The sequence below is a fragment of the Miscanthus floridulus genome, chromosome 8 (genome assembly GCF_019320115.1).
Source record: "Miscanthus floridulus cultivar M001 chromosome 8, ASM1932011v1, whole genome shotgun sequence".
Lineage (NCBI taxonomy): Eukaryota > Viridiplantae > Streptophyta > Magnoliopsida > Poales > Poaceae > Miscanthus > Miscanthus floridulus.
The window spans coordinates 125,530,606-125,665,683 of NC_089587.1; the positions used below are offsets into that span (position 1 = coordinate 125,530,606).

Here is a 135,078-nt window from a genome sequence, read left to right on the forward strand (position 1 = left end):
GGAAGCTCCAAATTGGAGCATGGCATGGCAAGGCTCACTACAAGCTGGGGTCGAGTGGTTGGCTGACTACACGATGGAGCCATGGGTAAGGTTAATTGGACTGAAGTGCCTCCATTGACCTAAATTGAGAGGAGTGGGTCCGGCGACCATGGCGACAGAGGAACAGGGGATGGGCGACATGGCTTGGCCCATCGCTGTAGTGGCATGACGCGACTGTCAATCAGTGCACAATTGCGCATGGGCTACAGGTGATAGGGAAACGGCCAATGTGCTTAGGACGGTGGGCCACATGGCCATAATTTGGAAACCAACGATGGCAGCTCGGCCCCACGCCGCAGAGGCATGGCGCCGGTTAGCGCAGCGTTGCATCGAAGTGGATGTGATGGAAATGCAGGCGGGACAAGCCCATGCACGTGTAGCCATGAAGGGTTAGCGGTAGCAGTGGCCAGCCGAGCGGTGGTCGGAGCGCAGCACGACCAGGGACGTAGCTCAACGCGACGACCAGCAGAGTGGCTAGGCTCGCTGGGCCCCAGTGTGCGCGTGTGCATGGGAGTCTTGTATCAGGGCATGGCAATAGCAGGGTAGAGCCCACGCGGTGGCGCGCATGGGTGCACACATGGCGAACAGCGACGCTGGCCAAGTCACGGTGACCGTGGCCAGACGCTGCTACCGTTCGGAAATGTGTCTTGCACGCTTTTTAAAGCGTCCCAAAAATCCATCTTAATGCTTCAATTGCTAAACCAACTATTTAACACTCAAGATGGTATGTCAAGCTACTAAAACATGCCCTAAAACCATACCACTACTGAACCCGATTCTCCTATAAAGATTCCCAAACTTAGCCTCGTCACATCGTTTTCTAACTTAAGAAATTTGGTTAAGTCTCGCTCGAATTTGCGTCAACTTTTATTTCCAAGCTACCAACCATGCTAGCTAGTGAACTCCTTTCGCGATCATAGGCAATTCGTCATTTCCTACAAAGTTTACACTACAAACTTTATTAAAGTGCCGAATATGTGTTCTATATCATTTTCGTTCAATAAAAATTCAATTAGAACTCTAAGCGATATAACGCAACATGAAATATAACATTAGTTTCGTGTTTTTGATGAACGTTTGGAGTCACAGGAATTGATTTACAAACTATAATTCATACACTATCACATAAACATGGTGCACATGTAGTGTTTTAGCAAAAGATTATATAGTGTAACACCGAGGGTGTTACAAATCTATTCCCCTAAAACAAAATCTTGACCTGAGATTTCATGTGCCTAGTGTGGGAAGGAGATAGGAAATACATTTCAACATAACAACCAGAGAGAAGGTGGGGGTAATGCTTCAATATGTAGCTCTCTTGTTCCCACATGGCCTCATCCTCTGAGTGGTTTTGCCACTACACCTTGTAGAACTTCACCACATTGTTCCTTGTCACTCTTTGTTTTTCGTCCAGGATTTTGATAGGGTGCTCAATATACGTCAAGTCTGGCTAGAGATGAAGCCCTTCAATTTCCACCACTTCATCAGGCACCCACAAACATCTCTTCAACTGAGATACATGGAACACATCATGTACCGCCGATAAAATATCAGGAAGCTGGAGACGATAAGCAACTAGGGCACACTGCTTCAAAATTTAGTAAGGACCCACGTATCGAGGAGCTAGCTTGCCATTGACTCCAAACCGATGCACCCCTCTCATAGGAGACACCTTGAGGTACACGTAATCCCGAACTACGAAGTGCAAAGGCCTTCTATGCTTGTCCGCATAAGCTTTGTGTCGACTCTGAGTTGCTTTCAAGTGACTCTGAATAATGCTCACCTACTCATGAGCCTCTTTAATGTAATCAGGCCCAAAATATTCACGGTCTCCTACTTCAACCTAGTTAGTTGGTGTCCTATATTTCTTTCCATACAGAGCTTCAAATGGTGCCATACGAATGCTCTCTTGATAGCTATTGTTGTAGGAAAACTCAGCTAAGTTCAAGCATCCGTCCCACTTCTCCAGAAAAGAAATGGCACAAGCTCTCAACATATCTTCCAGTACCTAGTTTACCCTTTCTGTTTGGCCGTCGGTCTAGGGGTGATAGGCTGAACTCCCAAAAATCCATCTCAATGCTTCAATTGCTAAACCAACTATTTAAGACTCGAGATGGTATGTCAAGCTACTAAAACAAGCCTTAAGACCATAACACTACCAAACCCAATTCTCCTATAAAGATTCCCAAATTTAGCCTCGTCACACCATTTTCTAACTTAAGAAATTTGGTTAAGTCTCGCTCGAATTTTCGTTAACTTCGATTTCCAAGCTATCAACCATGCTAGCTAGTTAACTCCTTTTGCGATCACAGGCATTTCATTGTCGCCTACGAAGTTTACACTACAAACTTTATTAAAGTGTCGGATATGCGTTCTATAGCATTTTTGTTCAATAAAAATTCATTTAGAACTCTAAGCGATATAATGCGACATGAAATATAACATTCGTTTCGCATTTCTGATGAACGTTTAGAGTCATAGGAATTGATTTACACACTATAATTCATACACTATCACATAAACATGAAGCACATGTAGTGTTTTAGCAAAAGATGGTACAGTGTAACACCGTGGGTGTTAGACCTCGGCCGTGCCCAATACTCAGGTCGGTGCCCGACACTTGGGTTGGCGACTCCGTCTCGTCCGACCCCTCAGCCGCGCCCAACGCTCAGGTCGGCGCCCGACACTTGGGTTGGTGACTCTGTCTCACCCAACCCATTGGCTGGGGTTGGCGACTGCGTCTCACCCAACCCCTCGGCCATGCCTGAGTTCTAGGTTGGCGCTCCGTCTTGTTCGATGGCGACCCATGATCTTACACCCACCGGGTGCTCTTGTAAAATGAGTATAAACAGCCCCTTCATGACTTCACAGAAGCCCCAAAAGGGCTCGGGTGGTCCTATCGGGTTCATTAACCCAGGGTCTCCAATGGGCCCACTCCCCAGCAAAAACTCTGCCTAGCATATGGCATAGCGACAACGCGCGCCTCCCGGGCTAGCCTAGTTACCTAACGACCGGTCGGGAGAACGATCCGGTCTCCGACCGAAAGGCCTGGCCAAGGAGGGGACATAGTCTGACTTTGACCTTTTTTACTGGGAAAACGCCAGACCTCTGCTCGTGATTCTTCCCTGACTAACACGGTCAGAGCCGACTATGAACAACCGATCGGGGATGCCCGCTCGGTAAGGACTCAAGGATCAAGCGGAGAAGATAAGGCAAGACGCTGAAGTCAACCACAAAACCAAGGACCGTACCCCGCCATACCCTACACATCTACAGGACAGTGCCACCAGGCCATGCCAGACGGGTATTACGCAACCTTCCAGACGTGTCAGAACCTAAATAGTGTTATGGGCATCGACATTTGCCTTATAGTATTGTAGGCGCCGACATTTATCATACGAGGCGAACATTGTAAAACTTGTCAGACGCATCTGGGCATGAATAGTATTGTGGGCGCCGACAATCATCTCGTACCCAATGGCGTGAGCAACAAGACTAGGTAGCACACGTGCATACTCTCTCTCTTTTTCTCTCTAACTTGTAAGGCCATCCCCTTCACCTATAAAAGGGGATGCGCTCTCTCCCAATAAAGAGGCTGGATTCTCTCGCTGTGTAACACCCTCGGTGTTACATTGTACAGTTTTTGCTAAAACACTGCATGAGCATCATACTTGTGTGTAAATGTGTGTAATATAGGGTATAAATCAATGTACGGCACTTGAAACGTTCATCTGAAACAAGAAACAAATGCTACATTTCATGTCGCTTTATATCGTTTAGGGTTCTAAGTGAATTTTTATTGAATAAAAATGCTATAGAACGCTTATGCGAAACTTTGATAAAGTTCATAGCATGAACTTTGTAGGCAACGATGAAATATGTACGGTCGAGGATAGGGTTCGCTAGCTAGTGTATCAAGTAGCTTGGAAAAGGAATTCGACACGAAACCATTTGAAGCTTAGTCATTTCGCGTAAGTCTAAAAATGGGTTGACGAAGCCATGTTCGACAATTTTTGTAGAATGATTGGGTTAAGTAGTGGCAAGATGTTTTGGCTTAGTTTGATAGCCCTAGGTACCCTCTTGAGTGTAGAATAACTGGTTTGACTTTTGAATCATCGGGTTTGAGATTTTTAACAGCTTTAAAAGCGTGCAAGTCACGTGTTGAGCAATGCCAGCGCTTGGGCACGGTCACCCTGTTGGCTCTCGGCACGCCACGCTGGGCCGCCCGTCATGCCTGCGCGCGCACGTCCACGCACATGGCCCCACGCTGCTGACCATGGCCCTGTTGCTGTGTCCTGGCACACGCACGCACACGCACCACGCGCGGTGGGCCTGGTTGCTCTGCCTCGCCATCGTGTCGCACTGCACTCTGGTCGCGCTGTGTGCCATCCATCGCTGCCATGCAGCACTACTCCTGTTGACCTATCGTGGCTACATGTGTGTGGGCTGGTCGCTTGCCTTTGCCTTCATGCCGCGTTTGGTGCCATGCCATGCCGCTGTGTTCCCGGACATGCCAGTCTCTATGGCATAGTGTCATGCCACCCTCGCCTCACATGTCATGGAGCTGTGGTTGCACGTCAAGTGCTGGACTCATACGCGCATGAGGAGTCACCACCAATGCGCTGTCATCCTTCCCCAACTAGTGAATGCGCCACGACAGCACTGAGCCAACATGCCTACTTACCAAGGTAGCACGCAGCGTCGGCCAAGGCAGTAAGATTACGTGCGCCTAGGGATGGAGTAAAGACCTAGCTAAACGCCAAAAATATCTACTGCTGCTGATGGCCATTGCCAAGCCTCAATTTGAAGGTTCCATCATCGTCGGTCATTTTAAAGACCCCACAGCAACGCCGTGCAATTCCCCTAACCCACGTCCACCGCCGTCCAATTCATTGGCACTAAACCTTCGCCCTACTCTAGTATACCCCATGCGTACCCCAGTTCGCCCTGCTACTGTCTGCTCAACACTACCGTCGTAGTCACGCCATCGCCGTCATCGCAAGGCCTACCATGTGCGCGTGGCCAGGTTTGCTCGAGCAGTCTCTGGTCAAGCCACCGCGACCGGTAGGTTCGGGGTGAGTCTCTGTTGCCCATCCTTGAGCTGGTTCACGCTGGCTGTGCCTTGGCTCACGGGAACACGCCCGCCGTAGAAGGGAGAAGTCCACCGCTGTGAAGGGAGCTCGGGATAGCGTCCCCGTTCATAGTATCACCTCCCACCACTTTGCGTTGACGTCGAGGTGAGCATTGTCTCCTTAGATAGGACTAGGAGGGTCGGGTGTGGCCGGCGTAGCCGCCTAGTGCCAGCGCCGCCGCGCCGGTGCACGCACGGGTGTCGGGGGATGTGGCCGCGGTGAAGAAGGGAAAGGGGAGGGTGGTAGATGCAAACTCTGTGACTCGGTGAAATAGTGCTCGAGTGGGTTTCGTGAATAGGGTAGAGAATGGGGGCTCTTTCGCAAAAGAGCCAGCCGCGCGCGGGCTCCACTATGGGCCACGTAATGTGGGCCGCGTCGCGCGCCGCTGAGTGGGCCGCATTGGTTACTGCACATGCGCACGGGCGGGACGCCGGGGTGGGCCAAGCCATCGCTCGTGGGCCGCGCTGTGAATTCATTTTCCAATTTTCCAGCGAATTACAAATGTTTATTCAATATAGTTTCTAGCTGAACTTTGATAAATTGTAGTAAATCTTGCTTGTTAGGTTCATAAAAATGCCATCTATCTGTTAGTGTAGTTAGATTACAGTTATCTATGATAGTGATGGGGTCATAAATTCAAACTAGAGAGCTTAGTATTATGTCGATTAATATTTGTAGGAATTTTTGTGGTAAATTGGTGATAGCTATGGTTATGAAAATTTTATAGTAGGCTCACTAGATTATTCTGTACTTGCTATAAATTTTGTAGCCCTAGAGTAGGTTGATAAATAGAGTAGCTATTATCCTTGTTTTATCATATATAGAGTAAATCAGTATTAGGGTAAGAATACCGTTAGTTGCTATGGTAAGGTATGTCATGCTTCATACTTGTTAGTGGTAACAGTAGGTAGCTTAGCACTTTAGTTGGTAGAACTCACTTAGAAGTTTGGTAGATGTACTCTTATTTTAAGAGTTGGTGTTGCCGTAATACTAAGTGTTGCATCATCATTTCATGCATATAGATCACGAGTTGGTAGAGTTCATGCCAGTGGAAGAATAGGATTATGAGGAGGTCATCGAGGAGTACGAGGAGGAGATCCTCATGCAAGAGGGAGCCCTAGGGCCTTTTGGTGCTGACTGCTCACCCGTCGCCTGCCCAAGGCAAGCCCCGGTGCATAACCCCTATTTTAATGATCACTGAATATATATATGATGTGCATTTACGTACAGGTATTTTATGGAAACTACATGCATAAATATATCTACCTATGAGTCCTACTAGTATAGGTCGCATAGCTACTATGCTCAGGATATTGGTAGCATGAGTAACCTGCCGTTACCCATAAATAGGTGATAAATATGATCACTCATGATAAAATGTTGTAAAGATAAATGGTGACCAGGCAGGGATGTGATTTGGGTATCAGTGGGTATAAGGGGTTGTGTCCTACGGCCAACAGGGCATAGCTCGGTTACACTTTTTCCCTATCTATGTCAATTAAGGACTGGTCGTTGCATAAGGCATCGTGGGCAAGTCACAGACTTATTATCCCAAGCACATACTTGGGTATGGGCGCAGGGAAGACTCGTTGTTCTCTTGTCATGGATCTGGCTCTTTCCAGACCGACTGATTGGAGGAGGAGATGGTGGAGGTCCTTGCACCACACTGAGTCTGAAGCTCGGGAGTGGGGGCTTGGAGTCCAAGTTTGGACGGGAGGGTGATGGGTTAGTCCTGCTTGTGCTCGGGGTACAAGCAGGGCTTGTGTTTTCAGGGTACCTAGCTGGGGCATTGATTCGTGAATCGCCGGACAATCCAGTATGGCTTGTTTTGTGTCTAGCACCATAGTAAGAACTAAAAGATGGAAGATGATGAAATGGAACTGATTGCTCAACTCTTGCTTGAAAGTAGAACAGGTGCTTATATAGACTGGATAGATAATAACTTAATACGGCTGATAATAATAACATAAATAAGGACTCACTACTAGTATTGCTTTCTACCAAAAGAAAATCAGCAAACCATAAAGCTTATCATACTCCTTGGAGTCGGGAAATTATTCCCACTAGTCGGATAAGTCTTACGAGTACATTGTGTACTCAGGGTTTATTTACCCCTGTTGCAAGTAATACATGAGAAGTACCTTTGTGTAGAGGATTCTTCTGGTGGGCATAGACGGATCCTCGTTCTTATTGCTAGATGTTTATTTTAAATTTCATTGTTTATCATTCTGCACTCTGACATTTGGTAATGTAATAATGTAATTTTTAAGAAACTCTGATGTATGAAATGGACAAGTATTGTAACTCGTTCTCATTATTGGATCCTTGGGAAAGATGTGGATCTTTCGGGTTCTCCCTTGGGATGTGCCCGACTGATATCGCCTGTTGTAGCTTGCTTTTGGGGTGCTTAGTGTCTGGTGGAAAATGAGCACCTCCGTAAGCGTGTTATTTTGGGCAGTTCTGCCACAGTTGGTACCAGAGCCAATAATGGTTACGAGTTTCATCACTCTTTTTCAAACTTAAAAATTTCACCAACAAATTTTTTACGAAAAGTATGATGCGATTAAATTATGTAAATAAGTATTAGCCCTAGCAATATGGTCTATCTAGGATAGCGGCACTATTTTATCTAATCGATTTTCTACAGGTACACTGACTTACGTTGCATAAGAAATCGTCTAGTATACAGAAAGTGAGTGTGCAATGTGCCAAATTTTTTTGCGAATGCCTCTATATTTCGGCTTGAATGAACGTATAGGACGATAGATGCAGCATGATAATAGCATTTTGCTTAAACTAAAATCCCCCTACATGTATAATTGGATTAGTAAAGTGATAGGATTAGTTAAAAGAATGCTTTAATTAAATGTGCTGTAATTTCCCTAATCCCTTGCTTCTGATCGGGAAGGTTGTTCTAAATGGATGGTTCCTATCTCTTATAGATGAATCTAAGGTTCGGATACGGGAGCACCAGTGCTAGAGCGACTCACGGTCTTGGCGAGGGCCAAGGCGAGAGTGGCCAGGCCAATGAGCATGGCAGTGGGGGAGTTAGGAGGCTCCACTTCTGGCTCCTCATCCTTTTCCGCCGCCGCCATTGCCACCGCCAATGACTCATGCTGAGATGATGGCGGAACTGATGGCTGCTCGTCAAGAGTCAGCCCGTGCCATGGAGCTAATGGCACAAGCTATCGCTAGCTTCGCCCGCGGAGGCCACGGGCGCAATGGTGGGAACGGGGGTGGTGCTCGCCGTCCTGAGGGACCCTCCTCTTACCAGGATTTCTTTAAGACCCACCCACCCACTTTCGCACTGACAGATGAGCCCCTAGATGTGGAGCACTGGCTTCACATTCTGGAGCAGAAGTTTCTGTTGCTCAACATGGCCGACGAGCAGAAAGTGCGCTTTGCAGCGTAGCAGCTATTGGGGTCTGCAAGTGCATGGTGGGATACCTTCCATGCCATGCAGTAGCTAGATCATCCGACAACCTAGCAGGAGTTTACAACAGCATTCAGAGAGTTCTATATTCCTGCTAGTGTCATCAACCGCACTATATTAATAAGTTCAATCACTTATCCTAGTATGCTAGCATTCATGTGGACACTGATGAGAAGAAGAAGGACCGCTTCTTTCGCGGCCTCTCTTATATCCTTCAGGAGAAGTTGTACACTACGAACTATTAGACCTTCGGGGCAATGATGAACACTGCCATCACCATGGAGGGCTTGCAGCGGGATTCCCAGGCAGAATGGAAGTGGAAATGGGTGGCTGTGGGATCTTCTAGCCACCCTCATACTCAGAAGGTATAGGTTGTCCAGCGGGGGCCCTATCAATCATCAGGTGGGCCTTCATTTTGGTAGCCCCAGCAGACTTCTTAGACTTCTTCCACACAGTATTATGCACCCACTCAGCAGGTGCAACCCCAGTAGCCTTAGGGATAGCAGGTCCCACCTCGCTAAGGGTTTGGAAACAAGCCTGACGCTTGCTTCAAATGTGGCAAAGATGGCCACTATGCCTAAGCGTGTCCCTAGAACCAACCAGCTTAGTCTGTGTCGACATGGAAATTTTGTCCCGTGCCGAGGGCACACGAGCAAGCCGAAAGGGTCCGCTCGATGGAGCTAGAGATCCGCCTAGCTTCAGCGTAGGGTGGTCGATCCTACGCACTCCTCCTGAGACGTGCTAGTCAATTTGACCCTATAATTAACAAGGGGAGAAAGTTTATCAGTAATTTAGGGCAGAACGTGCCGATGTTGCCATACAGTCCCAAATGTGTGGCTCTAAGAGCCAATATGAAAGGAGATTGACTAAATAGTTGATTCCAGCATATTCATAAGAATAAATCAGTTAAAGCTCATGAGGTTGTGTAAGAAGAATCAGTTATCGTTCAGGATGGATATCATTATTTATACAAACATTAGTCAATGGCAAAATGATATCAACAAGGATTAATTTATGTTAAGACAATGACTGCAAGTAACTAAACCCCTTTTTATATAAAAGAAAAAGCTCATCATCATTTAACCATTTAATAAAGATAAATCTAGTGAACATATTAGATCTCATCTATCGCTATGACCAGTGGGGCATGAGGCAGAATCATGCAGGCCATACAAACAACAATAGACTCGATGATCCTAACTTATTACTAATATCAGTGGGGCATGAGGTAGAATCATGTAGGCCATAATACAATAATAAGATCATGGGGTTAACACATCTTTCAACCTATCTCTACTTCAACAGTCTCGTGACAAGAACTGTTCGTGAAGGCACTCGATATCGGTTAAAATAGCTGACTCAGGCATAGCGCACAGTTAAGGTCATGCCCTCTCAAGAACAGATCTACCAAGTAACGATCCCCACTCCATAGTGCTAACAGTAGGGTGTGAGGCAGAATCGCACAGGCCATGATAACAGGCCATGAAATGGTTTTTGCTAGCCAATAGATCTACTCAAGATCAGACACGCCTTAACCGCACGCTATGCATGATCAAGATTGATATAAAACAGCCGATAAAACATAACTCATCATTTAAAGTGTAGATTAGATCAGTTTAGATTAACAAACGATGGGTTAAAAAAGATATAAGGCCGATCTAAATCAATCCCAATCGAGCGAAGTGATATTGCTGTAACTAAATAAACAATGGAAGCAATAAGCAATATCGGTAACTTAATGTTTACACCAAAATTTGGAGAGAAGAATGCGGGAATTCGAAGGCTTCCAAAATTGCGCCCATCAAGGAATCGATTGCATGAGGATCGATATCAACTGATTCAGATACGACTCTGGAATCAGATCTCTTTTGGTGACGTCAGCAGATAGCGATGATGAGCTATGGTTGGCACTAGGAAATTACATATTGGACTCTACAAAAAGGGAAAGATTAGGGTCCAAGTTATCTTAAATTAGGGATGTTTTCTTCTATGCCAAAGTTTGTAACAAGTCGTGCTCGAGTAGGATTCATGTTTAGGCTCCAGGTATAAATATCAGACCCCGGCTATTGTAAAAAACACACAATCAATCTAATACAAGTTATTTACTTTTTTCGGCTCCGGCCACCCCTTAGGAGTAGGAGTAGAGTAGATCTCGGTGAGTTCTTCAGCAAGTACGGCTGCATCGATCCAGTCGACCTCCACTGCTTGTCTGTAAGTACCGTCGTGGCTTATACCTCTGTTCGTACGGCTGCATCGATCTAGTCAACCTCCACTGCGACTCTGGTATAAGTTAGTTATTGATTCTTGTCTAGTTCAAGTAAGGCTGCATCGATCCGGTCGACCTCCACTGCTCGAACTAGATTAAGGTCAACTTATCGGCTCTATCTAAGGGTGGCGTTCCTTCGGATAGATTCATTAAGTTACCGATATTGCTTATTGCTTCCATTATTTATTTATTTATAGTAATATCACTTCACCCAATTGGGATTGATTTAGATCGGCCTTATATCTTATTTAACCCATCGTTTGTTAATCTAAACTGATCTAATCTACACTTTAAACTATGAGTTATGTTTTATCAGTTGTTTGCTATCAATCTTGACCGTGCATAGCGTGCGGTTAAGGCATGTTTGATCTTGAGTTGATCTATTGGCTAGCGAAAACTATTCCATGGCCCGTTATCATGGCCTGTGTGATTTTTTCTCACACCCCACTGTTAGCACCGTAGAGTGGGGATCGTTATTTGGTAGATTTGTTCTAGAGAGGGCATAACCTTAACTGTGCGCTATGCTTGAATTGGCTATTTTAGCCGATATCGAGCGCTTTCACGAACAGTTCATATCACGAGATCATTGAAGTAGGGATAGGTTGAAAGATGTGTTAGCCCCATGAACTTATTATTGTATTATGGCATGCATGATTCTGCCTCATGCCCCATTGATATTAGTGATAAGTTAGGGTCATCGAGTCTATTGTTGTTTCTATGGCCTACATGATTCTGCCTCATGCCCCACTCGTCATAGCGATAGATGAGATCTAATATGTTCATTAGATTTATCTTTATTAAATGGTTGAATAATGATGAGCTGTTTCTTTACATAAAAGAGGTTCGGTTACTCGTAGTCATTGGCTTAGCATAAACTAATTATTGTTGACATCTTATTATCATTGACCAATATTTGTCTAAATAATGATACTCATCCTAAACAATAACCGATTCATTTTACACAACCCCATGAGGTTTAACTGATTCATTCTTATGAATATGCTGGAATCGACTATTTAGTCGATCTCCTTTCATATCGACTCTTAGAGCCACACATTCGGGACTGTCTAGCAACACCGGCATGTTCCACCCAAAATTACTGATAAATTTTCTCTCCTTGTCAATTGCAGGGTCAAATTGACTGGCATGTGTTGGTAAGAGTGCGCAGGATCGACCATCCCTGCGCTGAAGCTAGGTGGATCTCTAGCTCTATCGAGCGGACCCTTCTGGCATGCTCGTGTGCCCTTGGCATGGGACAAAATTCTATGTCGACCCACATTTCTGGCATGCTTGGTGGGACCCCACAATCGTCATGGCGGTTCATAACAACAACGGCATCCTTATGGTACACTATGAAGATCTATTTGATGGAGATAGAGGTGTCATCAGCAAAGCTACAGATGAATTTCAGAACAAGTGTTTGTTGTCCTACACCAAAACATGTGACAACATAATTGTTCAGAAATATCCACTACTAAGAGTTCTATTGCACGGGCAGACAGATAAAATTGAAGCTGAAGATAGGCGTTTCTTTATGGAAGTTGTAGACAAATCTGTTCGTGATGCCATATCAAGCCATAATGAAGCTTTCTTGGACACATTCCACAATGCCATGAAAGAAACGATTCATGGGTTTCCAGTTGGGCTTGTTTATTACAACATTCTAGATCTGTCGACCCAAGGGACTAATCAAGTCGGTACCAGTCATCAAGAAGTAGCGCCAGCTGGTAATGGTGATGTCCAGGCAGTTCAGGGTTCATCTAAACAAGTTCAGGGTACTACTATGAATCAGATACAGTATAATCCTAGACCATCAGTACAACATGTGCAATAGCCGACGAGGCAAGGTCAGAACTAGGTGAACAATTTTGGCACATCAGGCCACATATCGTCGTCGGCTCAAAACATAGCACCATCGATTCAAAGGATCTGTAGAGATATAGATCCTCATGTCTATAATCAGAGACTTCAAGCAGTAAGCCAGCAAAGGACCCAACAGATAGAGATTCCATAAGGGTATCATTATGGCACAAATTACAACACCCTTCACATGATTCCGAATCTAGGGTATCAAGGCACACGGGATTTCAATCCACAGATGGGTCAGCAGGTGCAGAGAAATCCAAATTCACATGCTGACGAGTTGTTGCTAAAGGTGACCGAAATGATGAAGAATCAGTTTGGTCTGAAAGCCAAAAGGGCTGACCTTTTCGTACAAATGATCATATCCAGAATGGTATGATTTGGTCGCTCTTTCCACAAATTACAGGCTCCCAGAGTTCACTAAATTCACTGGCCAAGATAGTACAAGCATGATAGAACATGTCAGTCAACATCTTACGTAGTTGGGTGAGGCATCAGTTGAGGATGCCCATCGAGTTTGTTTCTTCTCCTTGTCCCTATCAGGGCTAGCCTTCACTTGGTTTTCATCACTGCCAGTCAATTCCATCGCCAATTGGGCTGACCTAGAGAAGAAGTTTTATACATATTTTTACACTAGGACTGGAGAAAAAAGATTACCGATCTAACAACTATAAGGCAAAAGACTAATGAATCGAACACTAAGTTTCTTCAGAGGTTCCGAGAGACTAGGAACTTGTGCTTCTCATTAAACTTGGCTGACGATCAGCTAGCTTCTTTAGCCATTTAGGGAATGCTGCCAATGTGGAAAGAAAAGCTGCTGCGACAAGAATTTGATAACTTGGGTCAATTGGCTCAACGAGTGGCAGTGCTCAATAGCCATTTCCAGAGCATGCGCAGGGACACTCAATTCTAGAAGAGTACCACAGTGGCCGAAGCTTATAATCCATACTCTATCGATGACAACTATGAAGATGAAGAAGAAGAGGTTGTTGTGGCTGAATGGAATTGGGGCAAGAAGATAGTAATGGTGCCAAATCCTTGGGGAGAGGAGTCAAAGAGAGCTATGACTTTGATGTCACCAAATCAGACAAGCTCTTCAATTTCTTACTTGAGAAGGGACAGATCAAGTTGCCCGATAATCATATTATGTTGCCCCTAATCAATTGAAGAATAAGAAGTTCTACAAATTCCATAATGCTACTTCTCATTCCACTAATGAATGCAGAATCTTTCAGCAGCATATATAGAGGGCCATTCAGCATGGGAGGCTCTAATTTGATACGCCTCAAAAAATGAAAGTTGATGATAATCCTTTCCTAGGAGATCAAAACATGGTTGACGCTAGGCTGATCAAAGGAAAGACTAAGGTCCTAACATCAGCCAAATCAAGAGAAGCTGGAACAGTTGATCCCAAGATGCAAATATTGGCCAACGAATATAGGGAAATTAAGAGACGTCGCGATAAGCAAAAGAGCCGATATGAGTAGGGGGAAATGCCAAAAGATGGGGCGACAAAGCCGCAAGTTACATCTCGGATCCTATTGAATAAGTGGCAGCGGTAGAAGGAAAAGGATTATCGGCGTTGGTTAAAGGGTCAAGCATACTACGTCAACTGGAAAAGGAGAGGTATGAAAGGAAACAAGCCGAATCACATTTGAATTGTTCCTTTCTTCAGACATTGTTGGAATAAAGGTTTGAAGTTGCCTACCAGACATGACTATCCAGAATGTAGCAATCAATATTGAGAGTTTAGGCAATCTCAAACCAACAGCCGGTCTATCCATGCTCAAGATGTATATCATCATAATAACATGGATCGACGCTTAAAAATGGAAGTGTTCATAATCAGCTAGGAAAAAGAGTTGTTGACCAAGACTGGACTGATTATGAAGAAGGCAATAAGAGAAAATGTGTTTGGCAGGAAGACCAATGGTGTCTAGGAGGTTTGACAAGAAGCCCGAAGAGAAGGGTGCAACGCCTATGGAATAAAGAGTTAGAATAGGCTCAAGCATCTAGTAAACCTCAAGTATGGCGTACTAAGCAAATAGCCGATAGAAAGCAACCATCGACTAATATCCAAATGGTTTTTCTATTGCCATCAGAATTCAGAGCTCCGGTAGACAAGAAGTTTATTCAGATTTTGATGAATCGGAGTATGAGGAGATGGTTGCCAAGTTGACAGTTGTACAACAAGCAATATTTGATAAGTCAGTCAAGCATTGGCACTTAAAAGCTTTATATATGAAAGGTTTTGTTGATGGGAAACCGATGAACAAGATGTTAGTGGACGAAGGTGCTTCTATCAATCTTATGCCTTACACCACTTTTTGTAAACTGGCAAAGGACCAGGAGATCTGATGGAGACTGACATGATGCTTAAAGATTTTCTAGGTAATGCATCTAAGACCCGGGAGGCAATAAACATCGAACTAACAATCGGGAGTAAGACTCTGCTCACCACATTCTTCGTCATCGATGGAAAAGGGTCGTACAGTTTGCTCCTTGGTTGTGATTAGATTCATGCGAACTGTTGTGTACCATCGACCATGCATCAGTGTTTGATTCAATGGCATGGGGATGATGTTGAACTAGTTTGCGCTGATGAGTCTGTGAGCATCGCAACATCCGATCTAGTCTTCTAGGAACTAGGAGACTTCGAATGCTTTTCTAGCAAATTATGGGAAGGAGGCTTCATTAAAATCAGCAATGAAAGCCAAAGCCGATGCAAGTAATCGGCTCCGAGAGTTTGTTTTAGTAAAAGTCATGGCTTCACGTCGGCCATGGGATTAAGAAAAATAAGCATTAGTCCTAGAGATGGGTTTAGGCCGACATATGTGAATGCTAAATCGAATCATAAGTACGATTTATAGTTGATAGATTTCTTAAAGGAGTTCTATTTTGCTTAACGGGATGCTTGACCTGGGTTGATCAATCGTTTAACCTTTGGTATGAAAAGTTCTATGACAAAATATTTAAAGGGACGTTATCCTAGCATTTGATCAACATTTGATAGCTGATTTGTTCAGCCATCGGCTCTAATAGCGGTACCAGAAAGGTATCGCCTCTAGTTTAAAAAATGAAAAAACTTCAAAGACATAAAAGCCGATACGATATGTATCGCCTCCAGAGCAAAAACAAACATGACAAAAATGTTCATGACACATACAGGGGCATTACACTGAGATGCGTTCATGGAAGAGCATGAGTCTTTGCTCATCAGTTTACCCTAAGTACATGCTAATTGAAGACCTTGTTCAATACATCTTGAGCAGATGTGATGTCCACAATGGCCTCCGCCGCGACGACAAAATCCTCAAGCAAATCATCATGCTCCTCGGGGCCATCGCCCATGGGGAAACCAGTCTCCATGGCATGGAGCTCATACCCTAGCTCTGGTAGGAAATTCAACATCATTGAGGAGACAAGCTATTGATTTTGAATTTTTTGTAAGAAAATTTCCCAAGTACTTTGCAAAAAGAAGCAAGGTTTCTTTCATCATACCATATCTCATTCATCAACTACTTAGATAGCATGTTTTCCCGATGATAAATCGTTCACAAGTGATAGGAAAAGCATGAAATATAGAATATGCGTACCTCCGCTTTGAACCAATGAATGCCTTCGCTCAAACTTTTTCCCAGTATGTACATATCAGCTAGACTTCGTCGGCCCTATGATCTCCGCGTTCTCAGTCAAACATATGATATGGCATGACCACACGTACTTCCAAGATCTGACTCATCCGTTTTGTGCCCACATACATCATGTATATATATGCATGGAAATCTGACTTGCATGCACTACATAAAGGGCTCTATCGGCTTGATGTCTTGATCTTCCAACCTTGAGCCGATTGCGAGCAATCTTTCATTTATTGATTCTGACTTTTCATAAGGCAATTATCAGTTTCAGAAATCCTGCAATTAGATCAAGTTGAGAACACAGAAAGAGCACTGTGAAAAATTCGCTTGCTAAAGCCACAAACTACAACAAAGGTCAGGGCTGGCCAAGAGGCTTCCTACGTTGGCAACTGAGCGTGCTGTAGGTACATCATGGTAGTGCAGATGCCTTTGTTGTCGTCGAACATGTCCTTACCAAGCACGAGCTTAGAGACCCTATCTTCCGCTAGCTCCTATCTTATCTCCCATGGAGTGGCGATCAGTCATGTTGGCACGGGGCTTCATGCTGAGTCATCTCAAGGGCACAGCGGTAAATGCTGAGGATCAGCCGAGGAGCTTGGCCACTGTGGCGGTCGGCTCAAATAGTCTACTAATGTCAACGCTGCTGCACTGCTCCGAGAAGGACGTGGATGCATCGAACACGGCGCAGCTAAGGTCACTCGCCATATCAACGAGACTCCATGTGGACAACAATGAACAACATTTGTCGTGTTATGGCCCAGACTCTTCCATGTCCTTTGCCCATCCATCAGTTATGCATCCATGAGAGAATATAGTCGATGTAGAGGAGGAGGTCCACAGCCTTGTTTGCCAGCATCACTTCCTTGTCATCATCGTTAGCCACGAGTTCCTTGATCTTGTTCCACGGTAACTTATTGCTGCTGCCACTAACCTTGCATTGCCACACATAATAGCAGTCTCTACCCGATCGGCCATTGTCAGCAAGTTGTGCTTTGATGAGATGTTGAGTGTGTCAAGCAAGAATTTTAGTGAGAACTTGTTAGTGCCTAGCATGACGTGATACACCAGGTCCTCATGCTTATTTATCCACAATTGGGGAACAAATGGTTCATAGGCTTGGGGCAGCTGATTCCACTTCATTGGAAGATGGCGTCCAGGACATAGGGCATCGGCAGTCATCACTAGTCCTCGCTCCGATGATCTGACCTCCTGAATGACAAGGGTGTCCTCGGCGATGACGATGAAGTAATCAAGCCAGATGACCTTATCCTGATATCCTTATTGATAGCTAATCTCCACCGTCTTCCGCATGTCGATAATAATTTTTAGCCGATGGTCTCCTATCGGCTGTCAGGTTGTCAACCTTTTTCGTATCTCTGATACAACCTCCCATGATGACTTTTCCTTCTTATCGAAAAATATACTTGGTCGAACAGCCGATGATAATAACCTATGGAGGGAAACTCAATGTGACCTCGACAATCAAACTAGTGACAGTCATCGGCTATTGGCTCTATGTGATTATTCTTGAAATTCCATTGCTATACCAGAAACTAATATCTCACTAGTCTTACACCCTTGTCGATCGGCTACAGACTTCGTCAGTTTGAAGGGTTAGGTCTTGAACCAATAGCCGATTCTACCTCAAGAGAGGTGATTGGTCTTTGTCAGCTTAGAGAGTAAATGCTTCATTGACAAGACCTTCCTCGCATGGCAACTTAAGGAAATAACAATTCCTTGCTTCCTAGTCCGCTCTTCAATAAAGGCCACTGGCAGTAAAACGCCTTCATTCATATGTAAAATAGCCGATCTCAATTAATCCATGTTATGTACGCATCCATGAATAGTAAGCCAATTTAAAAATAGTCGATCTCCATATATTAGAATAATCATTATTAATTTGATCTTCTCTTGCTTACATCGGTGGGCATAACAATGATATACTCTGAGCATCTTATCGTCTATTGACTTGATACCTTTGTTCTTGGCTACCACAATATTTAAACAAACTCTTAGAACCCTTCAATTCTCATAGCCGATTTTCTGTATGTTGATAATAACTTTCGGCCAATGATTATTGCTCAAAATCATTTGGCTAACGGTGGGGTAATTTGAAGAAATATTTCTTTAACCTATTAGCCATTTATAACAGCATGCAAACCTGACCTACAAAAAACCTGAGTTCGGACTCCACTTCTTTTTGTAGACACACACATGCAAATTTTCCTTTTATTTATTTCTTCATATATATGCATCCCGTGTCACAATATATTTGGAGTCCTGATTCTCGGCCATCATATCAATACTTGCATATGTGATAGTCCTTGCTAGATTCCTATTTGCACTCTGATCCCTTCCTTTTTTTGTTTCAGCAGCAAATTTAGTTGATTGTGGCTGCATCTGTTTCTGTCACTATGCCAATGGTGGCATGGCCTACAGTTCTTTCATGAGTCCGATCAATTGGGGATCCTCAGTACTTTAGTAAGTCCATCTACCACTTTATCTACTGATGTCATTGGTGGCATTGTGGCAGCAGCTGAAGTACATAAACCACCATGTGTTGGCAATGTGTCAACTTCTGATGCATCATCAGGACTTGCTAGCACGTATGTGACAAGAATTGAACTTCTCTCATGCTGGTCAGTTGGGAAGCCAAAGATGGTAATCTAGTGCAGCAGCTTTTCAACCAAATGCATGTCAGTGTCATGCAAATTTTCATCTGTACTTGCCTCAGCCCTTCCATCATCGGCTTTATTTAGCCGATTGGCTGTAGACATGTATATGCTTCCCTTTAGACAGCTTCTCCTTGTTAAACGTTGCACCTCTGTGATCACTCCTGTCAAATAATCCATGGTATGTGTTACTCGTCTGGCCTATCCCATGTTTATTTTATGATGACGAATTGACTCACAGTGTCTTGATGATGGTCGAATAAATGTCAACATCGGCCTCTAACTTCTGATCAAATGATTGTGGTCCCACCAAGCATGCCAGAAACGTGTGTCGACATGGAAATTTTGTCCCATACCGAGGGCACACGAGCAAGCTGGAACGGTCTGCTCGATGGAGCTAGAGATCCGCCTAGCTTCAGCGTAGGGGTGGTCGATCCTACGCACTCCTCCCGAGACATGCTAGTCAATTTGACCCTGCAATTGACAAGAAGAGAAAGTTTATTAGTAATTTAGGGCAAAACATGCCGGTGTTGCTAGATAGTCCTGAATGTGCGGCTCTGAGAGCCGATATGAAAGGAGATCGACTAAATAGTCGATTCCAGCATATTCATAAGAATAAATCAGTTAAAGCTTATGAGGTTGTGTAAGAAGAATCGGTTATCGTTCAGGATGGATATCATTATTTAGACAAATATTGGTCAATGGCAATAAGATGTCAACAGTAATTAGTTCATGCTAAGCCAATGACTACAAGTAACTGAACCCCTTTTTATGAAAGAAATAGCTCATCATCATTCAACCATTTAATAAAGATAAATCTAATGAACATATTAGATCTTATCTATCGCTATGACCAGTGGGGCATGAGCCAGAATCATGCAGGCCGTAGAAACAACAATAGACTCGACGACCCTAACTTATTACTAATACCAGTGGGGCATGAGGCAAAATCTTGCAAGTCATAATACAATAATAAGATCATGGGGCTAACACATTTTACAACCTATCTCTATTTTAACGATCTCGTAATGTGAATTGTTCATGAAAGCGCTCGATATCGGCTAAAACAGCCGATTTAGGCATAGCGCACAGTTAAAGTCATGCCCTCTCAGGAACAGATCTACCAAATAACGATCCCACTCCACGGTGCTAACAGTGGGGTGTGAGGCAGAATCACACAGGCCATGATAACGGACTATGGAACAGTTTTTGCTAGTCAATAGATCTACTCAAGATCAGACACGTCTTGAACGCGCGCTATGCACGATCAAGATTGATATAAAATAGCCGATCAAACATAACTTATCGTTTAAAGTGTAGATTAGATCAGTTTAGATTAACAAACGATGGTTAAACAAGATATAAGGCCGATCTAGATCAATCTCAATCGGGTGAAGTGATATTGCTATAATTAAATAAACAATGGAAGCAATAAGCAATATCGGTAACTTAATGAATCTATCCAAAGGAACGCCACCCTTATATAGAGCCGATAACTTTACCTTAATCCAGTTCGAGCAATAGAGGTCGACCGGATTGATGCAACCTTACTTGAACTAGACAAGAATTGATAACTAACTTATACCAGAGTCACAGTGGAGGTCGACAAGATCGATGCAGCCATACAAATAGAGGTATAAGCCATGACGGTACATACAGACAAGCACTAGAGGTCGACCAGATCGATGCAGCCGTACTTGCTAAAGAATTCACTGAGATCTACGCTACTCCTACTCCTAAGGGGTGGCCGGAGCCAAAAAAAAGTAAATAACTTGTATTGGATTGATTGTTTTTTTACAATAGCTAGGGGTTTATATTTATACCCTGGGCTGATAAGAGTCCTAAACGAACACGACTAGATAACAAAAAGAAATACCAAGATACATGGACTCTAATTTCCTTTATGTAGAATCCTTGTTGATGAAGCTTCCTTGTTTGCTACGTTTCCTTGTTTCTTTTATCCTAATATGCACCTGGATGTCATGTCTCTCTCAAATTAATTAAATAATATTTCTTGGCCGGCTCATAAATATCCCTTAATTAGGAAACTTTCTCACTTTTGGCATCATCGGCCGATCTCTTTCTTTCTAGGATAAGTTTACCAAATTTTGGTGTAAACAGTCTGCTCAACCATCGGCGAACTCTAGGCTAGTCAAGCGGACTGTGATCAAGAGGAAGGTTCTAGCCAGCCGATCTGGATAGGTGAATTTCACAGATGCTGAGCAGATATTGCAGCAGGAACCGGTGATTGCTGGTATGCTTACCATCAATTCCCATCCAGCTTATGTGTTGTTCGATTCTAGTGCATCACATTCCTTTATGAGCATGGGATTTGTAGATCGGCACAAGTTACCACTTATGGCTATACCGTATGCCTATAGAATCCGTACTGCGGGTTCACAAATGTTCATCAATACTAGAACGGACATAGTAAGCTTGGTATTAGCCACCCACACTTACCGCCTACAGTTCATGGTAGTGTCTGGGCAAGGCATTGATGTTATTCTTGGATTGAACTGGTTGCGAGTGTATGGGGTAGTCTTAGATTTGAAGCGGAGAAGTGTCGAGTTATGGCTTCCTTCTTCTGAGGATAGGATGTCTCTTCTTGTACCCTCAGATCCAGTCTTACCTATTGCTGCCCATGCTAAAGTCTCTCCTGATCTTACCCCCATCCCTATGGTATGTGAGTTCCCAGATATTTTTCCTGAAGATATTCCTGGGTTGCCACCGGACAGAGAGGTGGAATTCTCCATTAAGCTAGAGCCTGGTACTACTCCTATCTCCCGACGCCTGTACCGCATGGCTCTAAGAGAATTGGCTGAGATGAAGAAGCAGCTGGAAGAGTTGATGGAAAAAGGTTTCATCTATCCTAGTTCTTCACCATGGGGTTGTCCAGCCATTTTTGTGAAGAAGAATGATGGTACTCTACGGATGTGTGTGGATTGCTGCCCTCTTAATGTGGTAACAGTTAAGAACAAGTTTCCTTTACCCCACATAGATACTTTATTCGATCAACTAGCTGATGCCATGGTGTTCTTGAAGATTGACCTTCGATCAGGCTATCATCAGATCAAGATCAGACCATATGATATACCAAAGACAACTTTTTCTACTAGGTGTGGGCTGTATGAGTACCTGTAATGTCTTTTGGTCTCACCAATGCTCCTGCCTTCTTCATGTACCTGATGAATTCAGTCCTTATGCCAGAGCTAGACAAGTTTATGGTAGTATTCATTGAAGATATCCTGATATATTCCAAGAATGATGAAGAGCATGCCCAACACCTTCGGATAGTACTGGCTCGACTAAGGGAGCACAAGTTGTATGCTAAGTTCAGCAAGTGTGAATTTTGATTAGATCGAGTGTAGTTTTTGGGGCATGTGTTGACACCTGATGGTGTTTTAGTAGATCCCAACAAGGTGCAAGATGTGTTGGATTGAAAGTCTCCCAAGTTTGTGCACTAGATTCGTCAGTTCCTTGGTCTAGCTAGGTACTATCAATGTTTCATCCCAGATTTCTCCAAGATAGCCTAGCTAATGACCAAGCTACTCCAAAAAGAAGCTAAGTTTGATTGGAGCCCAGCCTATGAAGAAGCCTTCCAAGCTCTGAAGACATTTCTGACCACTGCTCCTGTGTTGGCCCAACCGGACATTGATAGACCCTTTGTGTATATTGTGATGCCTCGAAGACAAAGTTGGGATGTGTGCTTATGCAAGATGGGCGTGTGATAGCTTATGCTTCGCGCCAACTAAAAAAGCACGAGGTGAATTACCCCACTCATGACTTAGAGCTGGCTGCTGTGGTCCATGCTCTGAATATTTGGAGACACTATCTGTTGGGTAACAAAGTGCATATCTTTACAGATCACAAGAGCCTCAAGTATATTTTCACTCAGTCCGAGCTGAATATGAGGCAAAGGAGATAGTTAGAATTGATAAAGGATTATAACTTGGAAGTCCATTATCACCTAGGAAAGGCCAATATAGTGGCTGATGCTTTGAGCCGAAAGTCACATCAGAATGAAGAAACACCTTTGTCTCTCAACCATGCAGAGGTGTTGGCTCACATTGCCTTGACCTCAGAGTTGCTTGAGTAGATTATTCTAGAGCAAAGGCAAGACCCCGAAGAAATTCCCCACATCAAAAAATTGATTGCCAAAGGGTGTGGCCCTCACTTTAGTGTTGATGAGCATGGTGTAGTGAGATACAAGGATAGGCTGGTGCTTCCATTCAGTGAGGAGCTAAGGAGGAAGATTTTGAGTGAAGCCCATCATTCAAAGCTATCTATTCATCCTGGCAGCAATAAGATGTATCATGATCTATGCCACTTGTACTGGTGGTCCAACATGAAGCAGGACATCACCCGGCACGTCGTGGAGTGCGACACTTGTGGTAGAGTTAAGGTAGATGATATGCATACTCCAGAAAATTTGTAGCCCTTGCCCATTCCTATGTGGAAATGGGAAGATATTTCCATAGATTTCATTGTAGGTTTACCCCGCGTAACCAAGGGCTATAACTCTATCTAGGTCATTGTGGACCATCTCACTAAGTCTGCTCATTTTATCCCAGTGAAGATTTCATATACAACCAAGAAGTATGCTGAGATATACTTTGATCGGATTGTGACCCTACACGGAGTTCCCCTTACTATCATCTCTGATAGGGGATTAGTTTTTATCTCTCGCTTCTGGGAGCAACTCCAGGAGTGTCTTGGGACTAGTCTCCTCCATAGTTCAGCCTATCACCCCTAGACTAATGGCCAAATAGAAAGGGTGAACCAGGTGCTCAAGGACATGTTTAGAGCTTGTGCCATTTCCTTCCCCGAGAAGTGGGATGAATGCCTGAAGTTAGCTGAATTTTCTTACAATAATAGCTACCAAGAAAGCATCCGCATGGCACCATTTGAAGCTCTATATGGAAGAAAGTGTAGGACAACACTCAACTGGGTTGAAGTGGGAGACTGTGGGTACTTTGGGCCTGAATTCATCAAAGAGGCTCGAGAGCAAGTAAGCATTATTCGAAGTCACTTGAAGGCAGCTCAAAGCCGACAGAAAGCTTATGTAGACAAGTGAAGAAGGCCCTTAGAGTTTGAAGTTGGGGATTATGTGTACCTCAAGGTGTCTCCTATGAGAGGGGTGCATCGATTTGGTATCCATGGCAAGCTAGCCCCTCGATATGTGGGTCTTTATCAGGTGTTGGAGCAGTGTGGCCCAGTTGCTTATCGTCTCCAGCTTTCTGGTATTTTATCTGTGATACATAATGTGTTCCATGTATCACAATTGAAGAGATGTTTATGGGTTCCGGATGAAGCTGTGGAAATTGAAAGGCTTCCCCTCTAGCCAGATTTGACTTATGTTGAGCACCCTGTCAAAATCCTGGATGAAAAAGAAAGAGTGACTAGGAACAGTGTGGTAAAGTTCTACAAAGTGCAATGGCAAAACCATTCAGAGGATGAGGCCACATGGGAACAAGAGAGTTACCTTTTGAAGCATTACCCCCACCTCCTCTCTAGTTCTGATAGTTAGTTGTTGCATCAAAATGTATTTCCTATCTCCTTCTCACACTAGGCACATGAAATCTCGGGTCAAGATTTTGTTGTAGGGGGGTAGATTTGTAACACCCTTGGTGTTACATTGTACAATTTTTGCTAAAACACTGTATGAGCATCATACTTGTGTGTAAATGTGTGTAATATAGGATATAAAATCAATATATGGTACTTGAAACGTTCATCTGAAACAAGAAACAAATGCTACATTTCATGTCGCTTTATATCGTTTAGGGTTCTAAGTGAATTTTTATCGAACAAAAATGCTATAGAATGCTTATGCGAAACTTTGATAAAGTTCATAGCACGAACTTTGTAGGTGATGATGAAATACGTATGGTCAAGGATAGGGTTCGGTAGCTAGTGTATCAAGTAGCTTGGAAAAGGAATTCGACGCTAAACTGTTTGAAGCTTAGCCATTTCGCGTAAGTCTCAAAATAGGTCGACGAAGCCATGTTCGACAATTTATGTAGAATGATCGGGTTAAGTAGTGGCAAGATGTTTTGGCTTAGTTTGATAGCCCTAGGCACCCTCTTGAGTGTAGAATAACTGGTTTGACTTTTGAATCATCGGGTTTGAGTTTTTTAACAGCTTTAAAAAGCATGCAAGTCACGTGTTGAGCAATGCCAGCGCTTGGGCGCGGTCACCCTACCGGCTCTCGGCACGACGCGCTGGGCCGCCCATCATGCCTGCGCGTGCATGTCCATGTGCATGGCCCTACGCTGCTGACTATGGCCCTATTGCTGCGTCCTGGCACATGCACGCACGCGCACCGCATCGGTGTAAGGTCCAAATGGCTAGAGGGGGGTGAATAGCCTAATAAAAATTTCTACAACAACACTTAACAAACCGGTTAGACAATTATAAGGCGAAGCAAGTGTTGCGCTAGCCTACTAAAAAAGGCAAGCCACCTACCACAATTTCAGTTTCTATTGTCTCTAACCACACAATAGCTATGGCACTACATTACGTTAGTGTGCTCTCAAAGACTAACTAAAGAGACACACTAACCAAACTAACAAGCTCTCACAACTAGCTACACTAAAGAGCTTGATAACTAGTTTGCGGTAATGTAAAGAGAGAGAGCAAGATAGTTATACCACCATGTTGAGGAGTGAACCAATCAATCATAAGAATCAATATCAATGAAGACCAATCACCTCATAATTAAATGATGAACACAATGATTTTTTACCGAGGTTAACTTGCTTGTCGGCAAGCTACTCCTCGTTGTGGCAATTCACTCACTTGGAGGTTCACGCACTAATTGGCATTACATGCCAAACCCTCAATAGGGTGCCGCACAACCAACACAAGATGAGGATCACACAAGCCATGAGCAATTCACTAGAGTACCTTTTGGCTCTTCATCGAGGAAAGGTCAAGAACCCCTCACAATCACTACAATTAGAGCTGGAGACAATCACCAACCTCTGCTCGATGATCCTCACTGCTCCAAGCCATCTAGGTGGTGGCAACCACCAAGAGTAACAAGTGAATCTCGCAGCGAAACACGAACACCAAGTGCCTCTAGATGCAAACACTCAAGCAATGCACTTGGATTCCATCACAATCTCACAAAGATGATGAATCAATGATGGAGATGAGTAGGAGGGCTTTGGCTAAGCTCACAAGGTTGCTATGTCAATGTAAATGGCCAAGAGAGTGAGTTTGAGCTAGCCATGGGGCTTAAATAGGGAGCCCTCATGAATAGAGTCATTGGGCTCCTCACTGCACTGAACACAGGCTAACCAGAGGCATCGATCAGATTGACTGGACACTAGACCTCAGTGTCCGGTCGCGTGATGCATGCCACGTGTCCCCTCTCTTCAAATACTAAGCGCCTGATCCCAACGATCAAGTGATGACCGGACGCACTGCTGCGAAGTGACCAGACACTGGACCTCAGCGTCCGATCGTTTCCAGTAAGCATCCAGAAGCGAGAAATCATGACCAGACGCATCTGGTCATGCTCGACCGGACTCACCCAGTGTTCGGTCACTCGGCGTCTCCCCTATGCACTGCCATATCAGTAGGACTGGACGCAACCCTCTAGCGTCCGGTCACTAAGTGACCCAGCGTCTGGTCAGAGACCGACGCTAGCGTCTTTGTAGCTTCTACTGACCGGACACGCCGGTTCAACCGAGGCCAGTGTCCGGTCACTTACAGTGCCCTCCTTCTTTTCTATATAGGGCGTCGGTGGCACCATCGGACTATCCACACTCTACGGGTGGACACTCTGCCAGTGAAGTTCCTAACCCTTGCTAAAATGTGCCAACCACAAAGTGTATCACCTTGTGCACATGTGTTAGCATATTTTCACAAACATTTTTAAGGGTGTTAGCACTCCACTAGATCCTAAATGCATATGCAATGAGTTAGAGCATCTAGTGGCACTTTGATAACCGCATTTTGATACGACTTTCACCCCTCTTAATAGTACGACTATCAATCTTAAATGTGATCACACTCTCTAAGTGTCTTGATCACTAAAATAAAATGGCTCCTACCATTTATACCTTTGCCTTGAGCCTTTTGTTTTTCTCTTTTTTCTTTTCAAGTCCAAGTACTTGATCATCACCATGGCATCACCATCATCATGTCATGGTCTTCATTTGCTTCATCACTTGGAATATGCTACCTATGTCATGATCACTTGATAAACTAGGTTAGCACTTAGGGTTTCATCAATTCACTAAAACCAAACTAGAGCTTTCAATCTCCCCCTTTTTGGTAATTAATGGCAACCCTTTCACAAAAATATGAATTGAAATTCAATTGAATCAATGTTTCTTGTCCAAGCATATTTACCATGTGTAAAAGGATATGGACAAGTTTCATGAACCCCAAATGGTAGCAATTTCTCCCCCTATATATGTGCTAAGAGTTTGGATTGTAGCTCGCACATATGCTTGGATAGAAAATATAGGAGACAATGTCTACCAAATGATGCTAAGGTACAAAAGATGGACCTTTGAAGCGTGATGCCAATCAAAGTGCACCAATATAGCATCCTTAGCACCATGGTTAGCTTGATACCACTTAGAAACACTTGGAAATGAAATCACTAGATAACCTATGCATGCTAGATTTTCATTTCATCATTCAACCTATAACTAGCATACACCACACAAGCATGAATATTGAAATTTAAAACTTGTGCCATGCAAGCAAACATATGAAATGCACATTCGAATGCATCATACAAGTTCATGAGCTTGCTCCCTCTTCTTGTGTGCCCAAAATTTTAATTGGTCCCTTTCCTTTGTCATCTCTCCCCCTATGTCAAATTCTCCCCCTATCACTTATATCTTTATTATATCTTTATTTCTTTCCCCCTTTGTTGTCTTTTCACAATCTTAGTACACTAATATCTTTGTTTTTCTCTCCATGTACTAATATCACTAATATCTTCGTTTTTCTCCCCCTTTGTCATCAATGACCACAAAGGTTCAAAATGTAGATAGGTTGAGATTATCAATGTCAATCAATGGGGTGAGGATCATTTTCCCTAATTTGGTTCAATCTAGAATACTTGCCAAAGACATTTAACTCGGTTTGATCCAAGGACAAGCTTCTTCACACCTCTAAATAAGTGTTATCTTGTACCATGTTGAGTTAAACACTTAGAGTTCATTTTCTAGATCAAACATTAGGTTTACAAGCCCACAAACATGTCATATGCTACCACTAGATCAAAATAAGCATAGAAGCAATAGTGGTACCATACAATCATCAAATTCATTTAATTTTCATGAATGAGCCTATTAGATATGAAAGATGTCTAGATGCACTAAATATGTCCTTAGCAAGGATGTATGCCATGCCAATCAACTTTTACCTTGGATTGCTCGAAGGAGAGGCGTGTCATATAAGTGGGGGTGCATCAACACATATTTGAGAAATCCAATATGTTCAACTCATTCCTTAGCTTGCAAAACCTTTTCTCATCCAATGGCTTGGTGAATATATCGGCAAGTTGATCTTCAGTGCCTACACTCATAATGCAAATGTCCCCTTTTTGTTGGTGATCTCTTATAAAATGGTGGCAGACATCAATATGCTTTGTTCTTGCATGTTGAACCGGATTGTTGGTCCACCTAATTGCACTCTCATTATCACATAGCAATGGCACTTTCTTGAACTTGATTCCAAAGTCACTCAAAGTGGCCTTCATCCAAAGTACTTGTGCACAACAACTACTAGCGGATATGTATTCGGCTTCGGCGGTTGATAATGCAACACTATTTTGCTTCTTTGATGACCATGAAATAAGTGATCTTCCCAACAATTGACATGTGCCCGAGGTGCTCTTCCTTTCAACCTTGCATCCCGCATAATCCGAGTCGGAGTAACCAACTAGCTCAAACTTTGCTCCTTTGGGATACCATAAACCAACATTTAGTGTATGCTTCAAGTACCTCAATATTCTCTTTGTAGCCTTCAAATGACTTTCTCTTGGTGAGGCTTGAAATCTTGCACACATGCATACACTAAACATGACATTCGGCCTTGATGCGGTCACATAGAGTAGGCTTCCAATCATAGAACGATACAATTTTTGATCCACCATATTTCCACTTGCATCACTATCTAAGTTGCCATTTGTCCTCATTGGTGTGCTAATGGCTTTACTATCACTCATGCCAAACTTCTTGATCATGTCCTTGATATACTTGCCTTGACTCACAAATGTACCATTCTTCAATTACTTAATTTGAAGACCAAGGAAGTAACTTAACTCTCCAATCATGGACATCTCAAACTCATTAGCCATTATATTTCCAAATTCTTCACAAAAATCTTGATTGGTTGATCCAAATATGATGTCATCAACATAGATTTGCAATACAAATAAATCTTTTCCAATCTTCTTGATAAAAATAGTAGTGTCAACCTTACCCATTATGAACCCTTTAGAGAGTAGAAAGTCCCTCAATCTCTCATACCATGCTCTAGGTGCTTGCTTCAAGCCATACAATGTCTTCTTCAACTTGTACACATGGTTGGACTTCTTATCATCTTCAAAACCAGGAGGTTACTCAACATATACTTCTTCATTGATGTAACTATTTAGAAATGCACTCTTTACATCCATTTGATAGAGCTTGATGTTGTGGGCACAAGCATAGGCTAGCAAGATCCTAATTGCTTCTAATCTAGCAACTGGGGCATATATTTCTCCAAAGTCAAGACCTTCAACTTGTGTATAGCCTTGTGCTACCAATCTTGCTTTGTTCCTTACTACTATCCCATCTTGATCTTGCTTGTTTCTAAAGACCCATTTGGTTCCAATCACATTGTGTCCCTTCGGTCTCTGTACCAATTCCCATACTTGATTTCTTATGAAGTTACTCAATTCCTCATGCATCGCATTTACCCAATCAACATCCTTCAAGGCTTTCTCTATCTTCTTTGGTTCAATAGATGACACAAATGAGAAGTGCTCACAAAATGAAGCCAATCTTGATCTAGTTTGCACACCTCTTGAAATATCACCAATGATGGTGTCTATTGGATGATCCCTTGCAATATTGGTTGGTTGGAGGATTGGAACTTGATTGCTTGCACTTGCTTGATCATTAGGTTGATATGATGTACTATACACTTGATCTTGTTCATTTTTATGAGAGCCACTTGTACTATCTTGAGTTGTATCATCTTGCACATTTGAGTTAGAGAGCACTTGCACTAGATCATCTTCATCATCATTCATTTGCCTAGGCCTCAATTCACCAACATCCATGTTCTTTATGGCATTTGAAAGTTGAATGCCTCTTAGATCTTCTAAGTTCTCATTCTCTACTTGTGAACCCTTGGTTTCATCAAATTCAACATCATGAACTTCCTCAAGAGTACCACTATCCAAATTCCAAACTCTATATGCTTTGCTTGTAGTGGAATAACCGAGTAGGAATCCTTCATCACATTTCTTGTCAAACTTGCCCAATCTAGTGCCTTTCTTTAAGATATAGCATTTGCAACCAAAGACCTAAAAATATGCAATGTTGGGCTTTCTACCATTCAAGAGCTCATATGGTGTCTTCTCTTTCAATGGGTGATAATAGAGGCGATTACTACAATAACAAGTCGTGTTGATAGCTTCGGCCCAAAAAGATTGACTCACATTGTACTCACTAAGCATAGACCTTGCCATGTCAATAAGTGTTCTATTCTTTCTCTCAACAAGGCCATTTGATTGTGGAGTGTATTTGGGCGAGAATTGATGTCTTATTCCAAATTCATCACACAACTCATCAATTCTAGTATTCTTGAACTCACTACCATTGTCACTTCTAACTCTTTTGATGGTTGTTTCAAACTCATTGTGGATGCCTTTGACAAATGATTTGAATGTTGCAAACACATCATTTTTGTCCACTAAAAAGAATACCCATGTGTATCTAGTGTAATCATCCACTGTCATAAAGTTATATTTGTTACCACCGATGCTAGTGTATTGAGTTGGCCTAAACAAATCCATGTGCAATAACTCAAATGATTTACTAGTGCTCATCATGCTTTTCTTAGGATGTGTGTTTCCCACTTGTTTGTCGGCTTGACAAGAGCTACAAAGCTTATCCTTCTCAAACACAACATCTTTCAAGCCGCTAACCAAGTCATGCTTGACCAATCTATTCAATTGTTTCATTCCAACATGACTAAGCCTTCTATGTAATAACCAACCCATACTAGACTTAGTGAACAAGCATGTAGATAATCTAGCTTCACTAGCATTGAAATCAACCAAGTATAGATTCTCATATCTAAAGCCTTTGAAGATCAAGTTGGAGCCATCTACACTTATGATCTCTACATCATCTACCCTAAATATGCATTTGAATTCAAGATCACACAATTGAGCCATGGATAGCAAATTAAAGTTCAAGCTCTCTACTAGCAATACATTGGATATGCTCATGTCATTGAAATTTGCAACCTTACCAAGCCCTTTGACCTTGCCTTTGCCATTGTCACCAAATATGATACTATCATAACCATCACTGTCATTGGTGTTGATTGAGTTGAATATTCTTGCATCACTGGTCATGTGTTGAGTACACCCACTATCAAGAACCCAATACCTTCCTCTAGCTTTGTAATTGACCTACAAAAGAAGATCAATTCCTTTTAGGTATCCAAACTTGCTTGGGTCCATGAAGGTTAGTCACTAAGCTCTTTGGTATCCAAATGGCTTTCTTCTTTGAGCCCATCCATGGTTTACCAATGAACTTAGCCTTTACACCATTTGCACCCTTTGTAAGCATATAAAAAGAATCAAGCTTAATGGAGGATACATTAGCATTTTTGCTCTTATTTTTGCATTCATGCTCTTTATGACCCACTTTCTTGCAACTAGTGCAAAACCGACCATTGTTCTTCACAAAACTAGTCTTGTGAGGAGCAAAAGCCGCCTTGCCTTTCTTAGGGGTATAGCCCAATCCCTCTTTATAGAGAGAAGCTCTTTGGCTACCCAAGCATACAAGCAAGCGGTCCTCACCACCATAGGCCTTAGCCAAGGTGTGAGTGAGCTTATTGACCTTCTTCTTGAGGTTCTCATTCTCAACCATTAGTGAGGCATCACAAGTGAAACCATCACTACTAGATGAGGTGAAAGTAGAAGTACTACAAGAAGGGTTAGCGGGAGCAACAATGATAGGCATAGATAATGATTCTTCAATTATATCACAAGTTAAACCTACATTACAAGTTTCAACATGCTTCTTTTTATTTTGCTCATCAAGCAAAGAGGAATGAGCCTTTTCAAGCTTTTTGTGAGCCTTGCCAAGCTTCTCATGGGCTTCCTCTAGCCTCTCATGAGATGCATTGAGCTCATCAAAGGCTTGCTTAAGGGCTTTTAGTTCCTTACGCAAGCTTTTGTATTCCCTTCTCTTGATATCAAAGTGTTCTTTAGCATCTTCTAGCATGTCAAATAGTTCAACCTTAGTAGGTTCTTCATCATCACTATCACTTTCATTTTTGTTTTCATTATCATGTTCCTCATCACTTCCATTATCATAAATTTATACCTTAGTGGCCTTAGCCATGAAGCATGATGGAATGTCGAAGAGAGAAGGCTTCTCATTGATTGCAATGCTTGCAAGTACCTTCTTCTTGATGGTCTTGTCATCATCACTATCATCATCATCACTTGAAGAAGCATCACTATCCCAAGTGACCACATATGAATCACCCTTCTTCTTCTTGAAGGTCATCTTGTCCTTCTTCTCTTTCTTTTCCTTCTTATCCTTCTTCTTGTTCTTGTTGTCATCATCCTTGTTGCTATTGTATGGACATTGAGCAACAAGATGATCTTTGCTTCCACATTTGAAGCACCTTCTTGACTCTTCCTTGTTCTTGAATGAAGATTCCTTTCTTCTAGCATGGTACCCTTTCTTCATCATGAACTTGCCAAATTTCTTGACAAAGAGAGCCATCTTCTCATCATCATCATCATCCCATGAGCCATCATCTTCACTTGATGTATCTTGCTTTGCCTTGCCCTTGGATGATGTGGCCTTGAATGCCACGCTCTTCTTCTTCTCATCCTTCTTCTCATCTTTCTTCTCCTTCTTTTTTTCCTTCTCATCATCATCTCTATATGTATCGTCGGTCATTATATCTCCCAACACTTGGTTTGGTGTCATGGTGTCCAAACCACTTCTCACTAGAATAGTGACCAATGCACCAAATCTTGAAGGCAAGCATCTCAAGAACTTGTGGGATAGTCCTTGTCCTTCACCTCTTCTCCAAGTGCTTTGAGATCATTGACAAGCACTTGAAGCCTATGAAACATCTCCGGTACACTCTCATCCTCCTTCATCTTGAAGCTTGCAAACTTCTCTTTAAGAATGTATGCCTTTGCACCCTTCATGGCTTGAGTGCCCTCAAATGATTCTTCCAACTTCTTCTAAGCCTCATGAGCCATCTCAATATTCTTGATTTGCTCAAATGTTCTCTCATCAATTGCATCATGAATGGCACTTAGAGCAATGTCATTATTTTGGAGAAGCACTTCTTCGGCCGCGGTGGGATTCTCTAGATCACCAATCTCAATTTTGGTTTCTACCCCCTTCCACACTTTTCTATTGATTGACTTGATGTGTGTGGTCATCTTTGATTTCCAATACGGATAATTTGTGTCATCAAATTAGGGTGGCTTCTTGGTGTTGTTGATTTGAGTCATTTTTACACCGAAGGTTGTTAAGCCTCAAATCATGGTGACCTTGGCTCTGATACTACTTGTAAGGTCCTAATGGCTAGAGGGGGATGAATAGCCTAATAAAAATTTCTAGAACAACACTTAACAAACCGGTTAGACAATTATGAGACGGAGCAAGTGTTGCAGTAGCCTACTAAAAATGCAAGCCACCTACCACAATTTTAGTTTCTATTATCTCTAACCACACAATAGCTATGGCACTACACTATGTTAGTGTGCTCTCAAAGACTAACTAAAGAGCCACACTAACCAAACTAACAAGCTCTCACAACTAGCTACACTAAAGAGCTTGATAACTAGTTTGCGGTAATATAAAGAGAGAGAGCAAGATAGTTATACCGCCGTGTCGATGAGTGAACCAATCAATCACAAGAATCAATATCAATGAAGACCAATCACCTCGGAATCAAATGATGAGCACAATGATTTTTTATCAAGGTTCACTTGCTTGCTGGCAAGCTACTCCTTGTTGTGGCGATTCACTCACTTGGAGGTTCACGTGCTAATTGGCATCACACGCCAAAGATGAGGATCACATAAGCCATGAGTAATTCACTAGAGTACCTTTTGGCTCTCTACCGGAGAAAGGTCAAGAACCCCTCACAATCACCATGATCGAAGCCGAAGACAATCACCAACCTCCGCTCGATGATCCTCGCTGCTCCAAGTCGTCTAGGTGGTGGCAACCACCAAGAATAACAAGCAAATCTCATAGCAAAACACGAACACCAAGTGCCTCTAGATGCAAACACTCAAGCAATGGACTTGGATTCTCTCCCAATCTCACAAAGATGATGAATCAATGATGAAGATGAGTGGGAGGGCTTTGGCTAAGCTCACAAGGTTGCTATGTCAATGTAAATGGCCAAGAGAGTGAGCTTGAGCCGGCCATGGGGCTTAATAGGGAGCCCCCACGAATAGAGTCGTTGGGCTCCTCACTGCACTGAACACGGGCCGACCGGACGCGCTAGTCAGATTGACCAGACGCTGAACCTCAGCGTCCGGTCGTGCGATGCACGCCACGTGTCCCCTCTCTTCAAATATTGAGCGCCTGATCCCAATGGTCAAGTGATGACCAGACGCGCTGCTGCGAAGTGACCGGACGCTGGACCTTAACGTCTGGTCATTTCCTGTAAGCATCCAGAAGCGAGAAATCACAACCGGATGCGTCCGGTCATGCTCGACTAGACTCACCCAGCATTGGGTCACTCGGCGTCTCCCCTGTGTGCTGCCACATCCGTAGGACCGGATGCAACCCTCCAGCATCTGGTCACTAAGTGACCCAGCATCCAGTCAGAGACCGACGCCAGCGTCTTTGCAGCTTCTACTGACCGGACGCATCGGTCCAATCGAGGCCAGCGTCCGGTCACTTATAGTGACCTCCTTCTTTTCTGTATAGGGCGCCAGTGGCACCGTCGGACTGTCCGCACTCTACGGGCGGACACTCCGCCGGTGAAGTTCCTAACCCTTGCTCAAATGTGCCAACCACCAAGTGTATCACCTTGTGCACATGTGTTAGCATATTTTCACAAACATTTTCAAGGGTGTTAGCACTCCACTAGATCCTAAATGCATGTGCAATGAGTTAGAGCATCTAGTGGCACTTTGATAACCGCATTTCGATATAAGTTTCACCCCTCTTAATAGTATGACTATCAATCCTAAATGTGATCACACTCTCTAAGTGTCTTGATCACTAAAACAAAATGGCTCCTACCATTTATACCTTTGCCTTGAGCCTTTTGTTTTTCTCTTTTTTTCTTTTCAAGTCCAAGTACTTGATCATCACCATGGCATCACCATCATCATGTTATGGTCTTCATTTGCTTCGTCACTTGGAATATGCTACCTATGTCATGATCACTTGATAAACTATGTTAGCACTTAGGATTTCATCAATTCACCAAAACCAAACTAGAGCTTTTAGCTGGTGGGCCTAGTTGCTCTGCCTCGCTGTCGCATCGCACTACACTCCGGTCACACTAAGCACTATCCATCGCTGCCACGCGGCACTGCTCCCGTTGACCTATCGCGACTGCATGCGTGTGGGCCGGCCACTTGCCTTCGCTTTCACGCCACGTTTGGTGCCATGCCATCCCGTTGTGTTCCCGGACATGCCAGTCTCTGCAGCGCAGTGCCGTACCGCCCTCACCCCACGTGTCGTGGAGCTGTGGTCGCACGTCGAGTGTCAGGCTCGTACGTGCACGAGGAGTCACCACCAACGCGCTGTCGTCCTTCCCCAACTAGTGAATGCGCCACAACAGCGTCGAGCCAACGTGCCTACTTTCCCAATTCCTCTGTCGTTGGGCCGCGCCGAGGCAGCATGCAGCATCGACCAAAGCAGTAAGATTATGTGCGCCTAGGGATGCAGTAAAGACCTAGCTAAATACCGAAAACATCCACTGCTGCTGCCGGCCATTGCCAAGCCTCAATTTGATGGTTCCATCGCCGTCGGTCATTTTAAAGACCCCACAGCAGCGCCGTGCAATTCCCCTAACCCACATCCACCGTCGTCCAATTCATTGGCACTGAACCTTCGCCCTACTCCACTCTACCCCGTGCACACCCCAGTTCGCCCTGCTGTTGCCTGCTCAGCGCTGCCGCCGTAGTCGTGCCATCACCGCCGTCGCAAGGCCTACCATGTGCGTGTGGCCAGGTTTGCTCGGGCAGTCTCTGGTCAAGCCACCACGACCGATAGGTTCGGGGTGTGTCTCTGTTGCCCATCCGTGAGCTAGTTCACGCTGTCTGTGCCTTGGCTCATGAGAACGCACCCGCCATAGCAGGGAGAAGTTCGCCGTCGTGAAGGGAGCTCAGGACAGCGTCTCCGTTCACCGTATCGCCTCCCACCGCTTCGTGTTGACGTCGAGGTGAGCATCGACTCCTTAGATAGGACTAGGAGGGTCGGGTGTGGCCGGCGTAGCCGCCCAGTGCTAGCGCTGCCGCGCCGGTGCGCGCACGGGTGCCGGGGGACATGGCCACAGTGAAGAAGGGAAAGGGGAGGGTGGTAGATGCAAACTCTGTGACTCGGTGAAATAGTTCTCGAGTGGGTTTCGCGAATAGGGTAGAGAACGGGGGCTCTTTCGCAAAAGAGCCAGCCGCGCGCGGGCTCCGCTGTGGGCCACGTAATGTGGGCTGTGTTGCGCACCGCTGAGTGGGTCGCGCCGGTTGCTGCGCATGCACGCGGGCGGGACGCTGGGGTGGGCCGAGCCATCGCTCGCGGGCCGCACTATGAATTCGTTTTCCAATTTTCCAGCGAATTACAAATGTTTATTCAATATAGTTTCTAGTTGAACTTTGATAAATTGTAGTAAATCTTGTAGATGTCCAAAAATAATGAAACCAAGTTTGTTAGGTTCACAAAAATACCATCTATCTGTTAGTGTAGTTAGATTACAGTTAGCTATGATAGTGATGGGGTCATAAATTCAAACTAGAGAGCTTAGTATTATGTCGATTAATATTTGTAGGAATTTTTATGGTAAATTGGTGATAGCTATGGTTATGAAAATTTTATAGTAGGCTCACTAGATTATTCTGTACTTGCTGTAAATTTTGTAGCCCTAGAGTAGGTTGATAAATAGAGTAGTTATTATCCTTGTTTTATCATATATAGAGTAAATCAGTATTAGGGGTAAGAATATCATTAGTTGTTATGGTAAGGTATGTCATGCTTCATACTTGTTAGTGGTAACAGTAGGTAGCTTAGCACTTTAGTTGGTAGAACTCACTTAGAAGTTTGATAGTTGTATTTTTATTTTAAGAGTTGTTGTTGTCGTAATACTAAGTGTTGCATTATCATTTCATGCATATAGATCACGAGTTGGTAAAGTTCGTGCCAGTGGAAGAATACGATTACGAGGAGGTCATTAAGGAGTACAAGGAGGAGATCCTCGTGTAGGAGGGAGCCCCGAAGCCTTTTGGTGCTGACTTTGCTGACCCGTCGCCTGCCCAAGGCAAGCCCCGGTGCATAACCCATATTTTAATGATCACTGAATATATATATGATGTGCATTTACGTACAAGTATTTTATGAAAACTACATGCATAAATATATCTACCTATGAGTCCTACTAGTATAGGTCGCGTAGCTGCTATGCTCAGAATATCGGTAGCATGAGTAACCTGCCGTTACCCACAAATAGGTGATAAATATGATCACTCATGATAAAATGTTGTAAAGGTAAATGGTGACCAAGCAGGGATGTGGTTTGGGTATCGGTGGGTGTAAGAGGTTGTGTCCTGTGGCCGACAGGGCATAGCTCGGTTACATTTTTTCTTTATCTATGTCGATTAAGGATCGATCGTTGCATAATACATCATAAGCAAGTCATAGACTTATTATCCCGAGCACATACTTGGGTATAGGTGCAGGAAAGACTCGTTGCTCTCTTGTCGTGGATCCGACTCTTTTCGAACTGACTGATTGGAGACGGAGATGGTGGAGGTCCTTGCACTGCACTGAGTCCGAGACTCAGGAGTAGGGGCTTGAAGTCCAAGTTTGGACGGAGACCTAGACACCTAGGACAGGAGGGTGATGGGTTAGTCCTGCTTGTGCCCGGGGTACAAGCGGAGCGTGTGTTTTCGGGATACCCAGCTGGGGGCATTGATTCGTGAATCGCCGAGCAATCCGGTATGACTTGTTTCGTGTCTAGCACCGTAGTAAGAACTGAAAGATGGAAGATGATGAAATGGAACTGATTGCTCAACTCTTGCTTGAAAGTAGAACATGTGTTTATATAGACTAGATAGATAATAACTTAATACGATTGATAATAATAACATAAATAAGGACTCACTGCTAGTATTGCTTTCTACCAAAAGAAAATTAGTAAACCATAAAGCTTATCATACTCCTTAGAGCCGAGAAGTTATTCCCAATAGTCGAATAAGTCTTGCGAGTACATTGTGTACTCTGAGTTTATTTATCCCTGTTGCAGGTAATGCATGAGAAGTACCTTTGTGTGGATAATTCTTCTGGTAGACACAGACATATCCTCGTTCTTATCGCTAGATGTTTATTTTAAATTCCGCTGTTTATTATTCCGCACTCTGACATTTGGTAATGTAATAATGTAATTTTTAAGAAACTCTGATGTATGAAATGGACAAGTATTATAACTCGTTCTCATTATTGAATCTTTGGAAAAATGTGGATCTTTCAGGTTCTTCCTTAGGGTGTGCCCGACGGATACCGCCCGTTGTAGCTTGCTTTCGGGGTGCTCAGTGTCTGATAGAAGACAAGCACCTCCATAAGCATGTTATTTCGGACGGTTCTGGCACACGCTGGATCTGGCTCTAGAGAACCTGAGCATTCAAACAGCTCCACAGCTCTAGATCTTAATAACTACACAGAGCATACGCTCCAATACTTAACACATGTTAAGCACCTGTCACTCTTAACCACTTGGTTTAGAGTCCAATCGGGCCTCTAACACTCTTTCTCGTTCCATACCTGTTTATAACCCTACAGTAAACTTCGAACACTTGAGCTTAGGAATAAAGTCACCGATCGACTGAAATTAGATGTAGGGCACGTTGCCTGAACCAGTATAAATTATGTGTCATTGAGTAGTATGCCACATCCGATCACTATGTACGGTAAAAGTATAAATATTTAACCGACACCTCGCATCTTTGCCACGCAAAACGGGCATAAAACCATGGTCCAGTTATAAGGCAGCCCGGCGGCCCGCGCAAATTGAGTGCGAGTCCTCAAATCAGTCGACCCCTGTCCTCATCAGCAATCCAAATCCAAACCGCCGCGGCCGCAGCCCGCAGCCGCAGGCTTCCCTAGTTCCGTCAGAAACCCCCCTTCTCGAGTCCGTCTCCATCTCATCCCTCCCACCCCAAATACATCCAGCCGGCGCCATCAGCCCGGCGACGCGCACGCGAGGCCAACCATCGAACCCTAGTCGCCGGCCGAGCAGCTCGCCCGGCGCGCCTCGCGGGATCGCTCGTCCCCCGCCGTGCGGCCGCTCTGCGTCGACCCTCTTATTGTCTCCGTTCGACACCGCTTGGATCCGGTAAGCCTTCGTTCCCGACTTCCCGTCCCCCCTCTCCCTTCCTCGAATTGACGATGGCGCCTGGCTGTGTGATCCTTGTAGTCTAGGCCTGCGTGTCTGCTTTCGGTCTAGGGTCGCGGAGGCAGGGGAATCGATTGTGCCAGGTAGAACTGGTGCGTTCCACGCGGTTGGCGTTGGTGGTGCTTTCTCGTAGTCAAATCTCTGAGCCTTGGTTTTGGCATGGTGGTTACCTTTCTCGGATGGTGTAATTTTACAGGATAGGTTCCTCCTGTTTAGTCTGGTTCTATGTGTCATCCTTACTGATTGTTGATCCAATTGGGATATTGTGGCTCTTCCAGAGCCACGGCACCTGCGGTTTTTTTTGTTTCTGTTAATATTTTGTGATTGTTTATTCAATCTTGCGCAGGCGGTAGGTCTAGGATGAATAACTATGCCTGTATATCTCGTTGTCTGAATCACTTATTAGTTCTTCAGTCTTGGCAAGCGTGCTTTGTCGTGCAAACTTGTTGGCACCACCAAATGTTGTCTATGGCAAGAAGGGGCTACCTATTTTTTAGGCTATAAAAGAGCTATCATGCGGGCAGCGATTAACTAGAAGCTAGCAGGTGGCGTCTGGTCCTGCTCTTGTTATAATTAGGTTAGTTGGGTTTGCTCCCAAACTGCAATAGGTTTCCTTTCTGACCATAGTTGTTAGATTTGGACAGAATGGATTTCTGGCTGTTTGCTTCAGTTTCGTTTCTTAGCAAACTTCATCAAATATGGTTGTCATGTATGAGAGTAGTTTCATTCAGGTCACGGTTGTATGGGTACGGGAAATTAGTGTAGCTGGTTTTGCTCATAAAAAGGGTCTAATGTTGTCTTATTGCAACTTTTAAGTTGGAAGTAGTAGATGTCTTTATCTTATCTGTCTGGGGCTTAATATACTTTATTTAACCTCTCACTAGCTTGAATTTAGTGGTGCTCAAATTGGGGCTTCATATACTTTATTGAACTTCTCACAAGCTTGAATTTACTGCTACCTTTGTAGTTTCTGCTATGAATTAGGTTTCCTTCTTACTCTAATTATACTATGTACTATTCATATAGATAGAGATGGAATCACTGCCCCTCACAGCTGAAGCGATTGCTTTTACCGAGAAAAAGATGGACATGACTTTGGGTATGCTATTTGACCAAATTTCTTTTTGTTTAGTGATGCTAATAATTGATGTTTCAGTGTTGATTTAACTCATGTATTGTTTCTGTGTTTATTCAGAGGATATAATCAAGATGTCAAAGAAAAAGAATCCTGGAGGTAAGAAACCTCCCAGGCAGCCGGTAAACATATTAGCTTGGTGTACTCAATTTTGCATTTGTGAACTCCCTGTGGAAGTTTGTTGATTATATACCCTCCATTTCGTTATAACAGATCAAAAAGCGCCCATTCCAGAATGGCAACTCTAATAAAGGGAATGGCAAGGTTCAACGGTTTTTGGAATCTAGATCAACCATTAGACAAGTATGCTGCAATGACATTTAAATTGTTTTTTTTTTTTTGCATCTTGTGTCGTGTTAAGTTTGTAATGTTCTCTTTGTGCTTAGGGTGTTCTTGCACAGAGAAGGTCAAATCTTGGTGGAAGTCAGTTCCCTGCTACAAAGCAGGCTGCGAAGAAGGCTGCTGCTATGCCTATGCACAACGGGGCTGTCCGTTGGAACAAGCCAAGGTATTAATCAATCACTATGTGTTTTTTCTCATTCCTTTTCTAGCCATGTTTTCATCTCAATGAATTGTTATGGACAGGTAAACAATGGTTCTCTTATTGCTTATGAGAAAGTTTACTGCATTCAAGGGGTTGTTAAATTTATTGAGTCATGCACCTTGGGTTATATTGGCTGAGAATGATTGTGATGCTGGTGTTTGCATGGAACTGCCTTAATTTCTCTGGTTATACACACGCAAGTTTATAAAGAACAATCAACCTCATATTCTTGTGGCACAAGGCCTGTTTTCTTGGTTGAACTGCTACAAATATATGGTGAATATAACATATGAGCCTTAAAGCTTCATTGAAAGTTATGGCCTTTTCCTTTATTCTGGTTTAGCTGGTCAAATTTGTGAACCTGCTGGAACACCCTGGATAAGTATCTGCTGTTGCCTGACATTTTTCTATGAAAATTCACTATTCATGGTGTAATCTATAGCTGCTGGATGAGTGCTATTTTTGGACGCCAGCATTAACTGTCTGAGGGTTACATTAGTGTTATTTGTCAACTATGGTAGGAAGGACTGAAGGAGATGTGATAATGGCTAGCATCTCATGCCACTGGTGATTGATCATCCAGATACAGGGATGTTACATCCCTGAGTTTGAATTGGTTTTGACTAATGACTACTGGCTCCTTGGCAGTGCTCACTGTTTATTTGTTTGAATGATGAATGTGGTATGAATCTAGAGTAGTGCTGCTAACCGGACAATTGTTGTATGCCTCCAAGGGAGTATATTTTGCTACTGCCTCCTATTCAAGTTGGCTGTATCCATAACAGCATGCCAGTTTTGAGCATTCTATCATAAAGTGCTATATGCTCCCCATTGTTCACTGGTTCCCACAGAGATAATGCTTGCCTGCATTTCTGGATAAGAGTAAATCATGGTATCCTATGATTTATCTCAGTATGCTGAGCTGCATGGATGCTATCTTTTCAAGGTCAAGTGTTGGTATTTATTTTCATGACTCCTTATGTGACCTTGTTGGTTCTGGATCAGTGGTCACCAATTACATGACTTGAGTTTATCAGTCCAATCAATCAATAAGTTGTCAACTTGGGACATTGTTGAACCATGTGTGTTGAAATTTGGGTGGAAGTAAACAGTGTAGACTCTAGAATGTTGAGAGCCTTGGAAACCAAGAGGATGCACTAGATATTTTCAGTGACCATTTTATCATTTCTGTTTGATTTTATTTCAAAGCATGGTATGTACTCCCTGACTTCCCTTGAGAAGTGAGAATTGTATCCTTGTTTTTGATAGGGTATGGTGAGTTTGCTCAGAAAACAATATGGCTCTTGGTTCTCCGTTTGCTTATGGTTCTTGGTACTTGAGCAGTCCTGCTCATGTGAGATACTAATGTTTTGATTTCGATACAGTGCAAGTACCTTAGTGCAGAGGAGGCCTGTAGGTGATGCTTTTCAGAATGCCAAGGTATGGACTATGTCAAATGTTGACCTTAATGCAGAGTAAATAAGATAAACTGGCTGAAAAAGTAAATTGTTTTCCCAATGTGTATCTGACGCATAATAATCAACTTAAGATGTGTGTTTGATGGGATTCAACCCAGTCTTAATGGAGTTTTAGCTGTAGTTAAGGACGAACTTCACCTCTGGAGTCTAGCCGGAGCTCGAGGAGTTTCCCATCTCCTTGCTCTAGAGCCAGCCAATGGGTGAGTTCTCCTCCTACTAGTGGTCGAGGGTCAGGTCTTTGTTTAGAGAGACGGATTGTGCCTTGTGAAGTGTGTTGGGGTGTGTATGAGTAAGGGGTTCCTAACCCCCCCCCCCCCCCCCCCCCCCCCCCCCCCCCCCTTCTTAATATAATGGTACACAGCTCTCCTGCGTGTTCGAGAAGAAAAAAAAGATGTGATGGCGATCTTTTGGTCTATCAATTGAACGACTTCTCTTGGAAAACCATTGCTATTGTAATTTATATTGTGTGTACTTCTTTCTTGATATGTTTTAATGTATACTTTTCTCACATAATCCATCTTTTTCTGGTATCCCCATGTCACCATCCGTATAGTTTCAGGACTGTGATGAGTGCTATACTTGGGTCCATTTTTATTTTTAGAAGTTGCGTGATACATGAAACTGACTTGTATTTGTTTAATTAATATTTGTTGAATTATTCATGTCCTATAGTTTTTTTGTCGCTGCTGATCACTACGATACGCCCTTAATAATCTATTTGTTGGTCAAGGAGTCGCAGAACCAGGCAGCACCAAGGACGATGGATGCACTCTTTGCACGGATGAAGGCGCAACGCATGAGGACCGTACCACAGCAGCAGGCAAATCCTGCCCCTGGGCGTCATTTCAACCAGCAGCGACGTGTTCAGCAGCAGCAGAGGCGAGGTAGAGGATATGGTGGCCGTAATGTTGGCAACCAATGAATTCAACAAGGCATATCTGCTGCATCGAAGCCCTTTCTCTTCACTGGTCTTTTGGACCTTGGAAGAAAGGACGCCCCTGGGAAAATCTAACTTGGCTTTGTTTATTGGAGGAAAGGTTGTGGACAGAATATGAAGCGAAGTTTGGGTGGAGTTTTCTAGTTGCCTGCTTCCGTTTCAGCATGTATAATGACCTATGGAAATTATTTGGTGCTAGATTATGATGTCGTGTTTCTTGAGTTGATTAGGTTCATCTCTTCAAAAGAATTAGAAGTAATTTACCTTTTACCATATGTATAAATTTTAAAATAACATTCCTGTGAGGTTGACAAGCTGGGTATATGATACTCCTTTCGTTACAAAATTATGACGCTTTGGTTTTCTAAATACAGTTACTTTTACTTTGCTATATATCTAGACGTAGTGTACAACTTAAGTGTATAGTCAAAGCTACGTGTATATAGAAACGCTAATGATTACTCTTGTTTGGACGTTGCTCCACAAAAGCCGCCTTTCTACTCTCATATGCTTATTCGTTTGGTCCTAAAGCAGCGTGGCTGCTCATCTGTCCGCTCCCTTCTCTCACCGCGCGCTCGTCGAGCTGCCATGTTGTGCCCTTTCCCCATCGCCGGCTGCCTTGCGCACCCTTGCTCCCTATGCCGCTCGCTCTCTCGCCATCCATCCATCGACCATCACCGTCGGGCGCGCCGCTGACCCCGCCATGGTCGCTGAGGCGCACGTGCCATGGCGCATCAGGTCTTCCCCGGTCAAGCCAAGGTGAAAGGTCCTAATATGGCTAGAGGGGGGTGAATAGCCTATTTAAAAATCTACAAATCAACTAGAGCAATTTGATTAGTATGACAAATAGCGTAATGTAAACTTGCTCTAGCTCTACAATGGTTGCAAGCCACTTATCCAACAATTCTAGTTGCAATGATTACTTAGGCACACAAACTTGCTAAGTAACTACTCACTAAGAGCTCTCAATCTTGCTACTCTAAAGAGCTCAACTAGATGAATATAAATAATAAAGCAAACTCTCAATACTAATTACACTAAAGAGCTTGTATCAACTAGTTTGCAAGAATGTAAATAAGTGAGTAGGGTGATTATACCGCTGTGTAGGGGATGAACCAATCACAAGATGAATATATAACCAATCACCGGGAGAATGCCAAAGACAAGAGACAATCGATTTTCTCCCGAGGTTCACGTGCTTGCCAACATGCTACGTCCCCGTTGTGTCGACCAACACTTGGTGGTTCGGTGGCTAAGAGGTGTTTCACAAACCTCGTCCACACGATAGGACACCGCAAGAACCGACCCACAAGTGAGGTAACTCAATGACACGAGCAATTTACTAGAGTTACCTTTCGGCACTCCGCCGGGGAAGGTACAACTCCTCTTACAATCACCGGAGATGGCCACGAACAATCACCAACTCATGTCAATCCTCCACCGCTGCTCCAACCATCTAGGTGGTGGCAACTACTAAGAGAAACAAGTGAAATCCGCAGCGCAACACGAATACCAAGTGTCTCTAGATGCAATCACTCAAGCAATACACTTGGATTCTCTCCCAATCTCACAAAGATGATGAATCAATGATGGAGATGAGTTGGAGGGCTTTGGCTAAGCTCACAAGGTTGCTATGTCAATGAAAATGTGCTAGAGTTGTGGCTTGAGCCGGCCAAGGGGCTTTAAATAGAAGCCCCCATCAAATAGAGCCGTTGGCTCAAAAAACGGGCAGACTGCGCGTCAACCGGACGCTCCGGTCACACTGACCGGACGCAGCACCGGACGCTCCGGTCGTGAATATCGGACGCATCCGGTGGGCATGCCGGACGTGTCCGGTATCCCCCAGACTGCCACGTGTCCTGTTCAAACCATCATAGCCGTTGCTGCCCATTCGCCGACGATCGGATGCTCACATCGGACGCTGAAACATAGATGACCGGACGCTGAGCTGCCGAGTCCGGTCGAGTCCAGTAAGCCGCCAGGGCCGACCGGACGCGTCTGATAGAAACTGACCGGACGCTGAGCCTCAGCATCTGGTCGAGTACAGTAAGCATCCACCGACGACCGGACACGTCCGGTCACACCGGACCGGACGCTGTCAGCGTCCGATCGACTACACTGCCGAACACTGCTTTCACTGAATCATACTGGACGTGTCCGGTGTGGTGACCAGACACATCTGGTCGCTGAGTACATCGCCGAATACCGGACATGTCCGGTCACTCTATAAACATCGCGACTAACTCTTTTTCAACTCTATCTCCTTCACCCTTGCTCAATTATACCAACCACCAAGTGTATCACCTTGTGCACATGTGTTAGCATATTTTCATAAACGTTTTCAAGGGTGTTAGTACTCCACTAGATCCTAAATGCATATGCAATGAATTAGAGCATCTAGTGGCACTTTGATAACCGCATTTCGATACGAGTTTCACTCCTCTTAATAGTACGGCTATCTATCCTAAATGTGATCACACTCACTAAGTGTCTTGATCACCGAAACAAAGTGGCTCCTATAATTTTACCTTTGCCTTGAGCTTTTTGTTTTTCTCTTTCTTCTTTTCCAAGTTTAAGCATTTGATCATCATCATGCCATCATCATTGTCATGATCTTCGCCATTGCTTCATCACTTGGATTAGTGTTACCTATCTCATAATTACTTTGATAAACTAGGTTAGCACTTAGGGTTTCATCAATTAACCAAAACCAAACTAGAGCTTTCAATCTCTCCCTTGTTGGTAATTGATGACAACCCTTATACAAAGATATGATTTAAAGTTCATTTGAATCCATGTTGCTTGCCCAAGCATATTTACCATGTGTAAAGGATATGGACAAGTTTCATGAACTCCATATGATAGCAATTGCTCCCCCTACATATGTGCTAAGAGTTTGGATTGAAGCTTTGCACATATGATTAGATAGGAAATATAGAAGACAATTTCTACCAAATGATGCTAAGGTATAAGAGATGGACCTTTGAAGCGTGATACCAATCGGAGTGCACCAATATACCATCCTTAGCACCATTAGTAACTAGTCATACACAAAAACTAAAATACCCCATGAGATCAACATTATAAGCAAGGGTCTAGTTTCCATAGAATGAACATAGGTCTAGTTACTTTAGCCTATGCATGCTAGTTTTTCATTTCAACATTCAAACCTACAACTAGCATACACCACACAAGCATGGATATTTGAAATTAAAACTTATGCCATGCAAGCAAACATATGTAATGCACATTCAAATACACCATACAAGTTTATAAGCTTGCTCCCCCTATTTGTATGCTCAAAATTTTAATTGATCCCCTTCCTTTGTCATTGACCTCTCCCCCTTTGTTTCTTTGTTGTCTTTTCACTATCTTTATACACTATTTCTCCCCCTTTGTCATCAATGACCACAAAGGCTTAAAGTATAGATAGGGTAGGATTATCAATGTCAACAATTAGCACAAAAGGTGTCCTCAAATTATAGATAGGTTGGGGTGAAACTATGTGAAATGAGGATCATTTTCCCAATTTGGTTCAATCTAGATTACTTACAAAATATATTTAACTCGGTTTGATCCAAGGATAAGCTTCTTCACACCTCCAAATAAGGGTTATCTTATACCATGTTGAGTTAAATACTTATAGCTCATTTTCTAAATCAAACACTAGGTTTACAAGCCCACAAATATGTCATATGCTACCACTAGATCATTTCAAACATACAAGCAATAGTGGTATCATACAAGCATCAAATTCATTTGATTTTCATGAATAAGCCTAGGACATGATGGGAATGACTAGATGCACTAAACAAGTCCTTAGCAATGGATGGATGACATGTCAATCAACTTTACCTTGCTTGGCTCGAAGGAGAGGCATGTCATATAGTGGGGGTGCATCAACACATATTTGAGAAGTCAAGTATGTTCAATTCATTCCTTAGCTTGCAAAACCTCTTCTCATCAAGTGGCTTGGTGAATATGTCGGCAAGTTGATCTTCGGTGCCCACACTCTCTATGCAAATGTCCCCTTTTTGTTGATGATCTCTTATGAAGTGATGACGGACATCTATATGTTTTGTTCTTGAGTGTTGAACCGGGTTGTTGGTGAGCTTTACGGCACTTTCATTGTCACATAGCAATGGCACTTGCTTGAACTTGATTCCAAAGTCACTCAAGGTAGCATTCATCCAAAGTAATTGAGCACAGCAACTACCGGCCAAAATATACTCCGCTTCGGCGGTTGAAAGTGTTACACTATTTTGCTTCTTTGATGACCAAGATACAAGTGATCTTCCCAATAGTTGACATGTACCTAATGTGCTCTTTCTCTCAACTTTGCATCCCGCATAATTGGAATCCAAATATCCAATCAACTCAAATCTTGCTCCTTTGGGATACCATAATCCAATATATTGTGTATGCTTCAAATACCTCAATATTCTCTTAGTTGCTTTCAAGTGACTTTCTCTTGGTGAGGCTTGAAATCTAACACACGTGCATACACTAAACATCACATCCGGTCTTGATGCGGTCACATAGAGTAGGCTTCCAATCATAGACCGATACATCTTTTGATCCACCATGTTGCCACTAGTATCACTATCTAAGCTTCCACTTGTCCCCATTGGTGTACTAATAGCTTTACTCTCATCCATTTCAAACTTCTTGAGCATGTCCTTGATATACTTGCCTTGACTCACAAATATGCCATTCTTCATTTGCTTGATTTGAAGACCAAGGAAGTAACTAAGCTCTCTAATCATAGACATCTCAAACTCACTTGCCATCATCTTGCCAAACTCCTCACAAAATTCTTGATTTGTTGATCCAAAGATGATATCATCAACATAAATTTACATTACAAACAAGTCATTTCCAAGCTTCTTGGTGAAGAGAGTGGTGTCAACCTTTCCCATCTTGAATCCCTTAGAGAGTAGAAAATCCTTCAATCTCTCATACCATGCTCTAGGTGCTTGTTTCAATCCATACAAAGCCTTTCTCAACTTGAACACATGGTTGGGTTTCTTTTCATCTTCAAAACCAGGAGGTTGCTCAACATACGCAAGCTCATTGATGTACCCATTGAGAAATGTACTTTTCACATCCATTTGGTACAACTTGATGTTGTGGGCACAAGCATAGGCCAACAAGATCCTAATTGCTTCCAATCTTGCAATGGGGGCATATGTTTCTCCAAAATCAAGACCTTCAACTTGAGTGTAACCTTGAGCCACTAATCTTGCTTTGTTCCTTATTACTATCCCATCTTGATCTTGCTTGTTCCGAAAGACCCACTTAGTTCTAATCATATTATGATCCTTAGGCCTCTCAACTAAATCCCATACTTGGTTTCTTGTGAAGTTGTTTAGCTCTTCATGCATAGCATTGACCCAATCAACATCATTCAAAGCTTCATCTATCTTCTTAGGCTCAATGGATGATACAAATGAGAAGTGCTCACAAAATAATGTCAATCTTGATCTAGTTTGCACTCCTCTTAAAATATCACCAATGATAGTGTCCAATGGATGATCTCTTGCAATATTGGTTGGTTGAAGCACTTGCACTTAATTGCTAGCATTTGATTGATCACTTGGTTGAGATGATGAACTAGCCATTTGTTGATCTTGCACATTGCCATCACTAGTGCTTGCTTGGATTTGATCATGAGAACCACTAGGTTGCACATTTGAGTTAGAGAGCACTTGATTCTTGTCATCTTCAACATCAATCACCTCTTAAGGCCTTATATTGCCAATGTCCATGTTCTTCATTGCATTGACCAATTGAGTGCCTTTCATATCATCTAGATTCTCATCTTCCTCTTGGGAACCATTTGTTTCATCAAATTCCACATCATGAACCTCCTCAAGAGTACCACTAGCCAAATTCCAAACTCTATAAGCCTTGCTAGTAGTAGAGTAACCAAGCAAGAAACCTTCATCACATTTCTTTTCAAATTTGCTCAATCTAGTGCCTTTCTTTAATATATAGCATTTACAACAAAAAAACCCGGAAGTATGCTATGTTGGGCTTTCTTCCATTCAATAGCTCATAAGGTGTCTTCTCCATCATGGGATGACAATAAAGTCGGTTGCTATAATAGCAAGTCATGTTGATTGCTTCGGCTCTAAATGAATGACTCACATTGTACTCACTCAACATTGATCTTACCATATCAATCAAGGTTCTATTCTTTCTTTCAACTAGTCCATTTGATTGAGGAGTATATTTGGCCAAGAATTGATGTCTAATTCCAAATTCATCACACAACTCATCAATTCTAGTGTTCTTGAATTCACTACTATTGTCACTTCTAACTTTCTTGATGGTTGTTTCAAACTCATTGTGAATGCCCTTGACAAATGATTTGAATATTGCACACACATCACTCTTGTCACCAAGAAAGAAGACCCATGTATATCTAGTGAAATCATCCACAATCACAAAACCATATTTGTTTCCACCAATGCTAGTGTATGTGGTTGGTCCAAATAAGTCCATGTGCATTAACTCAAATGCCTTAGATGTGCTCATCATGCTCTTCTTAGGATGTGTGTTACCAACTTGCTTTCCGGCTTGACATGCACTACGTAGCTTATCCTTCTCAAATATGACATCTTTCAAGCCTCTAACTAAGTCATGCTTAATCAACTTGTTCAATTGTTTCATTTCAACATGACCAAGCCTTCTATGCCATAACCAACCCATGCTAGACTTAGTGATCAAACATATTGACAATTGAGCTTCTCTAGCATTGAAATCAACTAAGTATAGATTCTCATATCTAAATCCTTTGAATATCAAGTTAGAGCCATCTACACTTATGATCTCTACATTATCCACACCAAATATGCACTTAAAACCAAGATCACACAATTGAGCTACCGACAATAAGTTGAAGTTCAAGCTCTCTACTAGTAGCACATTAGAAATGCTCAAGTCATTGGATATTGCAATCTTACCAAGCCCTTTAACCTTGCCTTTGCCATTGTCACCAAATATGATACTATCAATCCCATTGCTCTTGCTTTCATTGATTGAATTGAACATTCTTGTATCACCGGTCATGTGTTGTGTGCACCCACTATCAAGCACCCAATGCCTTCCTCCGGCTTTATAATTGACCTACAAAAGAAGATCAATTCTTTTTAGGTACCCAAACTTGCTTGGGTCCTTGTAGGTTAGTCACCAAGGTCTTTGGTACCCAAATGGCCTTCTTCTTTGGGCCCACAATTGGTGTACCAATGAACTTAGCCTTCACACCATTGGCACCCTTATAAAGCATGTAACAAGAATCAAATTTGATTGAGGATATATTAGGTAGCTTGTTCTTGTTAGTCTTGTAATTTTGCTCTATATGCCCAACTTGCTTGCATCTATTGCAAAACTAACCATTACCCTTCACAAAGCTAACTTTAGGAGTGACAAAGGTCGCCTTGCCTTTCTTGGGGGTATAGCATAATCCCTCTTTGTTGAGAGAAAACCTTTGGCTATCCAAGCACTTTAGCAAGCGGGCATCTCCACCATAGGTATTGCCTAAGGCACGAGTGAGCTCATTCACCTCCTTCTTGAGGGTTTTATTTTCCACCATTAGTGATGTATCATTCATAGGTGGAGTGGTAATGGTTGTGCTACAAGAAGTGTTAGTAGGAGCAACAAAAATAGATTCATTAATAAGATCACATGTTAGTCCCACATCACATGCTATGATCACTTGCACCTTCTTGGCTTCCTCCACTTTGACTTGCTCAATGAGAGAGGAGTGAGCCTTTTCAAGCTTAGAGTGAGCTTTACCAAGCTTCTCATGGGCTTCCATTAGCCTCTCATGAGTGGCATTGAGCTCATCAAGGGATTGCTCAAGAAATTTGAATTTCTTGTTCAATTCCTTACACTCCTTTCTCTTCATCTCAAATCAAGTGTGCACTTGCTCACACATGTCCATAACCTCCTCCTTGGAGTACTCCTCATCATCATCATCACTCCTACAAGCATCACTTTCACATTCATCATCATCACTCACATCATATTTTACCTTGGTAGGTTTCGTCATGAGGCATGTCGATGGAGTGTCGAAGATGGAGAGCTTCTTGTTGATGGCGATGCTTGCTAGTGCTCTCTTGATGGATTTCTTGTCATCATCACTAGAGCTATCACCATCTGAGGAACCATCACTATCCCAAGTGACTACACAGCCTCCACCCTTCTTCTTCTTTTGGAAGGTCATTCTCTTCTCCTTCTTCTCCTTCTTTTCATTCTTATCTTTCTTGTGCTTCTTCTTCTCATCTTCATCATTATCACTATTGTAGGGACAATTTGCTACAACATAATTGGGGCTCTTGCAATTGTAGCACCTTCTCACATATTCTTTGTTCTTGGTGTGATCTCTTCTCTTTCTTGCACCATAGCCCTTCTTCATGAATTTGCCCATCTTGCGCACAAATAGAGCCATAGCTTCATCATCAATATCACTAAGATCATCATCATCACTTGATTCTTTCTTAGACCTGCCCTTGTTTTTGTATGATGATGAACTAGCCTTGAATGCTATGCTTTTCTTCTTCTTGTCTTCTTCTTCCTTCTTATCATCCTTGTCATCCCCTTCCCTTTCCATATGGTATGTCTCTTGTGTCATGACATCACCTAGTACTTGGTTAGGGGTGATATCCTTTAATCCTCCTCTTATGATAAGCAATCTCAACATCTCAAATCTTGGAGGTAGGCACATCAAGAATCGATGAGAGACATCATCATCCTTGATCTTCTCTCCCAAAGCCTTCAAGTCATTGACAATTACTTGTAATCGATGGAACATCTCTGGAATGCTCTCATCTTCCTTCATCTTGAAGCTTGTCAACTTGTCATTGAGAATATACAACTTGGCACTCTTCATCGCCGGTGTGCCCTCATATGTTTCCTCCAATCTCTTCCACACCTCATTTGCTCTTTCACAATCCTTGATTTGCTCAAACACCTTGGAATCAATGGCATTGTATATGGTGTTGAGAGCCATTGTATTGCATTGCTTGTTGATCTTATCTTGGTTGGTTGGATTATCGGGATCAATGATAGAATAGTCATTCTCGGTCACTTCCCATACTTGATCATTGATTGAACCAAGATACATCCTCATCTTTCTCTTCCAATAATCATAGCATGTGCCATCACATGGTTGAACACAACTTGAGCCATAATTTGACACCGAGGTTGTTAAGCCTTCAATCAAACAGTGACCACGGCTCTGATACCACTTGAAAGGTCCTAATATGGCTAGAGGGGGGTGAATAGCCTATTTAAAAATCTACAAATCAACTAGAGCAATTTGATTAGTATGACAAATAGCGTAATGCAAACTTGCTCTAGCTCTACAAGGGTTGCAAGCCACCTATCCAACAATTCTAGTTGCAATGATTATTTAGGCACACAAACTTGCTAAGTAACTACTCACTAAGAGCTCTCAATCTTGTTACTCTAAAGAGCTCAACTAGATGAATGTAAATAATAAAGCAATCTCTCAATACTAATTACACTAAAGAGCTTATATCAACTAGTTTGCAAGAATGTAAATAAGTGAGTAGGGTGATTATACCACCGTGTAGGGGATGAACCAATCACAAGATGAATATATAGCCAATCACCAGGAGAATGCCAAAGACAAGAGACAATCAATTTTCTTCCGAGGTTCACGTGCTTGCCAACATGCTGCGTCCCCGTTGTGTCGACCAACACTTGGTGATTCGACGGCTAAGAGGTGTTTCACAAACCTCGTCCACACGATAGGACAGCGCAAGAACCGACCCACAAGTGAGGTAACTCAATGACATGAGCAATTTACTAGTGTTACCTTTCGGCACTCCGCCGGGGAAGGTACAACTCCCCTTATAATCATCGGAGATGGCCACGAACAATCACCAACTCGTACCAATCCTCCACCGCTGCTCCAACCGTCTAGGTGGTGGCAACCACCAAGAGAAACAAGCGAAATCCGCAGCGCAACACGAATACCAAGTGCCTCTAGATGCAATCACTCAAGCAATGCACTTGGATTCTCTCTCAATCTCACAAAGATGATGAATCAATGATGGAGATGAGTGGGAGGGCTTTGGCTAAACTCACAAGGTTGCTATGTTAATGAAAATGTGCTAGAGTTGTGGCTTGAGCCGACCAAGGGGCTTTAAATAGAAGCCCCCATGAAATAGAGCCGTTGGCTCAAAAAACGGGCAGACTGCGCGTCGACCGGACGCTCCGGTCACACTGACCGGACGCAGCACCGGACGCTCCGGTCGTGAATACCGGACGTGTCCGGTAGCCCCCAGACTGCCACGTGTCCTGTTCAAACCATCATAGCCGTTGCTGCCCATTCGCCGACGACCGGGCGCTCACATCGGATGCTGAAACACAGATGACCGGACGCTGAGCCGCCGAGTCCGGTCGAGTCCAGTAAGCCACCAGGGCCGACCGGACATGTCTGATAGAAACTGACCAGACACTGAGCCTCAGCGTCTGGTCGAGTACAGTAAGCATCCACCGACGACTGGACGCGTCCGGTCACACCGGACCGAACGCTGCCAGCGTCCGATCGACTGCACTGCCGAACATTGCTTTCACTAAATCATACTGGACATGTCCGGTGTGGTGACCGGACGCGTCCGGTCGCTGAGTACGTCGCCGAATACCGGACGTGTCCGGTCACCATACCGGACGCGTCCGGTCACTCTATAAACAGCGCGACTAACTCTTTTTCAACTCTATCTCCTTCACCCTTGCTCAAATGTGCCAACCACCAAGTGTATCACCTTGTGCACATGTGTTAGCATATTTTCATAAACATTTTCAAGGGTGTTAGTACTCCACTAGATCCTAAATGCATATGCAATGAATTAGAGCATCTAGTGGCACTTTGATAATCGTATTTCGATACGAGTTTCACTCCTCTTAATAGTATGGCTATCTATCCTAAATGTGATCACACTCACTAAGTGTCTTGATCACCGAAACAAAATGGCTCCTATAATTTTACCTTTGCCTTGAGCTTTTTGTTTTTCTCTTTCTTCTTTTCCAAGTTTAAGCATTTGATCATCATCATGCCATCACCATTGTCATGATCTTCGCCATTGCTTCATCACTTGGATTAGTGTTACCTATCTCATAATTACTTTGATAAATTAGGTTAGCACTTAGGGTTTCATCAATTAACCAAAACCAAACTAGAGCTTTCACAAGGGCACCCACGAGCATGGCCGGTGGTGCTGTGCTCGCGCACCGCCACTCGCCGTCGTATCCCACCCCGACGACCGGAATCGACCGGACCCCGTCTTCCCCTCCTCTATGTTGCCAACGTATGTTTTAAGCTTTTTAGATATTTCAGATGTATGCTGCAATTGTTACATATGGATGTTGCAAAAGTGGATCGGAATGTTGCACATGTTGCATATTTTGGCAAGTGTTTCAAGTGGTATGTTGCAAGCGTTTTGGGAAAAATATTTCATCTGTTTCACACGTATGTTGCAGGAAGTGTTTTATTTGGATATCGCATATGTTTCACACATATGTTGCGAGTGTTTTATCTGGATGATGCATATGTTTCACACATGTTGCATCTATATGTTTCAAATGTTTCATCTGTGTCCGACATATGTTGCATCCACATGTTTCATGCTGCAAGTGTTTCACGAGGACACGGTGAGTGATGTGTGCATGGCCTAGGCGCTGGGGGATGGGGCACGGCAGAGCTGGGGACTGGCAAACGGGGGCGCAACAAGCTAGGGGTTGGCTCCCAAGTCCTGCCCACGAGGAGAGAGGAGGGGGTCAAGGGAAAGAGGCGGGGTGCAGCAGGGGGCAGGGTGCGCGTGCAAGGAGGGGGCAGGCTGTGCGGCTGTCCATCCGGACGTGAGGAGCAGCAAGCGCAGCGTCGAGGGCAGGGTGCACGTGCGAGTCGGAGCGAAGCAGACGGAGGCAAGCTACGCAGGCGTCTGGACGCGTGCGTACATCCGAATGTCCGAGCGCTAGCCACGCCGATATAGAAAAGTCAACGTTTTATAATTTAGAATAGAGGGAGTATTATATGATACTGTTTTATCTGTTCATGGACCAATCGTTTTTTGTCTTTGGCTTGTTTAGGAGAAACGATCTAGGAATATTAGTACTAGGATTTATGAATCGTTTGGTAGTGCTCCACGAAGCAGATTACCATGAATCAATTTTGCTCAACAATATATTAAAATTTAACAGATTCTGGTGCAACAAAACCACTTATTTATTTACACTAGTAGCCACAGCGGGTTTTCTGTTAATAGTTTTTCAGAAAAAAGTGATTATCTGCTGATCCCGATTACTTGGAATGAACTAAGAGGCCGAGAGCTGAAAAAAGTAATTTGTCAGAGTGTTGGCATGATGCAATGCAACATAGGCTGCCTCGGCTCCAGCATCCATGCTACGGCTGTTGCGTGAGGGCTTGCCGACGTGGGTCGTGCTCGGTCATGGCATTGGATGGCTAAGTTATGCAATGCAACCAGACACCAGCTTTTCCATTATAAGCTAAGTTAAACTCCCTCTAAATTATAAGTCGTTTTCATTTTTTTGTTCATCCATTTTGCTATGTAGCAAAATGAATGTAAAAAAAAAGTAAAAGCGACTTGGAACGGAGGGAGTACATTGCAACCAAACAACAAGTCCGATGACCTCGCTGAAGCGCCGACTACTGGGGTGGCAAGCCCGAACCCAAGAAGAGAGCGCACGGAGAGAGCGGAGGGAAAATTTAACATTTTTTATTTCTTACGGATAGTCCATATGCTTATGGATAATTTTTGTTGGAAACTGCTAGCTGGTAGATAATATTTTATTTATTATAGACTACTTTACTGTTGTATTATGGTTGCTCTTATACGATGGCACTTTAGGAAAAGCTTAGAGCAAAATAAACTTTTGGAGCCAAAATGAATTACAATTCGGCAAATCGTGGGACAAAAAATGAATTAGAATTTAGTTAAAATGAGTATTAACTCTCCTTATTGTCATTAACAATGTTGCCTTTTCTACTACAGTCGAAATAAAATTGCAAAACCGATACTCTATATGAAGATTATCGCATTTAGAAAGTGACTAACAAATAAAAAGGCGTGGTGCCTACTCCTCCCACACGCAATAGTTATTATGACTACATCAGGCCAGCAGTCCGCTCGAAAAAGACCGTAACCAAGACCCCGGCTGGTTCGGTCCAGATAAAAGATCAAAACGCAAGTGAACAGTAAAAACTCGGTGAAATGACGGTTTTATAGGAACTGAGATATTAAACCGGACGGCCGGCGCAGAAGGGGTGGAAGGGAGTCGCTGTAGGGGGAAATAAGACAAAAAATAGGTATAAGCATCGATGGAGGGAATCAAACCTTTGCCACCACACTCAAAAAGAAGGAGACATACTACTAGACCATGCTTTGGTTTGCGATTTTATTAAAAATCTTAGCCTATTTGAACCATGTTGAGCCGGCTGTTCGACCAATTGAACCAAACAAACCGTGAACTAGAGCTTCCAACTGGTTTGACGTCCAATCCGGTCCTAATGACTATGCCCACACCATGGACGCCCCTCTCCGTGGCCACACATAAGCTACGGCGCTACACGATGTCACACTGGTCTATATAAGGACCTGTTTGGCAGGGCTCCTCCCAAGCTCTGACTCTGGCTCCTGCGGAGCCCTGCCAAACATTTTTCTAGAGGAGCCATTTTTCAGTAAAAAGCAGAGAGAAGCACCTCAAGAGGAGCTGTGCCAAACACCCCCTAATATGATAACAAACTCATTGATCCAGCCTACATGACGTAGCAGACTGACCCTTCCTCATGTGGTCGCGTGCTCGCCCAATTGGAGCCACCAATCGCTCATTAGAGTTTGCATTGTATTGTTGATATTATTCCCTCCAGAAAACTTGAATGGAGACAATTCTTGGTTCAGCTAGCATGGAGCGAAGAGCCCCCAAGGGACGAGCTGTCAAAGACCAAATTGTCCAAGAAACAAAACAGTGGACGCTTGAAACGTTTTTAACTAGCAAACATGCTAGTGCTTTGCAACGGCTATGCTCACCTGGATGATTGCAAGGTTTATGCAACGATCATGCCATCTATTTTTGAGATCGGATTTCATGCCATCACAAAGATGTCCTTGTTCTAACTTTGTATAAGCGATTTATGCAACGATCATGCCATCTATTTTTGAAATCGGATTCCATGCCATCACAAGATGTCTGTTGTTTTAACTTATATAAGGGCCTGTTAGAAGCAGAGGAACGGAGGAAAACATAGGAATAGAAAAGGAACATAGGTCGAAAACACAGGATTGGAGAAACACATGAATTCTATAGAAATTGGTGTTTGGAACACACGAATATGACTAGCATATATAGGAATTTAAGAGATTAGCTAGAAACTCAATGGCTTGGGCTAAGCATAACAGTAAACACAGTTCCTTTCGTTTTATAAAAGAGGTACATATAAGTTGAAGAATCATGGATGGCCCACGTGTCAGTATCTTATCCTTGCCTCCTACTCCTGTTGCTGTGGTTCACTCGAGCACTTTGTACTGCTTAGCGTCGGGCGACCTCAGCGTGCTGAGGCTATGGCCTTGTTTGTTTCCGCTTCTCCCAGACACGCTTGGATTATAATCTAAGCGAAGATTTTCTCGCTTCTCGCTTTTCGCTTTTCGTAGTTCAAATCTCTGAAGCGGCTTACCACATAAGCGAGAATCGGTGGAAATAAGCAAAGCGTTTGGCGAGATTCTCGCTTATTTCCACCAATAAGCCGCTTATAAGCGGAAACAAACAGGGCCATGGCGGATGGGTCATGGGGCAGCCAGGTCTGTGACTTCGATTTATATAGCAATGGGGGTGATATGCGGACGAGCTCAATTTGCAGCATTGGAGGCGACATGCGCGCGTGGGCTCCAGTTGCGGCGGCGGTGGGGTGATACTCGCCGGTAGTGCTCTGTAGCCTCGGCATATCCTTCTTGGTGAGCTTCTTCTACCATGAGAGGTCAGGTCAGGCACTCGATTTCTCTGTTAATGCAGTCCGTCGCCACGTTACCGGCCACAAAAGTCAGCAGCAAGCACTCGTTAGCTCGGCAAACGAGTAGGAAAAGAAAACAATAAATAGACTTCATTCCAAACACTCAGTTCAGATTCCTTTCCTCTGTTTTCTCATTCCTATAATTTTCCTTTAGAATTCCTCCAATCCAAACCGAAGGCAGGCCTAAGCACGAGACGTAAGTAGTCCAAATCATAGATGGGATAGGAAGGTTAGTGTGGGAAGTAACATGGATGGCTGAAAGAATCCATTTTCAACTCAATATTAGAGATAGAAAAGACCAGCTCCTTGTCCATTAGTAACACCCACATTATCTCATTGCGTGGAGAGACCAATGCATTGTTGGCAATGACAAATGTTTTAAGACCGCGGTTAAAAAGAAGAATATAATGACGCCGTGTTTCCAGGATTCAGGTCTACTCTGGGCTGACAAGGACAATGTACATTGGACAGTGAGCAAACAATGACAAGACACCAAGAAAAATAAACAAAAATTAAAACGACAGGACTGCAGGATAATTTAAGCCCCCGAAGGTTCTGACTGCCCTGGCTGGATACCATCTATCTAGCCTTCATCCAACCCACAGGAGACAGGACTGGTCCCTTGTGAGGAACAAGGTCTCATCTGTGGCAGCACAAATAGGAGACAAGAGTGAACACCCCCTTAGAACAAACAATGATCAATTTCAGCAATTACTCAAATCGCACATCCTCTTGGGACCTCAAAACAAATTGAAAAATAACAATACAACCAAAGATAAAAACAGTTCTAAACATGAATATAGTTGAAGGCTTCAACTTCAATTCTTTTAGTCAGAGGTTTGGCCCAAAATTTCAGTTCCAAAAGGTAAAATAAGATTCAAACCCAGACTTCAAAAGGATTTTTTTTTCCAAATCCACGGTACATAGAGCTTCAGAGAGTAATCTTACAAATAATATGCTCAATCAGGATTGGATAATGTACAGATCTTGCTTTGATATGTAATAGCATGACATTAAATTCCCCGGTTGCATGATAAACTGCTCTCTGAACTGACCTACACGTTTGCTTGGAATGTCAATAGAGAGCTCATCCATGCTGGGCATCCCTTCAGCTTTTATCCCATCGCCACATACAAGAAATTGGTTTCCCACAATGAATGATCCAGATACACGAATTGCAACTCCAGTTTCACCATTCGCACGACAATGTAGCTTCTCGACAACATGAACAATTTTCTCTCGGGGCCTATCACCTTTTAGCTTCTTCCTTATATTTGACAAACTATCAAAAATGTCATTTTGGCCAACATACACCTTCCCTGAGAAACTGCCAAAATAGGAATTGCAAGACTGTGCTCAGAGACACATTTCAGCACAACTATAACTATCATGTAATAATAAAGTATAATACTACCAAGGGATTCAAAACATCCAGAAGGATGCAGTTGGAAACATTCGGTAGTAACCTTCCAGTTACTTCCTGACATAAAAGAACATGTCAAGTAAAGTACAACTGAGCATGTAATGTAACTAGTCAAAAATTTTCAGCAGCTCACAATTTTGTCAAATCTTCAAATTGTCCATTCATAAAAAAGAGCGCTAAATGCATGAGCGGCACCTAAACTTGTCAAGGGGTGTCACTTAGGTCCACAAACTTTGAAAAAACATTTCTAGGTTCCTAAACTTGTTACGTGGTGTACCGCACATCCCTAAACTTGCTAAATGGTGCACCACAGGTCCATTTATGGATCATACCAACCACTGCGGTGTACCACTTAACAAGTTTAGGGATCCAGAAATGAGTTTTCAATGTTCATAAACCTAAGTGACACCCCTTGACAAGTTAGGGGCCGCTCATGCATTTAACTCTAAAAGAAAATCATAGCATTGTACAACCAGAAGAACAATCATAGCTTGTTCATTCCCCAAACAAACTGGGCCAAAAGCCCAAAAGTTGTCCCAAGTTGCATATGAGTAGATTAATCCCAGGAAATGGGTTACAATTCTAGCCAGATGGAAACTCTATCAGCATTCCAGTAGCTTTAGGATACAAAATTAGTTTTGAAGACAATGAAACTGATACACATGTATTTCGCCATGATGCGTTGATGCTTACATTTGTAACACTAACTTAAGGTACCTGAATGTAGATTGTTCCATGTAGAATGTCTTCATATGATGCCAAATCCCATCAGATCCATTAAACAAGAGGTAGTAATGTATAGCAAGCATCTGGAATTAAGGAAACAACATTATCTTTTATGCTTAGTAAACATGATACTAAAGAGTCAGCATTTTTTTCATCACGCTTCTAGTCAAGTGCATGAATGTACATACATAAAAGGAAATAATCATTGCCATGATGGTAGTTGGTTGTTTGCTGGTCGAACTTTTAAACTTTCACCGGTTTCTAATGCTAAGGACACACTAGTTAACAATTACAACTAGATAATGTCCTCCCAAATCCAGAAATGAGTTTTCAGCTTACCAACTTATTTCACCTTTCACAAATCTTCTCCATTTTGTTTTGTTAATTCCGTTACATTTTAGAAGAAAAGGGAAATACATTCAATATAGTTGATTGAGCTCTGCACAAAGAGATGGTTTTTTCTAGGGAACATTCCAACAAATTTAAAAGAGTTAAATGCACCATAGGTCCATTAACTTATGCGGAGGTTTCGGTTAGGTCCATCAACTCTAAAAGTTGATTTTCGGGTCCATAAACTTTTAACGTGGTTCACCGCAGGTACATACCCCTTCATTTGGCCCTTAGATTCAACTTCTAGGTCCAAAAACATTTTTAAGTGGTTCACCGCATGTCCATTTTGACCCTTAGATCTTACGTGGCATGTGGAGCCAGTAGCTAGCATGGCATGAAATTTGCAATTAGCCCACGAGTCATCTCCTTCCTCTTCTTTCTTCCCCAAATCAACATAGACCTGTATGGCGTGGAGGGGCTGATTCGGCCAAGGGAGCACTCGCCGGCAGCAATGGATGGGACTGCGAGCTTCACCTCTCACCCATGCACCTGAGGGTGGTTTTAATTTATCCGATGGAGGCAAGCAGCGGGTCAGCCACGAGCGTGCCCATCCAGCGGTCAACGACGGGCAGAAAGTAGAAGACTGGCGGAAATGGTGGGTCCGGCATAGACTTTCCCTGAATGCGTGCGGACAGGGACGAGGGTACTGCAGCAGACTCAACCGCACATCGTTGAAGCAATGATGGCCTACACTGACGAGAACGGTCGCGCACGTGAGCTGGACCATGGCAGCTGCAGTACAGCGGGCTGGGAGCTAAGACAGTTTCTGTGTGTCCAACGAGCGCAAAGGGTAGATGAGGCAGAGACGTACTCAGTAGAGCTCATTTTAGTTTCAGGCTCAAAAAGCATGCCCACAAACATGACACCGGCCACGGCCTTTTTGAGCTGGGCCTAGGCCTAAGCGGGCCAACCACTATTTTTTAGTGTATACAAACAATATAAAATTAAATAAATTGGTAAATTTTTAGGTTTGCATTTCGTTGTCAATCCCTGTCCACTAACAGTCGCAGATCGGGCCAAGACTGGTGGACTCATGCCGGGCCAAAAAACTAGACAAAGTAGCTTCATGTCATGTTGAATCGTGTCCAATAAATTTCAGTGAATTTCACTAAAGTTTTAAGGTGTGAACACGAGATTTTAGTTCTAGGGTGCGGCTTTGATGTGGGGGCCCACATGTTGATCATGTGGTGCCAATTGGCTTGAAGTAGCTCCCTGATGTAATAAATCATCTCCAGCAAATTTTGGTCAATTTTGAAAAAAAAATTAATGAGTGAACACGAGCTTTAGTTCAAGAGTCTAGCTTTTGATGTGTGTCCACATGTTTAATTCAAACTCATATATACCTTTTATGCAAACCCATGGATTCTACCACTTGGTGGGTTGGATTGGCTTGGGTTGAAACAACAAAATTTTGGGGTGGGCTGGGATTGGCAAGAGTTAATTTGCTATGGGTTGGGTTGGGAAAGGGGTGGGTTTTAACCCATTAGCTAGGATACACAGCTGCCGGCAATCCGACCACGGCTATCTCTAGCAGGACATCTTCGACCACGGCTACTTCGCCCACACGGGCAGCAACATCGACATGAGAAGAGTTACCGTCTTGCATGAGCTACTTGTCTGTTTTCTTCGCCAGTACACGATGCAACGACCGTTTAGACTATAGGGGAATGTTCGACATGAGCACAAAGGGTTACTATCTTGCATGAGCTACTCGTCTGTTTTCTTCTCCAGCCACAGCATACATGACACAATGACCGTTTAGACTATAGAGGAATGTTAGATCATCGACTTCAACCTTCGACTTCTTCCCTAGTCTCACCATCTGTGGTGTGACTGCAGGAGGATGTTGAGTATATCACAACTAGGATAGAGTTAGTTGGGATTACGACCACGTATACCGGCTTGACCCCCAAGTCATGTAAACTCTATATTACCACCAGAGAGGCTCAATGCAAATAATCCAATTTCATCCAATTCTATTCTGTTTCCTACAGTAACAGCACACCAGCGAACCCATCTGAATGCATTGTGCATCTATACATCATGCCAAATCAGCTAAGGGACTATTTTCAGCCAAATGTTTAACTTGAGGGATCGAATTGATCCTTAAGAATAAATGAATCTGACTATGTGAGCCCAATGGGCTGACAAAAAATGTCACCAAACCTAAATTAAACTACAGTACGAAAGGGTAAAGTTGTAATATGCTACAATGACTCACCTCAGCTATTTGCTTTAATCTTTCTGTTGGATCAACAACACTTTTGACATATGCTGCCAAATCCACCTCGGTTCCTGCATACCTCTTGATGAATGGGTGTGACAGAAGCTGCAAATAGTATTCAATGTAATCAAAGTAATAATAATGGAATAAAACATAATCTACTTGAGTTCACAGACATGCTGAAGTTATTGGGGAAATCGCACTTCAACGTTCTATGATTAAATCAAACTGACTAATAACCACTTCTCTGCATACAAACACTATGAGGCCATGAGAATTATGACAAATGTATATATTGAAACCCTACCTACAGAACTCAAATTATATGAAAATCATTTTATACAAAGTATCTTTACCTGCTCACACATGGGCCTTGCATCAGCATCTTTCTGCAAGCAATCATTGATGAATGAGCAGAATTCTGATGAATAAGCATCTAATGGTGGTGTTGGTGATGGATCATCAAGTATCTGAATTACAAGATACCAAGTTAAGAAAGAAGATAGGGAGGTGCAAATAACTATACAAAGATAATTACTAAAATGGTCACAGCATCATATGACAAATTGCAATATGATAAGCATACGTCGTTATAGCTAAGAGCAGGCAGCAGAGGGCAGGGGCAGCTACAACTACGGTCAGTTGCGGTTGTTGCATTGTGTTGGCCGTGCTTTTTTTTTAAAGCTGCTACAGAAAAGCAATTAAGAAAAAAGAACAGAGAAAATTAAGTCAAATTAAGCTCTCTAACACTTGTGCAATTTGAAATAACCTGCTATAACTAAAAAGGAATCTGATAAAATCAACCAGCAATTCGAACCAGAAACATGATACGAATTGGTATTAGAAGTGAACATTTAAAAAAAAAACTCAGCCTACGGGGGTAAGACAGCCCCCGGGCATTTTGCTAAGAAGACCTTCTCACGCAGGTCAAGAAAACCCCTGAACCTGCCCACCCACACACAGTGTTGCCCATATGAGAATGACCACAACCTTGGGCCAGACCTTAGACCTGTGCTTTGGCGTGGGATAGACAAGGAGATTTTATTTTAACCTCAGCCTAAAATTCGCTCCCACGGAAAGTCGAACCCAGGACCTAAGGAGTGCTACTAGAGCCACCTAACCAACTCACGCCTGTTCGCAGTGAACATTTACTACACTGTCAAATGATTTATACATTGCAAATTCAAAGGGAAAGTGGAGAACCCATCCATGCATTCAACTAGCAAAATCTAAGTCAAAAGACAAGTATATCATAAAAAACTACAAGTGGGTCATTTATCCCATACCAGCATATTTAATCAAGGAACCTAACTGGCCAAGTATCTCAGATTACTAGCATTTGAAGTCAGTCAATGGAAAGGACAACATTTCATCCAAACATCAATCAATAATTACAGGTCTATAGTAAGAAACAAACAAGTAACCACCCAATAACCAACTCACCTGCAACATGAGATTTGCAGGGCCTTCATTTACGTCATATGGGAATTTTCCAGTAGCACATTCCAATATTGTTAGTCCAAGACTCCAAATATCAGCAGCATAAGAGTAGTTCTCATTACGAATTCTCCCAGGTGACATATATGCGACCGTGCCTACAAAGGTAGCACACTGGAACATATTTATTTAGCAGGAAAATATATTGCTGATTCAGTCTATATTATTTCATTTTCACTACTATTCAGAAAAGAAATATCACTAGAAGAACATTGCGATGACTGTCGCCAAGAAGTAGCATACCATAGCCATTGTATTGTCCAAACCAGTACTCACACCAAAATCTGTAATTTTCGCCTCGCCCTTAAGATTTACCAGCAAATTTGCTGGCTTTATATCTCTATGCACTAGATGCCTTACTTCATGCAAGTATCGCAGACCCTTTTGAATTATACACAGAAGAATGTACCAAGTTAAATTTACAGAAAGTCATATCTTGGCTTTTACTAATGTCTAATGCTAACATAGAAACTACAAATATGGATTAAAAAGATATGGAAGATCCATACAAGCAATACTTTCTGTAGCATATGTGAAAGAACTGGTTCTGGTATAGACTTCTTGACCCTTATAATATCTGCCAAGGAACCACCATCCATGTATTCAAGAGCAATGCTTATTTGTCCAGAATCAGGCATGTAAAATGCACCCTGGAATTCAACTAAACCAGGATAACAACATGCTTCACATAATGTTCTCATCTCATTGAGAATTTGTTGCCTCTTCTCCTGCAAAAGGTATCAAGAAACTTGAGTACATAAAAACTGTGAAAAGAACCTCTCAATGACTTAAGTTTACCAACTGCAACTGTAGAATGAATATGAATTAGATAGGTAGTGACAACATAAAGTACCTGGATTACTCTATGTAATAATAAACATGGTTCACTGCCACAGCATTCAAATTGAATTTAGAGCAAACGAGAGCATGCTTACCCTTTGATGTATCTGCTAATTGCTCTCATTCTGCAATATGATGGATAAGTCTGGCTGTTGTGGTCTTTGTGGGGCTGTTGTGGTCTTTGTGTTTTTAGACAGCATAGGACAGCATCTTAGACTAGAGGACAACATCTAAGACAGCATCTTAGACTAGCATCTAGAGGACAGCACCTTAGCATCTAGGACAGCATCTTAGACTAGCATCTTGGCATATGCTTAGCTGGCTAGCAGCCTATAAATATGTATCCCCAACCCCTTAGGTTGGCATGGCATTGAGAAATAAACCAGAAAATTGTCCCAACTCCTAGTGTCATTCTCTCTCGATGAGAGTAAGAATTCTGCTACTTCCAAGAGTGAGAATTCAGCGACTAACAAGTGGTATCGGAGCCGTACTATCCTGTAGCCTAAGCATCTCCTGCTCATCTCCTCTCCCAGCCACACAACAGCCCCAGCTGCGAGCAGCAACTCCGGCCGCTCCTGCTCACTCCTCCCCCGCGCAGATGAGCAGCAGCTCGTCTGAAGCAGCCCTCTCCCCACGCAGCAGCCCCCCGGTAGCGCGTCATGTCCGCAGGGCAGTCTCAGCACTCGGTCGCCTCGAACACGCGGCGTCGGCAGGAGGCCGAACTTGCCGCGGCAGAGGAACGCGAGCGAGCGGAGGCAGAGACCGCTGCGGCGGCGGCAAGGGCGTCGAGGCTGGCAGCGGCGGAGCTGGCAGCAGCCAGAGCGGAGGCGGAAGCAGCGGCGGCGACGGCGAATGCAGCGCGTCGGCGGCAGCGGAGGTCGAGGCTCTGCGCGGCAGCATCGGCAGCTCCATTTCCGCTGACGACACCGCCGACGCGGACCTCGAGCTACTAGAGAGGGAGGCAGCGCGAGTGCGGGCGGCGCAGTGGGCAGCCGCGCACGCCCCACGAGCGTGGCGGCAGCCCAGACAGGCGCGGACGCGCTGGCGGCGCTCCTGGAGGAGGCGCGCACGGCGGTGGCGCTCCTGGGGCAGCCGCGCACGCCCACGAGCGCGGCGGCAGCCCAGACAGGCGCGGACGCGCCGGTGGTGCTCCTGGAGGAGGCGCGCACGGCAACGGTGGCAGACGGGTCGATGGAGAGCGCGGCCTTCACAGGCAGCGTGGCTCTCTCTCCCCGGATCGGTTCCGACGGGTCAATGGAGAGCGCGGCCTTCACAGGCAGCGTGGCTCTCTCTCCCCGGATCAGTACCGTGGTTACCACGGGCTCCAGGCTGTTGTCAGGGACGTCGGTCCCGGCGGTGGGTGGCCTACCCTCACCAAGACCAACTACGTCGAGTGGGCTGCGGTGATGAGGGTAAAGCTCTAGGTGCGGCACATGTGGGAGGCAGTCCGATACGGCGACGGCAACTACGACTTAGATCGACGGGCGATGGATGCCCTCATCGCTGCAGTCCCGCCCGAGATGCAGTTCTCGCTTACCAACAAGCGGACTGCCAAGGAGGCTTGGGACGCCATCGCTGCGGCACGCATCGACAGCGACCGCGCCCGCAAGTCCACACTGCAGGCACTTCGTAAGGAGTGGGAGAACCTGGCCTTCAAGCCAGGTGAGGACGTTGATGACTTTGCTCTCCGTCTCAACACTCTGTTACAGAAGATGGTGCAGTTCGGCGATGACACCTACGGCGACGAGAGAGCTGTCGAAAAGCTCTTTCGCTGCGTCCCCGAGAAGTACAAGCAGATGGCTCGCTCGATCGAGTCCCTGCTGGATCTCTCCACGATGTCGATCGAGGAGGCGATAGGTCGCCTCAAAGTCGTCGACAGCGATGAGCCACAGTCTCTCTCGGGGCCCATCACCACTGGCGGGAAGCTCCTTCTCACTCGGGAGCAGTGGCTTGCCAGCCAAGGTGATCGGAAGAAGGGGGAGCCTTCTTCCGCGACAGGCGGCCGCAAGCGTGGCAAGCCACGCAAGGCGCGCAGAGACGCCCAGGCCGAGGCGCGTGGACGTGCCGAGGGTGATGCCCGCGGAGGCGCCCAGGGCGGCGCCGCCGGCAGGCACAAGCCGGCACGAGACGACGCCTGCCACAACTGCGGCCATTGGGCCAAGGACTGCCGACAGCCACGACGCGGCCAAGCCCACGTCACACAGGCAGAGGAGCCGGCTCTGTTCATGGCACATGCAAGCATTGAGCTACCTTCAGCGGCACCGGCCGCAGTGGCTCTCCTCCACCTCGACGAGCCAAAAGCACACGCCCTCCTCGGCGACAGCTCCAGCAACGACAAGACTGATGGGTGGTGCCTCGACACCGGCGCCACCCATCACATGACCAGTCGACGGGAGTTCTTCACCGAGCTTGACTCTAGCGTCCGAGGCTCCGTCAAGTTTGGGGATGCCTCCGGCGTGGAGATCAAGGGCGTCGGCTCCGTCATCTTCACCACCGTGTCTGGTGAGCACAGGCTGCTCACCGGAGTCTACTACATCCCCGCGTTGAGGAACTCCATCATCAGCTTGGGACAGCTGGATGAGAACGGTTCGCGCGTGGTGATTGAGGACGGAGTCATGAGGATTTGGGATCGTCGTCGTCGCCTTCTTGCCAAGGTATCCAAAAGCGCAAATCGACTCTACGTCCTTAACGTGCAGGTGGCACAACCCCTCTGTCTCACTGCTCGTCGGGACGACGAGGCGTGGCAGTGGCACGAGCGTTTCGGGCACCTTCACTTTGAGGCCCTGAAGCGGCTCAGTGCCACGGAGATGGTGCGAGGCCTACCGTGCCTCGACCATGTGGAGCAGCTCTGCGATGTCTGCGTATTGACGAAGCAGAGGCGACTCCCCTTTCCACAGCGGGCTAGCTTTCGAGCCAAGGAGAGGCTCGAGCTTGTGCACGGGGACTTATGTGGCCCGGTGACACCAGCCACACCGGGAGGACGACGCTACTTCCTGCTGCTCGTCGACGACCTCTCCCGCTACATGTGGGTGATGGTCCTCGGCAGCAAGGGAGAGGCTGCGGACGCCATCAGGCGCGCGTAGGCTGCTGCGGAGGCAGAGTGCGGCCGCAAGCTGCGCGTGCTGCGCACCGACAACGGCGGCGAATTCACGGCGGCTGAATTCGCGTCGTACTGCGCTGACGAGGGCATTCAGCGCCACTACTCCGCGCCGTACAGCCCGCAGCAGAACGGCGTCGTCGAGCGGCGCAACCAGACGGTTGTGGGGATGGCTCGGGCCCTCCTCAAGCCGAGGGGGATGCCGGCTGTCTTCTGGGGAGAGGGGGTGGTGACGGCCGTCTACATCCTCAACCTCTCGCCTACCAAGGCGCTCGACGGCAGGACGCCGTACGAGGCTTGGCATGGGCGCAAGCCGGCGATCTCCCACTTGCGGGTCTTCGGCTGCCTCGCGTTCGCCAAGGAGCTTGGCCACATCAGCAAGCTCGACGACAGGAGCACTCCGGGAGTGTTCATCGGCTACGCGGAGGGCTCGAAGGCCTACCGCATCCTCGACCCGAAGAGACAGCGTGTGCGCACGGCGCGCGACGTTGTGTTCGACGAAGGGCGAGGATGGGCGTGGGATAAGGCGGTGGACGACGGCTCGGCTCTGACGTACGACGACTTCACTGTCGAGTACGTCCATTTCGAGGAAGCTGGGGGAGTAGACGGCTCTTCTTCGGCGAGCGCGTCTACCCCAGTCCCCGAGCCTCCACCAACCCCGGCACCCAGTGGCGGATCTAGGATTTCAATCATGGGGGTACGGACGAAAACGATATAGTCAACAAACATGGACACGACATAATTAGATCACTAAACGATGATAAAATAGGTGTGATAAGTTACATGTTTTCAACTTTCCATAATTCTAATATACTAAGTTTCCAGCTAAAGCTTCACACGCCGTTCCGCCATGGCTTGAAAGCGTTTAATGATATTTTCATTGCTTACACGTCGAAAAAAGTCACGCTCAATAAATGTGACCAAACAATCATTTAAGTATTGATCACCCATCTTATTCCGAAGCTTGGTCTTCACATAGTTCATTCCTGAAAAGACTCTCTCAACACTTGCAGTAGCTACGGGAAGGATGAGGACCAATTTCAGCAATAAATAAACCTGTTTAAAGCGATCATGCTTCTTTGTCTCAACTAGTTTGATAGATAGCTCATTAAGATTCTTCACTTGTTGAAACCTTGTGTCGTTTCGCACATCAACAATAAACATATTAAGCTGCGAAGAAAGTTGGACCAAATCTGTACTTGTAAAATCTTGAGGATAAAACTTTGCAAGTTTCATAAGTTTATCTTTATCAAAAGCAGCAAATGAATTAGCTGGATTTAGAGCAGCCATGCAAACAAGAAGCTCTGTATTAACTTCACCAAACCTGCCCCAGTAAGGAGAAAATAAATTATTACGAAAGGAAAAAACAAAAAAGCTGAACAATAATAAAATAATAAGCAAGATATATTATCAAACCTGCTATTGAGCTCTTGGAGTTGCATATCAATGACACTTAGAAACATTTCAACATGGAACCGATGAAGATTCTTTACTTTCACAAAGTAACGTTTTGGTCTCCCCACAGGCACATAAAAACCATCCATATCAGGAACCTTGACTCGATGTTTAACACAAAAAGATGTGACATCCTTCAGAAAGGTTTCCCATTCATTGTCCTCTCGCAACACTTGCAAATGGAACTTAGTCATCTCAACAAATTCAATAGCATTAATAATGTCTTGATCCCTTTTTTGCAAAGCCTTGCATAACTCATCAGTATATCCAAATATGGTCAGCAATAAGTGTGCCACGAATATAAAGTCAAATGACTCAATTACTGTCAAGCAATTTTGAGCTTTTATACGCTCAGATTGAGATTTATCTTTTGAGATCTTCCCAAGAACTTTCCGGAGTGTGGGATACATAGCAATAATACGAGAAATAGTCTTGTAGTGAGTTCCCCATCGAGTATCTCCTGGCCTACCCAGACACATCTCTTGATTTAAACCTTGTCCTGTTTCAATTTCACCCTGTTCTAAAGCTTCCAAAACCTCCTGTGCCTGGGCTTCTCTAAGCATGTGATGCTTTCTACAAGAAATCCCAACAACATTCAAAATATTTGTGACACAATAAAAAAATGCGACACAGTCATCATTTTGTTTGGCAACAGCAACAAGAGTCAATTGGAGTTGGTGCGCAAAGCAATGAATATAGTATGCTGAAGGAGATTCGTCCATGATTTTTGTTTTCAGCCCATTGATTTCCCCCTTCATGTTACTAGCTCCATCATATCCTTGACCACGACATTTAGATAATGTCAATTTGTGCTCCATAAGAAGAGACACTATTGCATCTTTTAGTGTTGAAGAAGTAGTATCCTGAACATGAACAATACCAAGGAATCTTTCTGTAACCCTTCCTTTTTTTGTCAACATACCTTATGCAAAGAGCTAACTGTTCCTTTTGGTAAACATCACTAGATTCATCAGCAAGTATAGAAAAGTAGTCATCTCTAAGATCTTCAATAATAAGTTTGCTAGTTTCTTTGGCACAACAGTTAATGATATCTGTTTGTATGGAATGGGCAGTCATCTGACAATTCTTGGGAGCATTCTGTCCTGTAACCTTTCTAACATCTTCAAACATTTCACCCAACCATTTTTGGAGTTCCTTAAAATTCCCCATATTGCTAGATGTGTCACTTTCATCATGTCCCCGACAAGACAGCCCTTGACGCAAAAGAAACCCCAGACAACCAATTGAGTAGGTTAAACGCGCCTTATATTTAACTTTTTCTTCTGTGGTGTGCTTAATGTAAGTACTTGCTATTGATGCTCTTGGCCTAATGAAATTAGTAAATTTCTCAAGAGCTTCATTGTGGGTGCTTGTAATGCTTCCAACATGCAAGTCAAGTTTTGCAGGCTGGTTCCATTTTCTAAACCCACTATTCACAAAAGCATCACCACCAACATAATTAGCTGTATCCGCAAACAAATAACAAACAAAGCAGAAGGCAACATCCTTTTCCACACTGTACTTAAGCCAATCATACTTGTCAAACCATCTAACCGGAAAGCGACGCTTACCACCAATTTGTCGCTGTGGAAAATTATGTCCTTGGCTGGCATGGCCCTTTTGCAATATATCCTCTTCTCACTGCATCTTGCTCATTGGCAGAATATTGGATGATGGGGATCCTCTTTCCAGGATCATGGGGAAGACGATCAACATCATAAATTCCCTCTTCTGTCTCTTGTTCCTCATGTATTTCTTCGTCACTAGGATTTTCAGGTCTTGCTTCTTGATCTTCCATCTCCTGTGTCTCATGTATTTCTTCCTCACAAGGAATTTCAGGTCCTACTTGCTGATCATGAATAATTAGTTGATTTGGGGTGGAAGAAGACACCTTTTGTGCTTTCTGTTTCTGAGCATGAGCATTCCATAGAGATGCAAGATTGTTATTCCTCTTCATGCTGTTTGATGTTCTGCAATAATAAAATTAAATACATACTGATCACTGAGTACTCTAGGGACAAATATTTTCTAAGAAAATAATTGGTCAAATTAGAAGAGGAATTCCGCAAACCATAACTATTGATCACTGAACTATTGTCTAATGATTGGTCGGAATGAAACAAGACTGAATTTTACCGTTTGCATCAGGGGAAGCAGTCAAGCAGTGTCGGACTGCTGGATGGATCGGCGGCAGCGCCTCAGCCGGCCGGCCGTCAGCGTCTCAGCGACGTCGCGACGAGGGTTTCTGTCTTTCCAGCTGCCGACGGGCGGGCGGGGTTGAAGAAGGAAGTCGCGTCGTTTCGTCTGGCTGTTCGAGTGTTCGGTAGATTGCTTATACATCAATACGTGTTGTGCAGTATGGAACTGGGCTGTTGTTGGGCCAAGAAAGCAACGAATGTAGAGTGTTCGGGCTGTCGTATGGGCTGAGCAGGCTAGCAATTGTATTTAACAATGTATTATACATGTACAAGGTATTAAAGGATATATATACTTGGTGTTTTTCCAGAAATTTTGGGGGGACAGCTGTACCCCCATGCACCTACTGTAGATCCGCCCCTGCCGGCACCTGCTACTCCAACAGCACCACGCTCTCCAGCCAGGACCTCGGCTGCGATGAGTTCTTCGCCGGCTCCACCACAGCCGGCAACGCCACGCACTCCAGCACCGACAGGCACCACTCCGAGCACGTCTACTCCACCACCAGCTCGTGTCGAGCACGGCCCGGTTGAGCTCGCTACTCCGCTCTCTCACGACGAGGAGCACGTCGACGCGTACCACGACGGCGAGCCGTTGCTGTACCGTACGATGGAGAACCTTCTCGGCGACTAGCCGGTGCCGGGACCGGTGCCTCACGACCTGGAGGCGCAGTTGCACCTTGCGTGTGACGACGGCGAGCCTCGATCATTTGCAGAGGCCGAGAGACACGCGGCATGGCGCGCCGCGATGCAGTTGGAGATGGATGCGGTTGAGAAGAACCACACCTGGGAGCTTGTTGACCTTCCTCGTGGTCACCGTGCGATCACCCTTAAGTGGGTGTACAAGCTGAAGAGGGATGAAGCCGGTGCTATCGTCAAGCACAAGGCTCGCTTGGTGGCACGAGGTTTCGTGCAGCAGGAGGGGGTCGACTTCGACGACGCCTTTGCTCCCGTGGCACGGATGGAGTCCGTGCAACTCGTCCTTGCGCTAGCTGCCCAGGAGGGCTGGCGTGTTCATCACATGGACGTCAAGTCGGCGTTCCTTAACGGCGACTTGAAGGAGGAGGTCTACGTGCACCAGCCGCCGGGATTTGCGATCCCCGGCAAGGAGGGCAAGGTGCTCCGCCTGCGCAAGGCCCTCTATGGTTTGCGGCAGGCACCGAGGGCGTGGAATGCCAAGTTGGATTCCACGCTAAAGGGATGGGCTTCGAGCAAAGCCCGCACGAGACGGCCATCTACCAACGGGGCAGTGGAGGTAATGCTCTGCTGGTGGGTGTCTACCAACGGAGCAAAGCCCGCACGAGGCGGCCTTTCTCCTTCTACCTGGAAATCGAGGTGCACCAGGATGACTCCAGGATCACGCTTCGACAGACCGCCTACGCCAAGAGCGTCGTTGAGCTAGCTGGGCTCACCGACTGCAACCCAGCTCTCACTCCGATGGAGGAGAGGTTGAAGCTGAGCCGCGACAGCACGACGGAGGAGGTGGACGCTACGCAGTACCGGTGTCTTGTGGGGAGCCTTCGCTACCTCGCCCACACACGGCCGGACCTGGCATTCTCCGTCGGCTACGTTAGTCGGTTCATGCAGCGACCGACAACGGAGCACCAGCAGGCTGTGAAGAGGATCATCCGCTACGTTGCGGGGACTCTCGACCACGGCCTCTACTACCCTAGGTGCCCTAAGGCGGCACACTTCGTCGGGTACAGCGACAGCGACCACGCCAGCGACATCGACACCAGCAAGAGCACGAGCGGGATCCTCTTCTTCCTCGGCAAGTGCCTCGTTAGCTGGCAGTCGGTCAAGCAGCAGGTGGTGGCCCTGTCCAGCTGCGAGGCCGAGTACATAGCGGCCTCCACCGCTTCGACTCAGGCGCTCTGGCTCGCTCGACTGCTTGGTGATCTCCTCGGCAGAGACACTAGAGCGGTGGAGCTCAGGGTGGACAGCAAGTCCGCTCTGGCCCTGGCAAAGAACCCCGTCTTCCATGAACGCAGCAAGCACATCCGGGTGAGGTACCACTTCATCCGAGGCTGTCTTGAGGAAGGGAGCATCAAGGCGAGCTACATCAACACCAAGGACCAGCTTGCGGACCTGCTCACCAAGCCCCTTGGGAGGATCAAGTTCCTTGAGCTCTGCTCCAGGACCGGGATGGTTCAACTTTCCCACAAGACGACCCACAAGACTTAGGGGGAGAATGATGGATAAGTCTGGTTGTTGTGGTCTTTGTGGGGCTGTTGTGGTCTTTGTGTTTTTAGGACAGCATAGGACAACATCTTAGACTAGAGGACAGCATCTAAGACAACATCTTAGACTAGAGGACAGAGGACAGCATCTTAGCATCTAGGACAGCATCTTAGATGAGCATCTTGGCATATGCTTGGCTGGCTAGCAGCCTATAAATATATATCCCCAACCCCTTGGGTTGGCATGGCATTGAAAAATAATCCAGAAAATTGTCCCAACTCCTAGTGTCATCCTCTCTCGATGAGAGTAAGAATTCTGCTACTTCCAAGAGTGAGAATTCAGCGACTAACACAATAAAACCAAGCCAACACTGCTCTCACTGCAACTATACTACTGCACTCCATTAAACAAGTGTTGTGGAAAGCACTATAAACAAACATTAAGCCAGCTGCTTAAATGGATGCAGTAACCATCCCATCATGTATACATGACTTATATACCTCCTGGAGACCACAAATGCTAAACTGTATTAACAATCTGATTCTTAAAGGGCGGGATAATCATGTTTTTCTATTTGTATGAGCATAATCACATGTAATTAGCAATAATCTGATCCCAAGTTACAGCTGATTGGCCCATCTGTGTAAATAGCCCATCACAATATTAACACAAAGAAAAATGATTCAGCAAAGAACAAAGACTCGTATGTGTGACAAAATGATACTTCTAATGCACAAGATTGGCTTCAAGATGAATCTGCATGTTCATAAAATGAGCTAAGCTAGTCAGAAACTTGTACCTAGCTCGATAGTACAGTAGGATATTTTTTTTAATTTTAACAATAGTATGCAATCGAATATGAGAAAGAATATCATCAAATATGTAAATATATAAGCACGAAACACCGAACAATTGCATAAGTCCAATCAGTCTTCCATTCTCCAATTAATCATGTAGCACGTGCAGTACCCTTTCTGTCCAACAACTGTACAAGTCTTGGCAGGATGTTTTCAGCTCTAATTTGTTTTGCTCCAGCTTTTGAAACAGCAAGAATATGTTACCGGTATTTACAAGGCATCTGATTAATCACAATTAATTGGTCCCTGGAGGTTGACCAGGGGCACCGAGGCAACTAGCTCAACCAGAAACCTAGTCGTCCAACTATTCGTCGCTTAATCACAATTGGTCGTACAACTAGGATAGGGACGACCAGGTTGGTTGCTGTGCTTTTCGTGGGCCTGCTTAACTGGGCTTACATGTGGGCTAATGGGCTGCCAATTTGGCCTGTTAGGGTTAGCATAAGAGTTCACCAAAATGCACAGCGAGGAGGCACGCTGCAATCCTCCCCCACGCTGCTGCAATTCCTCTTCTGCCTGTGCACGGTTCCTCGTCGTGATGAGCTCCTCCTCAGACGGTATGTGCCCTTTCCCTCCATCTTCTTCCGTCCTTCATCTTCTTCCCTTGTGCTCCATCCCTCACTCAACAGCCCTCTGCCAGTCTACTTGCTTTCTGTGCTGCCCCTTTGCTACTCATCTTGCTTGCTGGTTCTCCGTCCTGAGAGGCTGTATAGTTGTTGTGTATATTTGTAGATGTGGAACAGCCGCGTGTAATGGTGGAAGTGATCATGCTTGCTTTATTGTGTATACTATATAGTATATAGAGGTATATAGTATATATAAAGAGCGTTCCCAGTGCAGAGAGCTCCCGCTCTGTGCGGGTATATATATGTCCTGAAATATATAGGACGACGATTAATCGGTCTGGTCGATGACTAATCGCGATCAGTCGCCTGGTCGGTCCCATTGCGACCAGGCTCGACTATACGATTTGTAAACATTGGTTTAATCACATTGCATGGTACACAAAGAAAAAAGAAATATTACCTACAATGCGAAAAGTATGATCCATGACGCAAACGAAACAGGGAACTACGAATATAGGGCTCATTTTAAAATTAGTTTTTCCCTTTAAATAAATATTATACAGTTGGAGGAAATTTAGACATTGGTTAGAAAAGATAGGATTAGTGTTTTAAACTAGATATCTTGAATTATGCAGTTGGGGGCAAAAGGGATATAGTTATTGCAATCAACTAGATGCGCATAATAAGTCCTTCACACAAGCTCCCAAGAATGTAGGTCTTCATTGCAAAGAAATACTGTGAATGGTGGTTAAGCAATTGCGGGAAAAGAGTGCACAAAAACATGGTTTCTATTTGCATCTTTGACCATAAGGAATAAGATACGAACCTTCTCGAATATGTTTATCTTCTTCAAGGCCAAGATTCGATGAACTGGAATAAATATAGCTCTCTCCACTACACTACTTGCACCATTACCGATGGGATCAAATATGTGCATCTCATGAGAGGCACAACGGTACCCCTTCTCATCAGAATCTGACTCGTCTGGCCCAGCACTTCGTTTATGAAAGCCATGCTCATTGATGTTATACTCACCCAAGGATCTACTAAGTAAATTAACAGTCCCACCATCAGAAATCTGCATACAGAAAAATAATATGTATAATACATTAAATAATGTTCAATATATGACTTAAGAGTTTAAGCACTGTGCATGATATAACACCAGTCTGAATACAATTGATCCTCCACATCCTTTCCTACTTTTGTATTCAGTTGCCTCAAAGGTGTAGCAGCGAAGAACTGGAGAAGGTTTTTCCTTCTTTTTTTTTTTGAAGAAATCCATTTTACTACCAAAACAATCCACTTAACCCACTAAGCAAAAGTTAGGCTCGATTTTGTCTCTCAAACAATGAGATTTGTCTTTTTTTTCTCAGCACACAAGATGAGTTTTAAGTTCAGATTTTTGTCAGGTGACTGAGGATATGATGTCCTATGTTAGAAAAATACATTGAGAATTTTATATGATTACTTCCATGCAAATTTGTATCTCAAGGGTTAAATAAGTATGATGCTCCTAGCCTACAAAAATAACCATGAAAAGTTCATGTATTTTTCTAACATAGGAACATCATATCCTTTCGTAAACCACAAAATTTAACTAAAAAACTCAACTTGTACATGTGGAAACAAAAATACAAATCTCAATGGGGGTAGAATTGACCAATTGAAATAGTTTGAGGATTGTTTGGAAAAGCAAAAAGGACTTCTTTTCCTTTTTCTTTTTCTTGCATAACTTGGGAAGGCTGGCAACATCCTTATTTAGCATAGTCCATTCATTACTGGAAGCGGAGGCGGAGCTCATGAATTTGCATGCCTAGGGCCAATATTTAAGCACCTAAAGCACCAGCTCCAGGTCACATCTATGTAGTACGGATACGTGGATGCTATTTTTCCGAGAATCCAAACACCCAATATGCAGGAATGTTTTATTACTTTGTTTGAAAAACAATAACAATGTTCGTATAATAGCAAGAACAACAAATCATCTTGTGATTATGTCATTTTGCATTTTTGTTGTTGCATTTTGGTTGCAAACAAACAAAAACAACAACAGTTCAATTGTTTGATAGAGAAGATAACAGGATCCTCAAATCCCTGACTCAAAGAAAGAAGTGGTTGGTCAGGAAACATAACTATGAATAAGCAAGGACTATGCATATAAGAGTGTCAAAGGAGATATAACCTTTTTTAGAGACTGTGATTATGAAAAGAGTGGCAAGGGATGTTTTTTCAAAAAGGAACTGCCATAGGAAACTGAAGTGGCTTAAATAACAAATTGACCTGCAATGCTGGTCTCCATGCAGTTGAGTGAATCGTCCTGTTTCTCGTGCAGTGAGGATTTGCCTATTGCCGGCGGCGGTGCCAAGCATGCTGCACTCCCACACAGGGGCACATGAGGAGACAACAGTGCGCCACCAACGCTGGCCGCCCAGCCAGTTGGTCACACATGACACATGCTCGGTGCGCAGCCACACATTGCTGGTCCAGGCATCAAGCCATGGCGCTCAGCTGTTGATTCAGCCACCAGTGAATTAATTTGGCCATGCCCCCAGATAGGGTTTAACACGTAGCAAATGAGGAGCGGACGAGGGAAGAGGAAGACAGCGTGAGAGCGACAGATGCGAGGCGATGCAATGGCAACACCAAACAGCTTGCTGGGCCTGGGTAAATCCTTCCAGGCTTTTGCCTTGCTGGGTCATGGCCTGCTATCACAGAGAGACGGATTGGGCCATAAAAGTTTTAGGTGATTTGGCCCTAGGCCCAAATTCACTCCTGACTGCAACCAACTGATTTGGATCATGTCGAGTTTGCGTAGGAGAAGGTTTAGCCATTATTAAAATCAGTGAACAAAATTTAGAAAATATTTCGTTAGAATCCATAAGCAGTTCAGGGTTAGGGTGCAAGATGAAGAAAGCAAAGGATCAATAGATAAAAAAACAGGAGCAAGAATGCAACAACCTACCAAAAAAACAGAGATCACAAAGAACATTTTCTAAAACAAATAATAAGTCTGGTAAAAATGATTTACTAATTTCTCTTGTGCCATTATTACACACAAGAGTCATACTTAAGTCACAGAAAACACAAAAACATGGAATGATTTGCACCCTACATCTTAGGCCCTGTTTGGCAGAGCTCCCAGAACTGATTCTCTGCTGAATCAGAGAGAAGTGATTCTTTGCTGATTCCGTGAAGTGATTCTCTAAAATGAACTAAGAGGCTGGGAACTGAAAAAAGTAGGTTCTCCTGATTCGTGATTCGCCATCGTGATTTTGAGAGTTTATGCTAAAGAAACAAAGAAAATCACTTTCAGCCACAGAATCACTTCTCTCAAAGAATCAGCTTCCATAGAGAATCAGAATCAAATGAAGCTCTACCAAACAGGCCCACAGTCCCATGTATGCGCCTCAGTATGGTTACTGTGATCTAGTTGATATGGGTAAACACAGTGTAGATGAGAAAGCATGACCGTGAGCACAGTGCATCACAAATTTCAAAAGAATGTTAGGCAAGAGTTTAACTGCAAAGTTAATAGCAGGCAGGGCTATAGGTAGCTTATCAGGCAACAAGGCTACTCATGGTGTGAAGATTTCATTTGGGGAAGCTGCATATGCAAATGAGTTGACTTCCAGTACTGAAATAAATTATAAACAAAACATAGGCCTATCTGTGTTCATTTGGTTGCTTATCCTCAAATTAAACAGAAAACAATTGAGCTTGTACATGTACCACGCAGCGTTAAAGCCACTAATCGACTCTCTAGGCCTCCCACCTTAGACGAGACGGCTAACATGACATAATGTGCTATAGATAACTACAATTGCAAATACCAATGAGCAATAAACCAAGAATACCAGGGCGTGCTTACTGCGTAGGAATCGCAAGTTTCTTCTGGTAAGGGCACCCTGGTACTGGCGCCACCTCTGTCCGGGTCATCGAAGAGCAAGGGTTGTAGCTTCTTCTTCAACTCCTCCAGCCCTGCCATCCAGGTGCGCTGAGGCCAGGGCCCCTGCTGCTGGGTTGCAGTACCCGGAGGTGCTGTTTGGATAACGGGATATGAGGAGTGGGATAGGGAAATGAGGAGGGATGGAAAGCTCATCCGATGCTTGGTTCATGAGAAAGGAAAATGTGGAGTGGAGGGGAAAGGGAAATGCGGACCTCTTATCCCACCGATTCTATCCCGTAGGGAGGTGTGGGTTGTGCCAGGTTACTGCCCTCCTGTGTGCTCGGCCTTCGGTGTCCTCAGCCCCGAGACGCGCTGCCGGAGACGCACACACCTCGCTAGCGTGCGTCAGACCGTCGGAGCCCGCGCTCCTTCCACGCGTGGGGCCACCGGAACCGCGCTCCTCGCACGGTGCCGCACGAGCTTCGCCCGGCTCCTCGACGCTCCCGTGGGCCGAGCTAGCGGTCGTTGCCTGGTTTGCCCCCGGGGCGCATCGCTGCTGGCAAATCCGGCGGAGGGGATGAGCGGGGTCGACGGCTGAGGGGACGAGGTGGCCGACGGCGGCGCTGCGCTGGAGAGGGGCGGGGTGAAGCCGGCGCAGGGATGGAGCGGGCAGGCGAGGCCGCGCAGGGCGACGGCGTCGTATGGACGTAGCAGTGCGGGGCGAGGCCGGGTCGTCACGAAAGGAGCCGGCGCAGGGGCGGTGTGAAGGGCTACGCCGGCGCAGATCTGAGAAACGTGCGGGAGAGGAACTGAGGAAGACACGGAGACGAAGAAGCTGTAATTACACACGAGCTGTTAAAAATCCTTCTGAACTTCTTTGTTGTTCAAACTATTTTGTCGGTGTTCTATTCTTTTTTCATCGTTACACGTGGGTTCGATCAGTATAAAAGTCCAAAATACCATTCTCTCGTCCACACCGCTCGCGCTCGCATCCGAGGCCGGTGGAGCCCGCACCCACGCTAGGCAGAGCTCACGGTCGCGCTCGCGTCCGCCACGGTCAGCAGCGGCGGCGTCCATTGCAGGTCGGGCTGCTCCCGACCGCGCGGCCCTGGGTGCGCCGAGCACGCGCATGGCCGCACGCAGCTCAAGGAGCACGCAGTCGTGCGGCCATGGAGGCCAAAACTCACGGGGCGGGGCGCGCAGGGCCAGGGTGGCGTTTGAGGTCTTGCGGCCGACGACCATGGCGAGCAGGGGCGCACGCGGCCATGGCGGCTGGAACTCGTGGGACGCGGCGCGCGGGGACAGGGCGGCGCTGGAGGTGTCGCGGCCGACGACGCGGGACGCAGCCGACGGCGGGCGCGGACGGGTGCTCGTCGGAGCTCGGCCATCGTCAGTCTCGCCCCTGGCCACGCACGGGAGCGGAGGTGCCGGTCCAACCACCTCCAGCTGCTGGGGGCGCCCGGGGCACGAGCAGCGCGCGGCGCAGGAGGTGAAGAGCCCCGCTTGGCGGAGCTCGGTGACCGCCTCGGCGCCGCTGCTCCACGCGGCCACCCAGCCTAGCCCCGGCCGCTGCGAGCGCGGGCGCGGGGGAGCTCCGCCCCGGCCGCCGCGGGCGCGCGCGGGCGCAGGCGAGAAGAGAGAGAGTTTGAGAGAGAGAGGATAAGAATGAGAGGGGTATTAAGGACATTTTGACTGACCTGACCCACTTGTCAGGACTCCCAAATAGTGAAAAACGAACAGAACACCGACAGAATGGCTTGGAGAGCAAAGAAGTTCAGAACGATGGCACTCGTGTGCGGTCAATTTTTTTAATGGCTCGTGTGTAATTACAAACTTTTTTAATGGCATATGTGTAAAAGCCTCATTTCCCTCTTCATTTCGATCCGACGAGAGATTAGGGACCGACGTGTGCGTCCGTGCGTGCGGTGGAGGGGGGAAAATAAGTGAAAATTTTTAAGAAAAGGAAAAAAAGATATGCTTGTACATACAAGAAAAATAAGATAAGCTTGTACATTTTGATGTAGTTCTGACAATTTGAGATGGACAACTCAACATGAGCAGGTGTCGCAGGCATCTGCCCTGCCCCGTGTTGTTACATATCCGTTTGGTAGGGCTCTAGATTCTCGCAGAAATGTTTTGGATCCACATTCTTTAAAGAAACGTTTTTGTGATGAATTGGAATCATTTTATGAAATTATTTGGCTGGCAATCGAATTTCGATTAAAAAATCATTTAAATAAAAATATGTTTAAAAAATTCTAAACGTTTTTGTGGATGGAGAACAACTTAAGATAAAAAAGACATTTTAACTTGTTGCACTAAAAAATAATTAACTGAAAAAATGAACCAATAAAGTAAGAAGCAATGAGACGAGAATATGTGTGAAACTAGCCTCTAACCGTTTCGCATGTGTATGTAGAAACGATGAAACGTTTCGGTTTCGAATCACTCGTTGAAAAGACCGCTTGGAAGTGATTCTGAAACGTTTCTCCCGTCCAAACGGGGCCTACATCTACCCCCTGAAGTGATTCTTGTTGATGAGCAAACTGGTCCAGCGACATTGTTCTAAGAAAAAGGCAAAGGTGTATTTTTCTGATAAATATGTAACAACACACCTGAAGAGCTACTATAATTTTCAAGTATTCCAATCTGTGTTCAGATGCACTGGAGTGATCATAATGGTGTAGTGTAGCATTGTCTCTTTCTTACCTTTCGTGTGATCAACTCTATGTGTATCAATCTATGTTATTTCCCAGCCTAGCTACATTTGCTTAAAAATGGAATTGTAGGCAGTCTTAGGGCCTATATGTTCATTGAAAAGGTGGACTAATTGCTTGTCTTCTGTCACTCTGCTAACTTGTATTGATGCCATGTACTTTAACAGAAATATGTGTCTGTCCTGTAGATAACTCATGACACAAGTGATGTAGCCAATGAAGGTCATAATTTATGGCCTGAGCATGAAGAGGAACCAGGTGTTCAAGGCAATCTTCAATATCTTTTCAGTAACAATGGAGGTATGCTAAATTCTTCACTCTGATGTTTTATAGTATGCCACTGCTACATAAATATTTTTATATACAGAACTACAAATACAACAGTTTGAAGCACTGCTCACTTTCTGGATAAGCTTGAATAAGCTATATTGCTTCTGAATATAATTTAGAGTGACCTATTGGAGTTGTTGCAGTCTAGAATATTGAGTCCCCTACTAGAAATGCAACATTTGTTTTTGAGACAGTATAAATCGCCCAACTAGTAAGATATGTACTTCCTTACTGCTAGTTGTAGCCAATTTTGATTTTGCTCTGCAGCAGCTAATGAATCAGCTGTTCAATGTATACTACATACATGTATGCTTATGAAATTAGAGAAGCATGTTTGAGTTCAGTTACTGTCTCCGTGAATATCCATGTCCCTTATCATCTGTACTAAGCTGTGTTGTGTAACACAAATGCCTAGAAACCTAGTACTAATTCGATTGTTTAAGGTTCAGACTTAACTACAAGATGAAATGATTTGGTGTGGTACAATTTCTGTTATGAAGCAGAGGCTTGCTTGTACTGCAAGAAGGAAAAAAAAACCCGCTAGAATCCATCCTATACTCTCCCTGACATGAGGAACTTGGTGCAGCACTGCAGCAACGCCTATCTAGGAAAAAGAGCAAAGGTAGCTTTTCTGATAAACCTTGAAATCCATCTCTGTACTTTGGTTTAAAAGCAAAACAAATAATCACTTTGGACAACTCAGATTTGGCTTGTACTGTCCTGCTTTGTTCAGAAAATGTCTTAACTGTAGTAGCTCTAAATTGGTACTGAATTATTGTAGACCATAATCAATTTGAAGGGCATTTTTTTTGTTTGTTTATCATATTGATAGGATCTCATTATGTACTGTTGGATGTGTGGCACATGGATTCAATGCTTGATGTAATCCTGGAAACAACAATGGCCACATGAACTCGCAATTTTTAGAGAAAATAAAATGAACTACCAAGTGGGCATTTGTATACATAGTACTATCCTATTTTGAAAAGTAGTGAGGGATTTGGAAGTATATTCATGCTAGTTAGAGTAGGGCAGCTGGCTAGCACACATTATGTAACTATGATTTTTTCAGTTTGGACATAGATGTGTCATGTTATAGTATGACTGTTGCGGGTTTTGTTCACTGTTGCTAATTTACCAAACTATATGGTCATTGTTAACCACCTTTACTGTCAACTCGATTACAACCATATTGTATCCAAACTTCTATACATTATGTGCATGAATGACTATACCTAATTCTAATATCCCAATCTTATTCTTTTGGTGAGTAGGTGGATAAACCTTAAATGGGACTCATAGAATCAAGCAAGAACAAAGCTGAGTTCATGACCGGTTGCATTGCCAGGAAGTCCACATGTCCTGAATAGATGTTAGGAAGTCCTATAGTGCGCATCTTTCACAAAGTTCTAGTCTACCATTGAAAGTACATCTAGCCCTTTAGTGGGTTTTGTATGATTGAATGACAACACGATTAAAAATCTAACATATTTGCTAAGTGTTGGACAGGAAATTGGTTATTCCACATGTACTTGATTTAATTATATAGAGCCAAAATGATGTGTTGTTGTATAAACAATCCAGTTCAAACACAAGACAACAATGCAAATGTAATTCATGCAAGGCTTATTTATTGTGGGATTTCTATGATTTATTATAAAGCAAGCACGTTGAGAATTAATTAATGAGACATGAGGGATTGCATATGGAATGGTCTCATATTTGAAGCTTCCTACATTGAAAGACAACTATACAAGTTAAAGGATGGATTATGAGTTTGATGGATGATTCAACACAAGGTGTGACTTGATGGCTTGAGATGGTGAAGATAGCAAGGAAATGCTTCAAGGTACTAAGCAAAGGTGAAGAACAAGTGACGGCTTGGCGGCCGAGGAACCTAGCTAGGATGAAGAAGAAAGTACCTGCATTTAGTTGAGGTACCAATCATACTATGATGGTCACATTGGGGTGGAGGATCAAATATATATTGGATAAATTGTTAGAAGTGACTTGATACATTTGAAGTTAATTCTCATCTATTGATTGGAATCAAGTCACATGCTCAAGAAGAAAATCAAAGTTGACATGTTGACACCCTCACTTGATGAAGACTAAGAGTTATGGCATTTGGTTTGAAGGAAATCAACTCAAGCGATTCAAACTCGGTTTTCATTTTATCTTGAGTAAATAGGTATGTCGTACTATTAAGAGGGATACATCATGTTGATAGATGATTATTCATAAGTGCTCAAGCCAACCCATGAGAGATTTGAGTGAAAGAGTCACTAGAGCTAACTCACCCTGCTGTGGCCGAGCATACCGGACGTGTCTGGTATGTATACCGGATGTCTGGTATGAGCTTGGTCACAGCAACTTCTTCGGTGCTCTCGAGTTTGGTTCATCGGAAGTTCTGGCAAGAGTCAGGAGTTCCGGCAAGCCTCGAGAGTTCCAACGCTTCACACGTCTTTAACTTACTAACCTTGGAGTTGTGCTGGTGATACGGGATGTGTCCGGTATTCATACCGCCCCAATGACACTATAACGACTAGTTTTGTAAAGAGGCTATAAATACCCCCCAAGCCTCCACCTTTGTAGGTTGCTGATTCTGTTGGTTGCTACACACGTTTGTGAGCCTTGAGAACATTCTTCAACCCTCTCTTAGTGTGTGATCCAATTTGCAAAATCCAACTTGTGGGTTGAGAGAGATTCAAAATTGAGAGCAAGCCACCACTTGAGCACTTGTGCATATTATCTATTTCATGATTCGTATTTGTTACTCTTGGACTCTTTGGTCCTAGATAGCTAGGTGTCACCGGAGAGCACCCAAGAGATTGTGGTGTGCCTCGAAAGTTTGTAACGGTTGATTCCACTGCCGCAAGGGATGAAATTAACTAGTGGAAGGAGGAAAAGGAGTTGGAAAAGGCTCTGGTCAGAGTTGACCTTCGTGGGTCCTCTACAGCTGACCTTTGGTGGGTCGCTTGCAGCCCCCTCAACGGAGAGTAGGACTCGACAGAGTCCGAACTTTGGTAAAACAAATATCATGTCTCAATTCTCTCTCATTTGATATTTGTGATTCACTTGGGTCGTGCTAGCTCATGTGCAGGTATATTTTGTGAGATACAACTCTCAGTAGGCTCCTACAGCTTGGAGTAAAAGATTGGAATCAAACGCAACAAGTTTGGAGCTTGGTGTGCTGAGGCTGTGTATACCGGACACGTCCAGTACTATCTTCCAGCACTGTTTTTATTTATTCATTGCACTAATCTTTGTTTTGCAGACTTGCAGCTCCTAGACTTGTTTGGTATACTTTATATTCTTTGTGGTTTACTTTTGAGGGGTTTATTTCTCTGATTTGGAGTTTTTAAGTAATTGGAAGCTCCCTTACTAATCGTTTCCGCATTTTAAAGTGTTAATTTTTAGAAACACCTATTCAGCCCCCCACTAGGCAACATCCTTGGTCCTTACAACCATATTTTCATTTGTGATTGTAGATGTTTCATCAGATTGTCTATTTAATGAAAGATTGATTTGAATGAATTAAGATATGTGTGTCATCGATTCTATTATATGCTATAATTTTTTTGCAGCAACGATTTATTGACCACAAATCAAATGCTACATGCCTTGCAATAAAAATCAAATGCTACATGCCTTGCAATAAAAAACAAGTTGTGATAAGCCCTAAGAAAGCCTATTGCAATGAAACTACTTTGGGTGGCAAGATCAACGAGCTACCTTGCATGGCAATATAATTTCTAGCAACGAATAAAATTGCGTGGCAAATGGTACTATTTGAAATGATCCACAAAGGGAAATCCACATATACATTCTTGGGAATAATATTTGCTCATGTATTTTTTCTGCACATATGTGCATTTGTTACATGGTTTGTATATGTAATGGTGTGGATGTAGGAAAATACGAGCACCCGTGCCAAATTGAGGAGGAATTGAATCCGGGTGGATAAGTTCCACCACAAGTGTGAGGGAATGTTCCCATATCTGCCTGACTAACATAAGTGTCATCCTTGACCAACTTGCGCCAGTCCCAACCGACACGCCCCCCCCCCCTTGAGAGTGCCATCCATACCTTCTCTTTAGGATCTTTTTAACGGTCGAGTTACACGTACAAACCCAATATAAAGCATATGGTATAGCTCACTTGTTATGCAAACAAAAATGATAAACCTTCAACTCATAGCTGAACATCGTTGACTATTAAAGAAACTACATCATGGACTCGATTCGCTTAGGTATTATTATACCCTTTAGTTCATTAACCCAACTATCTAGGTTCACGCATGCTGCTCTTTAGTTACATCAGAATAATGCGTAGCTCATCTTGGGGATACGCCTGTCCCAAGGTCTGCTAGATTTTAATTTGCTCGAGCTCAGCTCGAATCACCTGTTCTCAACACCTGCAAAACAACTTAACAACAACACTGTAAGTACATTGCGTACTCACATGACTTAATTCCAACATACATATTTAGTGGATGCAAAGGTGTAATAGGCATTTATTGATTTGCATAAAGGCATGACATACTTTAAAGAAATGACATGCTCATGATTCATTATTGATTGCGGGGAAACAGGCAGCTATGACTGAAGGGTCGAGATGGCGGACTAGAGGGGGGGTGAATAGTCTTTTCTAAAACTTAATCGCGTCGGCTAACCGATACAAGTGCGGAATTAAAACTATCGGTCTAGCCAAGACTATACCCCACTATATATGTTCACTAGCACCTTGCAAAGATAACAATTATGCAACAAAGGTGCCGGGCTAATTAGAGCTCTCCTAAACAATTCTAAGAGCAAGGTTACACAAACCTATGCCACTAGTATGTTAAGTAACAAGAGAGCTCCTACACATGCTAGTAAGCAAAAGCACAAAGCTAACAATGCTCACTAGCAATGCTCAATAACAAGGCAACCAATGCCTAATTAGAGAGCGCAAATACTTAGCTATACAAACTAAGCAATGTGACTAACAAGGTTACTAAAACCAAATTAGCCACGCAAGGGAGCTACTTCTATGCTACACAAGCAAGAAGGTAATTAGCAAGCTACACAAGCTATCTAATTACAAGAGCAACTACACAAGCTTAATATGTATAAAAGTAATTGCAAGCTTGTGTAATGGGGATGCAAACCAACGGGAAGAACAAGGTTGACACGATGATTTTTCTCCCGAGGTTCACGTGTTTGCCAACACGCTAGTCCCCGTTGTGTCGACCGCTCACTTGGTGGTTCGGCGGCTAATTAGCATCACCCGCTAAGCCCGCACGTCGGGCGCCGCAAGAACCTACCCCTTGAGTGAGGGTAGCTCAATGACACGCTTTACTAATGTTGCTCTTCGCGACTCCCGCGGGGCGAGCACAAGTGCCCCTCACAAGCACTTCTCCGGAGCGCCGCACAAGCTTCTTGCGCGCTTCGACGGAGACCACCACCAAGCCGTCTAGGAGGTGGCAACCTCCAAGAGTAACAAGCACCACCGGCTTGCAACTCGATCACCTAGTGCCACTCGATGCAACCTCACGATGCAATCGCACTAGAATCGCTCACTCACACAATCGGATGATCGCTATCAAGTATGTGTGAGATGGAGGGCTCCCAAGCACTCACAAGCATGGACACTAAGTCCCTTGAGGTGCTCAGCACCAGCCATGGCCGAGGGCCACTTCTATTTATAGCCCCAAGGGCTAAACTAGCCGTTACCCCTTCACTGGGCAACGGTCGGGACGACCGGACGCTCCGGTCGTGTTGATCGGACGCTGGACCTCAGCGTTCGGTCGCTCGCAGACGACCACGTGTCCCGATTCCAACGGTCACTTGACCTGACCGGACGCAGTAGCTTCAACTGACCGGACGCTGGACCTCAGCGTCCGGTCGTTTCCAGTAAGCTCCCGAGCATGACCGGACGCGTCCGGTCGAACGCGATCGGACGCACCACCAGCGTCCGGTGCTTAACCCTAAGCACTGTGCCGACCGACAGCCTGACCGGACGCACTACTTCAGCGTCCGGTCGTTTCGGACTCAGCGTCCGGTCACTGTTAAACAGTGAGACCGAATCCCTTTCTCCTCTAACTTCTTCACCCTTGCTCCAATGTGCCAACCACCAAGAGTTTGCATCTGGCGAAATAGAAAATAGACATTCCATTTTCCCGAAAGTGCCGAATCCCGCCTCGCAAGCTCGGCGGGAGGGAGAGAGGGACCCAAAACCCATCTCACCCCTGCAAACACCACCTCCTTTGTAAATGTGCCAACACCACCAAGTGTACACCATCATGTGTATGTGTGTTAGCATTTTCACAATCATTTCCCAAAGGATGTTAGCCACTCAACTTGCCACGCCACTCGATCCTAGCGACAATGCAAAGTTAGATCACTCGAGTGGCACTAGATGACCGATATGCAAACAAGTTTGCCCCTCTTGATAGTACGGCCATCTATCCTAAACCCGGTCATAAACTTCTCTACACACCTATGACCGGTGAAATGAAATGCCCTAGGTTATACCTTTGCCTTGCGCATTCCATTCCATCTCCTTCAATGTCGATGCAACATATGCACCAACACGATCAACAATGATATGATCCACTTCATATCATCACATGATCATATTGGTTCATCGATCTTGACTCTACTTGCTCTTCACCATTGCCATCGTCCATCGGCGCCAAGTCTTGCTCAAGCTTCACCGCCACGCGGTCCATCACTCCAAAGCCTTCGACTTGCCCTTCACGCTTGCAACCGGTCCATCAAGCCAAGTCATGTCTTGATCTTCTCCACCTTGATCACATGACTCAATGTCATGTCTCATGTGCAATAAGCTCCTTCATCATCACATGTGTGAGCTTTGCAACATCTCCAAGCCATTTTCACCTTCATGGCATATGTTGCTCACACACATGTACCTGTGGACTAATCACCTGTGTATCTCACATAAACACAATTAGTCCACCTAGGTTGTCACTCAATTACCAAAACCAACAAGGACCTTTCAATGACCCACCTCCACGTCAGCAGAGACAAATTTGGTTTTGGTTAAATTTAATTGGGACAAAAGAAAAAGAACATGTATTGCAAGTCCATACTTTCATAATTCTTATATTTGCATAAAATTATGTTAATTACATCTCCGAAGAGAACACCCCTGATTAAGAGTTCCAACATGAGTACATGAAAAATAAGATTACATCATATGGCTTCCTATTACAAACTACAAAAGAAAACAAAGTCTTCGGTCTTGTAGGTCTTGTAGCCGTGGATGGATAAATATGCATGCTTGGCATAGTCTTGAACTTGATGCATGTTATTTTATTTAACATGATATTTTCATTTGTTGCGGAGCTAACGTATATTCCTTATACGATTGGTCGCTAGCTTGTTTAGCTTTCTAGCGACCCATGATATGCTTGTAGTTAATCTATGCAAAGCATTTATGAATATATTATTATTTGTTCATATCATGATATGGCACTAAATTTAGCTAACTCAGCATGGGACATCTTGACCATGCCACATATGCATATACAACCAGGAGGAAATGATTTGTTTATTTGTTGGACATTTTTTGGTGCATAGTATCATGTATGTATGCACATAATTTACTTTAGAGACTAAATTTGATATAGTCTTATCAGACCATGTAGAACCATGGATCGCCATGTTTGATATATGTGGATGCATTCGACATATGGTGCCATATTTTATATGAGCACTTGTCAAGGTTTAGGAAGATATGTTGCTGCACCAAACCTAGACGTGACACATGGAGTTGATTTGTTTTATCAAAATTAGCGTACACGCTCATGACATATTATTTGATCTAGGATACATGTATTATGTTATTTAATCTAATTTGATTTAAATTAATGATCTGGCTAGACGTAACCTTATATGGGTGCAGTCTAACTAAGGTGCATATCGATCCAAATTAATTAGAAATTATGATGAATGTGACCCAGCTTATATGACTTGGCTAAGCTCTCATTAATGTTTGCAACACTTTGGTTATTTTAACTATGGTGCCGCAGGCACGTAGTATATCATGTAGAGAAATTAATTTTGATTATAGTCTATTACTATGGTTTAACCGGATATGGGTTTGGATGAATGCAACATAATTGAGATGCACGGTCCAATTCTATTTTAGTTAATGCAGAGGAGATATATGCCGGGACTTTACATGGCCTGACATATGGAGTTTAGTTTAAACATGACGTTTGGTGCATGATTTTTCATAGATGCAATCTGCTTTGTGGTGGGATTATTTAATAATCCCTCCTATTGCCACTAATGACGTGCATGGCATGAACTGACATGATGCCCTGACGCGTGGAACAACGTTATCTTGTTTTACTAATTTTGATTAGGGACCATGAATGTGATGAAATCCCTTCTTAGCATGATGCCGTAGATGAAAGCACCATGTGCTGACTTTGACGCAACATTAGTTTAACGTTTGTTTTGGTTTATCTTGTGCATGTGGTTTGGTCATGTCGCTGTTCATGCAAGACGGGGCATGCAGGCCGGTTTGCATTTCTGCAAGGAGAATGCTAGCTAGCTTATGGCTTGCACACAACTTGGTGTAATATGCAAAATCTCTCACTTTGTTTATTGATTTGATGTTTTGAACGCACCTGTGCGACAGATAAAGGAGGCAAGTTAAAGATCCATGGAGCGCTAATTTAATTAGCAACTATGTATTTGACGCAAATAGATGCTAGCTAACTAATACTTATGGTATGTTCTGGATGCATGGATGGCATGACTGAACATATGCACCACTTTTCTTTTAGACATAATTTCGTCTGGTTATATCATTATTTCTTTGGTTTGATAGTAGCCCACACATATATATTTCTTCATAGCAGTAGCATGCTTTTTTTTAATTTGCGGAGCATGAATGGGCCGGCTCTGTCGTGGCTAAAAATATTCGTAGGTCTTTAACCGGGTTGGAGCCACAACGCGTCCAACCAAATTTACACCAGAAACATAACCGGGGTGGAGCCCAAAATGCATCCGACCCAATTTCACCATGAATCGTAACCGGGGTGGAGCCAAAACGCGTCTGACCCAAATTTCAACCACGGGATGAAGCCACAACGCGTCCATACCCAAATTTCACCAAGGCACATCTGCTGGCCTTTTACACCTTTACCGGGGCACAAAGGCCATGCGCATAGTGCGGCCATGGCACGCTGGCCGACCTTTTATCGGAGATCAAACTCAGGTGCGGGGCGCTGGCCTTGTTGGGCCCTTTTACCTTTTACCGGGTAACACCTATATGCCCTACTCATCCACAGCGACATAGGCCAGCCGTTTACTGATGCCGACAAGTTGCTGATGAAGCTCGTGGACACATTAGCCGAAGATGAGAAGCAGGGAGGTAGGGACGAGAGAAGCGCCATGCAACCTCTCACCTTCTTCTCTCGGAATCCGACGAACAGAACCAACAGCTTTTGCTGGCAGGTGTTGCAGCTTGATGGCGATGCTTCTGGTGGCCTTCCGCTTGGGGGCTGTTTAGTTCCTCTCATTTTGTAAAATTTTTCAAGATTCTCCGTCACATCGAATCTTTGGACGTATGCATGAAGCATTAAATATAAATAAAAAATAAAACTAATTACACAGTTTAGACGAAATTCACGAGACGAATCTTTTAAGCCTAATTAGACTATAATTAGACACTAATTACCAAATAACAACGAAAGTGCTACCGTACCATTTCGCCAAAAATTTCACCAACTAAACGAGGCGTTGGAACGGTGAGCGGCGCTTGGAACAGTGAGCAGCGTGGTGCTGCGGCAGCCTGACGGTAGTTTGTTTCAGGGGCTATGGAGCGGCAGCCTGGCGGCACTACAGATCAGGGAGCTGGGGAGCCTACTACCGCTGGCCGTGCATAGTGTATTTATAGGCCAGGGGTAGAGATGCAGTTGCCAGGAGATTTGGTGCTCCTTTGTTTTAATTTTCCTTTTGCTAATGACGCCGGCGCGAGAGTTTGAATTGTTGACCGCGCGTGCTTGTGAGAACGTGCAGTACGTACGTGGAGGACTCTTTAACCAGTGATTGGACTTAGTCATGCTAATTTGAATTTGAGTGGAAGCGTCCTGGCTTTGAATTGCCGCGCGAATGCTTAATCGGTTATTCTAGAGGCAAATACATTCTCTTTGCCTTGCTGGCTGGAGTGTCGGTCATCCACTATTTTTCTATTATCAATACTGCCATTAAGTAATCAAAGGCATCCATTTGCACGCACATGCCAAGAAGCTGACATAAGCGTGCCTTAGCTCCTTCTCTTTTTTTCATCACTACTTATCTCCCTCTTTTTTTAATACATATATCACCACATCACTTTTACATGGTAGATTATGCCGTCAAAAAATATATTATATCATATTAGTTCTATTTTCTTTTCAGACATATTATTTCACTATTATGTACACCATACCATATTTAAATGGAATTTGACCATCTATATTATTTTATTTAATATGGTATAAATATTCTAACACATTTTGGATAGATCCAAAATTGGTGTCAACAATTATTTAATTCATTATCAAATGTAAATAGAGGACAATTAGTTATGCGCACATAATTAAAGTTATCAATATAATAATTCTCCTCATGTTCAAGTATCATCATCAACGCTACCATGGGTCTAGAAGTAAGTACAACAAAAAATGGTTCCATCCCAAGGGACTTCAGGCTTTCAAATAAACTCTGCAGATGTGTACAACTATACCCACACAAAAAATAGGACAAACCTCTGTTGGTGGTTCTTAACTTATATTTTACACCGCCAACATTTAAAATTCATAAAAAATAATCAACAAAACTAGAAATAGGACTTTCAACTAATCATTTCCACTAGTTTTGGTGAAATATTTGTTTGTAGGTAATCAGCATGAAAATATGTCAAATGATGCCCAAAGTGCAACACTTACATGATTTAGCCCAAAAAGCAAAAGAAGGAGAAGAGAACATGTACCTGACACGATTGAACCAAAGGCCCCATGGGAACGCGCTCCAAGTCCAGCCAGGAGCGCACCGTGCGAAGGCGGTGGTGACCGGAGCCAGTCAAGGGGCTGCTGACCCCTAGGGGCGCCCGACCCTACCCGATGCCGCTCGTCCCCTCCTTCAACTGGCGGTGGCATGGGAGCATGGAGAGGCGGTGGAGGTCAGGATTTTGCGCCAAAGATAGCTGCAGCACTGCCTTACTTCCTTGTATAAATAGAGGGGTGGAGCTCCCCTCTAAGGCACACAGCAAGAGAGCAAGAAGAGAAGAAGAGCTTCATTACTACCTTAGCTTTAGCTAGAATAATAGAGGGAGTAAGAGAGGGAAGAGTTAGAGAAGTGTCGGGGTTGTCGACAACCTCCCTTAGTGTACTCGGTACACTTAGCGGAAGGAGTGTCGGAGCTAGCTACTCCTCCACTGTACCTGTACGATCATCTTACTACTTGGAGTAAGAAGTTCGTGTTTAACTTCGGCATTGAAATGTTGAGAAAACTATTCTCGTTCATTATAAACTTGCGGGTTTGTCGTCCGTCCTTATGGCGGGTACTCTAGTAGAAGGGCCCTAATAAAGACGGATAACCCTTGCATCCGCGCTAGAGTAATAGTCGATAGCATAGACGTGGTGTCTAGGCTAGAAGCTATCTTTGTGTGCCTTGTTCCCCATGGTTGAGGGGTAGGCGGCAGGTGGTGACAGCCCTGTCCATCCTTTGTAATCCGCCATGTCCGGGTTCACGCGTAGAGCCATAGGCCGGTAACGCTTGGCAAACTAGGTGTTCTTCGGTACCCGAAGTAAGTTCATAGTGATTAGGTTATATTCACTTAGGATATCTATCCTTAGAAAAACCTCACTACCCGAGCTATCCTTCTTCCGAGTGAAGTGCTACAACGGTGTATCCGTGCACTTGCAGATTCCATGCTTATGCTAAGAAACACCAACAAGCATTTTTGGCGCCGTTGCCATACAACGGTTGTCGTAATTATCTCTGAACCTAGTTCGCTAGTGTATGCTTTTATTTTTATCTTTCTTTTTTTATTCTTTTACCAATGGAGCACAAAACCACCACAATCTTTGAAGCCAATCACAACTACTAGTTACGAACTCCATCCTAGCTTTATAGCCATGGTTCGAGAATAAGCCTTCTCGGGATCAGACTATGAAATCCCATATACACACCTGCGGGAGTTTGAGCATGTGGCAGAACCGCCCGAAATAACACGCTTACGGAGGTGCTCGTCTTCCACCAGATACTAAGCACCCCGAAAGCAAGCTACAGCGAGCGGTATCCATCGGGCACACCCCAAGGGAGAACCCAAAAGGTCCACATTTTTCCCAAGGATCCAATAATGAGAACGAGTTACAATACTTGTCCATTTCATATATCAGAGTTTCTTAAAAGTACATTATTACAATACCAAATATCAGAGTGCGGAATGATAAACAACGGAATTTAAAATAAACACCTAGCGATAAGAACGAGGATCCATCTGAGCCCACCAGAAGAATCCTCCACACAAAGGTACTTCTCATGCATCACCTGCAACAGGGGTAAATAAACCCTGAGTACATAATGTACTCGCAAGACTTATCCGACTAGTGGGAATAATTTCCTGACTCCAAGGAATATGATAAGCTTTATGGTTTATTGGTTTCTTTTAGCAGAAAGCAATACTAATAGTGAGTCCTCATTTATGTATTATTATCATCCGTATTAAGTTATCATCTAGCCAGTCTATATAAGCACATGTTCTACTTTCAAGCAAGAGTTGAGCAATCAGTTCCATTTCTTCTCCTTTCAACTTTCAGTTCTTACTACGGTGCTAAACCGCAGACAAGCCGTACTGGATTTCCCAGCGATTCGTGAATCAATGTGCCCAGCTGGGTGCCCCGAAGACACACGCCCCGCTTGTACCCCAGGCACAAGCAGGACCAACCCATCACTCTCCTGTCCTGGGTGTCTAGGTCCCCATCCAAACTTGGACTCCAAGCCCCCACTCCTGAGTCCCGGACTCAGTGTGGTGCAAGGACCTCCACCATCTCCGCCTCCAATCAGTCGGTCCAGAAAGAGCCGGATCCACGACAAGAGAGCAACAAGCCTTCCCTGCGCCCATACCCAAGTATGTGCTCGGGACAATAGATCTGTGACTTGCCTAGAGCCATATGCAACGACCGGTCGTTAGTCAACACAGACAGGGAAAAAGTGTAACCGAGCTATGCCCTATTGGCCGCAGGACACAACCCTTTACACCCACCAAAACCCAACCATATCCTTGCCCGGTCACCATTTTCCTTTCCATCGTTTTATCATGAGTGATCATACTTATCACCTATTTGCGAGTAACGGCAGGTTACTCACGCTACCGATATCCTAAGCATAGCAGCTACTCGACCTGTACTAGTAGGGCTCATAGGTAGATATATTTATGCATGTAGTTTTCATTAAATACCTATAACATAAATGCACATCATATATATATATATATTCAATGATAATTAAAAATAGGGGTTATGCACCGGGGCTTGCCTTGGGCAGGCATAGTGTCAGCAAAGTCAGCAACTGGTGGCTCCGGGATGTCCTCCTGCACGAGGATCTCCTCCTCGTACTCTTCGACGACTTTGTCGTACTCCTGCTCGCCTGCAGTCATGAACTCTACCAACTCGTTATCTACATGCATGAAATGATGATGCATCTACTAAGCTACTAAGCTAACTCTAATGTGACTAATACTCAAAGTTACCTATTATTCCCACTAAACAGGTATGAGACATTTCATGTATTATCTTAGCAACTAAAGGCATCCTTATTGTTAATATCAATTTACTATATATATGATAAAACAAGGTGCACTAGCTACCATATTTATCAACCTATTCTAAGGCCACAAAAATTACAGTGAGCACATAATAATACAATAAACCTACTGTAAAAGAATTTTAGGGCTAGCACTTCTACCAATGCATCACAAAAATTCATTCTCTAAATAACCGTAATAATAACAAGCAACCTACAATTAATAAGCTCTAGAGATGAAGAAAATGATATTATTGGAGGAGGCTAATCATGCTATTAGACTTGTTGACCAGCACGTGACTGTGAGTCTAGAAATAATGGAGAAGGAGAATGAAGGAATCCTTGCAGATTAGCTACCTCGGTCGATTACAGCTCGGAGAGAGAGATCAACAGAGCGCAGCCTTCCCAGGCAAGAACAGAGAAACTCGATTTAGAGAGTCAGATGGTGAGCGGCGGAGTGGGACGGCTCGGCGGGCTTGGCGTGTCCTTTATAGGTAGGAGACACGGGGCTGGAGGTGGAGCTGGCATTTGGCTAGCTGGTCATGTGAATTGGATTTCACGTGATGGACTTGGAGTGGGTCTTTGGTCATGAGGGAATTAATTCAATGATGGACTTTGAGTGGTCTTTGGACTTAACGAGCACATCAGGACTGGAGTGTGCTTTGGGTTAAACGTGCTTGGCGGTGGGGTGCTGATTCATTCATGTAGGTCAAGGAATTAATGGGGGACGAGACCACAGGTCAAGGAAATATTAGAGAATGAGAAGATCAATTGCAGACTAGCTACCTTAGCTGATTATTGTAGCTCGAGAGAAATCGATAGACGCAGCTTTCACGGGCAAGAACAAAGAAACTTGATTTGAGAGAAGCAAGTGAGCAGCGGAGCGAAATGGCTCGACGTATCCTTTTAAAGGCAGGAGACACGAAGGCGCGACAGCGACGCGTCGTAAGGTTAGTGGCTAACTAGCTTGCTTAAAGGTAGAAAAACGCTGCCTGCGCACGACGTGTTGCTGTGGATGAATAGTGTTTCCATAGTGAACAGTGCTTTCCATGGTGAACAGTATTTCTCTACGGTGAACAACATTTTCTGCGGTGAACAATATTTTCTATGTTGCTATAGTGCTGACGTGTGGAAAATGTGTCTGACCTTCATTTGCAAAGCTACTGAGCAGCGAGCAAACGGAGTGCTCAGCGGGTCAAGTTTGTGCGTGAAATTAATGCGTAGCGTGTGCGATGCTGCTGCCGGTCGGTCAGGTGCTGCTAACTTGACTTGCTTGACACAATAAAGTAAAAGCACTACGTCTTTGCCAAAGAATGTACTGAAGCGTGTTTCGTGGGCTTGCGAGTGCTGAGTGCGTGCATGGAAAATTAAGGAGGAGAAGAATAATAAGAGCTAGAGTTGGATCAGGATGAATGAAAGTGATTTAGGCTACGGAAGAATACTTGGACAATGAATAAATTAGAGCTCAATTTGAGAATTAGTGCAATAAAAATTAATTTCTCATTTGCCACATGCAATAATACATAAACATGATGCTCATGATATGGTTTAGTGTTTTGATTAAGGCGTAACACCAAGGGTGTTACAGAGCAGCTTTGTGCTTGCCTCACCATTTCACGCATGTCACAAGAGAACACTTAGGTGGAAATTGTTTCCTTTCTCGTTAAATGAGAGAGCAAAACAATGGTACGCCCACAGCGTAGAGAAGGTAAATGGTGATTGGGAAGAATTGAGAAACAAATTTTGTCTCACATTCTTTCCCATATCCTGAATCGCTGCCCTACGATAAGAGATACTCAGCTTCCAGCAAAATGAGAAGGAAACCATAGGTGCAGCTTGGGACAGATTTTCAATCCTAACACATTCTGGCCCTGACCTGTCTATACCCAACCATGCGTTGCTACAACACTTCTGGTTAGGTCTTAGCAAGGAGTCTACCCTACAACTAGACATAACTGCCGGAGGATCATTCACACACAAAACCACGGAAGAAGGAGAAGCCCTCCTAGACCGCATTTTAGAAAACACTCCTCCCTTGGTACTCCTCCATGTAGAACCAATGTTAAGTCATGAGGAAGTCTCTTCAGCCGAGACTGAACCTATACTTTCCATTCAAGAACCTCACCCGAACCAGAAGATCCGGAGGAAGGTTTCCAACCTTTAGACCTTCCACCTTTCAAGGATGATCTTTTCGAAGATTTTAGAAATACCTCAAATTATTCTTGTCAGAAAAGGCCACCAGTTCCTGTCACCCCTTTAGACCCTTTAGACAAAGAATTCCTTAAAGAATCAATTAGGGAGTTAACCGTCATTATGAGCAGAGAATGGGTAGAAGAAGCGGAGTTTTCTTCTAAAGCAAATTAGATTCACACCCCTTCTCTAATCATTCAATGCAACATTTGTGATGACATGGTGGGTGTGTGTTATAATCCAACTATTGGAGCAAACATAATGTCTTCATATTTCGCATTCGTCTATTTTTGTAATGAACCTCTTGCTCCAACAAACAAAACACTCAAGATTGCTCCATGTTCTAATTTGAAAGGACTTGGGCTCCTATGTAATATAACAATATATCATGATAAAGTTGAAATGGTTCTAGATTTCCATATCTTTGACAGCCAAGATTTCAACATCATGATAGGGCACCCCCTAGAAAAACTTTTTACTGAACCACCTAAAATAGGGGAGCTAGACATAAAGTTAGGGAAAGACACATTTTCAATTCCTATCACTCGAGCTATAAACTCGGTGGTAGACACTCTTCTCTACCCTAACCTGCCCAAGGAAGTCATGTCAGTCTCACCCTGTGAATCCCCTAAGTCGTCCTTAGAAAAAGATGCCAAACTCTTTATAGAAGAAGAGAACGACTTAGGCGAAACCATTGACCTTCCTTAAGAGGAAGCACTGGCACGATCTCCTATTGAACTTAAACCCCTACCCACTGGCTTGCGTTACGCTTTCTTGAATGGCGACAAAGAAGCTCCTATAATCATAAGCGACAAGCTTACTGATGAGGAGACATCCAAACTCATCGCTATCTTAGAAAAACATAGGTCAGTTTTCGAGTATTCACTCCAAGACCTTAAGGGGATAAGTCCAATGCTTTGCACCCATCGTATTCCAATTGATCCTGCAAGCACACCATCATGTGAACCCCAACATAGGCTCAATAATACGATGCGGGAAGTCGTGAAGAAGGAAGTCCTAAAACTCCTTCATGCCGGGATTATCTATCCCGTACCACATAGCAACTGGGTCAGCCCCGTCCAAGTGGTTCCTAAGAAAGGGGGCATGCCCATCGTAGAAAACAATAAGAACAAATTAATCCCACAGCAAACCATCACAGGGTGGAGAATGTGTATAGACTACCAAAAACTCAACACGGCCACAAAGAAAGACCACTTCCCACTACCCTTCATTGGCGAAATGCTAGAACGATTGGCGTAGAACTCTTTCTTTTGTTTTCTCGATGGGTATTCGGGGTATCATCAAATCCCTATCCACCCCGATGATCAAAGCAAGACTACTTTCACATGCCCGTATGGAACATATGCATATAGATGAATGTCTTTCGGGTTGTGCAATGCACCTGCTTCTTTCCAAAGGTGCATGATGTCAATTTTCTCAGACATGATAGAAGAAATTATGGAGGTTTTCATGGATGACTTTTCAGTTTATGGAAAAACCTTTGACCACTATCTAGAGAACTTAGACAAAGTCTTGCAACGATGTCAGGAAATAGAGTTAGTGCTTAATTGGGAAAAATGCCGTTTCATGGTCCGAGAGGGCATCGTTCTTGGATATTTAGTGTCTGAGAGGGGGATTGAGGCTGACAAGGCTAAAATTGAAGTTATAGAACAACTGCCACCCTCTATGAACTTAAAAGGAATTGACAGTTTTTTAGGACATGCAGATTTTTATAGATGTTTCATTAAAGACTTCTCGCAAATCTCTAGACCATTAACAAACCTGCTAGCTAAGGATGTACCCTTTGAGTTCACTGATGAGTGCTTAAAAGCTTTCCATACACTCAAGAAAGCACTCATCTTAGCACCAATCATCCAACCACCTGATTGGTCACTGCCCTTTGAAATCATGTGTGATGCTAGTGACTACGCTATTGGTGCGATCCTTGGTCAAACCAAAGATAAAAAGCATCATGCAATTGCCTATGCTAGCAAAACACTGATGGGAGTACAACTCAATTATGCTACTACTGAAAAAGAACTCCTCACAGTTGTCTTTGCTATTGATAAATTCAGATCTTACTTAGTGGGAGCAAAAGTAATTGTTTACACTGATCATGCTACACTCAAATATTTGCTCACTAAGAAAGATGCAAAGCCATGCCTAATAAGATGGATTCTCTTGCTCCAAGAATTTAACCTAGAAATAAAAGATAAAAAATGGAGTAGAGAATACTGTTGTAGATCATCTATTGCGTATGCAAGTCACTAACATGCAGGTGTTACCAATAAATGACTTTCTAAGCGACGACATCCTGCTGAGGGTGACTGATTCAAACCCGTGGTACGTGAACATTGTGAATTTCATGGTTTTAGGATACGTACCACCCGGCGAGATCAAGAAAAAGCTACAAGCCGAAAGTAGACGTCACCTTTGGGATGACCCGTACCTCTACATGATATGTTCTGATGGCTTATTAAGAAGGTGTGTGCCCATGGCAGAGGGTGTACAGATCATCGAAAAGTGCCATGCAGCCCCGTACAGAGGCCACTATGGAGCATTCCACACACAAGCCAAAATCTAGTAGTGCGGATTCTTCTGGCCGACGATATATGAAGACACCAAAGAATTCATTCGAAGGTGTCAAAAATGCCAGCTGCAAGGTGGCATCATCTCTAGCAATGCAATGCTCCTCCACTACAATCTTCAAATAGAAATATTTGATGTATGGGGCATTGACTTCATGGGGCCATTCCAAAAGTCCCAAGACCGAGAGTACATCTTTGTTGCTGTTGACTATGTGTCAAAGCGGGTGGAAGTGTTGCCATGCAGAGCTGTCGACGCCAAGCATGCAAGAAAGATGTTCCATGAAGTGATCTTCCCTCGCTTTGGAACACCAAGGATGGTGGTAAGCGATGGGGATCTCACTTCATCGACAAGACCTTCAGAGCCTTCCTAAGGGAGCTTGGGGCCAAACACAATGTGGCCACCCCGTATCATCCACAGACCAGCAGCTAGGCGGAAACTTCGAACAAACAAATTTAAAATATCCTTTAGAAGACTATCAATGAAATGGGGAAGGGATGGAAGAACAAGCTTCCTGATGTACTCTAGACATACAGGGCATCTTATAAAACCCCCATTGGCATGTCGCTGTTCTAGCTTGTCTATGGAAAGAGCTGCCACCTGCTAGTTGAGCTTGAACACCGAGCTCACTAGGCAATAAAGAACTGGAACATGGATGTTAAGCTAGCCGGCAAAAATAGACAGAAACAAATTTCTGAGCTAGAAGAATAGCGTGAGAAAGCATATCATAGTGCCAGGCTCTACAAAGAAAGGACCAAGAGATGGCACGACCACTAAATCCAACGAAAAGTATTCAAGGAGGGAGAAAAGTCTTACTATTCCACTCTCGAGTCAAGCTTTTCGGTAAGGGAAAATTGCACAGCAATTGGGAAGGACCATTCACTGTCGTCAACTTGTCAACACATGGCGCAATCACCATCCAGGATAATGACGGTAACACTTTTAAAGTTAATGGTCAAAGATTAAAAATTTTCCTAGAACCTTCTCATGATATTGATCAAGAAATTGATAAAATAGAACTAATCTCTTTTAATGAATTCACTGCAAATCTATGAAAATTTAAAATATTTCTAACATATTCTTGCATTCAAAAAGTATTACTCACATGTATTCTTCATTCATAATCATGGACTATGTGAAAACAATACCTTGCTCATGTCTTGTTTAAGTAAATGACATACAAAATTGCCAACCATATTTAAAATTTTGAAAGACAAAATTAGAAAATCGGGGGATACAGATATTTCATGCATGGATGACCATCTAGAAGAAGCCCCGGTCAGATCAATGCTCCTCAGGGGGTGGGCGACTCCTGGGGTCGGCCGCCCCCCTCCTGGCTCCTTTCACGCCCTATCCGTGGGGATAAGCTCTTATGACCTAGTGCTCCGCCATCCTTTAGGTTTTTGTGCAAAATAACTCACTCTCGCAGCAGAGCCAAGCCTCTATAAAAGGCTACCTTAGGATTCTCTTCATTTCACACCAAAGCCTTCCTCTCTCCCTCACAAAGCATTGATTCCAAGCACTCCTAGCTGAGCCATGGCTAACAAAACACTAGCGCTATACACCGGCTCTGGCTCCACCTATAATTTAGAAGGAATTCCACATGCCATCACCCTAGTCCCAGAAAATACCTTTGTGAGAGAAGAGGCAAAAGCCGTCACGATGGCTCCACTTGCCATCATGCCTCCACCCTTTAGCGGGGCAAGTGGAGGTACAAGTGTGCACTCCACTGCAAGGACCAAGGCGTCGCAAGGTGGCGCCCAACCTAAGCGGGCGCCCCCATCAAAGTCGTCTTTGGGGACCGACAGCCTCAAAAGAAAAGTTGTAGGAAGTGCTACAAAGAGTGTTCATGTAATGCCTTTAGGCAACACCATTTTTAGTCGTAGCTACACTATAGTGGACATTCAAAATCCCAATGGCAGGTGTAGGAAGGGGCTCATGCTCAAACCGGGAAAAGGGAAAGGGCCGGTAGAAATCCCTGCTCGAAAGTCTATCTCAAAAGAGACAGCAGGCTCATCGTCTAAGCCCCTTAGGATCAAGAGGGTCAATAAGCCCCCCGTTTTAAAATCATGTGCTATCTTCGAGGAGGATGAAGAGCCATTACCTCCCCAAGATCCCGCAATCACCTCGCTGAATAATAAATTCACAACTTTACGCGAGCAAGTTAGATTTTTAGGGGCCAGCTAGATGATAGCGAGATTAAGATCAAAGACCTTGGGCATGAACTGAACGATTATCGCTTCAGTTTTGGCCATAGGTTGGCTAAAATAGCAAGAGCTGCAAAAGTAGAGTGGGCTCTCGACGCATAGATTTCTTCTAAAAGCCCCTCTTACTAGAAATAAATAGGCGTGTGTTTTACTTCTACATTATATTTTTTATTCCTTTTCTTTTTCCAATCCATGTAAACACGCCTGTTTATTGTTTATTATTCAATAAATAATATGTTGTTGTTATCTGTCTCCGCCTATTTTCTCATATTCTATTGTTTCCAAATAAAGATAGAGGTGCAAAAGCAAGTGTGGGGGAGCGCCACACAAACAACTCTTCTCAGGTGCGCAAAACAATAAATATGTTGAAATTAAAGTTGCACACAGTCACTCTCTATAATTAGAACAAAATCTTGAACAAATTAAATATAACTATGCCCCAACTTCATTCTACCGTGTGATAAAAATTTGCATACTCTTTATTCCTCGCTAAAATTCCTATGACTTGTGAGCAACTCCTCATAGGGACCCCATTTTCAGCTAAGTTATTAGAATATGAGATATAGTAGGATGAAATGAAACTTGCTCTATCTTGCAAAGAACTTAGGATTTATTTTACAAAATTAAAGTCTCAAATTAGCACGCTCCTCAAATAGTTATAATTCCTACCACGGCCATATGACATGATTCAAAACCTTAGTCATATGCTGCTTGTATTCACATTGAGTTTTGTCAAATTGTTGTGACCCTTGTAGAGATTCTAGTCATGCACCTATGATCAAGATTCACGTACACCCACAAATAAAATGCTGACTCTTACACTAAGAGTTACGCAAAAACATGTCTTCCGCCCACCTAAAATAAGTACTCCATTCATTTATCGTGAGTCTTTCTCTCTAAAGTTTTCATGTGCCAAAAAAGAGAGTATGGTCTAGGCTAAAAAAAGAGAGACACATGAAGCTCTCAAAATAGCAAAAGATGAAAAAAGAATGGAACACATGAAGGTTCCAAGGTGTCAAAAATAAAATAGCCCATACTCCCAAGACAATTATCAAAAGAGAGAAAGTCATGAACCAAGGAGTACCAAAAATATTAGGACTAGGAAAATATCCCACACACTTGTACATCTTGATCAAAGTGTATGACTTGCATCTCCTTGAGGTCCGGTTTTTGACTTAGCAAAATATGTGATGCAAGTATGCCTCTCTTTCATACCTACCTAAAACTTCACCAAAAAACCTCTAGTAGTAGGATGAAAATAAGGCAAAATATCAAAAGCCTTTGGAGAGGATTAAACACATTGAGCGATCGAGTGAATCATTTTTAGGAGCAACGCTAATCTTTATATTTTGCAAAAAAAAACAAACAAAACAAAACCCAAGTTTTTAAACAAGATTAGAGTAAGAGGATTTGAATCCATGTTATTCCATTATCCAATTATTCAAGATAATTTGGTAGACACTTAGAATGTTCACAGGTCCAGGTGAAGCTTGGAATAACTTGTATGTAGGTTTCATATCAAGGAGAATAAAACCATCTTAGTCCTACACTTTACTCAAGGATGAGTAAAGGTCTAAGTGCGGGGGAGCTTGTTGGCGGTTCTTAACTCATATTTTACACCGCCAACATTTGTGTAAAATTCATAAAAAACAATCAACAAAACTAGAAATAGGACTTTCAACTAATCATTTCCGCTAGTTCTAGTGAAATATTTGTTTGCAAGTAACCAATATGAAAATATGTCAAATGAACCCCAAAGTGCAACACTCACATGATTTAGCCCAAAAAGCAAAAGAAGGAGAAGAGAACATGTACCTAACACGATTGAACCGAAGGCCCCATGGGAACGCGCTCCAAGTCCAGCCAGGAGCCCACCATGCAAAGGCGGTGGTGACCGGAGCCAGTCAAGGGGCGGCTGACCCCTAGGGGTGCTCGACCCCACCCGACGCAGCTCGTCCCCTCCTTCAACTGGCGGTGGCATGGGAGCATGCAGAGGCGGTGGAGGCCAGGATTTTGCGCCAAAGATAGCTATAGCACCGCCGTACTTCCCTGTAAAATAGAGGGGGTAGAGGTCCCCTCTAAGACACACAACAAGAGAGCAAGAAGAGAAGAAGAGCTTCATTACTACCTTAGCTTTAGCTAGAATAATAGAGGGAGTAAGAGAGGGAAGAGTTGGAGAAGTGCCGGGGTTGTCGACAACCTCCCTTAGTGTACTCGCTACACTTAGCGGAAGGAGTGTTGAAGGTAACTACTCCTTCACTGTACCTGTACGACCATCTTACTACTTGGAATAAGAAGTTCGTGTTTAACTTCGGCATTGATATCTTAAGAAAGTTATTCTCATTCATTATAAACTTACAGATTCATCGTCCATCCTTATGGCGCGTACTCTTGTAGAAGGGCCGTTATAAAGACAGATAACCCTTGTGTCATGGGGTCAGAACTATAGCAAGCATAGTTGTTCGAGTTTGTGTCAGAGTACGGGTCTTCGATGGCTCGGGTGGACTCAAGAACACAAGAATCACAGAGGGGACGCAATGGTTTATCCTAGTTCAGGCTAATTGATGCCCTACCTTCAGTAGCTGATGATCCTTATACTCAAAAGCACCCAAAATTGGGGGGTTACAATAGAGTGTAGAAAGAGATTTGGTGGGGGGTTAGCTCAGTGCTAATCCTTAGCTTGCCTCGCCGCCGGTGGAGCCTTCCCCTCGTCGGAGGGGAGGAAGACAATGGGATGAGGTGGAGGAGCTCTTGGTGGCCCTCTCTATGGGTTCCCCTACCCTCAATGCTGGGTAGGAGTGGATGGAGTGGAATGGAATGATTTGTCTTGGATCGTCCTCCCCCCTCTAGGTCTGACCTTATCCCTTATATAACGAGATAGGTCGAGTACATGGCAGTTTGGGGAGATGAGTCTATGGTCTACATGCGCTAGAGTCCAGGAGGGTCTTATAGCGGTGCTCTATGGACCGTGGCAGTGTCACGGAGCCAAAGAAGCCTTGGGCGTCATCCGGCTGCTCTATTCTGACACTCTACGTGTCAGGCTATGTTGGCTTGGATTGGCCTCCCTAGGTGGACCTTCTAGAGTCTTCTTGGTGGCGAAGGAGGTTGGCTCTGGGGGCTGACACGCGGGCCTAGGAGCCACCTATTGATGGCTCTTAACACCCTCTTTTGCCATCAATAATTAGTCATGGAATGCAAAACAACAAGCATGAAATGACATTTAATGTTTAGATTTCACTTGGCTCCACATGTATTTGGAGAATTGTGCTTGCAGGGACAAAATAGGAAAAAAGGAGCAAAAACATACCTTGTAGAAGCCATCCACGTGGCCAGGAGAGGCAGGTCCCATAGGGGGTGCCACCTGGCCCCACATGGTGCCCTACCATGTCACTGATCCATGGGAGGGTGTCCTAGAGTGCTATAGAGCATTGATTCGATGTCGATTCACTCAATGGCCGAGATTCACTTCGCTTGGATTGAAGGGCCCATTGTCATACAAAGAGGGGCCTCCAACCGACTTAAGTACTGACCTTCAGTGGGAATTTTGACATGTGCTGCCTTTGTCACTACCATTGGGAGCTATCCAGGGTCATACGATGATGAGGCAGTGGAACTAAGGGCTGGGCGATGCCCCTTGAGGCCGCTCGGCGCCCAAGTTTCCTCCACCACCTTGGTGGCTACCTATAAGTACCCCCCTACCTCACTTTAGCTATAAAGAGGACTCGTGATGCTCATTTTGTAACATACAAGTGAAGAAAGAGCTCTCAAGAGAGTTGCTTAGCTTAGGATAGCTAGTCTCTAGATTAGAGAGAGAGAGAGAAGGCGAGGAGAAGCTGGAGGAGGAGTCAGGCTTGTCGGTGACCTCTTCTTCTTGTAGCTCTATGGCTCTTCTATGGTAATTCTATTCCCATTCTTGTATTAAGTTTTGTACATTTCTGTTGTTTACGGGTTTCACCACTTGGTTAGAGTGCTCTAGTCTTATTTCATCGGGATCTAAATTAGAGTAGTAAGCACATAGATTAAGCATGGTGCTTAGGCTATACCTTACCTGTGTTTGTGGCTAAGTCTCCGGATAGATAGTGGTAGGTGGTAAGTGGTGATAGCCTTGTCCATCCTATGTATTCCACCATGATAGGCTTAGTTATTAAATCATAGGGCTCGTGGCAGACCTTGTCTAGTTAATCCTCTTGGTTGGTTGGCGGATTGTGCCCCGAAGTAAACAACTGTTATTTACCATTCCTTGTTCAAGTAATAGTTATAGAATAAACCATAGTATTCCACTCCTTTCCTCCCCAACATCCATAGGAATCCATTAGTTCTAGAATTTGATCACTCCTTGTTCCCTGTTGATTCGATACCTAGGATTACTCCTTGGTGAAAAGCTACTCTGACAATCGTGCGCTTGCAGTCTTTTCTGTGTGTGCCACCCCTGGTGTCAACACCGCCTAGCTCCTAGAGGCCGTGGGAAGCTTGCCTTCTTGTGTCATGCCCCATGCGTGACCCTATCGTGGAAGTGTCTAGCAAGGCCATGCCCAGGGAGTGTGTTGGTATATATAAATGCACATAGAATAATCCACAAGAGCACGAATATTATACCGATGTAGCACTTCGCCGGAAGTATCCCAGTTTTTTTATCGAACTCAAGGAAACATGTGTGAGAATAACTAAATCTAACTTAACCCAACTTCGCAACAAGGCTTAGATAATAGGAGTGTCAAGGAGATCACAAAGGTCTTCTACTTCTAACTTCGGTAAGCTTTGTCTTCTATTGTTCAATTCTGGGGATATTACTAAAGAAAACATAGACAGAGTATGTTTTCTATAGCAACAAAATCATGCTAGGCCTACAAATGGGAGGTGGACTATAAAGAATTCAACGAGGTTATAAGAGTCACCCTCATGAGCTACCACCAATCCAAAAAGTAGGGTACATCCACGAGTAACCGAGTCTAAGCACCATGCTTACACTACGAATACTACTTTAACCCAGGAGCTACAAGGATTAAAGTACTCAAAAGAGAGTCACAAACCTGAAGAACAATATGAACAAGATGCTTACTTGAATTAGAAGTCGATTACTAGAGAATGTCAGAAGCAAGCTCAAGAAGAACTTGATCCCGCTAGGGTACAAGCCATATAGAGAGCATCAACAGGTTGGGACTCCTCCAAAACTCTTCCCTCACACTCTATCTCTCTATTTCTAATACAAGACTAGATCCTACTGAGGACTAATCTTCTCTTGATTGCTAGCTCTAATCCTGGTGGAAATAAGTATTAGGGTTTATGGCCTTCAAGTTCTCAAGATCAAATGCCTCATGCCCTGGAGAGGGGGGTACAGGTAGGTATATATAGGGGCCTTCAAGCATCCTGGACGATCAGATCAAACCGACTTAAAAGGACGACATAGATGCAAACCCTAAGGCGATAGAGAACTAACATTCAAAGGAGGAGCTGACTGGTGGGGCCCATAGGCTAGCTGGCCCCACATGTCAGTGGCCCATGCCCTGCTTCGGTGATTCATCTTCTAGAGTCTTCTAGAGTCTTCCCACATGGGTTCCGCTATGGAATTTTGTGATTTCCTTTGACGAATAGGTCCTCCTTGGCGGTTTTTCTGATTAAATCCTGCTAAAAACATAGATTCACCAAAACTCATAGAAATTGTTAGTTCAAACCCCTAAGTCTATGTTGGTGATCCATTTTAGTCATTTATGCAAGGTATATTGATGATTTGTGATGAATGTTAACTATCGTCAACAACGTGGCGTCTTGGAGCCCCCGAGCCTCGATGGCTCAGGGCTTGTCTTTTTGTGCCCAGGCCTTGGCTGGTGTTGCAAGCTAGGCGAGAGCTAAGGCCCAAGCTTGGGTGTGTCATTGATCGGGAGCCTAAAGCCCAGGCAAGCCCCTGAGCCCTATGCGGGGGCTGCATCGTGCCTAGGCTTGGCCATGTTTCTTGGTCGGAGGGTGCACGCGAGCGTACCCGATGGGTATAGCTCTCGAGCCCCCGGGTGATCCTAGAGGGGTCGGCCAAGGGGGTCTCTTCGGTTGGGAACCATTGAACCCAAGGCTTAAGATACCCATATGTTAGAATCTTGTCAGGAGCCCCCGAGCCCTTCGTGGCCTCACTTGGCCTGATTCGTGATGGCGATGAAGGGTTGAATTTGATCTTCTGGTGACCGAACTAGTTATGGTGGAGACGGTTTCTGCTATTAGGAGTGTATTGCCCTATGTGGGGCCCTTGACCTTTGTCGCACCTCGATGTCCGTCCTATCAGGGACCGACATCGAAGCCGACGAGGGTTATCGAATTAACAACTTTGAGGCCCCCAGGAGCACACGTAGCAACACCTCTTTAGGATCTTTACACTCAGTTACACACATATACCCAATACAATGCACACCGGACAACTCAGTCACATACACACTCTAGTCTCACATTTGTTCCTGAAACATTGTTTATAACAAGATAGGATTTGAGAGAATAAGATTATTACTAAATCTAGTGCTCCGAACAAATCTATCCCTACTCTAGGTTGTCACACTTGTCGCTCATCTACCCATCGAGTTACATGCAGCTCATCTTGGAGAATGCCCATTCCAAGGTCTGCTAACATTTGCATTCACCGGAGCTAGTCTCGGGAAGATGCCCTGATTACCTACAAAACAACTTAACAGTTGCACCGTGAGTACATTGCGTACCCGCAGGACTTAATTCCAACATATAATATTTGGTGGATGCATGGAGTGATTACCAGACATTTGTATGGTTGCAGAAAGCAATGATATTCATTAAGAGTATGGCATGCTATGCTCAACATTAGAATTACAATATTTATCGTTATAGCAAGAGTGCTCATAACCCATCATTCATGCTACCATGGGTATAGAAAGAAAGAACAACTGAATAGTTCTATCCTGAAGGACTCTAGGCTTTCAAGACTCTATAGAGGTATACAACTATACCCACACAGTGAAACAGGACTAACCACCATACATCGGCCCCGGTAGTATGGGTTGCCTCACATTCTCCAACCTTTCCCTAATCTGGCCTAAGTGTCACATGAAAGGTTCGACTGGGTTCCCGGTCAATGTCCCAGACATTCCCAACCGACGCCACCCCCTTGCCAGTTTCATGGATAAACAGGCCGCAACTAGTTACTTGGCTTGTCGAACCCATCCGTGACATGTGGTCTGTATGGGTGGTTACTCAGACTTACATATCCCAATACACGGTCCTTACTGCTCCATGAGCTATGTCATCTGAGATCCCACACTCATGATGATCTACCCCTCGCATGAGCAATATATCCAAGTTGTCAACAAGATTATCATATTAGGAATATTACTCCTTAGTTAGATTAGTAAGATGAGTCAAGTTGTACCCTCACTGGTTTTAGTAGTTAATTATCTAGTTGTAGCATCCTACACACATGAGTATGAGTTCCCTTCTCATGCTTGACTTCTACCATTGCCCAAGCAACTAAGCAATAAGCATTAAGCGTTCCCATTCTCGTTGTTTAGATGAGAGGCTTCTAACAGATTAACGAGTAACTCTAAGTGTTATGTGAAAGAGATCATTATCCAACTCTACATTCAATGCATAACTCATAATGAGACTTGATAAGTATCCAAAGTAGGGTTCATAGTAGTGGAGTGCCTACCTGTTAATGTTGCTTGTCCTAATGACTCCAGGCTAGCGGTGGCGACTTGCACATGATTCTCTCGATACGGGACAACCAAGCTTGAAAGGAGGGGATCCGATGATTGGAGACGATCATGTGATAGATAACAGAACTAGGAGCTCTACTTAGGACTTAGGAAGAGACATCTACTATGACCCTAGTATTGCTTTACTGATCATGGTGTATGAACTAATGGTGGTGACCTTTGGTGTACACTCGCTAACCAACCTCACACTCTCTAAGTCTGATGGACACTCCGTTCTACTAACGGACACTCCGCTATGTCAGGTGCCAAGATGGGTTGCCTCTGGTTTAGCTCTATACTGATCGGTGGACATTCTGTGGGAATCATGGAGACTTTGATGGGTTTGGGACTTAGCCATTTCTAGGGTTCACTGCTAACATCGGATGGTCTGAATACTTGACGGACACTCTAGTAAGAACTAATGACTCTCGGGTTCTCTGGTTATGAACTCCTATAATTCAGCGGACACTTCGTTAAACTAATAGACACTCTATTGTGCCTCCCCGAAGAGTATTTAGGCTGTTGATGACTCAATCTCAAGTTTGACGAACACTCCGTCCTACTGACAGACACTCCATCAATCGGGCGACAAAACCTATGCTCTTGTGTTCTTGGGTGACGGCTTGGGGATTCATGCCTAGATCTTTAGTGATGGCCTCCATGCATGTGCAAGACATCTCTAGTGTAGCTTGGGTGACTTGCTAGGCTTAGGATACTTAGGGTTATGGCTTCGGTTAGCTAGGACAGCTAAAGGCTCACTGGCCCAAGAGAAATTCCTATAATGAGGAGAGATTGGGCTGCAACGTACTTGATTCTTATCCTTGAAGTGCCTCTCATCAAGCAATCCCCACGATCAATCTAGGCAAGAGAAGAGACTTGGGTTAGGGTTTGGGGACTGATCTCAAGATGGTGAAAAGAGAGCTCTTGAGCTAACCATGGGATGAGAGATGGTTGAAGTCCATGATCTTGATCCATAGTTGCTCTTGCTATCCTTAATAAGCTAGATCCACCTTCTCTTCTCCATCCCCTCCACTGTCTCACTCTAGTTCTTGCTTTCTCCTTCTTACCCTCCATTCTAGAGAGAGAGAGGAATGAGGGAAATGGGGAGAGTAGGAGAGTGAGTGGAGTTGAGGATCAGCTACTAAGATATGTTTCCAATTCGTGCTGACATGTGGGCCATTGCATGCTAATGGATGATAGCACATTTCCCACTCCTACAGTTCCTGCATTCCTATCGGATGATCCAGTAGTTGTGGCGAACTATCCAGTATGTTACCGCTCTGTTGATTCCAAGTTTGGGAACCTGGTCTCTTCAATCTTAAAGGCCATGTTGGGGTCTATAACAACCTTGGTTATCCTTGATAATCACAATGTTAGAAGTTGGGTTCTTCGAGTGACGTTCTCCTTTGTTGGTTGTTCGGTTGACTCTGGTTGACCAGGGGTTGAGTTGAGGCGTTGCAGAGTAGTTGATGATTGAGACGATATGTCCTTTTGGTTGGAGTTGTTAGGAGCTGCTATGGAGCTCGATTGGTAGTACTCAGGTGGCCAAAAGGTGAGAGCCTATGGTATAATAGAACTTAGGTCGTTATAGCCTTAGTGTGATAGGGGCGCTTGGCTATCGAGGCCAAGTGGTAGTGGTGCTGACCCCTTCTCTATTCCCATGTTGCATAGATCTATGTCCTGAGTGAGGGTTCGGTGAACTCATCTGGGAGTTACCAACTTTAGGCCTAGGGACACCCTTCCTTTTAGTCGGGACCTATCGTGGGTCGGGTGATCGAGAGCATCTGGGCTCTAGCTTGGGGCCACCTGATCACCCGGAGCACCACACCCTTCTGGGGCCTTCGATAGCAGGCCCCAATGCTCTCAGGATGGCCTTCTAGGGCCAACCTTCTGTAGCCATAGGTCAGGATGCGGGGAGCATGCCAAGCTCCATGGAGTTGGTTGGTTTTGGGGGTGCGCCGCTTGAGCCCCCATTGATTAAGGGGTCGAGCTGCTCCATCCAGGGAGCCAGCACAACCCCTAAGGCCATTGTGAGGCCTCCTTGTCAGTGGGCATGGCAACTTCTGGGCATGTCCCATCTGCTGACACTCTCTGTAGGTGGTTTGATGGTGTCTGGGCCGTCGTGCCTGGTGGAGGAGTTAAGGCATGCACTCCCATGCCATCCCATCTTGTCTGGGAGATGGGACGTCGGGGCCATGTGGAGCAGATCTAGCGGAGGAGGAGCCACGACACTTGGTGCATATGGATCCAGGCCATTGATGGCAACTAGTGGGCCTAAGGGGAGTCGGATCCCCACAAGTCCCGCGAGGAGGCATGCATGGAGTGGGTAGCGTGCTTGATGGAAAGTGGAGCAAGGACTTGACTCGCTATCAGTGCCTTCCTAACTCTGTCTTCACTACGCGGCCACCATCACGCAACCGCCCTGAGGCGCACTGCGAGGATTGAAGGGATGTGTGGCCGATAGCCTAAGGCCTCTTTTAGCCATTGGTGGCCAATCGAAGGGCTCGGAGCCACCCCTAGCACATCGACTAGTGCTATAAAGAGGGGCCCTAGGGTTGCAGTGCCTTCTATCCCACCTCCATCTCCTTCTCTTCTTCTTAGATCTAGCTCCTGGTGGCCATGGCGATGATGAAGTGTGATGCTTCCCTCTAGGTGAGCCTAGTCCCCTCTGTTGGGCGATCACTCCCATGAGGGTGGAAGGATTCTAGCAAAGGGGTTGCCATAACTACATGAGGTGGCGAGAGTTGCTCTACAGTGCTGCGTGGGGGTGGCTCAGAGGCAATCGCTCTTGGAGGGGTGATTGGTCTAGCCTCCCTCGTGCGTGACGGACTCCACAGATTCTGCCTCATGTAGCACGGGTGTCTTCTGGCCTTCACTAGTTTCAGCCTGAAGTAGGATAGCCCCGTGTTTGTGCGCCTTCCAAGGTTTCTTGGCCTAGGAAACCTGTGGCGCGGGCAGTTCAGAGGTGAACGAGGTGAGGCCTCGCCCTATGTCCCCTTGCTGGCCCCCTAGTGCTTGCACCTGAAGAAGTTCTAGGGAGGTCGGTGTGGGGGGTATGACCCCGAATGCCCATGATAGACCACATGGGCTGTGCCCCTAGGGGCGGCTTAGCCCACAAGATGAAGCCTTGCGGGCACGATGCTGCTCGGCGTCTCCCGTAAGACACCGGGAAGATATCCTAAAGATACTACGAGATCTGTTAGGATACGTATGATCCCATGATTCCTATAATCTGTTATTACTTTTTGGTTATCTCCTAGATCTAACTGACATCTAACTGACATGTAACCCTACCCCTAAAGATACTAAGGCGGGCAGGGACCCCCTCAAAATGCATGCAATATCATACGACAGCCAATACAATCCAACAAACCACAGGACTAGGGTATTACGTCATACTGATGGCCTAAACCTATCTAACTTGTGTGTCTCTGTCGCCTTCTTGTCCTCAATTACACACATCTCTACCGATCAATCTACCTTCATGGGATACGCCTTGGAGGACTGCCAACGATATTCTATCGACAGTTGGCGCATCAGGTAGGGGAGTGTGTGTTGTTTCCATGTCGAACAAGATGGTACGTTTTGCAGGCTCTTTGTCCCTCCCACAGCCCGGCCAGATCTTCATGGTCGGATCAATCTCGTGGATCATCAACGCTGATGGAGTCAGAGAGCTCATCGAGCCGGTGCACATCAATGCTATGCCATTCACCCCAACACCTACGACTGTAGATCCAATCTCAGAACTACCTCCGAGGTCGTCTTCGCTAACAATTCGCTGCCTACTCCCCTGCTACCAAAGGAGGCAAATCAACAACGACGCTCTAATCGCATCCATTGATCAGGTTGGCTAGAAGCTCGCCGATTGCCTCACCATCACAAAATTGGCTCTGACCACTCTGGTTCAGCACTGACCACTCTCTGGTTTAGATCTATCGGAGGAAACTCCAAGGGTTACAACCCTACCCTTTGGGCTCACCAATGTCGCCACCACTTATCAAGATGCCCTAACAGGAAAATTCACCGACTAGGTTGGAGATGTCCATCCTCTCGCCAACTAGATCGCCAACCAGCTCCTGCAAGCCGTCAACATGCAACACCTCGGTCGATGCCCTAGAGCATTTGTCCAAAGCATCTTGGAAGAGAATCTGGACTTCAAGTCCTAGGGCTCTATGGAGATTATCGCTGAAACCACCGCCGAGCAACCTCCCTTCCCTCCCTTCCATGGAGGGGCAATCTGCAACATCAGCATTGATAGCCCACCATGGGAAGGGGAAACTGGGGAGAACCGCACCACCTGTGTCAATAGGAACATCAACCGTGCTCAGCGCTAAGCAAACGAGGCTGCCCTTGTGCTAGCCAAGGCTCAGCTCGACTCACAAGGAAGGTCACGCCAACTCCAATGCAACCTCGATGACGAATTTGTTCGTGTTGACGACCATGATGTCTACAAGACCCCAAACGCCAACTTGGCCATGGCCGCCAACGAGCTCGCCTGGCTCCCACAGACTTCGGAGGTCGCCACAATCTCCACCATGCTTAAAGTGGCGCACTGCTAGGTCAATGACATTCACCAGGACCAAAGGCCTTCATACTCCATGAGCTCGATTCACCGATCGGCTACGCCAAGATCCAATCACCACCCTAGCCAAAGTTGTTTCACCGACCAGCACTACGATGATGGGCAACCCCTCTAGGGGGGAGCTAGGGGCAACCGCATCAAACACCCCACCAACACAACCACGAGGTTGACCAAGACATCTGAGCGCACCTCAACAATCTCTGGGATGCGCGATGACATATCGACGAGCACCGTTTTGGTCACCATGAAGAAGTACGCTACCGTTAAGAGTACGAGCAAGAGTTTGGTAATCTAGACTCAGCCCTCTAGCCACTCAATGCTGCAGATCATGATGGTGATGATCCTGAAGGGCCCAAAGCATTCACAAGGGCACTCCAGACACTCTAGTGGCCCCATGGTTTCAAAATCACTAGGGTTGAGCTTTACGAAGGACGAATGAACCCCACATAGTGGCTACAAGCCTATGCCACTGCTGTGTGTGCCGTTGGGGGAGATACCAGCATCATGGCATCATGCTTATGCCAACTGTGATGAACTAGTTCAGAAGCCTCACCCCAGACTCCATCGGATCCTGGGAAGAGCTAAAGAAGGTTTTCACTGACAACTACATGACTACGTGTACTCGGCTAGGCACCAAGCATTATCTGAACCGCATCTACCAGAAGCCATCCGAGCCCCTTCATAGCTACATCAGACGCTTTTTCGAGATGAGGAATTCTATTCCCAACATCACAAAAGCTGAGGTCATCACTACCTTCGTCCGAGGACTCCATCACCGTGACCTCCACTCCAAGTTCAACCACAAGCCGCCCTTGGGGATTGGCGAGATGATTACGACCGCCAACTAGTACGCCGACGCCGAAGAAGCCAAAGTGTGCTTCAGCGAGGATGCAGGTGCTCATCGCCCAACTCACCATGGCAACGATCGCCCCGATGACCGACGCCATAGTGACCGCCGCTACGATGACCGTAGTCACCATCGAGACAGTGGCCATGATCGGCCAGAGGGATCCAAGTCTGGTCAATATCGCCACCGCCGACCAGACCATATCATCGTTGCTGTTGACGAACCTCACGCCAAGCGGAACTATGACGAGCAGTACAAGAAGATCCTCAATGGCCCATGCCCTCTCCACAAGAACGCCAAGCATAAGATGAAGGACTACCTCAGCTTGGCTAAGGAGTTGTAGGCCAAAAAGCCGGACGACGACAACAACGATGGAGCCAGAGGCCGCTGACCACCTAAGGGAAACAACAATGCCTTCTAGGATCACAACAAGGTGGTCGCCACCATCTTTAGGGGCCTCGCCTCTGCCGAGAGCAGAAGAGAAAGGAAGCTCACCACCCGTCGGGTGCTCACCATCAACACGGAAGATGTCGTCACCAACCCCAGTTATCGTCCCTGGTCTGAGGTCCCCATCACCTTTAGTAGGGCCGACCAGTGGGCAGACATCCCTTACATAAGCCGTTTCCCCCTCATCCTTGATGCAACCATCTAGAAAGTGCTTTTTAGAAAAGTGCTCATCGACGGTGGGAGCACTCTGAACCTCCTCTTCGTTGGAGCCCTAAAGGAGCTAGGCCTCGGGATAGGAGATCTCACACCCTCCGACTCCTCCTTTTGGGGTGTGGTACCTGGCAGGGCATCCAAACTGCTTGGAGAGATCACCGTACCAGTACAGTTCGGCATGGCTAGCAACTACCACGTCGAACAAATCAACTTCTACATCGCCGACTTCAACACCACCTACCACGCCATACTTGGTTGGCTAGCTCTGGCCAAGTTCATGGCCATACCACACTACACCTATCTGGTCCTAAAGATTCCTTCACCTGCAGGAGTCCTGGCCCTATGGGCCAACCTCTCCATCGCCTATGCCTGCGAGACAGAAAGTCTTACCCTCGCCAAAGCCACCGACCTCTCCATCCAGGTGGCCAGTGTGGTCACCAACGCCAAGACGATGCCCGCCGATGACCTAGAGATCCCATCGCTGGAGCCTCCTCGCGCCTCCACCAAGTCTAAGGAAACCAAGGAGGTTGGCCTCATCCTCAATGACCCCTCCAAGACCATGAAGATTGGGGCTCACCTCGACCCCAAATAGGAAAGGTGCTTGTCTTCTTCCTACGTGTCATCGCCGACGTGTTTGCTTGGAAACCTATAGACATACCGGGGGTACTATGGGAGAAGATCGAGCACTCCTTGAATGTCTCGCCGACCGCCAAACCGATCAAGCAGAAACTCCGACGATTCATGCCAGACAAGAAGGAGGCTATTAGGGTAGAAATAAAATGGCTCCTAGCTATCAGATTTATAAAAAAAGTGTATCATCCTGAGTGGTTAGCAAACCCTATTCTTGTTCAAAAAAAGAATAAAGAATGGAGAATGTGCGTTGATTACACTGATCTTAACAAACACTGCCCTAAAGACCCCTTCGATCTCTCTCAGATAGATGAGGTTGTAGACTCCACCATCGGCTATGAACTGCTCTCCTTCCTCAACTGTTACTCTAGCTATCATCAGATATCCCTAAAGGAAGACGACCAAGTCAAGACATCGTTCATTACGCCTTTTGATGCATACTACTATACCACCATGTCCTTCGGACTCAAGAACACTGGGTTGACCTACCAAAGGGCCATCTAGATCTGGCTTGATCAATAGATAGGCCGTAACATCGAAGCTTGCATCGATGATGTGGTCGTCAAGTCCAAGACTGCCGATAATCTCATCGCCGACCTCGAAGAAACGTTCACCAACTTGAAAAGGTATAGATGGAAGTTGAATCCTTCAAAGTGCATCTTTGGAGTTCCATCCAACATACTCTTGGGCTACATCGTCAGCGCCTGTGGCATCGAACCCAACCCCGACAAGGTCTCCACCATCACCAACATGAAACGTCCGACCTGCGTAAAGGACATACAGAAGCTTACAGGCTGCATGGCTACTCTAAGCCACTTTATATCATGCCTCGATGAAAAGGGACTACCATTCTTTAAACTCCTCAAGGCCTCCGAGTGCTTCTCTTTGTTGGAGGAGGCAGATACAGCTTTCGAGCAGCTCAAGTTGTTTTTAACGAAGCCTCCGATCATGATGGTGCCTCGACCAGATGAAACTCTACTCCACTTCTCACGTCGTTAGCACAGCTATCATCATCGAACACAAGGAGGCCAGGCACGCCTATAAGGTGCAACATCCGGTGTGGGGGGCATGACCCCTGATACCCATAATAGACCACATGGGCTGTACCCCTAGGGGCGGCCCAGCCCACAAAACGAAGCCTTGTAGGGCATGATGCTGCTCAGCGCCTCCTACAAGACACCGGGAAGATATCCTGAAGATACTACGAGATCTATTAGGTTACATATGATCCCATAATTCTTATAATCTGTTATTACTTTTGGGTTATCTCCTAGATCTAACCGACTTGTAACCCTACCCCCTAGACTATATAAGGCGGGCAGGGACCCCCTCCAAACTCATCCAATATCATACGATAGCCAATACAATCCAACAGACCACAGGAGTAGGGTATTACATCATACTAATGGCCTGAACCTATCTAACTCATGTGCCTCTGTTGCCTTCTTGTTCACGATTACATGCATCTCTGCCAATCAATCTACCTTCGTGGGATACCCCTCGGAGGACTACCGACAATATTCTGTCGACTGTTGGCGCACTAGGTAGGGGTGTGCGTGCTGTTTCTATATCGAACAAGATGGTATGTTCCGTAGGCTCTTCGTCCCTCCCACAACCCGGCTAGATCTTCATGGTCGGATCGATCTCGTGGATCATCAATGCTGATGGAGTCGGAGAGCTCATCGAGCCGGTGTAGATCGATACTGCACTGATCACCCCAACACCTACGACTATAGATCTGATCTTAGAACCACCTCCGAGGTCATCTTCATCAACTCACCGCCCGCTCCCCTGCTACCACAGGAGGTGAATCAACAACGATGATCTGATCGCATCCATCGATCGGGTCGGCAGAAGCTTGTCGATTGCCTCTCCATCACAGAATCAGCTCTGACCACTCTGGTTCAGCGCCGACCACCCTCTGATCTAGATCTATCGAAGGCTGCTTGGGAAACTCTAGGGGTCATGGCCCTACTCTTTGGGCTCACCAATGTTGCCGCCGCCTACCAAGATGCCCTAAGGGGCAAGTTCGCTGACCAGGTTGGAGATGTACGACCTACCGCCGACCAGCTCCCGCTGGCTATCAACATGCTACATGTCGGCCGATGCCCCTGAGCATCCTTCCAAACCATCCTAGAGGAGAATCTAGGCTCTGAGTCCCACGGCTCTATGGAGACTGTCGCTTAAACCTCCGCCGAACAACCTCCTCTCCCTCCCTTCCATGGAGGCGCTATCTTTAACGTTAGCGTTGATAGCCCCCCTTGGGAAGGGGAAACCGAGGAGGACTGCACCGCCCGCGTCAATAGGAACATCAACTGTGCGCAGCGCCGAGCAAATGAGGCTACCCTTGCGATGGCCAAGGCTCAGCTTGACTTGCAAGGAAGGCCATGCCAACTCCACCGCTACCTCGATGATGAATTTGTCCATGTTGATGGCCATGACATCTACAAGACACCAAGCACCAACCTAGCCGTGGCCACCAACAAGTTCACCCAACTCCCGTAGACACCAGAGGTCGCCAAGGTCATCACCATACTTAAAGTGGTGCACTGCCAGGTCAATGAGATCCACCAGGATCAGAGACCTTCATACTCCACAAGCTCAATTCGCCGATCAGCCACACCAAGATCTGATTACTGCCCAAGTTGTTTCACCGACCAGCACCGCAATAAAAGACAGCCCTCCAGGGGGGAGCTAGGGGCAATCACATCAAACACCTTTGCCAACATGACCAGGAGGTCGTCCAGGACGTTCGAGTGCATCTCAATAATCTCCAAGACGCACGACGACGTATTGACGAGTGCCGCTTCGGTCGCCATGAAGAAGAAGTATGCCGCCGTCAAGTGTACGAGCAAGAGTTTAGTAACCTGGACTCAGCTCTCGAGCTGCTCAATGCTGGCAATGCTACAGATCATGGCGTCAACAACCCTAAAGGGCCCCTAGCATTCATGAGGGCTCTCCAAACACTCAAGTGGCCCCATGGTTTCAAAATCACTAGGGTTGAGCCCTACGAGGGAAGGATGAACCCCACACAGTGGCTACAAGCTTATGCCACTGTTGTGCGTGCCGCCTAAGGAGATACCAGTGTCATGGCAAACTATCTTCCTGTCATGCTCACACCAACCGCCATGAATTGGTTCACAAGCCATGCCCTGAACTCCATCGGATCCTAGGAAGAGCTGAAAAAGGTCTTCGTCGACAACTACATGGCAACGTGTACTCGATTGGGCACCAAGTATGATTTGAATTGCATCTACCAGAAACCATCTGAGCTCCTCCATAGCTACATCAGATGCTTTTTTGAGATGAGGAATTCTATTCCCAACATCACAGAAGCTGAGGTCATCATCGCCTTTGTTCGAGGACTCCATCACTACGACCTCCACTCTAAGTTCAATCGCAAGCCACCAATGGGGATTGGCGAGATGATTACGACTGCCAACCAGTACGCTAATGCTGAGGAAGCCAAGGTATGCCTCAACGAGGATGTCGGCACTCATCGCCCAACTCGCCATAGTGACGATCGCCCCGACGACCGACGCCATAGCGATCGCCACTACGACGACTGTAGTCACCATTGGGACAGTGGCTATGATCGGCCAGAAGGATCCAAGTCTGGTCAATATCACCGCCGCCGACCAGACCACATCATCACTGCCATTGATGAACCTTGCGCCAAGCGCAACTATGACGAGCAATACAAGAAGATCCTCGATGGCCCATGCCCTCTTCATAAGAACACCAAGCATAAGATGAAGGACTGCCTCGGCTTGGTTAAGGAGTTTTAGGCTAAAAAGCCAAACGAGGACAACAACGACGGCACCAGAGGCCACCGACCACCTGAGGGCAATAACAATGCCTTCTAGGATCAAGACAAGGTGGTCACCACCATTTTGGGGGCCTCACCTCCATCGAGGGTAGAAGGGTACAGAAACTCACCGCCCGTCAGGTGCTCGCTGTCAATGCGAAAGACATCGCCACCAACCCTAGCTATCACCCCTGGTCTGAGGTCCCCATCACCTTCAGTAGGGCTAACCAGTGGGCGGACATCCCCTACATAGGGTGTTTCCCCCTCGTCCTTGATGCAACCATCTAGAAAGTGCTTTTCAGAAAAGTACTCGTCGATGGTGGGAATGCTCTGAACCTCCTCTTCGCCAGAGCCCTAAAGGAGCTAGGCCTCAGGATGATAGATCTCACACCCTCCGACTCCTCCTTCTAGGGTGTGGTATCTGGCAGGGCATCCAAACCGCTTGGAGAGATCACCCTACTAGTACAGTTCGGCACGGCAAGCAACTACCGCGTTGAGCACATCAACTTCTACGTCGCTGACTTCAACACCACCTACCACGCCATACTTGGTCGGCCAGCTCTAGCCAAGTTCATGGCTGTACCGCACTACACTTATCTGGTGCTGAAGATGCCTTTGCCTACAGGAGTCCTCGCCCTACGGGCCAACCTCTCCATCACCTATGCCTGTGAGACAGTGTCTCGCCCTCGCCAAAGTCACCGACCTCTCCATCCAGATGGCCAGTGTGGTCACCGATGCCAAGACGGTGCCCACCGATGACCTAGAGATCCCATCACTGGAGCCTCCTCGCGCCTCTACCAAGTCCAAGGAAACCAAGGAGGTTGGCCTCGTCCTGGACGACCCCTCCAAGACCGTGAAAATTGGGGCACACCTTGACCCCAAATAGGAAAGCGTGCTTGTCTCCTTCCTATGTGCCAATGTTGACATGTTTGCTTGGAAACCTCCAGACATGCCGGGGGTACCACGGGAGAAGATCGAGCACTCCTTGAATGTCTCGCCGATCGAATATGAAGCGTGTCTCCACGGACTCTGTATAGCCATTGAGCTCAGCATCAAATGCCTCATGGTATACGGGGACTCTGCGCTGGTCATCAACTAGCTCAACAAAGATTGGTCCCACTCCAGTGAAAAGATGGATGCATATTGTGCCAAAATCAGGAAGCTTGAAGGAAAATTCTATGGTATCGAGTACCAGCACATGGTACAAGATCAAAATCAGCTCACCGACAACCTATCCAAGATAGGCTCTTCTCATGCCATGATTCTACTTGGGGTCTTCGTTCAAGATCTTTTAGCGCCATCCATTAAGGAAGAGAAGGAAGTTCAAGAAATTCTCCCTGCTGAGCAGCTGGTACTTACAGTACCTTCATCGACCACCGATTGGAGGGAACAGTTCATCAAGTACCTCACCAGCGCCGAAGTACCCACCGACAAGACTGAAACCGAATGCCTAATCCATCAAAACAAGCATTATGTGATGGTGGACGGGAACTTGATGAGTAAAAGTGCCAAGGAAGGGATATTATAGAAATGCATCACCCAAGAAGAGGGAGTGAAACTACTTCTCAAAATTCACTCTGGTTCCTACGGCAACCATGCGGCCTCGAGAAACCTGGTCAGCAAAGCTTTTCAAGCTAGTTTTTACTAGCCCACGACCATCTCTGATGTAGAAGGCCTCATCCGATGTTGTGAAGGATGTCAATTCTTTTCCAAGCAAATCCACATGCCAGCACAAGAACTATAGACCATCCTAGCTTCCTGGCCTTTTGCTTGCTAGGGACTAGACATGATCAGACCTTTCAAGCCAGCACCAGGTGGATTCCGGTACATATACATCACCATCAACAAGTTCTCTAAGTGGATCGAATACAAATCGCTTGTTTCGACTACTGCAAAGAAAGCAGGCGAGCTCTTTGAAGATATCATCCATAGATTCGGTCTCTCGAACAACATTATCACTGACCTCGGAACTACATTTACTGGTCATCATTTTTGGGACTTCTGCGAAGACCGATGCATCTCCATCAAATACGTCTCCATTGCCCATCCTAGAGCCAACGGCTAGGTCAAACGGGTGAACAGCATGATCCTTGATGCCCTAAAAAGAGGCTATATAAGAAAGAAGAAAAGCATCTAGGTAGATGGCTCAAAGAGCTACCAGCTGTGGTCTAGGGACTGCATCCTCAAGCTAGTCATAGCACCGGTGTGTCTCCATATTTCTTGGTCTATGGCTCAGAAGCCATACTACCAGTGGACATTGCCTTCCAAGCACCTAGGGTGGAACATTATGATGAAGGGCAAGCCACAGCTATTCGAACAGAGGACGTCGATAGGGCCAAGGAAGAACGTCTGATCACCTGCGTCCAAACAGCCAAATACCTAGAAGGCTTGCGGAGATACTACAACTACAACATGAAAGGTCATTCATTTGCTATCGACGACCTCATTCTCTATAGAAAACAGAAAACCAAAGGGATGCACAAGCTCTCAGGGGAAGGGCCTTACATGGTCAAAGAGGTTACTCGACCAGGGTCTTATCGGCTATGTGACTTGGACGGAATCGATATCCCCAATTCATGGCACATCGAGCACCTTATATGTTTCTATCCTTGAAACACTACATATATGTATTCTCCACTCCTTGATGAATAAAGTTTTGGTCGCCATAATTTGTCGCCATTATTTCTCCGTTACGATTTAATCTCCACTTGCGTTCGCCAGCTCTAAGCTACTCCTTTAATGAACTCCAACACAACATCGCCATAAATGCTCTGCCACGTTTCTCCATATGCCCAATATGAGATCGCCATAAATGCTCCATCATGTTTCTCCATATCTCCAATATGTGATCTCCATAAACACTCCGCCATGTTTCTCCACATCTCCAAAATGTTTCTCCAATCACCGAGCATCACATATTTTGTTCTGTGCTCTATGGAGAAGACCTAGTCTCCGATCTCTCCCTACACATGCTATAGGCTCTGCGCTCTGCATTATGGGCGGTCAGCTGCAGTTCCTTGGTCACGCATGTTCCTCCTACACGTGCATGGGCTTCGCGCTCGACGTTATGGACTATGGGCTAGCCAAGGCCAAGAGCATAGTAAAGAACTAACTGCTCGGATGCCACTTATACTACGTATATCTCCAAGTTAATTTGCCAACCACTGAGCAGCATACGTTCCACTCTGTTCTCTATGGAGAAGACCCAGTCTCTGATCTCTCCCTACACGTGCTACGGGCTCCACGCTCTACGTTATGGGTGGTCAGCTGCGGTTCCTTGGTCATGCCTGTTCCTCCTACACATGCACGAGCTCTGTGCTTGACGTTATGGACTATGGGCTAGCTAAGGCCAAAGAGTTCAGTAACGAACTAACTGCTCGGATGCTACTTATACTACGTATAATTGCATTAGGGTTAACACCACAACGATTCTTCAATGAAAAACTAGCAAACTGCAAAAACATGCACATGACATTTTACAACATTTATACATATATATATAAATGATTGTATGCGCCCTTGCGCATTTCAACTACTCTCTCTAGTTATTATAGACTTCTCTCTGAGTAGATCATGGGGCTTCGCCATCACCGTCCATCTCGCCAAATAGGTCGATGTCGCCGGCCAGTTTCTTCGCCGCATCTTCCACCTCATCTTCTAGTTGCTGATGCCCCATTGCCTCTGTCCCTCTAGCGAATCCGGCCCCTATTGTTTGAAGGTCAATGGCCGGGTAGTGGGACCGAACCACCACTAGGGCGTGTGTAACAGCGATGATGGTGGTGTCATGGTTGAAGCCTTTGAAGTTCTCACATGCTACCTTGCATTTGTCGATGATGGCATCTGGGCGTGGCGGCCTACCGTTGGACTAAGGAGCCACCTCCATGTCGATGCAGTTGAGCACCGGCTTGATTATGGCTACCACGGTATCAAGCTTGTTCCTCTGGGTCCTAGCCTCCTGCCTCAGCACATCGAACTATGCCTTTGTCCTCTGATGGTAGTCTATAGGCGTCACAAGGAATTGTCAAACAAAAGATATCACTCCGACAACAACCCCGACCACGTAGTACTCACCTTTCAGCTCCTCAGCTAGCTTCTCCACCCACCCAACTGTCTTCTTCTCCTCCTCCTAGAGTTGACTGATGACTTGGTGCAACCAGCTGAGCTCTGCGTCTTACTCTACAAGCATAACGGTCATCAGCAACAATACGATTTTAGCAATGTAGAGTAATTCTGCCGATCCACCATACCTTTCTTCTGCTCAAAGACTTTTCGTAGCAGCTGGGACTTGGTCTTCAGCTGCTCAGAAGCACTCGTCTGCTACTCAGAGACGGTGGCTAGCTGCTCAGACCGGCCCCACAACTACTCAGGCATAGTCACCTGTTGCTTGGATACGACGCCCTTCTAGTACTCCAGATCTCGCGCGTTGGATTTGGCAAGATCACACTCATGCTGGGTCCCCTGGATGTTTTTCTCCATAAGTTTTAATGCCTCCTTTAGCTTATCATTCTCCTTGGTGAGGGGCTCCATCCTCTTGATCAGCTAGCGCCGTTGTTCGGTAGTCCGAGCTATGCCCTGCAAAAACAACAAGATATGAAGAACTCCAAAGCTCCAACGACAAACACGATGATTGATGATGCAACGTTAACCTTGATCTATTGCACCACCATGGAAAGGGTGGACTCCAGCCTCCTGAGCTCCTTGGTGGTATCCTCCTCCTCAACGACCACCACTTCATCACCCCACTTGCGAATGATTTGGATAGCTTGAGGTCGTGATTCTTCATGCTCAATCTCTTCCTCCTCATCCTCTTCCTCTACAGTGGGTGGCGCCACCTAGGGGCTTGGTGGCCGCACAACATGGCTGACCACGAACTCTGATGTCTCAAGGAGCATGGCCAGCTCTTTTGGCTACACCTGCCTCACCGTACCAGACTCAGGCGTGGCACCGGCATCTCCAGCATTCGCCGCTAAAGACCCAGCGGTTTTCGGCGTTGCCCCAGGCATCGCCACCGACCCATCCACCGTCGGCGCCAACCATTCGCCACCACCAAGTCCACCAGCAGTGGCGGTTGACTCCTCGGCAGGCCATTGAGCGCTCGAGGACTCTAGGACGGGATCCGCCAGCATTTTTTCCGCGCCGGGTCCATACCCCGGTTGCTCGCCGGTCTAGACAGATGGATTCAACTCCTCCATACACCTCGCTCTGCATTAGATTAGCTCGTTAGTCGCCACTGTGATAAAGATCCGATAGCAAAATAACTCCAAGGCAAGGATACTTACGTGTCGGCCTGCTAGTACACTTTTCTAAACCAGCGTTGCCTACCCGAGCCCCCAGGCGTAGCCCTAGGGTTGATTCCCATGCCCTAGGGTGGAGGTCTCGCGGTTTCCACCGTCGGCCTCTCTGTGGTAGAACTACTCAAAATAACACGCTTATGGAGGTGCTCGTCTTCTACCAGACTCTAAGCACCCCGAAAGCAAGCTATAATGGGCAGTATCTGTCTGGCACACCCCAAGGGAGAACCCAAAAGATCCACATTTTTTCTAAGGACCCAATAATGAGAACGAGTTACAATACTTGTCCATTTCATACATCAGAAGTTCTTAAAATTATATTATTACATTACCAAATGTCAGAGTGTGGAATAACAAATAGTGCAATTTAAAATAAACATCTAGCGATAAGAGACGAGGATCCGTCTGAGCCCACCAGAAGAATCCTCCACACAAAGGTACTTCTCATGCATTACCTGCAATAGGGGTGAATAAACTATGAGTACACAATGTACTCACAAGACTTATCTAACTAGTGGGAATAGTTTCCTAACTCCAAGGAATATGATAAGCTTTATGGTTTGCTGGTTTTCTTTTGGCAGAAAGCAATACTAATAGTGAGTCCTTATTTTTGTTATTATTATCAGCCGTATTAAGTTATTATCTATCCAATCTATATAAGCACCTGTTCTACTTTCAAGCAAGAGTTGAGCAATCAGTTCTGTTTCATCATCTTCCATATTTTAGTTCTTACTACAGTGCTAAACCATAGACAAGCAGTACAATGAACTGTAGGCAATAAGTGTGGGTGGCTAATACCAAGCTTACTGTGTCCGTTTGGGTATTGATGCACATCTACAAACCCACCGTATAGATTCTATAGGCATACAGTATAGCCATAAGTGGTATATTGTGCCGGTCTACAAATCTCATGCTCATAAATGAATGTGATGCACCAGAATCGAACAACACATAAGCTAGATGGGAATTGATGGTAAATATACCAGCCATCACCGGTTCCTGCTGCAATATCTACTATGCATCTATGAAATTCACCTATCCAGATCGGTTGGCTGGAACCTTCCTCTTGATCACGGTCCGCTTGACTAGCCTAGAGTTCACCGATGGTTGAGCAGACTGAGCTGGCTGGTTCTAGGGATACGCTCGAGCATAGTGGCCATCTTTGCCACATTTGAAGCAAGCACCAGGCTTGTTTCCCTGAGGTTGCTGGGGCTGCACCTGCTGAGTGGGTGCACGGTTTTGTGTGGAAGAAGTCTAAGAAGTCTGCTGGGGCTATCAAAACGAATGCTCGCCTAATGATTGATAGGGCCCCTGTTGGACAACCTATACATTCTGAGTATGAGGGTGGCTAGACGACCCCACAGCCACCCACTTCCTCTTCCACTCTGCCTAGAAATCCCGCTGCAAGCCCTCCATGGCGATGGCAGCGTTCATCATTGCCCCAAAGGTCTAATAGTTCACAGTGTATAGCTTCTCCTGAAGGATATAAGAGAGGCCGCGAAAGATGCGGTCCTTCTTCTTCTTGTCAGTGTCCACATGATTGCTAGCATACTGGGACAAGTGATTGAACTTATTAACATAGTCTATCATTGTCATACTTCCTTGTCACAGCTCTAGGAACTCAGTTAGCTTTCGGTTGATGACACCAGCAGGAATATAGAACTCTCTAAATGCTGCGGTGAACTCCTGCTAGGTTGCCGGATGATCTGGCTACTGCATGGCATGAAAGGTATCCCACCATGCACTCGTGGACCCCAATAGTTGCTACGCTACAAAGCGCACTTTCTACTCATCGGCCACATTGAGCAATAGAAACTTCTGCTCCAGAATGCAGAGACAGTGCTCCACATCTAGGGGCTCATCTATTGGTGTGAAGGTGGCACATGGGTCTTGAGGAAATCCTAGAACGAGGAGGGTCCCTCAGGATGGTGAGCACCACCCCTATTCCCACCATTGCCCCCATGGCCTCCGCGAGTGAAGCTAGCGACAGCTTGTGCCATTAGCTCCATGGCACGGGCTAACTCACGGCGAGCAACCATCAATTCCACCATTATCTTAGCTTGAGTCATTGGCAGTGGTGGCGGCGGTGGTGGAAAAGGATGAGGAGCCATATGTGGAGCCTCCTAGCTCCCCCTGTTGCCATGCTCATTGGCCCAGCCACTCTCGCCTTGGCCCTCGCTAAGACCGTGAGCCGCCCCAGCACTGGTGCTCCTGTGTTTGGACCTTAGATTCATCTATAAGAGATAGGAACCATCCATTTAGAACCACCTTCCTGATCAGAAGCAAGGGATTAGAGAAATGGTGGCACACTTATTAAAGCATTCTTTTAGTTAAGCCTATCAATTTACTAATCCAATTATACATGTAGGGGGATTTTGGTTTAAGCAAGATGCTATTATCATGATGCATGCTTTGGCCTACATGTTCACTCAAGCCAGAATATAGTGGCATTCGTAAAAATTTTGGCACATCGCACACTCACTTTCCGTATACTAAGCGATTTCTTACGCAACGTAAGTCAGTGTTCCTATAGAAAACTAATTAGCTAAAACCAGTGCCACTGTCCTAGATAGACCATATTGCTAGGGCTTATACTTATTTACATAATGTAATCGCATCCTACTTTTTGCAAAACTTTTGTTGGTCAATTTTTTAAGTTTTGAAAAAGAGTGATGAAACTCATAACCATTACTGGCTCTAGTACCAACTATGGCAGAATAGCCCGAAATAACATGCTTACAGAGGTGCTCGTCTTCCACCAGACTCTAAGCACCCCGAAAGCAAGCTACAGCGGGCGGTATCCATCGGGCACACCCCAAGGGAGAACCCAAAAGATCCATATTTTTCCCAAGGATCCAATAATGAGAATGAGTTACAATACTTGTCCATTTCATACAAAAGAAGTTCTTAAAATTACATTATTACATTACCAAATGTCAGAGTACGGAATAACAAACAGCGGAATTTAAAATGAACATCTAGCGATAAGAGACGAGGATCCGTCTAAGCCCACCAGAAGAATCCTCCACACAAAGGTACTTCTCATGCATTACCTACAATATGGGTGAATAAACCCTGAGTTCACAATGTACTCGCAAGACTTATCTGACTAGTGGAAATAGTTTCCCGACTCTAAGGAATATGATAAGCTTTATGGTTTGCTGGTTTTCTTTTGGCAGAAAGCAATACTAATAGTGAGTCCTTATTTTTGTTATTATTATCAGCCGTATTAAGTTATTATCTATCCAGTCTATATAAGCACCTATTCTACTTTCAAGCAAGAGTTGAGCAATTAGTTCCATTTCATCATCTTCCATATTTCAGTTCTTACTATGGTGCTAAACCGCAAACAAGCCATACTGAATCGCTCGGTGATTTGTGAATCAATGCCCCTAGCTAGGTACCCCAAAAACACATGCCCCGCTTGTACCCTAAGCATAAGTAGGACTAACCCATCACCCTCCTGTCCTGGGTGTCCAGGTCCCTGTCCAAACTTGGACTCCAAGCCCCCACTCCTGAGTCCTAGACTCAGTGTGGTGCAAGGACCTCCACCATCCCCGCCTCCAAATAGTCAGTCCAAAAAGAGTCGGATCCATGACAAGAGAGCAACGAGTCTTCCCTGCGCCCATACTCAAGTATGTGCTTGGGATAATAAATCTGTGACTTGCCTAGAGCCATATGCAATGATCGGTCCTTAATTGACACAGATAGGGAAAAAGTGTAACCGAGCTATGCCTTGTTGGCCATAGGACACAACCATTTACACCCACTAGTACCCAAACCATATCCCTGCCCAGTCACCATTTTCCTTTCCACCATTTTATCATGAGTGATCATATTTATCACCTATTTACGAGTAACGGCAGGTTACTCATGCTACCGATATCCTGAGCATAGCAACTACTCGACCTATACTAATAGGACTCATAGGTAGATATATTTATGCATGTAGTTTCTATAAAATGCCTATAACTTAAATGCACATCATATATATATATATATATATATATATTCAATGATCATAAAATAGGGGTTATGCACCGGGGCTTGCCTTGGGCAGGCGACGGGTCAGCAAAGTCAGCACCACAAGACTCCGAGGCTCCCTCCTGCACGAGGATCTCCTCCTCATACTCCTCAATGACTTCCTCGTACTCTTGTTCATCCATGGGCATGAACTCTACCAACTCATGATCTACATGCATGAAATGATGGTGCAATGCTTAGTAATACGGCAACAACAACTCTTAAAATCCAAATACATCTATCTAACTACTAAGCTAGTGCTACCGACCTAGGTTCTAAGTATCTATTGTTACCAATAACAAGTATGAAGCATGGCATACATTATCATAGCAACTATAGGTATTCTTACTCCTAATGCTAATTTACGCTATATATGATAAAACAAGGCTAATAGATACTCTATTTATCAACCTACTCTAGGGCTACAAAATTTACAGCAAGTACAGAATAATCCAGTGAGCCTACCATAAAATTTTCATAGCTATAGCTATCACCAATTTACCACAAAAATTCCTACAAATATTAATCTACATAATACTAAGCTTTCTAGTTTGGATTTATGATCTCATCACTATCATAGCTAACTGTAATCTAACTACACTAACACTAACTACACTAACAGATAGATAGCATTTTTGTGAACCTAACAAACTTAGTTTCACTATTTTTGGACAACTACAAAATTTACTACAATTTATCAAAGTTTAGCTAAAAAATTATATTGAATAAATATTTGTAATTCACTAGAGAATTGAAAAATGAATTCTACTATGCGGCCCAACTCACGACGCGACGCGGCTCGGCCCACTACCGTGACCCGCGCGTGCACCCCAGCGCGGGCCACGCGACGGTTCGCGCCCGCGATAGCGGCCTAGCACGGGGAGACCCACGCGCGGCTGGCGCTTTTGCAAATGAGTCCCTGTTCTTTCTCATATTCACAAAGCTCACCCAAGCACTATTTAAATGAGTCACTATCTTCGCATCTAGAACCCTGCTTCTATTCAAATTCATGCTTTTCAAAGTCCTGGCCGGACTAACAGAGGCCGCAGCCTCACCGGCCAAACGTCGATGAGCACAGACCTCTTCGACACCAACCAGCACCCCCATGAGCCTCTACATGCAATGTGCAATAGATTGAGGTAACAAACACCAAGAATGGCGCAGCACGATGGCGTGGCCATGCGCCGCGGTGGGGTCTAGCCATGGCAACCCGACGCTGGCGAAATCACCTCATGCCACGCCTCTACTGCTACCCGGTATCCATCTACAGGCTAAGAGCAACAACATTGAAGCCCTAATTGAATCACTACCACTCCCAATCTCGCTGGCCACAGGAACGACATCTAAGCCAATTCACCGGCGGCAACCAACATGTTCTGGATGACCTAGCCCCTAATTGGCTCAACCACCTATCCTAGGAGCAAGAGGGCCTCACCAGAGATGTGACGGATGGGCTAGACAAAGTCATGAGGCTCGGCAACAGGTTGGCCACGTGCGCGAGGTTGCTCTGGTTCACGCCGGCCATGGTGGAGGTGTTCCTGGTGCTCTGCTGCTCTATCGGTGAAGCCACTGCACGGGCGAGGCAAACGAGTTAAGGAGAGGCAACAGCCGTGCTTGATTAAGGCAAAAGAGCAAGGAGCATCGCCCTAGCTGAGCACTCGCTTCGCCAGCCATGGTGGACCACCACGGGGAAAACTCTCCACATTACCTCACTGTAGGAAGGAAGCGCGTTGGGATGACTCCAATCGGAAGCTAACTACCCTAGCTATTTGGGTGCACGGTGAATTGGAAAGAGATGGACTACACACAACCAATTTGAGGGGCGACGACATTTGGCTTAATGGGGTCGATGGCGACGGCGAAAACTTTAAATTGGCGCTTGACATCATACTACCACCTAGGGCAAGTTAGGCATGAAGTTGTACCCCCACTCATCCTCCAAACATGGGCAATTGCAAGAGGGGACTAGCTCAGTGAGTTAGGCCTTGGCGTGACACGGCCGGCCGACGACCCTCTAGATGACACGATAGGAACGTGGCGTGTCCTTGCGCGCAAATGTGAAGGCAAGGGCCGATGGGGCCAACCCATGCACGTGTAGCCAAAACATCAACGGGAGCAGTAGCTATGCAGGCGGTGCATGTGAGCATGCTTGGGCGAGCGGTGACACTGGTTTGGAGGTAGCGTGACGAGCCAAAAGCGTAGGCAGACGCGACGGCGGGCAGTGGGTGCAGGCGGACGTGGTGGAGGAGGCAGAGTAGATAGGCCCACTGGACCCCAGTGCATGCATGTGTGTACGAGTCATGCACTAGGCGCAGCAACAGTGGTGCGGTCTAGGCGGCGGTGCTAGTCGAACGGCCAGTGCTCGGTGACGACGGGCGAGAACATGCAACTGGACGCGGGCATGCGTAAGCGCGAGCGCGAGCCAGGGTGTGGTAGCAGGAGCCATGGCTAGCAGCACGGCCATGCATGCGGGCGTGCACACATAGGCGCAACGATGGTCTAGCATAGCAAGCTGAGAGCCGGTAGGGTGACTGTGCCCAACGCTGGCATTGCTCAAAACATGACCTGCACGCTTTTTAAAGCGGCTAAAAAATTCAGACCCGATGATCCAAACGCCAAACCAGTTATTCTATACTCAAGAGCATACATAGGGCTATCAAACTAAGCCAAAACATCTTGCCACTACTTAACCCGATCGTTCTACAAAAATTGTCGAACATGGCTTCATCGACCCATTTTTAGACTTACGAGAATTGACTAAGTTTCAAACGGTTTCGCGTTGAATTCCATTTCCAAGCTACTTGATACACTAGCTAGCGAACCCCATCCTCGACCGCACATATTTCATCGTCTCCTATGAAGTTCATGCTACAACTTTTACTAATGTTCCGCATATGCGTTCCATAGCAGTTTCAATCAATAAAAATTCGCTTAGAACTTAAGTGATACAACGCGACATGAAATGTAACATTCGTTTCTTGTTTCAAATAAGCATATCAAGTTCTGTATATAGATTTATACTCTATATTACACACATTTACACACAAGTATGATGCTCATGCAGTGTTATAGCAAAAACTATACAATGTAACACCAAGGGTGTTACACTCTCCTTCGCTTGCTGCTCCGGGACTCCTTTTGCCTGTTGATCGGGGTCTCTCGTCGCCTGTTGCTCGGGGACTCCCTCCCCTCTCTTTGATTGCTCCTCTACGCGTGTGTTGTGCAGAGGCACCTCAGTGCTCGGTGGAGGAGCCACTGGAACTTCATCGTCATCCGACCACTCAGACATCGCCGCACTC

General features: G+C 45.0%; 4 protein-coding genes across 9 annotated transcripts; 2 read left to right on the forward strand and 2 right to left on the reverse strand.

Annotated features, from left to right (window-relative positions):
- The first annotated feature begins 39,539 nt into the window (after positions 1–39,539).
- On the forward strand, positions 39,540–44,345 carry LOC136477258 (uncharacterized). Of its 4 annotated transcripts, none has more exons than XM_066475377.1 (7): positions 39,540–39,842; positions 40,929–41,001; positions 41,098–41,159; positions 41,251–41,340; positions 41,424–41,545; positions 42,967–43,021; positions 43,181–43,381. In XM_066475377.1, exons 2-7 carry the CDS (start codon positions 40,935–40,937, stop codon positions 43,208–43,210), a joined length of 426 nt encoding a protein of 141 aa, XP_066331474.1. In that variant the 5' UTR covers positions 39,540–39,842; positions 40,929–40,934; the 3' UTR covers positions 43,211–43,381. The 4 variants fall into 4 exon arrangements, with proteins under 4 accessions (XP_066331474.1, XP_066331472.1, XP_066331471.1 ...); XM_066475375.1 differs by lacking the exon at positions 43,181–43,381 and adding an exon at positions 43,790–44,345 and having other exon boundaries at positions 39,542–39,842; positions 40,933–41,001; XM_066475374.1 differs by lacking the exon at positions 43,181–43,381 and adding an exon at positions 43,790–44,345 and having other exon boundaries at positions 39,544–39,842.
- A 15,503-nt stretch (positions 44,346–59,848) lies between these two features.
- LOC136477259 (mitogen-activated protein kinase kinase 3) lies at positions 59,849–81,240 on the reverse strand. Of its 3 annotated transcripts, XM_066475379.1 has the most exons (10): positions 80,667–81,240; positions 80,377–80,546; positions 77,332–77,583; positions 65,824–66,042; positions 65,558–65,695; positions 65,261–65,428; positions 64,174–64,287; positions 63,815–63,922; positions 61,195–61,286; positions 59,849–60,381 (listed from the first exon to the last, which is right to left on the reverse strand). In XM_066475379.1, exons 2-10 carry the CDS (start codon positions 80,491–80,493, stop codon positions 60,018–60,020), a joined length of 1,572 nt encoding a protein of 523 aa, XP_066331476.1. In that variant the 5' UTR covers positions 80,494–80,546; positions 80,667–81,240; the 3' UTR covers positions 59,849–60,017. The 3 variants fall into 3 exon arrangements, with proteins under 3 accessions (XP_066331476.1, XP_066331475.1, XP_066331477.1); XM_066475378.1 differs by lacking the exon at positions 80,667–81,240 and having other exon boundaries at positions 80,377–80,607; XM_066475380.1 differs by lacking the exons at positions 65,558–65,695; positions 80,667–81,240 and having other exon boundaries at positions 80,377–80,607.
- Positions 70,074–71,757, reverse strand: LOC136477261 (uncharacterized). The gene is made up of 2 exons (XM_066475381.1): positions 70,668–71,757; positions 70,074–70,575 (listed from the first exon to the last, which is right to left on the reverse strand). The coding sequence occupies exons 1-2, from the start codon at positions 71,624–71,626 to the stop codon at positions 70,077–70,079; spliced, it is 1,458 nt and encodes a 485-aa protein (XP_066331478.1). The 5' UTR covers positions 71,627–71,757; the 3' UTR covers positions 70,074–70,076.
- Positions 81,241–118,304: 37,064 nt separating the features above from the next.
- On the forward strand, positions 118,305–118,619 carry LOC136469864 (uncharacterized). Its single transcript, XM_066467895.1, has one exon. It carries the CDS (start codon positions 118,305–118,307, stop codon positions 118,617–118,619), a length of 315 nt encoding a protein of 104 aa, XP_066323992.1.
- The last annotated feature ends 16,459 nt before the right edge of the window (positions 118,620–135,078 follow it).

Excerpts from the sequence above, each read along its gene's own strand:
- LOC136477258 (XM_066475375.1), top strand. The coding sequence starts at position 40,935 with ATGGAATCACTGCCCCTCACAGCTGAAGCGATTGCTTTTACCGAGAAA. Across the intron at positions 41,341-41,423 it reads CTAGATCAACCATTAGACAA|GGTGTTCTTGCACAGAGAAG; the intron begins GTATGCTGCAAT and ends CTTTGTGCTTAG. Across the intron at positions 41,546-42,966 it reads GTCCGTTGGAACAAGCCAAG|TGCAAGTACCTTAGTGCAGA; the intron begins GTATTAATCAAT and ends ATTTCGATACAG.
- LOC136477261 (XM_066475381.1), bottom strand. The coding sequence starts at position 71,626 with ATGTTGACAAAAAAAGGAAGGGTTACAGAAAGATTCCTTGGTATTGTT. Across the intron at positions 70,576-70,667 it reads CTCCAAGAGCTCAATAGCAG|GTTTGGTGAAGTTAATACAG; the intron begins GTTTGATAATAT and ends TTACTGGGGCAG.
- LOC136477259 (XM_066475378.1), bottom strand. The coding sequence starts at position 80,607 with ATGAGCTTTCCATCCCTCCTCATTTCCCTATCCCACTCCTCATATCCC. Across the intron at positions 64,288-65,260 it reads CTGCAAATCTCATGTTGCAG|ATACTTGATGATCCATCACC; the intron begins GTGAGTTGGTTA and ends CTTGTAATTCAG. Across the intron at positions 61,287-63,814 it reads GATTAAAGCAAATAGCTGAG|ATGCTTGCTATACATTACTA; the intron begins GTGAGTCATTGT and ends CCTTAATTCCAG.
- LOC136469864 (XM_066467895.1), top strand. The coding sequence starts at position 118,305 with ATGGCCATACCACACTACACCTATCTGGTCCTAAAGATTCCTTCACCT.